We start from the raw sequence: 144179 nt of genomic DNA, 5'->3' as shown, positions 1-144179 counted from the left end.
TTAAAATAACCCTGAAATCCTATCATCCAAAGAACAGATACATGAAGAAAACACACGGAGATGACAACATACCACGTCAGACAGAGCGTACTGGAAAGACGACTATAGTATATTAAATGTAAACACCTGACTTGAACAGTTAAAACCTTGTCATTTGATTTCCCTTCTGATACACTTTGGACTTGATCTGGATTTTAATATTTTCTCTGGTGTGCTGTTTTGTTTTTGGGTTTTTTTTCATATTGAGGTTTAACTCTGTTAAACTTTGTCATCGTTGATAGTCCCCTTGACTCTCTGTTATGTGTTTTTTGGTATATGTACCGATAGAAACAACAACTAGACTGAGGGTTCCTGAGGGGTGTGGAGGTGGAGGTAGGGGGTAAAGAGAAGCTAATATCAAAGAATGGAAGAAGGAAGCAATTATAAAACATTGCTTGATACAATTAAACTATGAAGTGATATGATGTCCGGATTAGCTCCTAATAAAATAGTTTTGGGGGAAAACTGGGTAATAGAAGAAATAAAGGATGAAATTAAGAAACTCATAGACACAAATGGAATAACACAACCTACCCAAGGTGTTGGGACACAGCAAAAGCAGCTATTGGGGTGAAATTTATAGCAATCAACACACAGTCGAAAGAGAGGCAAAATCCAAAGTGAACATGTTAACACAACACCTCTAACAACCAGAACAAGGACAACAGCACAAACCCTCCAACAACAGAAAAAAAACATAAGGATTAGATGGGAAAACAGAAAAATAATGGAAAACAGGAACAAAACATGAAATTGGCTCTTTTAAAGGATTAACAAAATTGACAAACGCTGACAAACTTAACCAAAGAAACGAATGAGAAGATGCAAATATCTAGAAATAGAGATGAAAAGGGCAACATCACGATAGATCCAAATACAGTAAGAAGAATCAGAACACATTCCCATGCGAGACCGTAATCCAACAAGTTTGATCATCTAGAACAGGGGTCAGCAAACTTTCAAGATGGACGAGACTATCCTGTCTACACAATAATTTAAAAATCACTCGAGACCCAGAATCCTATTTTTACAAAAGAATGAAATCATCATTATCTAATTGACATCCTTCAACATTTTTCAATTTAACATCAGAGCCACACATACACACCAGAGGAGATGCCTTAGGCTCTTATGCTGCAGTTTGCTAACATCTGATCTAGAAGAAATGGAATATTACCTATAAATACACCATCTACCCAAGTTAGCACAGAGATGTAGAAAACCTGAACAGACCAAATAACAAAAGAAGAAATAGAAAAGGTTATCAAGAAACTCCTAACCCCTCCCCCACCTCCAATTAAAGCACAGGACCAAATGGCTCCAAAGGGGAATTCTACAAAATATTCCATAATGAGCTGTCACAAATTATGCTAGGGTTTCCAACACAATTGAATGAGAGTCATAATATGGGACATCCCTGTCTTCTTCTGGTTCTCAGGGGAAATGTTTTCAATTTTTCCCTGTTGAAACAGAAAAACAATAGAACCCATCAACAAGATTAGAATTTTTAATGATTAGTAAAATTGGTAAATCTAACAAAGGAAAAGTTGCAAATAATACTAATGAGATATTAAATGGGTACATCACAACAGAATCAACTAAAGTAAGACTTTTAGCCGAATGTAAAATTTTTAGCATAGGATATGACTAAATTGTTAGGAGTTTGTGGTAAGTATTCTCTAACCAGGCATATTTATATCATGCTACCTTAATCAGTTTTCTTTCACATTTTTACAATACCATTAACCATTCAACCAGTAACAAAGAACATTATGCATATTGTATACATTGTGTCCTTTCATCATAAAGATGTTTTGAAAATTCTGGATTTTCAGATGAAGACACTGTGTGAACTATAGAGTGCAACTTCCCACAGTCTCAAAACTAGGAGCTATTAGAATCAGTATTAGAAGCTAGATCTCCCTGACTCATCTCTCTTAGTCTCCACCAGGAAAAGCAGCCCGAAGTCCAGCTCCAGAACACTGATAAACTAGTTACAACGTGCCTGTAAGAGTGATGCATTTATTCTTTTAGCTAAAGTCTTCCTACTTGGAAAGCTAGAAATTATTATTACATGTGGTGAATATAAGCAATATATTTGCATCTCCAGCTAGTGCCTATTTCCTGTTCCATCCTGACCCAGTCTTCATTTAGGCCAGAGGTTGTGGAGGAGGAGAGAGGACAATGACCAAGTTCACAAAAACTAATCATCCAGTATCTTTAGGTTATATGATAAAATTCTTATGAACCAGACATTTATCATTAATTTTATTAGCTTTTTCAAACATTAAGCTACATATTAAATATAAAATATTTAAAATATAATTTATCCATAAAGTAATTGATAATAATAAGTCCTTGAGTAATTAAAGAGTGGTGGTGGCATTTTTAAAAAACAAAACAAAAAACACAGTCTATGTGAGGTAGTTAGTTTATTGTGCCAACCTGGCCAATAAACACATATGGGGTTAATTGAAGGGCGGAGGGATAAATGGCTCAGTGAGCCTCGCCTTTCTTGTTATCGGGTCTCTTGCTTTCTGATGGTCGGACCAGGCTGCCTTAGCCAGTTTCCTGCTTTAGCTGCCAAGGTTCACTTCCTGCAAGACATCCTGAGGAGAAGCCACATGGACCTACCCCAATGCAGCCCTGGGTGCTGGAGCACCTGTGTGGAGCCTCCTGCCAGTGCTGAGATACTTCAATGACTTGGCTTTCCTCCTGTAGTCGGCATCATTGTTTCTGTTTTGTGAGATGGAGGAGGACTTTGTGGATTGGTGTTGGACATATGGGTTAATGTTGGATTTGTGGGCTTGGCAGCACTGGGTTGGGATGTTTTCTCGATGCACACTTAACCTTTATATAAAACTCTCTCTTATACATGAGTTTCTTTGAATTTGTTTCTCTAAAGTACCCAAACTAATAAACCATGTTACATATATCTGTGACTGAACCCATGAAAGCAGCCAAGTAATGTTCATGTACTATAAAATAAATGAGTTCCAGATTTCCATTTCTATTTCAGTTTCTGCTTTCAGAGCTCTGTGCTTATCAATATTTCAATCCATTAATGGGCCATCTTAAATCCTTTAAAGTAGTTTATTAGGAGGGTAAATCAGCTTTTCTATTGAAATGGTTTTTTGGGGGTTTTTTTTGACAAACAAGTGGAAAAACTTTATTTTACATTTGGTAATTTATTGTAGCTTATATTTAACTATTGTTTGCCTAACACTTCAAAATTTGTTACATTTTCACAATGGATGTATGTATGGATAGTGATAAGAATTGTATGAGCCCCCAATAAAATGATTTTGTGGTTTTTATATCTCAAAATTAAAATTCACTTCTAAAATTAAAGACATATGTCAGGATGAATCACTTTGAGAGGTCTTTTATATTTAGCATGGCATATTTTCTGAAGTAGGAAAAAAAGTAAGTATTTTGAAGAATCAAAATTTGGCTAGACAAATAGCAAAGCCACAAATACTTTTTAGAAAGGATATGTCAACTCTCTTCTCCCACTGTTCAAATTACATAGTTGTTCAAATTATAGATTTGTTCAAATTATAGATTTGACATATATAGATGTGAACAATGCACCAGAGTCTTGGAAACTAATTAGAAAATGGATTATGAAAGAAGAACAAAATATCATTGAACCCTATAAAGCCACAAACTAATAAAAGGTATTATAAGTACATTTGGATAAAACACAAATATGCATTTAAGCTCTAATTTCAAATTATCAAAATACATTATCATTGTAGTCTCAAAAACTCAAGTTTACCCATAGAATTGCAAATGGAAAGTAATCTCTTCAACAAATTTTAGCAAAGTATATTTTCTTCTCAATCTCATCTGTCAGTTTGTCATACTATGATGGTTTCTGTGTTGCTTTCATGTTAGAATCTACAACACTGGTACTTTAAATAATATTGTTAGATTTCTGGGATGTTTACCTCGGTTCTTACTTTTCCATGATAGAAAGAATTCACATGGCAGAAACACCTCTGTAAATCCAAGTAACTTTTAGGAGTGAAAGGGAAGTTTGGGGTAGTGCAGTCTCAGCTAGTACATGCAATCTCGGGAACGTGGGCACTGGCCTAGAGATGGCCGTTAAGAGGAGTCTACAGAACCAAAAGAGGAGTCTCTGAACCTAAAGAGAGAGAGAGAGAGCAGAAGCCATGAGAGGATGTGCACATTCACACAGCACACGTGGGAAAGACCTGAAAAGAGAGAGACCTACCCTTACTCACCCTTGACCTGAAAAGAGAGACCTGAGAGAGCAGCCTGCCCTTTGTCTGCTATTACCGCGGCCTCCCCACGGTGGGTAGGGGCCATGTTTGAGGGTATTGGCCCATCTTAGTGGCTGAGTTCTGACACATGTGTGATGTAATATTGCACATGCCTAGTATGTATGTGTGCCCAGGTTGACCTTCACCTGTGTCTAGGAGACCTTGGTCTCAAATGCCCAGCTTTGGATTATCCCCATCGGTGCCTAATTTATTTCAACCCCCTTTATTGTGTCCTGGCCAGCTAATTTTCACTTAGTGTTGGCATTTGATGGAGACAAGTTCCTTTATCCCTAATTTTTCTATCTTTCATTCCCCACTGACGGAGTATAGACCCCAATCGTTGGGGGATACTGGGCAGAGATAGTCCTTCTGGCCACTTCCTGCTGACAAATGGGCACCAAGAGGAGGTTGGCCGTCCATACCCTTCCTTCTCCCTTAGAAGGGTTGTCATCTGCTTAGGGGCCCATGGTGAATGGGGTTGAGGTGATCCAGGCATTGGTGATCCTAAGGATGGCAATCTTGGCTCGGTGTCATTTGTAATCTGATGGCTTCTGGGAGAGACAAAGAGGTGAACCACTTAGGTAAGGCTAGAGCAAGAGCTAAGGGATTGCAATGCCCACTGAAGTGAGGGTTAGTCTCACACTGGAAGGTTCCAAAAATTTTTTTCAGGTTTCTTAACACTGGATTGACAGGTATAGCCTTTGAGCTTACTTTAACACAGGAATTCTGTGAAAGCATTTATGAACTTAAAGACTTGTGGATGTGAGGTAAGGTTTCCTACAGAACACTTATCTGTCTCGGGGTTCTGGTGAAATCCATCATAAGGCAAAGTAAAGGTTCACATGTGTACTTATCTTGCTTCCTTTGATCTGAGGCTGAGGGAGTCAGTTACAATGGTTTCCACAGCTTTAGTTGTGAATGGTAGATCCATGCAGTCTGTCCTAGAACTTTAATGGTAATAGGGGTAGATAGAATTACTGGGAAAGGACCTTTCCAGACTGGCTAGAGCTGGGCATTGGGGGAACTATCCTTCCAAGTTTTTACAAGAACTTGGTGTCCAGTAAGGCACAAAGGGGGCAGTTGGTTTGCTCCCCACCTTGGGCCTGGATAAGTCCATATTGATGGAATGCCTCATGGCATTGGGCTACTCTTATGACATATTGCTGTACAAGGACACTTCAGCTTCTGCAGGGTGTTCTGTTATGAGGAAAGGCTGCCCATGTAAAACTTCATAGGTGCTTGAACACATGGGGTCACATGGGGGCAATTCTGAGACGTAACAGAGCTCCTGACAGAGCATCTTTCCAGTTCATCTGAGTCTCTTGTGTCAATTTCCTGAAGGTCAGTTTGATGTGTTGGTTAATTCTCTCTACTTGCCCTAAGGATTGTTGTCCTCAAGCACAGTGGAGATGATAAGTTATATCTAAGTGCCAAGCTACTGCTTGGAGTGTGAGGAAAGAGGTTAGGAGAGAGTAGATAGCATCATGCGGGGAAAACATGTACTGACCTAACTGCCAGCATCTTAGCACAACCAGGGTTCCAGAGCAGTAACATCAATGCTTTGCTGCTGGGCCATCTGACTGAGCTCCTTCATCTTCAGTTATCAGTTGCAGACTCTCCAGCAGACCACTCTCCTGTTGAGTTTTCCCCAAGAGACAGACCGCTACCAGTGGCCGGTTTGCTTACAAGGATAGCATGCCCTTGTGGAGACCTATTTCTGTTAGGGCATCCCTTTGCCCAGCGGCCCAAATTCTGACACACATGGTACTTTGTACCCTGTGCAGGGGCCTTTGGAACCTGGGAGGCAGAAATGGTCACTGATTAGCTATGGGTGCCAGTACCTGCACATATCTAGCATCTTTACTCCTTCTCCTCAGCTAGAGCCTCTTGCTATCTTGTCTCTATTCTAAAAGGTAGCATTGGCAATAACAATCATCTACTATTTTTTTAGCTTCCTTTAATACTCGCTCTTTCTGAAAATCCATCATAGTCTGTCCTAGAATTATCATTACATCCTTCTAAGCCAAGTCATGGGCCAGGGTGGGGTGCTGAAAGGTATTTGTGTACTGTTCTGGACTGTCTTGGTTGCTCTTAATCTGCTTGAGTTCAATTGCGGTTCAAAGGCTCAGGAATCATCCAAGAACCAAATTCTCCAGCTTCCTCTATGGAGGGTAGAACTTTGGAGGGGTCCTCTTCTCTCTCGGGTTCCATAGGTTCAGTATCAGAGGCAGTATATGTGGGCTCAGGGCTGGGAGAATCTCAGCTCCAGACACTAGGCCTTTTAAAGGTCTTTGATCCATTTAAAACAAAGGGTTTTATTGTTTCTCTCAAGAGGGAAAATGCTTGGACATGAGGGATTTCAGCCCACTCTCCCATCCTCTTACAGAAAGGCTTTAATTGTATTAGAGTCGGGAGGGAGAATGCAACGTGCTTTGGCCAGGATTCCCAGTCGCCTAAAATGTACTGGGGCTAGATGGCATTGCAGAACACTAGTTTCCACTTCTTTAGTGTCTGTGGGTCAAATCTAGAGCAGTTACACAGGGTTCAGTACAAAGCCATTGCCCAAGGAACGGACTCCTGGTTGCCCATCTAGAAAACACACAGCAAAAGGTTAGAGGGCCCGGTGTCCTGGAGTCTTAACCAGAGGTTCCTGCACTGTGGAACGTGAGGGCCTCAGATGGTCATCTCTGTCCTTGGTGGCATAGGATCCAGCCTGAGGCTGGTTGGCCAGGCCCCTATTTTCTAGAGAGCAAGCCAGGCATTAGGGTACCACTGGGTAATGGGTGGCATCATCAGGACCTGTATAATGGCTAAATCCGAATGCAGCCAACCCTAGGGAAATTGGGATCCTTGGCCGTGTATTAATTAACCCAACCAAATTGTACCAGGGATGTATATAGCCTGGTGTGTGGGCTTATCTATCGTGTGGAGGCAGGAAGCACAGCTGTGCTTAAAAAGCCTCTTGAGTAGTCTTGGCAGTGACGGGATTAGCAATTGTTCAGTGACTTCCAAATGCCTTTTTGCCAATGCTTGGCAAAAAAAAAACATACAACCAAACAACGACCGAAAACCTAAAACAGACAGAAGACAAAGCATTCCCTGGCACCTGGCTTATCTATCAACTGGAGGACGGATGCCTGGAGGATCTGGAAGAGGCTGAATAACCAATCAGTCCAGCCCCCAGGATCACATGACCAGACCAGTGGGTGGAGCAAGACACTCCGTCTTCGCTATGAGTCAGCAGAGGGTCATGTGTTCAGCTGTTCTTGAAAATGGCGGAAAGTCAGGGACTTGAGAAGAGAAAACGTGAGGAGGAGTGGGGGCACCTGTACAGAGGCTACCAGATTAAACAGCACGGACGAGCAGCAGTTGGGGGTTACAAGGAAGGCATGACAAGGGGCGAAACTTGCCTGGAAGGAAAAGGAAGGTGGAGGGGGCCCTGGGGAACAGAAATGCAGGGCCTGCACCGGTAACATTCTTCCAAGGGCACCAGAGAAGGAGGCTTAAGGTGCGGGTAGCAAAACACGGAAGCAGGACTTGCACGGAGAGTGGGGAGGCACACACGTCGGGGACGGTCAGGGATGGGTTCCAGTAACTATCTTGTCAGAGCACGTGAGTGCTGACACTTATATGTGGCTCTGGTCACAGTAGGCCAAAAGGTCACTGCCATAGGGTTGACTGTGACTCAGAGCTACTCCATCGGCCAAGGCCGAATGGTCACTCAGACCTCCAGTACCGTGGCCATGGATGGAGCTGAAGGCCCGTGTCCCTCCCACGGAGAAGCTAGTGGTTTTCAACTGCAACCCTGGCAGCTTAGGTGTGACACACAGAAGTCCGACACTGTTTCACCGCACTGACAGGTCCCTCCGCTTCTGCGTAAGTGGTGAAAAGAGGTCCGAAAGGAAGGAATGATCGCGAAAGGTGAGCCAGGGAGATCCCTAAGGTTTGTCCTGAATCTGGGCGAATCTCAGTGCATGGGTCCGAGAGGATTAACTGAGTTATAGTACCAAAACTTCTAGGTTTCTGGACGCTTTACTTTGGTTCTTGCTGCTCAACGCTCAAAGAGTTCACACGGCAGAAGCACTGTTGTAAAGCCAAGTAACTTTTATGGGGGCAAGGGAAGTTTGGGGTGGTGCAGTCTCAGATAGTACACACCATCTCTGAACAGAAAGCTAGGCCACGTGGTGGGGGCCTAGGAATGGTCATTTAAGAGGAGTCTACAAAACAGAGAGAGTGAGAGAGAGAGCCCTGAAAGGACACGTGCATGTGCACAGTCACATTGGATAGAACCTCCCCGAGACCTGAAAAGAGAGAGAGGGGAGACCAGAGAGAGAGCGGACTGCCCTCAGTTTGCTCTTTATCCCCTCCTTTCCCCATGAGGGCTGTGTGTGTGTGTGTGTGTGTGTGTGTGTGTGTGTGTGCGCGCGCGCACGCGCGCCCATCTTAGTGGCTGAGTTCAGGCACACGGGTAACGTAATGCTGGTGCCTAGTGTGTGCATGCCCAGGTTGACTTTCACCTGTGTCAAGGTGACCTTGGTCTGCACAGGCCCAGCTTTGGATGATCCCCCTTGGTGTGCCTGATTTCTTTCAAGCCCCTTTATTGTGGCATGGCCAGCTAGTTTTGGTTCAGTGTAGGCATTCGATGGGGACAACCCCCTTTGTCCCTGGTCTTCCTACCTTTCACTATCAGGGTCACCTATGTTGAACAGGCTTCAGTGGAGCTTCCAGACCAAAAATTAATACATGGGAAGGAATAAGTAAAACACTTAAGGGATCAGCCACTGAAAAGCATACGAACAGCAGCAGAATGTGGTCTGATGTAGAAGACAAAACCCTCAAGTTGGAAGGTACTCCAAAATATAGCCAAAGGAGAGCGGCTTTCTCAAAGGAGAATGGACATGAACGGTGTGGAAGGAGCAAAGCTGCGGCTCTTCATTTGCTGGTGCACCACACTCAAACTGAGAAGAAATCGCTGAAAACATCGATGAAGAATCAGAAGATGGAATCTAATAATTATGAATGTAGAAGTTTGGAAATTGTCAAAAAACTCATAAAAGTGGACATTCTAGGAAAGCTGAAATTGACTGTTATTGGCCATTTTAAATTGGGCAATCTTATTGTTTCTTATGCAGGGAGTAACATATTAAAGAGAAATAAAGACATCAAAAAGAACATTATAGGGCATCTTAAAGTGCATGCTGTGAATGTAGAATAATATCTCTATGCCCACAGGGGGACTAATTAATATAAGTATTACTCAAATTTACATATCAGGCACTAAAGTCAGCCACAAAGAATTTGAAGAATTCTACCAACCACTTATCTGTCAATTTTGTTACTGTGGCAACTTGGTGTTGCCATGATGCTGAAAGCTGTCACTGATATTTCAAATGCCAGAAGGGTCAACTAAAGTGAACTGGTGTCATTGGAGCTCAACTATCGAACAACATCCTTGGTATGACATGCAGATAAAATATTGCTGAAGATCATTCAACAATGGTTGCAGCAGTACATTGACAGGGAACTGCCAGAGGTTCAGCTGCATTCAAAAGAGGACATGGAACAAATGATATCATTGCTAATATCAGCTGGATCTTGACCAAAAAAGATGTTTATTTGTGTTTTGTTGGTTATGCAAAGGCATTTGACTATGTGGACCATAATAAACTGTGGAATAGGAATTCCAAAACACTTCATTAAGCTCATGCCGATCTTGTCATGGATCAAGAGGCAGTTGTGTGAACAGAACAAGGGAATATTTCATAGTTTGGAATCAGGAATGGTATGCACTATGGTTGGATCTTCTCACCATACTTGTTCAATCTGCATACTTAGCAAATACTCAAAGAAGCTGGATTATATAATGAAGAGTGCAACATCAGGATTGGAGGAAGGCTTATTAACAGCCTAAAATACACACATGATATAACCTTGCTTGATCAAAGTGTGGAGGACTTGAAATGCTTGCTGACAAAGATCAAGAATTATAGCCTTTGATATGGATTACAACTCAACGTATAAAGGCCAAAATCCTCACAACTGTACAAATAGGTAACAACATGATAAATGGAGAAAAGATTGAAGTTATCAAGGGCTTTGTCTTGTTTGTTTTCAAATCAATCAATTGATTTCAATTCAAATCAATGCTCATGGAAGCAGCAGTCAATAGATTAAAAGAAGTCTTGCCCTAGGTAAATCTACTACACAAGACCTTTTCAGAATACTGAAAAGCAAATATGTTACTTTGAGAACTGAAATGTGCCTGACTCAAGCCATGGTGTTCTCCATTGCCTCCTATGCATGTGAGTGCTGGACACGGAATAAGTGAGACTTCAGAAAGATTGATAAATCTGAATCGTGGTGCTGAAGACAAATCCTGAAAGTGCCGGGGAGGCTAAAGGAGCAAACCGATCTGTCCTGGGAGAAGTCAGGCCAGAATGCTCGTTGGAGGCTAGGATGAGAAGACTTTGAGTCATCTATTTTGAACATCTTGTCAAGAGAGACTAGTCCCTGGAGAAGAACATTATATTTTGTAAAGTAGAAGGGTAACAAAAAAGAGCAAGTCCCTCCATGATACGGAGTGACACGGTGACTGCAGCAATGGGCTCAGCCAAAGGAACAGTTTTAAGGATGGCACAGGACCATGCAGTGTTTCATTCTCGTGCACAGAGTTGCTGGGGGTCAGAAATGACTTAATGGCACACCTAACAACAACTTCTTCGAGCTGAAATTTATGAAACATGCAATCAAGAGGCATTGATAACTATTGCCAATTGGAATGCCAAAGCTGGGGGACATGAGGAAGGTTGAGTATTCTGAAAAGGTGACCTTGGTGATAGAAAAAAATGCTGGAGGTCTCATGATAGGCTTTTGCACTATCAACAGAGTCTTTGTTGGAAATACATTTTATTCAACATCATAGAGCATGTGGACATCGCCTGATGGAATGTAAAATATCAAATTGACTACATCTGTGGGAAGCATTCATAGAGAAGCTCAAAACATTACTAGTCAAGACCAGGGGTCTACGATGAAACAGACCATCAATTTGCTTAAATCTGGATTCATATTAAACTTCCATAAAGTCTATGAGAGGCAAAATATGAAGACTAGATTAACTGTGGGATTCCATCTAGAACATCATACATGAAAAAAACAAAGGTAATTAAAAAGCGGGAAAGCAAGAAAATACCAAATGGATGTCAAATGAAACTCCAAAACCTGCTCTTGAGTGCAGAGTAGTTAAAGCATATGTATGAAATGAAAAAGTAAGAGTTCAACAAATAATTATAACTAGTAGATTAAGGAGACAAAGTAAAGCAATATAGTAATATGAGCCAAGACCTGGAGTAAGAAATCAATAGGAAAGAGCATGCTTAATATTTCTTAGCCTTAAAGACTGAAGAAAAAATTCAAGAACCAAGTCGCAATATTAAAGGAATATATGAGCAAAATATTGAATGAGTCATTAGATATCAGAAGAAGATTAAAGTAAAACACATAGCTACTGTACAAAAAATAAATGGTCAAAGTACAACCATTTAAAGAGGTAGGGTGACAGCCTGGTTTATTGTGCCAACTACACTAATAGGAACATGGGGGTGGAGTTTGATCAGGTCACAGCTTGATTGAAGGGCTTCTGAGATAAAAGAAGACTACTAGCATCCCATATCTCTCTTGCTCCCTGGTGATGAGACAACGCTGCTGTTTTAGCTAATTCTTAGCCTCAAGCTGTGTGCTACACAACTTGTGGGCCAAGACAACCCATGGATCCTGTTGCCAGAGCTTTAGATTCCTTTGAGACCTGGTACATACATTGTTTGAGCTTAAGGTTGGTGGATCCTGCCACCGTACTTGAGTTCAAGAACCCATAAGGACCTGCTTCACTAAGCTCTGGAGCTACGGAGTGTTGCTGACCCACCTCCAGTCTGCTGCCTTCAGGCAAACTCTGCCTGCCTTGCCTGGGGAAAGACTCTTATGTCTGCTTCCTTAGCTTTGGACCTGGAAGAGCCCACATGAGCTGAAGGATTTCTAGTGTATTAACTGTTCCATGAAAGTGAGTTGAACTGAGCCCTCTGTACTGCTGTGTGGACTAGTCTGCTGTTATGTTCCTTCTCACTCTGCAAACCTATCCTCTTATGCATATAGAGTCAGAAGTGGCCTGGTTTTGCTTCTCTAGAGAACCCTGCTTAATACAGGGAGCATGTGATCCAGAACCAATGGCATTGAAGGAAGAAGCCCAAGCTAGACTGATGCCATTAGTCAAAAAAAAGGGCTCCGGGAATGGGAGTTTTGTCTTGTGTTTAAAAAACAACCAATTAATTTCAATATGGAGATGTAGAATTTAGACCTGGACTGCAGTGCTGGTCAAGGAACCGTTTCATAATCATGGGGATTTTGTCTTTAAATCCAGAGGTAACATTCACTCCGTCCATTTCAAGCTGAGTTAACATCAGCCAACATAAATTTGTCACAAATATTTCAGAATGTAAAATTTCTGAACACTAAATTGTGGAGAAAGCTGAGATGGCTGAATCCAGCTTGCAATCATGCATGTGTGACACAACTGTGTTAAAGACTGCCAAAAAATCTCATGTTTATGGCCAACAAGTGGTTGACAGAATGCATTGGCGCCCATGTCTTAAACATACAGACGCACACAAATAAAACTTTGTTCTCAGAATCATGGGGGATGAAAGTTTAGAATGACTGTGTCAACCTTCGCAAAAAAGCATCAGCAAGAACATTCTGTCTTGGAGCCTTCTCAGCTTAGTCCTCTTGGGTGTTTTTACTCCCATTCAGGTGTCATGGCTAGCGTGTGATTGATCTATTCTGAGGAACTTTTCCTTAGGTATATAGATGCTTATGATGGCTATGTGCTTTTGTATAATTGGCCCTTCAACCATTATATAATGTTCTTCTCTGTCTCTTATACTGGTTTTTGTCTTGAAATTTATTTTATCAAAAAAAACTCTATTGCCATTCCTGCCCTTGTTTATTGCCATTAGCTTGATAGATATTTTCCATCCTTTGGTTTTTAGAATATTTTTGTCTTTGTGTCTCGTTTAGTTAAATGGACTAATGAACTATGGGAACATCAATCTCCACCATCCTGAGAACAGCACTAGATTAGTGTTTCACAAAACAGGCTATACTGTCTCCTGTCTGGCACTGAAATGATACAAGGAAGCTTGTATCATTTGTAGATGCTTACCCTTTATCCTGAATTATGGGCTATAGTATAAAACCTTTTTAAATTTCCAGGGAAGCACTGAGTAACTTTCTTTCCGAAAAGGAGAAAGTAGACCAAATAAGTTTGGGGACTTTTTAACTAAGTGGTGCCTAGTTGCTGCTACCAATGGCCCGGAAAGGGATCACATTAGAAGGTTCTGTAAAGAGTGGGAAAATGGTAGAACAAAACACAGAATCACAAGAAAGACTTATAGACATTGGCGGAACCCCAAAACTGTAGCCCTTCAGGTCTGGAACTAAACTCATCTTGGTTTTTCAATTTTCATCCAAACAATAAGTCTGTCAGAGAAGCAAAGACACTAGCGAGGTGCATGCTCCTTAGTCTCATAAACGACTTGAACGCAATGGGGCAGCATTTGCCCAAGGACAGGTTCAGAAGGGTTCGGAGAGAAGGAAAAGTATAGCTGGGATATAGGGAAGAGGTGTCATAAGTGATGTTGGGATATAGGGAAGAGGTGTCATAAGTGATGTTGGGATATAGGGAAGAGGTGTCATAAGCGATATTGAATTGAAGGAATTGCAGTGCATGAGATGAAGCAAAATGTGGATGAATTGTTGATTTTGTTGAATATAAAACAAACTATCTGATCTGTAAACTTTCACTGAATTCACAATAAAAAGTTTTGTTTTGTTTTCTTTCAAGTTTCCTCCATTTCCCATGTTCTGTTGGATTCTAATTCTTTTTATCTTCCTCTCTCTAATCTCATCTCCTCTCGTTCTTCTCTTTACTCTCCACAGGCATCCACAGTGGTCTGTCTGTCCCTCAGCTCCACTAAGCTGGTCTCTGCCTCACACATTTTTACATCACTCTTTTCTGTCCCCTGATGATATCTGGTTTTACTTAAGTTTTAAAGTAGTGCAGGTTCACATTTGTAAAATCAATGTGTTCGGTTAGTTATCCAAGTTTCTGCCAAACAGCTTATTATACTTTTTAATTTACCAATGTTTCCCCAAGTACTATCATTAAGTTGATACACATGTGGACAACTCTGCATCTTCATTCAGCAACATTTTCAAATAAATTTTCAATATTCTTATGATCTGATCATAGTTTTCTCATTTTTCTGAGATTTTTTTAGAAAGAGTTAGTATTTCATAGTACATTAGAAGAATATAAGGACTGCTAATGGCAAGATCTGCAATTCACACTCCCCTGGCACTCTGTGGGAGAAAAACGAGGCTGTGTGTTCCCATACAGATTTCTAAAATCTTGCATACCCTGTACAGGGTGGCTTTCAGTTGGAATTGACTTGAAGGCAGTGAGTTTCATTTTTTGGAGGGCAAGATCTTTGCTGTTTGGAAATCATTCCTTTCTTAGGGATTTTAGTTTATAGAAACAGTTCAGCTAACACAACTTTTATAAAGAAGTCAATATTTAAAACAAAAAACCATTTATGCCATTCAGCTAATAAAAAACCATAACTGCTGAGGAGGGGAAAATGACTCGCTGAGTATATTTATGTTTTATATGTCATGTGTTCAGCGTTAAAAGGTAATACATTCCTCACTGAATGCAACATATGGAATGAGCTAAATCTCAAGTAATAATTCAGTCATTTTTCTCTCTTCTTTTCCAGGTTACGAAACACAGATGAGAACAAAGAGCATGAAAACAATCTTTCCTTTCCTAGACTCAGATAACGGACTTGTAGCCAAATGGAATTTTACCAGACTTTCTAATATGAGTAACTATATGAGGTCTGTTCCCTTGGGAACTTCATAAAAATACGATGCGTGTCCCAAAAGAGTCTCAAAGAAAACTCTAAAAGAAATGGGCGTTTGATTTGTCCAGGGAACAACTGCAAATAATTGCAAGCATATAAAAATAGCTTAAAATAAAAACCTTCAATTGCCTGAGATATGATAATAAAGAGAACCTAAAATTAATTGGAATCGAATGCTCATTCTTTCAACAACACTGGTTGATTGTGTACAAAGTGCTGGAGATTGTGCTGGATACTTTCATGTGCACTGTCATATAGTCAGGAAGCCTGGAAAGTCCAGACTAATTTCTAAACAGACAACTTGCCCAAGTTGAGAAAAACAATAGGGCTTTTTATTCAAAACATGTTTAGAAAGAAGTGAAAAAGTCCTGAAATTTTCTAGGCACTAGAGCCCATAATTAACACTTGGGGGGCACTAGGTAAGAGCATAAATGTAAGTTCCCATACCATAGATTTAAACGCTTAAAATGATCAGACAGTTACATACTGGAGGCAGCATCATAAACTCACACCTGCCAATTGTGCACATGTCTTCTCACTACACATTCAAAGTTTCACATTGGTAGCTTGAACTTGGCCATGATAGGAGAATTTGTACCAGGGTAAATGGCAAACACTACAAATTACCTCATTTTTCTTCTGTCTGCTTTTAATCATTTACCAGCTTACTGCTTTTTATAAATCAACTTCTGTTGGACAAAACATGTTCCATCTCCCAACCTTGGAAAAGTATACCTTCATGGTAACGTGAAAGGTCAAGTTCAAGTTTTAGTTGCACAGATTTCTTACTGCTCCTCCCCAGAATTTTTCAGGGCAAAGAGAGAGCCAGTGACAAGGCTCCAGCCCCAACATGTAGCCTGAGGCTCACAGTACTGCTCACAACCCTTCTCATCCGATCCCAAGTCTGAGCGCAAACTAGGAAGAAGTTATGCAAACCTATGTGGACTCTCAATGCCCCAGCTCACAATACGCATTCAAATTGCTGCGGGAACAGCCCTAAAGCCTACACATTTTCATTATGGAGGTGTAGAGTTGGTGGTCTGAGGAAGAAAAGTGGACACTCATAAGCCCTGAAAAGAGACACAATTATTTAGGGATAGAAAATTTCAGGATATGGGATGCCAGAGCCTTATACAGAACAGATGGATAATACAGGCTCTGGGTGAGCAGATACTTTTGGACCCAGGGAACAATTACCCTTGAGGAGAGGTACTTATGGGGAAAGATCAGGATTAGACCTTTCATCAATGGAATCATTGTATAAGTTCGAACTGCCAACCCTTAGGTTATAAGTGAATTACAACCGCTGTGGTACTACGGTCCTCTGGTACTAAAATACAGAAACTTCAAAGCCCTCATGGAGCTTACAGTTCACTGAAAGGAGATCTAAAATAAACAAAAATAAATAGACATTTAATTATATTTAACAAAAAAATAAATACTAATTTAATTACGATTAAATTAAATAATAAACTAAATCATTATTTTTAACCTTGAAATTGGCTGGATCACCACCCTGCTTTTCATTGAGGTAAAATATAATAATTGCCACTCATTGACAGATTACTATTTCCTTATTCTTTATCCATGTCTTATACAATAAAATAGATGAGTCTACTTCTATCCTTATTTTACAAGCACCATGCCATCATGTCCGACTATAGGGAAGGGTGGAGCAAGGACTTGAACCTAGATCTGTCAGATTCAAAGTTCAGCAACACAGGCACTTTGAACTGATATGTTGACATGGCATGCTCGGTGATGGAGGCTAATGCTGTACGTTCACACCATGGCTATTAATTGTAAATCTATTACTCGTGTTTATTCATCACTACAGCGTTAGAATCGGAGTACTCAGGGTGCTTTTCCAATGAGAGCAAATGCTCTTTCTATAAGAAACAGCCTACTCTACTAACCTTTTACAACTTTTGAATTGGATTTGCTCTTTGATAGCCGAAGGCAAGCAAGTCCTGGTACCACGAGTCATAAAGGCAATTTCATAGCTTCCTAGGAATACCAATATTTGAGCAGTGTTAGTAACTCTGAATCCAGTAGCAGTGCTGGCTCTTGGATATTTTATCAACTCTCATAATCCAATAGTTCTGTGGTAGAATTCTTATCTTCCATCTCAAAGACCTGGGCTTGATTTCCAGCCAAGAAGCTTCATGTGCACTGATGTCAAACAAAGCTCTGTTGTTTCCATGAAGCTTCCAAACTAAGAAGCACTAAACAGAAAAGCCAGGCGATTTACTCCCTCAAACCAGCAAATTAATCTTTGTGGTCTAATCAATAACCCATCAGGGGATCATGACCTCGCTGGATTTAAGTCTTTTGTGCGTGGAATCAGCGAGTCAAGGATCACCATGAGTGGGGAGCCAATTTGATGGCCGCTAAAACAATCTGGCCTAATTTGCTCTGTTTGGAATCCAGAATATTAAGTGAGCGTTCTACTTGCCAAGAAAGTAAATGAAGCCATATGTGAAAGCGAGCTGATGATGGTGCGGGGTTAACATAGCAGGGGACAAGTCCTCAGAGATATTCTCGCATTATCTCTTCCATCTTCAGGAGGCTTCTTACAGGGTTTTGCTGTTTGTGTGTTGTTTGCTTGCTTTCCTTGTCCAAACGATTTCTTGGTGTGCTGGATTTGACCTGGTAACTCTTGACAGTCCCTAGCTGGCTTGTTTTGTTTTGTTTTATTTAACTTGGTCATTTGAAATGATGTTGAGAGAGCACTTTTGGTTTTTTCTAACAACTTTTTTTTAATCCAAAAAGAATCCACCTAATTGGTGCTCAAACTCATGGTATGAAATAAAAGTTAATTGTGTATAAGTTGGAATGTTTAAAATATAATGAACAGATTGCTTCAAGCACACCTATAACCGCAATTACTGTGAGTTTAAAGTGCTGGCAACCTTTCTCACGGCGCTCCACATTTCTGACACACTCCACCCAGGCCTGGGAAATAAACAGGTCATTATTTTCCCTGGACACTGGGTGCCAGTAATTTAACCTGAGGTCTTGGGGGAACGAAGGAAGGAAGAACGAAAATGGAGGAAGGGGCCACAAGGGCAGAAGCACAGTTTAGGAGTTACTGTGAAAATAAACTATAATAGTATTACTTGGGGAGGGGATTCTGTACTTCTGGAAGGGGGATTCTACTGGGAAAGATCCCACAAAGACAGGAGGCCAGCAGAGAATTTCACTAACCATCTTTGTGGTTAGTTCTTTTGTTCCTGCTTGCCTGGGTCTCACTGCTGTCAGAGTCCTGTGGGCAAGAAACAACAAGTTGCAGGCTGGGACTGCCTCCCTGTCTTCCCAGGAAGGGTGTCACTGGTGGGAGGTGTGTAGGACAGAGAGCTTATGTGTCTTGTTCCTGAGCTTGTCACCCACGGACTTTCTTTTAAAGTTATTTGACTCTGCTGTGAACTAGGAAGTTTTTATGTAGCCCACCCCCTGTACTGAGATCTCCCCCAAAATAAATGCCTGGCAGATAGATGGGCACTGGATGCCTGGCATTCTGCCCACGCTGGACTTTCCCTTTTGTTGCCCGAAGGTCTGTGTGTTGTGAATCAAGTCACTGGGCAACCAGATGCCATCAGAGAAGCCCTGTGTTCTTTGGTAACAACAGGTCTTTCTAGCCAAAGTGTAACAGAAGGCAGGCTTTGGGCCGAGGACAACCAATCCTAGCCTTCCTCTTAGGCCCTAGCAACTAATTAGTCACACTCCTTACCAAGAGGTCTATACAGGAATATATATTAAGGGCAAATAGCTACCACTTCACTTCTGAGCAGGTGGGAGCTGCTAATTCTTCCCAAGTCAATGTACATCTTATCTCAATGCTTGATCTCTAAATGAGTGATGCAAAAAAAAAAAAAAAGCTATCACAGTGAACAGATAAGGGAGGAGTTGATTCAGCCCAGAGACAAAACATAGGAGACAGGTGAGAACAGCCTTTGCTCCTATCTTAAAAAGATTTAAATGTAGGTTATGTTTTGCATTGAGTCCCAGGCTATTTGTGGTTTCAGCACCTGCTTAAAGTTAAAGTATTTTCTCTTACTAACTGCTTCCCCTTTAGGTGAAAAAACTTCTTGTCTCTTTACTTTTTTTGTTTAAAACTACCTACCTCCCTTCAGGAGTTGCTGTACCCTCAGATTGGGACATCCTCATGTGTGAACCCAGCTGTGTCTGGGGGCAGGGCCACAGTGCAACTGCCAGGAGCAGAGGCTTCCAAGGACCTGCCCCACATTAGAACCAGGGCCGACCAACCCTGGGATGTGACTGGCATCAAGAGGCCTCCTTCCCAAAGTACATTTAGGGCTGAAGCTCAAGTGGTCTTTCCTGGCGAAGTTTTACATAATTTGGCACCCAAATCTCATCTGAGAACAAACAGGTATGCTTGACCTCAACTTTCTTTTATTTTAAGAGCTTGTATGTTGGGATTGGGGAGGGGTGGGGGTGGGGACAACATTCAATTGGAACTCCAGTCCAATGTATCCTGCATCCATGTGGGCTGCAATGGAAGATGGTCCATCAGACATTTGGAGCAGACCTGATTCTGGAATGCAGTGAATCTGATTGCTTCTTGGCAGCTTTGATTCCACAATTATGTTTGGCTTAGTCTAAAAATCAAATTACTTTGTAACCCCAAGGCTAACTCAGAATGTGCATTGAGGTGACAGAGAGGATACTTACTGTCTAAAAAGCAAACTGGATTGGTGGTAGGCCAACAGGCAGCCTGGCTGGGTTTTGGAAATGTTCCCTAAATAATCCATGACCTAGTCCAAAGAAAGATGACTGCATAGTCTACCTTGGACTTTTGTCAAACCTAAAAACATGAATAAGACATGTTTCTTCGGGATATTGTTCAAATCAAATCTTTGGTACCTTTTTTATTGTTTTTCTCCCAGAAAGAAAATCAAGATGAACTATTACAGTAACTCTGCACCCATTTGACTGAAAATGAAGGCTTTTTATTACAGAATATATGTACTGGTTTGAAATAATTCAGGAATCTTTGTAATATCTAGACCAGTTCTCTCTGTCACATCAATAAATAAATGCCTTGATAATTTGAGCCCCAGTATGAATATGGTAATTCCACTGGAGTGGACCTTAAGCAATCCCTTTTAATAATTTAGGATATAAGTGTTTGGGAGAGATCTGATACTGTCAAAAGATAGCAGGCAAATGGCTGACACAAAAGAATAGACTGGTACTTATAAAGTCTTTATAGAATTCATTATTTACAGGAGAAAACATTCACAAATTAAAAAGTATCTTTCTCACTTATTAAACCAAATTAAGAGAACTTCTAAGTTGAAAGGGCTTAGGTAGTAAGTAGCATGGGTAGAAGATATCTGTACTCAAACTGTATTAAAGTTCAGACACCACAAATATAGTCTGGTCTACCATTAGTGTGGCAAATATATACATATATGGCCATCAAATCAATTCAGAATCATAGTCACCATATAGGACAGAGTAGAACTTCCCCAATGGGGTTTCCAGGGCTATAAATCTATAGAGCAGTAGCCTATCACATCTTTCTTCCATAGAGTAGGAGAGTAGGTAGTAAATTCAAAGCACAAACTTTTCAATTAGTAGTCAACTACTAAATCACTATACTACCAGGACTCTTCCTATCCTTACCAGGTAAAAATTCATGGGTTATGATATAAAGTTTGACAAATCAAATAATTTCATACTTTAAAATAATATTTTTAAGCCTCTCTCTATAGTGTAGCATCTAGAAACCATTTCTTTCAGCTCTCTCCCTTCAAAGCCAAAATATCTAACGGGAGGTTAACTAACACTCAACGACCTTGAGAATAAGCTACTTTGTTAATAGTACTACAAATTGAAGTCATTGTTTATAACGTTTTCCAGTCCGATTGTCCATGTGATGGTTAAGACACTGATTCCCTCGGCTTTCTAGTTAGTTACTTTCCTTCTTCAAGTTCAAGCTTTCTGGAAAACAGAAGTGATGGCACCAATCTCAACAGGTCTTCGGGAGGATTAATAAGGATATAGCATGGAAAGCACTCAACAGAGTAAGGAGTACTGAATAAATTATCCTGTATAAGTATTTAATGTTTCTATATATAACACACACTTTATTTTCCTCTCCTACACCTAGAAACTGGAGGGGAACCACATGAGAGGGTCTGGGTATGACATGGTGGCCTGGTGGAACTAGCAGATAAATGTGGGACTGCCGATTACCAGATCAACATTTCAAACATGATTTCTTCTCGGGAGAAACATGAGATTGTCTATGCCTTCAAGGATTTATAACCACAAAAAAAGCCCTATATGAGGGCTACTATCAGTCAGAATCTATTCTATAGCAGTGGGTTTGAGTTGGCTAGCTAATAACTTTTGTGAAAATTCATTCTTGGAAAGATTAAAATAACAGATGCCAATATTTGATAATGTGGATTTCTGTCTTATTTTACTGAAAACATTTAAAAATGATCAGCCTCTTATTTGGGGGATATGTGCCTAATTAGATGAATTGGCCTTCTCAGACCAACATTTTTAAATGTCTATAATTTAAATTTTGTGTATAGTAACAATAAAATTTATGCATCGACTTCTTGAAACTACCAAAGTCTGTGATTCAATTTAGCTGTGATGTATATTTAAGGAATCGCCATGTTCTCTGTTATTATGACAAAAAATATCACTTTATATATGTACAAATCACATGTTCACATTTTCAATAACATTAAAACAAAATTATGCATTGGGAACTATTTGAATGAGTAATTATTTTTGAATTATGAATTTTTATTTAAAATCCATAATTTACATCCTTAGTGGACATCCCATCATAGCAGTAAGATTGACATTGCTAGTGTAAGCACACTAAATTGGCAAACATAGATCACGAGTGTCTTTTCCGACAAATCACGCCCAGTATCTCTGATCTTCATTTTCCCCGGTTGTCAAATGAGGGCACTGAACCCAGCATAACCGCATGTGGCTTCTGGCCACAAAGAGGAGCACTGGCAGTGTAGTGGTTATGTGTTGGGGTACCATCCTCATGGTCAACAGTTCAAAACCACCAGCAGTTCGGCAAGAGAAAGACTGGGCTTTCTCCTCTCATAAAAAGTTACAGTCTTGGAAACCCACAAGGGTCACTATGAGTCAGCAATGATTCAATAGCCGTGAGTACTAACCACAACACTTACAGTTGCAAGTGCCCTTTATTTACAAAGTCCATGTATTCACTAACTTCCAGACCTACTTTCTTGATTTGTCAAACAGTATTAGAGAAATCAAATGATAAAATTTCAGTTTTCTGATTAGGAAAAGGAAAAGGCAATAGGCAAAAATTGTGTCTATCATTAAAGCAGAGGAATTTCTCAAACAAATTACTTGGGACAAACAAGAGTCTCAAACAGTTCCCCATAACTCTAAAGATAAAACTACAATGGGTCAACTGGAAACAAAAACAAAAACACATCAAATAATGATATAAAATAAAAGAAAGTCTTTCCAATCATTTAGGGATACACCAATATCCAAGGACTATTTTTTTTCAGAACAGGCAAAAATGCTCTTTGCCATCAAAAATAGTCTAATATTTAATAAACTAAGTTAAAATTATAGGTAAAAAGAAGCAAAGTGCAAATTAAGCATAAAATAGTCATTCAATTTATGGTCTTCAATTTGGCCCCCCAAAAAGTCTCATTATTTAAAAAGGTATATACCTTAATTAAAAAACAAACCCACTGCCATCAAGACAATTCCAATCCAAAACAACATTTTAGAATGGAGAAGAACTACCTCTGTAGCTATGAGATGGTAATTCTTCACTAGAGTAGAAAACCTCATATTTCTCCTTAGGGCATGCTCGTGGTTTCAAACTGCTGACCCTCTGATTAGCATCCTAACATAGTGGCATTATAACTATGCCACCAGGGCCCCATACCTTATATAGCCAAGGGTATTTATATTTCACTTATCTATAGAGACACAATGGCACATCAAATACCGAAATGGTCAGGATGCTTCTGCTGGACTTGATTTTAACAAGTGAGCTAAATTAAAAACCAAATTTTAAAAATCACATCTAATTATTTTCAGAAAGAATTTTCTTTCGGGTATTAGTGATCATTATTTTGTTGCTGTTACTCTTTTTGTTCTGGATTTTCTTGTGTTTTGGGTGAAAGTTTGCACAGCAATTTAGGTCCCCGGTTATCCATTTCCATACAAATTTTTCAGTGACGTTGATTACAGTGCTTACAATATGTGAACATTCTCATTATTTCCATTAGCCTCTTGTTTCGTTATCCAGATGCGTTCTCGGTTTTGTTTTAAGTGATTGATGAATGGTAGATTAGGGGATTTTTGTTTTTGCAATAGTTGATGATACATTTCCTTTTAAAATTGTCATCATCTTTTCCCCAGTAGACTTGTGAACAAGTAAAAAAAAAAAGCTTAAGATGGAAATTATGTTCCCTTTGACTATGCATTTTTTTGGATTACCAGTCCCATGTGTCATGAAGTTAAGAAAAAGGTTGTGAAGCATCAATATATCTTGCCAAGTTCCTTCATAGATATCCAAATAATTCAATTTCACCAACACCCAAGCCATTCCAGTTCTCCCACACACTCCCTGTGTCTGTAGCAGTCTCTATCACTTATCACTCTTCAGAGTCTTAATATTTCTACGCCCCTTATAATATCTACAGGATTGCGTTTGACCGGGTGGGTTGGAGGGAAAGTCTTAGGTTTTTCTAATGTCTGAAGACATATTAGTTCTTCTCTTTCTAGTTAAAATCTGCTACATAAAAAAAAAAGATGTAAAGAGAGAGAAAGTGGAAGGCTTAAAACAGTAGGCTGGAATGCAATTAGTATTTGTTGATGCAGGTGTCCATGGGTGGGGTCACATCAGCCGTGGGTGTGACATGGGCACCTTTCCATATTTGAGTAAAGGAGCCATTTCAAGTGTGGCAGAAAATGTGCCTTGCAAAGTTTGTGCCCAATGTGTCAAAATTTAAGTGGTACAAAAATCTTTGCAACCAAAAGTAGTTTTACTTATTAGAGAATTTGTCATTAAACGTGAGTTGCGGTTAGGATAGCTATTCACACATTGGAATTTGATGATTAAATTAAATAGGACTTTTCCCCTTAACTGTCTGACTCCCTTTGAGAACTTAAGTTGAATTCTACAACCATCTATATCTTCATGTACAACCCTTTTTCTTCTCTTGCTTATTTGAGTAATGGCAATTGCTTTTCCATTGGGTTCTAAGGAAGATTCACTGACTTGTATATGAAGCGCATAAGAATAGTGACTGACATGAAGAAAGTATCAAGAAATACAAACTACTATTACTACTATACGATGACTACCATGAGTACGACGACTACTACTACTACTATACGATGACTACCACGAGTACGACTACTACTAGTACTATACGATGACCAACACGAGTACGACTACCACTACTACTATACGATGACCACCACGAGTACGACTACTACTACTACTATACGATGACCAACACGAGTACGACTACTACTACTACTACTACTACTACTACTACTACTATACGATGACCAACACGAGTACGACTACTACTATACGATGACCAACACAAGTACGACTACTACTACTACTACTACTATACGATGACCAACATGAGTACGACTACTACTACTACTACTACTATACGATGACTACCACGAATACGACTACTACTACTACTACTACTATACGATGACCACCACGAGTATGACTACTACTACTACTATACGATGACCACCACGAGTACGACGACTACTACTACTATACGATGACCAACACGAGTACGACTACCACTACTACTATACGATGACTACCACGAGTATGACTACTACTACTACTACTATACGATGACTACCACGAGTACGTCTACTACTACTACTACCACTAATACCGATGCTTACTGTTGGGTGCTATCAAGTTGATTTTGACTCACGACCCTATAAGAAAAAGTAGAATTGCTACTTAAGGTTTTCTATAATACATGTATTTGCTATAGGAGTAGATGGCCAAGTCTTTTCTTCTGTGGAGTGGCTGGTGGGTGCCAACCAATGATCTTTCAGTCAGTAGCAGGGAACTTGATCTATTACCAGTTAAATATATTACCTGTAAATTTACTTCCAAAATTATTAAAACCATTCATTTTATTGTAAAACAAAAACCTTCTTGATATCCTATTGTGGTAGTTACAATTTGTTGTCAATTTGAGACGATTATGAGTGAAGGGGTGGAGTTTAGTCTGTCAATCAGGTCGCAGCTTGATGGCCACATTTGGAGTGATAAGGAGATAAATAGCTCGCTGGAGGAGGGACGCACATGCACTCCCTGGGAGACATTCCTGCTAAGACACATGGAACTATGCTAGTGCCCCGGAGTAGGAGAAGCTACGTAAACACCCCTGCCAGTACCGAGATGTTTACACTACCACTGGATCCATAACACTTTCCACCCACTGGCCTGTGATCTTCCTGAATTTGGTGTCATTTCATGTGTTTCTTGAGTCTGAAGAGGACTTTATAGACTGACATCGGACATATGGGCTAATATCAGACTTATGGATTTGATCTGGGCTGGTCTGGGATATTTTCTCAATATACAATTGTTCTTTTATATAAAGCTCTTTCATATACGCATGTGAGTATCTATTAATTTTTTTTCTCTAGTAAACTTGGACTAACACACGTATAAATTAGTTACCATTATTCTTCCAACCCCTCAGGCCCAAAGAAATCATGCTAGATAGTCTTTACTTTTCTTTCATGTGTCCTTCAAAAAGCTAAACCAGTGTCATTGATTCCAATTCATAGTGATCTTATATAGGGTTTTCAAGGCTATAAATCTTTACAGGATTAGAAAGCCTCATCTTTCTCTCCCAGAATGACTGGTGGATTTGAACCGTCAACCTTGCAGTTAGCAGTCCAAAGGTTACCTGAGCTTACCTGCCAGTGCCAGCACTTCTCTTTCACGTAAGGTACTAATTTTTCTGTCACTTGTACTGGGAATAATACATCAATGACATCTTGTATAATTTATAGCCTCAGATTTGGGGTGACATTGATAAACTGGAGACTAACCATGACAGGAATTTTGAAAATTATGGAATGTAAAATTCACATCTCATAACTAATGAAAGTAAAAGGTAGGTAGACTTGGCTTACAGAAAAGGGAGTAAAAGGGATGCATGGCAACAATCTACAACTGAAGGACTATTAACGAGAGAGAAACGCATCCTATTTTTATTTTGAGAAGCCAAGGTAGGGTCTATAGGTGACATTAATCTTAAAAGATAAATATGTCAGCATAAAAAGGTAACCATCAAGCCATTTGTGTGGGTAAGTGCCAAAAAAGAATAAGTTGATAACTAAAATATGATACACATATGAAATATAAACCTGCTTCTATTTCTTTGTGATCTTTTTACAATCTGTGCTATTTTCTTCGAAAACCTTCTCAATCTGCTTGCCACCAATTGAGGGAGCCAAGAGGGTGGAACGAAGAAGAACACAGCGTAACTATATGCAGAGCAAACATAGCCACAACTTCAACTGGAGTCCACATGAAGATATCTGCTGCGGTGCATTTCATAATTATCTTTAATAACTGTGCTGATTTTCTTTGAAAGCAAACTTCCAAAAAATTGCAGCCGAAAGGGAAAAAAAGGAACAAAGTCATTACCTTTCCTAGCAGTCTTGGTTTGGTTTGGTTTTGAAACCTCTTATTGCTAATTAGGCAGATTCTACATAGTTGATATCACTCTTTAATAAAGCAGTTAACGAAGTAAATGACAACTCCTCATGAGTAAAGAAGCTGAAAAGCTATTTTAAGACATTTTTCATATTTTATTATATATTTTAAATATATTTTATATATTAAGTATATATATTTAGAATATATCTTTGGAACATTGTTCACATCTCACATTCCCTTTTTAATACTATTTCCACTGTCTTTGTTCTAATTTCTGCTCAAGTAGATTTCTATAAAAATCCCCAAATTAATTTTCCCATTTCTAGTCTCGATCTGCTTCCAAAGCACTATGCACAATGTCATAACTACCTTTCTATTTGTTGTTGTTGTTGTTGAGATTTTTATAAAAATGTTTTTAAAGAGAACATTTTAAAAAGTTAAATGGGACAAGGACATGACAAAGTGAACGAAATATTATCCAGATGAGGGAAAACTCATAAGGTTATAATTGTGTCCTAGGGTTTTCTGATATACAGAACTTTAAAAGGAACCTAGGAGACCAAGTAAAACTGACACAAACGCACAGTTGATGGCCAATCAACACATCATAATTACAGAGGCATTACTAGGATGGGAGAGGCGCCATTGAAATATGTGTGTTCTAGTAGACAGAGTTTACAAGTTTGGTACAGGCCTCTCCCCAAAGCAGTACAAGCACATGCTTATGTGACCCCCGCCCCATCTCCCGGTGATCGTAACATCAAGGACATACCCAGACAAGCCCCCAAGGAAGACTACTTTTTCCAATGTATTTTTAGAGCAAGATTATTCACATCCCTGGTTGAAGTGCACAGGGAATTTAATGAAGGCATAATCCACATGGGAACTTTGCAAACGGACTTTGGGCTTTCATTGTCATCCATAGCATTCTGCATTTTGGGTGCTTAGAATTTAAGCCCTCATATAATTTCCTTCTGTGACCATGGATTTTATTCTTTATGATCCTTGGTACACACAGACGTGTGCTTTTGTGTCAACTGAGCTGACACCTCACTTAAAGGGCTGTTGTTTTAATATAAGTCTTCAAGCTTCCAGGTGTTTTTGTTTTTTTAATCATGTTATTGGGAGCTCATACAGCTCTTACCACAATCCATACATACAGCCATTGTGTCGAGCACATTTGTTGCCATCATCATTCTCAAAACATTTGCTTTCTACTTGAGCCCTTGGTATCAGCTCATTTTTCCCCTCCTTCCCCACTGCCCCCTTCCTCATGAGCCCTTGATAATTTATAAATTATTGTTATTTTGTCATGCCTTACACTGCCTGGCATCTCCCATCACCCACTTTTCTGTTTTCCATCCCCCAGGGAGGGGGTTATATGTAGATCTTTGTAATCGGTTCCCCCTTTCTACCCCATCTTCCTTCCACCCTCCCAATATCACCACTCTCAACACTGATCCTGAAGGGATCATCTGTCCTGGATACCCTATGTTTCCAGTTCCTATATGTACCAGTGTACATCCTCTGGCCTAGCCAGATTTGTAAGGTAGAGTCGGGATCATGATAATGGAGGCAAAGAAGCCTTTAAGAACTAGAGGAAAGTTGTATGCTTCATCATTGCTACACTGCACTCTGGCTCATCTCCTCCCTGCAACCCTTCTGTAAGGGGATGTCCAGTTGTCTACAGATGGGCTTTGGATTCCCACTCCACACTGTCCCTCATTCTCAATTATATGATTTTTTTTGTTCTTTGATACCTGATACACTTGACTCCTCATGATCACGCAGGCTGGTGTGCTTCCATGTGGGCTTTGTTGCTTCTGAGTTTTATTCATTTCTTTTAATCGTTTTATTAGGGGCTCATACAACTCTTATCACAATCCATATATGCATCAATTGTGTAAAGCACATTTGTACATTCATTGCCCTCATCATTTTCAAAACATTTGCTTTCTACTTAAGCCCTTGGCATCAGTTCCTCATTTTTCCCCTCCCTCCCTGTTCCCCACTCCCTCATGAACCCTTGAAAATTTATAAATTATTATTTTGTCATATCTTGTCCTGTGTAAAGTCTCCCTTCACCTACTTTTCTGTTGTCCGGCCCCCAGGAGGTCATGTGTACATCCTTGTAATCGGTTCCCTCTTTCCAACCCACTCTCCCTCTGCCCTCCCAGTATCGCCACTCAGACCCCTAGTCCTGAAGGTATCATCTGGCCTGGATTTCCTGGATTTCCAGTTCCTATCTGTACCGGTGTATATCCTCTTGTCTAGCCAGACTTGCAAGGTAGAATTCAGATCATGATAGTTGAGGGCAGGGGGTGAGGGGGGATGGAAGGAAGAAAGCATTTAGGAACTAGAGGAACGCTGTATTTTTCATTGGTACTACATCACACCTTGACTGGCTCATCTCCTCCCCTAGACCCCTCTGAAAGGGGATCTCCGGTGGCTGACAGATGACCGCTTGTTTACGGTCAGTCATTTAAGACCCCAGGCGCTATATCCTTTGATAGCATGGCACCATCAGCTTTCTTCACATTTGCTTATGCACCTGCTTTGTCTCCAGCGTGTGTCGGGATGGTGAGCACCAAGGAATGCCAGCATGGTTGTGCCCCAGAACATGCAGCAGAGCATCAGGGGAAGCAGACTGATGAAACCCCTGGGAAATACCAAAATTAGACTTTGGAGGCAGAGTATGGCACCCCATCAGACTCAATTGGAAAACACTCATAAAGGCCAACAAACAGACATTGAACTATATATAGGCTTCTCCATTTTTGTCAGTGACTTTTTTTAGGTTATTATTATTTTGTGTTTGTTTTATGCTGCTGTTGTTATTGTTTTGTTGGTTTTGATTTCCTTTGTTGTTTTATTTGGCTTTGCCTGGGTTTTGCACTTATTAATATATCTGTATGTCTATCTAGATAAGATAAGCAGGATAGACAATTTGGAGATGAAAAAAATGGGACCAATGTTTCTGGGGGGGCGGCCTTACAGGAGAAGGGGATGTGGGAGAAAGGAAATGGGGTGGGCGGAACCAACCCAGGAACAAGGGAACAACAAGTGATCCAAAATCAGTGGCAAGGAGGGTATAAGAGGCCTTGTAGGACTTAATCAAGGGCAATGTAACCGAGAGGAACAACTGGAACCCACATGAAGGCTGAGCATGATAGCAGGACATGAGGAAAGTAAAAGGAAATAGAGGAAAGAACTAGGAGGTAAAGGGAATTTATAGCAGTCTAATTACAGGCATGTATATATGTAAATATATTTATATATGATGATGGGGAAATATATCTATGTGCATACACTTATAGGTTTAGTATTAAGGGCACAGATGGACATTGGGCCTCCACTCAAGTACTCCCTCAATGCAAGAACACTTTGTTCTATTAAACTGGCATTCCATGATGCTCATCTTCCTGATAGGATCGCTGAAGACAAAGTGGGTGCATAAGTAAATGTGGTGAAGCAAGCTGATGGTGCCCGGCTATCAAAAGCTATTCTCCCTTATAGCCAGGTACTATCTGATTTCGTCATCACACTTTGTTAAAGCACCGAGATCTTTAATGATCACTTCATGAGGCCAAGTATCAAGCAGGGCCACATCATACAAACAAATTGATCTGAGAATGGGCCTTACAATTAAGTGTGATCTCAAAACTCATCCATAGATCTAAGGTTTATACACATCCTTGGTCACTTCAGTGGCAGCATTACCAGTTTTTAGGCGGTAATATAAGTATCCTCCATAGCATCATTAATCATCTAATGGTATCATTTAAAATACTATTGAGATAAATATCTATCTATATAAACACGCACATAATATGGAAACTTTTGAAACTAAAATATATGGAATGTTCAACTATAGAAATGACAAAACTTAAGTCACTAGATATGTTTGAGGAAACCATGAGGGTTAGACTCAAGGCAGAAATCCCAGTAACAGACTTTAAGACAAAACCATGTCTGCAGACTAAGACCTGTCACAAAAAGCAAACCCAATGGAAAGTGCCAAATATAGGATAGTCTTATGTTATTGTGTAACTTCACAAGTACGAGGTTTGAACCAAAGTCCAATGACTTCTGAATCCACAATTTCGGGATAGCAGTCATCTTCATCTTCCCACCCTAGGGCATTTCACCTTTAAGTCCAAAGTTTAACTACTTTTCTAATAAAATTATTCCATCTAATCCTTCCAATCTTCTGCCTGGAAAAAATTCAGTGTTCCCATCATAATAGAATGAGCTCTGTATTTTACTCTGCACGGTACTCCACGATCCATTCTTAACAGGACTTGTAATTTCTCTTAGCCATTCAACCCCTCATAATGTTTTGCTCCAGTCTAATCGAGCATTTTTCCTATTGCTCACACTCCATACTTTCATATTTGTTCTTTGTCTAAATCATCCCTTTCTCCATGGCATGAATCAAATAAGCATTTCTTCTTGCCCAAAACTATTTTTATTAAGATGAAAGGTCAAGTATAATTTTAATTAGGTAAAAATTTCATTACTTTTTTTTTTTTTTAGTAAAAAGTAGTCTAGAGATAGAGGGCCCAATACTGAGAACCAACAGAACTGGGTTCCCTAAGAACCAACAAAACCTGACTCCTTTTAGATTTTTTCCTTCCACTGGTTGAAAAATCATTTCTCCACTCCCAATACCACATCTAAATTCCAGGCAGAGAAACACATACTAAATACCTGAAAGCTGTTTTCATTTTTCACCAGTTATTTTGTGTGACATAAATTTTTTTTGAAATTTTGTAAATTCTATAAATTCAAGAAGCATTTTCATCTTGTCACTTAATCCTACAAAATCTACTGAAGTGCTGGTTCATAGGAAACATTCAGAAGTAGTCCAAGTGCATTCACGTGTGAGTTTGTGCATATGTGTCTGTGCTTGTGTGTGCAGGCATGTACACAAACTTTTGCCTCCACTAAAATAAAAAGCAATGAAGTTTTGTTCCCATTGTCACATGTCACTTCTAAAGGTGTTGAGGAGTTCTGTTCTTATGTAAGTTTAGGGTCATGCAAAATAACATTTGAAGAAAGTGAAATTTAGAACATTGACATGACATTCTAACATTCAATATATTGATTAATGGGATCAAGATAAGTCTAAAGCACCAATCATCCTGTCTATTTTTCATTTGATTTTCTTTCCTACAAATAACACATTTCCCTAAGTTTGTGGATTTTTTCATAAAAAGACATTATGTCAATCCCAAGTAGAAATCCTCAGTAATGAATTACAATAAACGAACCGAAATATCAAGCAACACTATGCTGACTGAAAAGGAAGGGTACCCGCTTGAAGTTGTGTTATTTGTTTTCCATTTTTGGATACATGAAGCCCAGGATTGATGAGCCTATGGAGACCCAAAGGGAATAAGGGTTTCAGGGGGACGGAGGTTCATTAATGGAGGGGAGATGAAGGAAGTCAAGGGGTCAATGTAGAAAAAGAATGTTTGGAAACTAATTGTGGTAACAACTGTACAATTCTGCTTGATGTGATTGAACGATGGAATGATATGGTATATGTATATAAAATAAAGGGATATATATATATATATATATATATATATATATATATATATATATATATATATATATATATATATATACCAACCAAGGAATCTGTGCAGTTCTCGAAACTTCTATAGCTCTTTAAGAAAATATGCTGCACAAGCAAGAAAATAAATGATTGAACAGGAAAAATGCAATATACTGAATTAGAGTACTCCTTAAAATAAATAAATTTTGCTAGTAGTTGCTTTGTTAGAACAACTTTTACTAATTTAGGATCATAGAAACCTTTTAGTTTTATTTTTCCCAAAAGTCATGTGGATTTGGTTATCTATTAACAAGTATGATTTCTATTCTTTTAATTTGGAGCCTTTTCTCCCTTGAATATCCCAGGCTTCTTACACAAACAATTATAAACCTGCATATGTCATTTTGGTGGTAAACTTATTATCTAAAGTTTCTGTGAGAAAGCCAAGTGATTGTTTCCATCTGATTCCTGACTCAGCACATTAATCTTATTTACTCTGAGTCCCTGTGCTTCTGTTTACAGTATATGACATAGTCTCAGTAGAGCAAAGGTCCCGCTGATGACAGTCAACCGGTGGATTCTGGCATGTGATTAGGAGAGGCTAGATTCCACTTGAACCATTCGTCCTCTTAGAGGCCAAGTTCAGATCTGATGTGGGGAGTTTCTTTTTCACCCTAATTTGCCATAACAGGTAACTGGCCGAATTGACATTCAAAGACCAGAAGCATGCGTTGTGCCATCCAAAGGGCAGAGGTGCTGGACGGGGCCCGTTTGATGCAGATCATCTGGCATGATGGGGCAGAGTCCCTTTACCCGGCAATATGGCTGCGAGACAACTGCCAGTGCTCTGCTTGCTACCTGGACTCAGCCAAAGCACGGAAGCTTCTCATCGAAAGTCTAGATGTGAACATTGGAATTAGAGAGCTGACCTTTGACAGACAAAAGGTAATTCTCTCTAAAAGTAGCTTCTTTTTCTCGTCTTACCCAAATAAAATAAAGGGATAGTCTCTAAAATTAGAAATGGCTAACTTGGTTTTACTAGATTATATATATGTATATGTGTGTTTGTGTGTATATATAATACATGGTATAAACTAAGCAAATTTAATATGTGGAAGCCTCTGTTAGTACCTATTTTTATTATCAATATTTCTACTTTTATATAAAATGTGCAGGTTTCCACATTATGTTTTCAGTAGACAGTATCTTTAAGAACACAATTTAAATCATTTATACAATAAAGGTAAAGTTTTTAGCTGGTTTCCTCACCCAGAAATCGGGATGCTAGCCAAACTTTCTCATAGAGGATGCAGTAAGATAAACTGGGTAAAAAGTTTAGCATTGTGCTTGGCATACAGTGAGCACTCAAAATACAGTCTTGATTAATATTTTTCATCAAATTAGTGGGTGGATATGCAAGGTTTGTTTGGGGAGGTTCTTAAAAATGCAATCCAAATGCCCCAAACCAAAAACCACTACTGCTGAGTCAATCTTGACTCACAGGCGTCTGACAGGATAGACGAGAGCTGCCGCCATCTAGTTTCTAATGTTTTGCTGCTTTGGATGCAGACTGCCACATTTCTTCCCATTGTCACTATAGCAATTAGGTTGTCCTAGAGCCAGTGGTTCAGTGGTTGTCAACCTGCTTAATGCCACAACCCTTTAATACAGTTCCTCAGGTTGTGGTGTCCCCCAACCCTAAAATGATTTTCATCACTGTAATTTTGGTGCTGTTATGAATCAGGCTATATATCTATATCTATAGATATATATTTCAAAGCCATCTATTTAGAGCCACATATTGCTGAACTTCAGGTCCAGTCAGTATCTACTTTTTGCTTAGGACCTAGGGATCTCACCTCAAATGGATCCCTTGCCTTCCTTGTTTTCTGTGTCTGTGAATAGCTCATTTAAAAGAGATCCTCATACTCCAGATACACTTAAATAACATTTACAAACACACATGGAGAATTGTAGTTGGAAGCATAATGTACATATTGTTGATGTTGATTTTCTGTACTGTAAGGTGTACATCACATGGCCCAACGAGCACTGTAGTGAATTTGAAGCTGACTGGCTGAAGAAAAGATGCTTTTCCCAGCAGGCCAGAGCCAAACTCCAAAGAGAAATGTTTTTGCCAGGTAAATCTGCCCCTGTTTTTACAGACTTTTTAAGTGCTCTAGTAAGGAGTTACTTGGAAGTCAATTCAAACCCTTGTCCTTTGGTTCGAACGTTGTCATTTGTGTGAGATGTTTAACTAAAGCGTTGCCGATGTGTATTGTGCAGTCGGGAAGGAAAGGCGTATAGAGGATGCCTGTGGAGTGGACGTAATAAGGAAAAGAGGGCAGCAGACTTACTCTGTGTTCCCTGGCACAGCCTCGCTCACTGCAGACCCTCTCCAAGTGTCCACGGCAAAGAAGGTCCAAGCTAAATCACAGGCAGATTTGTCCTTCGGAAGTGTTGTCTAAGGACAAAACAATACAAAATTAACAAAGCAGGACTGCTTTACATGGCACACGCAGACAGAACTATTTTACACAGCAATGACTATGCATGTGATCGTGTGTGCGGGAGCTGTGTATGCGCCCACAGGGGTACATGTACATTGGGCATGTCTGTGTGGGTCTCAAGAAGTACTGTGCCACAAAATGTTCAGAAAAGTTGAAATAGGAGGATCCAATGGGAAAATAAGATTGTTGCGATGAGCAACAAAATTAATTGTTAAAATATAACACTTAGGAAGGACACAGTGATAAAGCTCAATGGTAACCCATTCCACTAAAGTCCTGGTGATGGGTGCATGTGTTGATTCATTCTCTGAATTTTTTGGAGATTCATTACATGAGTTGTGTGAATCAAAAGCAATCTTTGAAGGATGTGATGGTTTAATAGAACCTTGACATTTACTGATACACAGGCAAAGCAAGGTCTACTCTGAATAAGATATTTCAACACTGTCCCTTTGATCAACCGACTTCAGACTTTTTAAGTTTTGTAACACTTCAACTCTTGCAAAATAATAACTTATCTGCCAAAAGAGAGCTTTTTACTTAGAGTACTTTTCTGTCCTTTTCAAATCTAAAATTCTCAAACTTATGCGTGGTAACTCCTCAGAGTTTTAAAAATCTCCATGGTTTTATGGAAATTTACTGGCTATGGAAATGGTCCCGATAAATCAATTTGAACCAAGCTGTTCTCTCTTCCTTTGGGTATCAATAGGGTATGATGGACATTGTCACATCCCTCTTCAAGCATAGGCTCATCTTGCCAAGAACCAATTTCCTCTGTCTTCACTTTCACCTTTCTGAGAGACAAAAAATTTTGATGCAGTATTTGCTACCAAATCTCCAGGAATCCATTTTTCCCTTTATCTAGACTACTAGGTGGTTGAATCTCAATGGGCATCTGGGGAAAGATGATTTTCCTAACTCTCTCCAGTGAGTGTAGCTCCTCTTTCTTCAAGGAGGCTGCAGCAGCCTCACTGAGTAGCAATTATCTGAGCCAAATACCAATATCATGAATGCATTAGTATTCCTTATTTAGATTTTGTCTGATACTTAAAATATTTTTCTTAACTCTACCCTAATTTCATAAGCCTGTTATATTTTGTATTTAATATCCTCCAAGTTCTTCTTTTGATTGTCTCAGAGGCTAAAAGCCAAGTTTTAATATTATTATTATAGTTTAAGGTTTTAAGCATTGTAAAATTATATACCCATGCTCCTCCATTAATATTTTTTGATAAGTTCAGTTTTATAGCTTACATGTCTCAGTATTATCAGGAAGTAGTGCAGTGGAAATGATACTATCCTCATTTAAGTAGTGGGGGAAAATGGTCATACTGACAGGCTGCAATCATGGTTAACATGCAGAGTACTGCTACTTGGATGCTTAACATATATTTTAATAGCTGAAAATGATTTCAGATTTTCAAAATGCCAGCTGTGCATTTGGTGGGTTAAAATAGAAATTAATGAGCCATGTTTGAAATGTCTTTTTGCCTGTAGAATTTAACAGCTGATTCCACTGCCTTGGCTTATTTTCAAACATTTATGCTTCTATGCTCTAGTGCCTATGTGTTAGGTTGAGGCTGACTAGAGAAATCCAGAGACACTCATATACATGTAAGAGAGAACTTTATATCAAGAAGTAATTGTGCATCAATATAACACAGCCCAGTCGAGATCAAGTTCATAAGTTAGATATCATCGCAGAAGTCCAATATTAGCCCATAAATTCCTCTTCAGCCTCATGCAGCATATGCAATGATGCCGAATTCAGAAAAATCACAGGCCAGTTAGTGCAAAGTCCTGTGAATCCAATGGCTGTGGACACATGTCCAAGGTTCTGGCTGCTATCAGCGTGGTTCCATCTGGCCTGTCAACAGGAAGGCGGAGCAGAGAGAGAGTGAGAGGCCTGCCTCCTCTGATGGCAGATTTAAGAGAGAGGAAGTTCCCAGAAGCCTCAGGAGAAGGCCACGCCCACATGGAGGGATCATCAGGCTGTGACCTGATTGACAGGCTGGATTCCATCCTTTATTCTTTTATCAAGTTAACATGACATTGTGCAACTACCACAGACTACCCCTGATCAACTTGACACCTTTATACAACTCTTTAGCCACACATACTTTTTAAACAAAACAATAATAAAATCTTATCAGTATCTAACAGGAAAAAAACTAAAATGCATACAATTCAAAATGTGCCAGCCTCATTTAAACATAGTATTATATAAGTGAAAAAACAAAAAGTATTCCATACTTAACAATTACAGTTAAGTAAGCACCTACACCTTAATTCTATAATCCTATGAATCTATTCCTCCATAGGATTATAGAATTAAGGTTTATAAACCAGCCACTTCATGCCGTTATCTACCTACCCAATTTGGGATATCCAATTTCTATACTGCCTACTTACATTAACCCAGTGCTCCGAGAAGACAATCATATTCTTTGATGTGAAAAATCTTCATTCCAGTTGGAATCTTGTGAGTTTGCATCCATAATCAAAGTCAAATCAGTACAGGCTGTCCATAAAATCAGCAGTTATACGCACCAATTCACAGGCTCAAAAATCTTATCTTCATCTGGTTGAATTCTGGTTCAACTCAATGTGGGCCACCTCATTTAGCCTCACCAGCGTGTCCACTGGTGGCCTCACCTTTAGACCATGGGCCTCATTACAAATTCTCAACAACCTTATCCCCATTTGTGGCAGTTACATAATCTCCTGTCAACATGCGAAGGGGTGTAGTCTGGCCTGTCAATCAGGTTGCAGCTTGATGACCTCATTTGGAGGCGCTCTGGGGATAAATAGCTCACTGGAGGCCAGATACAAGCTTACTCCCTGCAAGACATTCCTGTTGGCAAGTCCCATGGAGCTACACTGATAGAACTGGAGGCCTGGAGCTAGAGGTGCCTTGTGGAGACCCATGACAGATCTAAAATACTTACACCACCACTGAATCCACAACACTTTCCACACACTGGTTTGTGATCTTCCTGCATTCTGCATTATTGTATATCTTTCAAGAGTCTGAAGAAGAATTCATAGATTGTTATTGGACAGATGGGCTAATATTGGACTTATGAACTTGATCTGGACTAGAATGAGATGTTTTCTCAATATTCAATTGTCTCTGGATTTGTTTCTCTAGTCTACCTACCCAGACTGACACACTCTTGGGCTAGATCATGAACTTCAGACCAGCCAATCTGCTCTCATCTTCTCCTCTAGTCCTTGTGGACCAGGTTCACATGGTCAGACTCAACCTGGATCTCTATTGCATTTCTCCCACTTCCACTCAACAAGTGTATCCAACTGGTCACCTAGAGAGTATTGCAGGATGCCCACAGGCTCCCTTTAATGTTCAGTCCGATAGGAGAGTTCTTCAGGCTCCAAATTTTTCCAACTTCAGGCTCAAACCACTAGTTAAAAATTTAAAAAGTCAAAGAGTTCCTTTTTTTCTGCTTCAGTCTGTCAACAGCCCCCTAGGAAAGTCTCTTCCAATACAAATGTCCTGAGTATTCCAAAGCACTGGGAGGGACTTATCTTTTCAGAATCTTCCATGAAGGTGTGCCCTAACCCATTTACAGATTTAAAATGATGGCTAAAATAGTGAAATTACAAACTCTCTATTTATATTTCCCAATAATCATTTATGTCAATCATTATATTAATTACAATAGGCAGAATAAAATAGTCTAAATTAGTGGAGCCAGATCCTAAACTCAACCTTAAAACATTCAAGTTCCCTTATCTATCTTATCTGAATCCTTATCTTATCTAAACTATCCCATTCATAAGAAATATGACTTTAGGTCTCTGACTGCGTCAATCCAGGGTGGGGGCTTCTGTCAGCCATTTTCACTAAGCAGCATGGTCTCAGAGAATTTCAAAGGGCAATTTCACCCCTGAGCTCAAGATTCATATTTATCACAATCATTTTCACCATTTTAGACAGGAATAATCAAAACAACTTCTAAGAATCAAAACTTTAACTTCCCATGTTCTTTCCAGAAAATAATCGAGTAAATAGTTTGGCCTTATTTGACCTCTGGCTAGCTAAAGAAAAACTACCGTACGGTAGAAGTCAGTAAAACATTCATTCTCCATCTTCATGAGTTGTTTCTCTACTATGCCACTCCTGTACCATAATGTGTTAGACTGGGTTGATTAGAGAAGCAAATACAGAGACACTCATATACATGTAAGAGAGAAAGGTATGTCTAAAAGTAATTATGCATCAATAAAACATCCCAGCCCACCCAGATCAAGTTCATAATTTGAGATTAGCCCATAAGTCTTATATTAGCCCATAAATTCCTCTTCAGATTCATGCAGTACATGCAATGATGCCGAATTCAGAAAAATCACAGCCAGGTGGGTAGAAAGTCCTATGCATCCATTGGTGGTGGATGCATCTCCAGGGCCCCCACAGGTCTCAGCATGGCTCATCAACAGGAAGGCCAAGGCAGAGTGAGAGTAGGGAGGTTCCAAGAGCCCTCCTTATAAGAAGACCACGCCTACAAGGAGGCACCATCAGGCTGTGACCTGATTGACAGGCTAGACTCCACCCCTACACTTTATTTAGCAAGTTGACATGAAATTATGTAACTACCACAATGTCTAAAGTATGGAAGATGAAGTCTCGCCGTCCTTGCCTCTAAGGAGTACCCTGGCCTTCACTTCTTCTGACACAGATTTTTGTGTCCTTTTAGTGTGGTGCTTTCAATATTCTTTTCCAGCGCCACAATTCAAATGCATCAATTCTTCTTCGGTCTTCCTTATCTGTTTTTTTTTAATAAATAATTTATTAGGGGCTCCTACAGCTCTTATAACAATCCATACCTCAATTGTATCAAGCACATTTGTACATACATTGCCATCATCATTTTCAAAGCATTTTCTTTCTACTTGAACTCTTGTGATCGGCTCCTCTTTTTCCCCTGCCTGCCCCATCCTAAGGACCCCTCGATAAATTATAAATTATTTTCATATCTTACACCATCTGTTGTCTCCCTTCAACCACATATCTTTTGTTCGTCTCCCTAGGAAGAGTGGGGGGTGGGTGGGTTATAATTTGATCACTGTGATCGGTTCCCCCTTTTGCCCCCTTACCCCCCACATTTCTCCTTCCCTCATGGTATCGTTACTCCCATTACTATTCCTTAGGGATTTATCTGTCGTGGATTCCATATGTTGAGGGCTCTTATCTATACCTATGATCTATTCCAATGTACATGCTCTGGTCTAACTGGATTTGCAAGGCAGAACTGGGACATGACAGTTGGTGGGGGGAGGGGAAGCTTTAAATAACTAGATGGCTGTTGTGTGTTGCACTGGTGCTCTACTGCACCCTGGCTGACTCGTTCCTTCCAATTTTTTTCATAAATTTCTATTTGTTCATGTACTAAGCACCATTGTGGGGAAGGAGGTGGGAGACAGGGGGACAGGTGGAAAATCACACTAGTGTAAAAATAGCATGCTGAGATTGGTTCCCTGAAAAGAATTTGATCTTGTTAATGTCAGACTTACTAGGAGGACAGTTGAATTGGTAGCAATATAGGACTAAGAACAAGAAAGGCCATCAGTGCCCTACAAGGAAATTTCATCCTGCTACATAAGGAAGACTCTTTCAATGTGAGCTCTGGAATATTCCCTGTGATGAGTTTGCCCAGAATGAGATTCTTACTATAAGCTAAAGAAGAGAGCTTAAGATCTTTATATGTTTAATAAAATGTCTCTTTGTTATTTTTTCTTTAATTGGCATTTTATGTTTATAGAATTACATCTTTGGGATTAGAATTAAATAAAGATAATTTCTTAAATGCCTACAAGTTTGACTTTTTTCTTGTTCGATTCTCATCTCCCAAGCAAGATGAAATCCTTGAAATTTTATCCTTTTTCTCTGTTTATCATGACACCTATTGGTCCAGTGATAGGGATTTGGGTTTTCTTTACACTGAGGCGCAATCTATGCTGAAGTCTCTGGCCCCTGATCATCATCAAGCACTCCATGTCCTCCTTGCTTTCAGGAAGCAAGGTTCCTTTATCTGCTTCTCATAGGGTGCTAATGAGCTTTCATCTAATCCTGACGCCATGTTCTTCTTCATATAACCCTCCTTCTCAAATTATTTGCTCAGCATGCAGATTGAATAAATGTGATGGAATGGTGCAACCTTGATACACATAGTTCCCAACTTTAAACCACCAAAACATTCTCTTATTTTATATGTGAGACTGCTTCTTGGTCCTGGTACAGGTTCCACATTAGCCTAATGAAGTGTTATAGAAGTCCTACTCTTCTCAATATTATTCATAATTTATTATGATCCACACAGCTGTTATTAGAGCACCATGGTTAATCAGGTGTACATAAAGGTTTTCCTGCTATTTTCTGCTTTCAGTCAAGATCCACCTGAAATTATTACCACATCATCTTCTGAATCCAGGTTTAATTTCTGACAGTTTCCTGTCTGTGTGCTTACAATCTTATTGAATTATCTTTGACAAAATATTACTTGCATGTGATATTAATTGCATTGTTCCACAATGTCCTCATCCCATTGGATCACCTTTCTTTGGAAGGGACACAAATATAAATCTCTTCCAGGTGTTTGGCCCGGTTGCTGTCTTTTAAATTTGGGGGCATAGACAAGTGAGTCTCCAAGGCTGTATTCATCATTCACTAAAGTATTTCAATGGGTTTCCATCAATTCATGGAGGTTCGGTTTTCAGGAATGCCTCAATATAATCTGGTTTCTCAAATGATTTGATCAGCATAAAAATTGGATAAGTATGGTGAGAGGATAGAACCCTAATGCACACCTTTCCTGATTTAAAACCATTCAAAAGTATGGTGTTGGGCTGTGTAGACCATATCAACTAAAGATAGTAGTAAAAAGAGGAATTCCAGCAAACTTCATTGTGCTCATGTGGAACGTGTACATGAAAAAAGAACAAAGGAATACAGCATGCTTTAAAATTGGGCCAGACATCAATCAGGGTGGTATTCTTTCGCCATGTTTATTTCATCTGCATGCTGACCAAATAGTCTCAGAACCCGGACTTCCTTTAGGCATGTAGTTAGTACCCTATCATGGCAGCGTTGTACTGTGTTGGCAGTGTTTTAAGATGGATCTTAAAATAGTCAATGCTATTTTGATGATGAATGTGATGCCATTCCTCTTAAATTGTCATTTCTGACATAGTAAACCACATAACGGTCCAACTCAGAATGACCAATACCAGTCCATTTCACTAATATGGGGGTAGTGATTTTTCTGTGTATTTCTCTCATCTTCTTTTGATACTTCTTCAACATTCAAAAATTTACCACATTACTTCAATATTAAAATTTGGCACTTAAATTTTTCTATGGCATTTAAAAAAATTCCCAACATATTCTTTCCTTTTCCTTTTCTAACTCTCGATGTGGTAAATTCCATTACAATACTTCCTTCGTAAGCCATCATTTGAAATGTTCAGCTATTTTATTTCTTCATTTCTTCCATCCATGTTTGCCACTCTATTTAAGATCAAATTTAAGTAGAAGCATGACAAGACTAGGAGAAAAGCCTCCTAATATGTGGCTTTATATGTAGTTTCAGTGAAGTATCCATCTCAATATACCAGAGGAAGCTCTAAAACCAAATTGTCTCACCTCAAAGCAAAGCATCTTGGCTGTCAAAATCCTAGCCTACTTAACTCTGGCCTTGAGAGGGGGCTGGTATAAATCCCCAGGCATTTCTAGCCTACTAGTCCCTGAGGAAGGTTGAGACTATAAGTATCAATCATGTACAATTAAAGCTAAAACACAAGTCTTGCGAACCAGCTAAGATGATTCAAGGAAACTTAGGTAAATGCTGTACCATGAGAATGGTGGTCGCTTATCCTTAACATTGACAAGAACTGTTTTTGTAGCGTGACTGGGCACCAGAATATTCTTAGTTGGATATAAGGAAATGAAAATATTCATATAAATACCTGCTCAGAAGATCCTTGCTTTGAAAGAGAACAGACAAATCGGAGAGAAGCATGCAATAAATCATTTTCATCAATATATTGAATAGTAGTAGAAATAATCTAGTGGTAAAGAGTGTGTTGATATTGTGTAAGAGGGGGAAATTTTTCATGAGTACTATTCTCGAGTAAGAAAGAGTGGATAGGCTCTATTGTACACAAAGAGAGGGTTGTCTTAGTTTAAAATCATGATAATTCATCCACTGTAACAGGAAGGAAGGTTTGTATAAATTCATAGACGCAGGATGCATGCTGAATTTTGGGGGGGGGGAGTATGACAGCTTTCTTCTGAGTCCTTCCATTGTTTTCAATGAAAGAAAATGAGGCATTCTCAGCTGAGAATGATTAGGGGGTATATGAGGATAGCCAGCGTGAGAATCAATCAACTAGAAGAGACGCAGATGCAACTGACTAGAGCTAAGTAGTCATGCAGTGAAATAGGATCAGTCAGCATAGTGCTTTCCTCCAGTCATGTTCACCTAAGTGCAGTTTAATCAGGCAAAAGCCACGCTCTCTTTTTTTCTCTGTAGATATCACCTCATTAAATATCCACAACCATTCTATGAGTTATGTACTTTCCAAAGGAAGGTGCTTAATTTAGAAATGTTATTACTTTCTGAAAGTCGTGCATTTGGGAAATACCAAAATCTAGACTTAATTTCATCTTTCAATCTTAAACTATGAACTTCAAAAAAAATTCCTCCTTTCAGACTAGACCTACATCCAAATCACTATTATCTGCATAGTAAGTTCTCAATGAACCTGTTTCAGAAATTAAAGATGCAAGTGCAGAAGGAGAAGATTTGGCTGATAGGCAATTCATATGGGCTTTCATTAACTGCCAAGGTAATATGAGTCCGCCCAGGTGAGACTGCCAAAGACTAGTTAGCTCTGAGCGGCATGAATTAAATTGTAGTAGAGTTCCCTACTAGGCAGGCTTGGTTCAAACCACACCTATAATATTATATCTGATTCTAGACACCCACAAAGAGGGTCAGCAAACTTACTAAAGAGTATTCCAAATAAAACTGAAGGGGTTATGGAAGGGTTGGGATCCATAAATCGTGAAGACATAGGGGAGCATGGAGGAGGCAACTTAGCCTTGCAAAGAAAAACTTAGCACAGTCTCTATCTTTGTAGACATTTCCAAGACTCCCCAATTCTGTGTAGCACAGAATTAGTTCCAAAGGAGCAGTGACTTCTATAAACTGTGCTTCAAGATAAGGAAGAATTTTTGCAGCAACTGTAGCTGGTTGAAATCAGTACATGCTGCCCTATACAGAAGAATATGAACGGTACTTTTTATGGTTGTCAGAGAGAGTGAACTCAAACATAATTGAGACTCAGAAACCCTATAAGACAGACTAGAATTCCCAGAGTTTTTAAAAACATTTTATTAGGGGCTCATACAACTCTTATCACAATCTATGCATATACATACATCAATTGTATAAAGCACATCTGTACATTCTTTACCCTAATCATTTTTTTCTCCTCTTTTCTTTTTTTACATTTTATTAGGGGCTCATACAACTCTTATCACAATCCACACATATACATACATCAATTGTATAAAGCACATCCGAACATTCTTTGCCCTAATCACTCTCAAAGCATTTGCTCTCCACTTAAGCCCTCTGCATCAGGTCCTCTTTTTTTCCCCCTCCCTCCCCGCTCTCCCCTCCCTCATGAGCCCTTGATAATCCACAGATTGTTATTTTGTCATATCTTGCCATATCCGGAGTCTCCCTTCCCCCCCTTCTCTGCCGTCCATCTCCCAGGGAGGAGGTCACATGTGGATCCTTTTAATCAGTTCCCCCTTTCTAACCCACTCACCCTCCACTCTCCCAGCCTCGCCCCTCACACCTCTGGTCCTGAAGGTATCGTCCACTCTGGATTCCCTGTGCCTCCAGCCCCCATATGCACCAGTGTACAACCTCTGTAATCTTACAGAACTTGATTGCCACAACATTATTCCAAAGAACAGTTGGTGGGTTCAAACCACTGAACTTTTGCGTACTTAACCATTGTACTACTGTGTTAATCTGTGTAGGCTAAAGAAACAAATCCAGTGATACTCATCTATATATAAGAAAGAGCTTTATATCAAGAAATAATTGTATACAAAGAGAGCATCCCAGCCCAGTCCAACTCAAGTCCATATGTCCAATGCTAGCCCACAAGGCCCTCTTCATGTAGCTGCAGGCAAGGGTGTAGAAAGGTGATACAGAATGCAAGAAGATCACAGGGCAGAGGGGACAGAGTCCCATGGATCCAAGCTTAGTGGACACATTGCAGGGCACAGGTAGCACTCAGGTCTGGCAGCAGAGTCCCAGGAATCAGGACAGCAAAGGGGGCAGTAAAAGAGGAAAGTCTCCGCTTCCCCCTCTTATAAGAAGGCCACATTTCCAAGGAGGCATCATCAAGCTATGACCTGATTGACAGGTTGGATTTCACCCCTATACTTTCATACATCTTTCATAAGCTGACTTAAAACCTTCTACCACAGCCACCATAGCAAAACAGAAATAGAGAGCAGGACTAAATTATTTGCCTTCGTTGCCGACTCTAAAGAAGTATGCTATAATATTCTCTTTTCTTGTCTTCTCTTGGTGCTTGATGTCCTTGACCATACAACTCCTTCTCAATTTCTGGTATCAAATCGTCTGTGTCTACTTACGATTTGACACATATTAGCTGTAGAATATTGAATGAATTATTGAGGAACCTTAGCTAGTCTCCTCATCTATGAAAAAGAAACAATAATGCAGCTTCTATTACAGTTGTAAGGATAACATTAATTAATATATATAGTGCTTAGAAGAGTTTCTGCAAGTCCTAAGTGCTCAATATATGCTAGTTCTCTTTATTTTCAATTATTTATCATGCCCTGCCTTGTACTGTCACTTCATTCTTATATGCTCTTGTTTCCCCAACTAGTCCTTCTAGTCATAGCATTGAACATAGAGAATATAATTAGTACCTAAGTGCCCAAATCAAAAATATGCCTCTCCCATCAAAAGTAACATAAATTTTCTTAGACACTTCTCTTTCACAATAATACAAAGAGCTTTAGAGTTCAATGAGGCTATTACCTGGGACCACCCTTGCCTGGCAGGTTGTGGTGCTGTGGTGGTTTGTGTGTTGCTGGAAGCTGTGCCACTGGTAGGTTCACTCAAAGTAAAAAGGTTTCAGCAGAGTTTCCAGACAAAGAACAACCAACAAAGAAAGAGCACTTTGGAGGAATCAACAACTGCAAACCTTATGCACAGCATCAAAACACTGTCAGATACTGAAGGCCTAAGGACTAGAAACAGAAGATTGTCAGAGACAGTGCCAGAAGATGATCCCCTCAGCTCAGAAGGCACTCAAAAAATATGAATGAGGAAGAGCTGCCTTCTCAAAGTAAAGTCAACCAGAGGGTGTGAATGGAGTAAAGCTTGTGGAAGTGAAGCTTTCGGGACCTCCATTTTCTGATAGGGCATAATTCAAAATGAGAAGAAACAGCCCCCCAAAAAATCTACTAATAACTGGGACTTGGAATATATAAATATGGAACAAAGAAAATTGGAAGTCATCAAAAAGGAAATGCAACACATTAAGATCAGCATTCTAGGTGTTAATGAGCTGCCATCAACAGGTGTTGGCAATTTCAATGAGGAAAGTATATGGTTGCAGTGCTGAGAATGACACCGCAAAGAGGAATGGCTTCGCGCTCATGATCAACAAGGCCATTTCAAGATCTGTCCTGAAGAACAAGGCTGTCTGCCACAGGACTGTGTCTCTGCTTTCACTAAAATACAGTCAACACGGCTTTCAAACAAATCTATGCACCAAGTACTAAGCTAATAATCAAGAAATTAAAGAATTCTACCAACATCTCCAGTCTGAAATTAACAAAAAATGCAATCAAGATGCATAAATTATTGATGTTTGAAAGGCAAAAGTTTGAAACAAACAAGAACAGTACTTGGAAAATATTATCTTGGTGATAGAAATTAAGATATGAACTAATATAAATGATAAAAATAGCATGATAGAATTTTGAAAGGGTTGTACGAGTTGTTTGTAGCAAATTTATTTTTTCAACAACACAAAAGGTGGCTAGACACGTAGGCTCCTACAGATGAAATACACAGAAATCACACAGACTAGGTTGGAGGGAAAAGCCAATGGAGAATCTCAATGTTAACAGTTTAAAAAAAAACTCATCCAGGGACTAACTGTGGAACACACCACTGATTTGTGCTATTTAAGCCCACGGTGAAGCTGAAGAAAAGTCAAACAAGTCCACAAGAGCCACATATAAGCTTGAGTGTATCCCTCCGGAATTGTGAGACCATCTCAAGAACAGATTTGCTGCATTGAACACTAATGACAGAAGACCTGATGAGCTGTGGAAGGACATCAAGAACAAGATCCATGAAGAAAGTAAAAGGTAATTAGAAAGACAGGAAAGAAAGAAAAGATCAAAGTGAATGTCAGAAGAGACTTTGAAACTTGCTCCTAATCATAGAGTAGCTAAAGCTAGTGGAATAAATGATGAAGTCAAAGAGCTAGACAGAGCGTTTCCAAGGGAAGCTTGGGAAGACAAAGTAAACTATTATAAAGGAAAGGAAGAATATGCTCAATATATCTTAAACTGATACATCTCAAGAAAAAATGCATGTCTGCAGTGGAACTATCGAGAGATTCTGTGGGCAACACATTACATGATGCAGAAAGCATCAAAAGATGATGACAAGAACAGAGGCACGGCACCAAAAACACGCATGTCAAGAGGAAGCTTCAGAGCAAGAACCAACAGTGAGAATTCCAAGCCACATGGAAAGCGTTAGCTAAAAACAAGGCTCCAGGACTGGATAGAGTACCAATTGGAATGTTTCAACAAGCTGATTAAGTACTTGTGTATGCCAGGAAATATGGAAGATAACTATTTGGCCAACTAAATGGAAAAGATCTGTATTTGTACAGATCTTTATTTGTATCTGTATTTATTCCAAAGAAAGGTGGCCATCAGAATGCTCATACGATAAAACGATATCATTGATCTCCCATGTAAGCAAAATTTTGCTGAAAATCATTCAATGGAGGTTTCAGTCCATTGACAAGGAGCTGTCAGAGTTCAGGCTAGGTGCAGAAAAGGACATGGAACAGAGGATACTATTGTTGGTGTCGGATGGATCTGGACTGAATGTAGAGAACACCAGAAATATATTTACTTGTGCTTTCTTGACTATGCAAAAGCATTCAAGTGGGGGTCTCATAACAAACTATGGCTTGCCGTGGGAAGAATGAGAATTCCAAAATACTTCATTGTGCTCATGAATAATCTGTACATGGATCAAGAGGCAGTTGTGAAAACAAACAAGGAAATCCCACATGACTGCACGGATTAAATTCCAGAAAGATATGCAACCAGGTCATATCATCTCATCATGCTCATTCAAACTGCAAGCTGTGCAAATAATCAAAGAATCTGGCTAATATGAAGAAGGACATGGCATCAGGATTAGAGGTAGGCTCATTAACAACTTTCAATATGAAAATGACACAACCTAGCTTGCTGAAAGTGAGTAGGATTGGGGGCCCTTGCTGATGAGGATCAAGGATTGTGGCCTTCAATATGGATTACAACTCTATGAATAAGGCCCAAATCCTCGCAATTGGACTAATGGGTAGCATCATTATAAATGAAGAAAATATTGAAGTTTCATCTTGATTGGATCCACAATCAATGTTCGTGGAATCAGCAGACAAGAGATCAAAGAACACATTGCATTAGGTAAATCTGCTACACGAGAACTCTTTACAATGTTAAAAATCAAGGAGTTAACATTAATGACAAAGGTGCAGCTGACTCAAGACATGGTATTTTCAATTCCCTCGTATGCTTGTGAAAGTTGGCTGTTGAATGAGGAAGACCAAGGAAGAATTGATGTATTTGAATTGGGGAGCTGGTAAAGAACTTTGAAAGTAAATCTGTCTGGGAATATGTGCAGCCAGAATGCCCTTAGAAACAAGAATGGCAAGACTTGGTCTCATGTGCTTTGGACAGGTTATCAGGAGCAATACCTGGAGAAAGTCACGCTTGGTAAAGTGGAAGGGAAGCAAAAGAGAGGAAGGCCCTCAACAAGGTGGATTGATGCAGTGCTACAACAACGGGCAAATGTAAGAATAATTTTGAGGATGGTGCAACACCAGGCAGTGTTTCGTTGTGTTGTCCACAGAGTCTGTATGAGAGGGAACCGACTCCACGTGACCTAACCACTACAATTGCCTACCAGTTTGCCAAACGAGCCAAACAATTCACCATATTCCTACTGCCCTTCCTGCCCGGACAATTTTTTCTCTGTCCTGTGCATGACTTGCTTCTCTTACTCTTTAGAGTTTGGCTGAAATATTATCTCCTTATTCAAGAATTCCTTAACAATGCTCTCTAAGTAAGTTCCCCACCCTACTTTCAACGAGCGCTTGTCAACATGTCCCATTTTTTATCCCTATTGCAAATACTAAAATTGTGTTTTGTTTGCTTGTTTATCTACTGTTTTTCCTGAAGGACAAGAATCACATCTGGTTTTATTCACTCATATGATCTCTTTCCGATAGTAAGACTTTTAACAAATAATTGTTGACTAAAAAAAGATTACTTCAACATGGAGTGCTAAGCACTGTGAGTAATGCTGGAAACCAGGGAGGAAGGCCATCCAACCCACCATTAACTGGAGGGAAAGTTTCCCTGGAGGAAGGGATTGTAGAGATGGTCAGTGCCCCATCAGTCGCTCAGCTCTCTGCCCCTACCTGCCGGGAGCCTCTCATGTAAGACTTCCACCCTGATGGAGGGATTTCACTGTTACAGACACATGCATGGCCATCCCACCAAAGTCAGAAGGGCCTGAGTTTTCATGTTATGAAGAACAGCCCTCAATCCATGATGGGTTTAGGAAGCAAGCAGGAATACTACCGCTTCTTTGCCCCAAGCAATAACAACTGTGAGGGAAGAATGTTCTCCAGTGTCTCCAAGAAGGCTCAAGGCTGCAGCTTTCTGTTGACAGAAGCATTCACTCATTCATTACCACACCATCCAGAGGCGTTCTTCAATGTCTTATTTCCCCATCTCTCCTTAGTGCTTACAGAACTACTTCCGCAGTTATTTTCTTGCATTCAGAGCCGCACCTCAGGATTAGACACTAAAAGAATTTTACTTCAGAGGGCACTAAGCGACTAGAACCTTGAAAAACATAGCACTCTCTAAACAAGAAATTGGAGACCATCCAGAAAGGGCAGATCCCTCTTAGAGCAGGTGCATCAGAGCAAAGCCTTCTACTTGGGCACCTTTCTTCCCCTGTTGTTGTTGGGTTTGGTCAAGTGGACTCTGAGAATCTTCACCATTCTACTTGGGCTCCTAATTGCAGCCACTGTGTCAATCCATCTCAATGAGGATCTTTTTCATTTGGAGATTGTTGTTGTTGTTAGGTGCCATTGAGTGAGTTCTAATTCATAGTGACTCTATGTACAACAGAACAAAACACCACCCATGTGCCATTCTCACATTTGTTCTTGTGTCTGAGCCCATTGCTGCAGCCACTGTATCAAGCCATGTCTTGGAGGGTTTTCCTCTTTTTTGCCGCTCCTCTCATTTATCAAGCATCATGTGCTTCTTTGAGAACTGGCCTCTCCAAAGTACATGTTCAAAGTACGTGAGGCCAAGTCTCACTATCCTTGCCTCTAAGGAGCATTCTGGCTGTACATCTTCCAAGAGAGATTCCTTTGTTGTTAGGGCAGCCCGTGGTGCTTTCAGTATTCTTCGCCAGCACCCAAGTTCTAGATGGGGTGGATATGCGTTGTTTTACTGGGTCCTAGGAAGTGATTTATGCTAAAAGATTGGCCAAGCCCCTGCACAGTAGATGGCCATTTCAGAATGAACAGTCAGTGCAGGTGGAAAGAATGCCTGAAACTCTTGAAATAACATATTGCCGCTGAGCGTGCTGCACTCGAATCTTTAACTAAAAAGTTTCTTTGTGCCTTTTCCTTTGGAAACTCAACTCAGGATCCAGGAATGTGATGCTTAACCCTGAGAAGGGAATTTTACAAATGGCCCCTTGCAGCCAGCACGTAGCCTGGGCATAAACTTTATGATGTGTGAAGCACATGTCCAAGGAAGTATTTATTAGTGAGGCCATAAGTTACATTAGAAAGGGTGGTTCATACCTTAAATAGTTCATCATTTTCCATGCACTTTATGTATCCTGACCCAAGTGTGAAACTTACGTTTGTTTTTAATGTATTCTCCTGTTAAATGATTTACTCCAGTCAAATGTGTTTTCTTTTGGGTTCCCAGTAGTGTGCAGTTGGGAGTAAGGGAGTAAGACTAGGAACATGCTTTTATATTACATTTTCTATATTAAGCCTTCTTTGCAGATATAACAGCATGGTCTTATTAGGGGGATTTCATGTTAGATAGCTTATGTTCCTCCAAACTAAAATGCTTTGCTTTTAGAATGTAATACTGAATTTGGAAACTATTTAGTTACATTATCTAAAAGTCTTAGGTAGCAGAGCCAAGCATATGAGTGGCTCATACATATTTGGTTGTGGATCAGTCCTACAATAGGCTGCAGTCCTTGTTCTCTGATTTCAGTGCAGGTCTTGACAGGGAACATCAGAATAAGAACTATGGTAGGAAAAATGTGGACTTGTAGACTGCAATGGCTGTAATCACTCTCTAATTATAAAATCTTGTAAACTGAAATGATCTTAATTATCAAAAGCCTTTCTTTTATGCAGGGAGTCTCTGCTTTACATATGCAAAAGTGACATATCTGTTAAAAGAATGAACCTCTTACTGTATTTTTAAAAGTAAAGACAATGTGTGTACATACACGTGTATATGTTATTCTGTAGTGGAAAAGCTACTTATGCAGAAACAAAACCATTGAAACATGCTATAAATGTATTTAGTGTATAACCTAAACAGATCCTTCTTGAATCTTCAATACACTCAAAATACAAACACAAAGGTTTTTAAAGCATTTCTATCTTGTGAAAATGTTCTTCTATTTCTACGTCTCCCTGCCATACTGTCAGTAAAACTCTTTGGGGGGGGGGGGGGACTTCTGATAGTGTCTTAAATTAGATCAAAGGTGAATGGGCCTCTGAAATGTATAGATATAAATTAAATAGGAGAAAATGGGTTATTTAAAGTATCTACACCATTGTTTCATGTTACAAATAGTCATACCATGCTAGGAAACCTGATCATAATGCTTTTCTGCATTCAAAAGCCTAACTTTCAGCCAAGGATTATCTTCAGATTGTATGCTTAAACATGTTCAGACAAAGTGCTCCAATTTGTACCTTTCCCGGTTTTCTTTTTTATCTACCAGATTTCCTTTATAAGAGACAAATAACCTACGGACATCCAGATGTTAACTGTGGAAAGATTGTGAGAGTGTTTTGAGACACCCAGAAATGTTTTTATCTGTAGTTATTGAGAGTAAAGACTCTGAACTTTGGCTGAGCTTGCTTAACTGTCTCTACAACTCAATAAGCCACATCAGGGTGGCAGTGGGGGGCTTTCTTCTTTCCTCTGAAAAATTGGGATTGTTGAATGTGTCCATTTCATGTATTTATTGTAGAAATTCTAAGAAACACTAGATGAAAACACCTAGCACTCAGCCATACTCCTAGAAAATACTCCCAGCAAATATTAATATTAAAGTATAACATGCTTGCTATGAGCTAGGAATTCCAGAATGATACAACTCATTAAGGGCTGGGCCACTTGCTGAAAGGTTGGTGGTTCAAAACCACCTTGAAAACTTGAGAGGATAAGCCTAGGGGTCTGCTTCCGAGAGGTCAGATCCTTGAGAACATACAGAGTAGTTCTACTCTGCACATTGGGTCACCATGTGTCAAAGTCAACTGCACGGTGACCACCAACAACTGTGAGCCAAGCATTGCACTAAGTTTCTTACAAACTTCCATCACACAGGCACAAAGGACTGCAAGGTAAATAGAATGGTGCCTACTATATAATCTAAGAGACTGAGGCTCAGGAAAGAAACATATACCTTTACTCCTACAAGGCAGGGCCATGGTTTAACCACAATCCTATATGCATCTGTGTTTTCTTTTCTATATATCTAAGCTTTTAACTATAGTACCAATCACATGTGCCTATTTAAATTTGAAGTAATTAAAATGAACTGAAGTTAAAAACAAAATCCTTCATTCCTCAGCTGCTCCAACTGTGAAATCGCAATAGCCATATGACTGTTGTACTTAGGTTTAGAAAATATATGACTAGTATTGGACACAGGAACTACAAAATATTTATATCGTTGCCAAAAGTTCTGTTGGAGAACATTGTAATGTAAACAATATTACCATTCTAGGCTGCTTTGCCCTCAATAGAACATCTTTTTTAAAATAATACTGAATATTCATCACTTTGTGATAAAGACAAAACATTTGCTATAGATAGCCATGCACACAATAGTTAATCCTTTCAGTGGTCTACTTTGGAATAGAACATATGTCCTTTAGCATATTTTCACACATTCGAGGACTAGGAGAATCTTCCCCTGCAGTTTAGGTGAACTTCTCGTTCAAAAAATACAACGAATGGCTCTAGGAACGCCTAAAGTCAATGTGAAGGTGCCAAAGGAGACTCTCACAGTCTATCCCTCTCTAACCTCTGTGGAGCCATACTTTCCATTTGAGGCTTAATAAATATACATATTCCTTCAATACTTCTTTGAAGTGTCTGAATGTAGTCCACTTAGAACTTAGGGATTCTATTCTGAAAAATCTTCCTTGTGTAATTTTAGAAGAAAATATCCGTCGTTTTAGAAAGCCCTCTCCAAGGGCAACAAATGTACAAATGTGCTTTACACAATTGATGTATGTATGGATTGTGGTAAGAGTTGCATGAGCCCCCAATAAAATAATTTAAAAATTGTCCCAAATGAAAAAAAAATTAAAAGTCATACTTGAAAAAAAAGAAAGTCCTCTCCAATAAAAAACAGCAATTATAAATTCACAATAAAATTCCCACTGCTAGTGTGGTACGTAAGCATGTGGTTAACAAACACCAAAAGAGCCTCCAAATGAGACTACTGCATGACATTGTGGAAGGACAGACAAAGATCCAACCTCCAGCCCCATTTTTTAATGTGGGAGCTTGAGAAATGATTTAATTTTATGGGCTTCTTCTGTATCATCACTACATTTGTAATCATAATATTCATTTAGTGAATTGTTATAAGAAGTAAGGAATAAGTATTACAAATGAGACCCTAGATGTCTTTTCTTTCTCTTTGCTTTCTTCTTTTTAATGCTTTATATATCACTTGGAAGAGAAGAGACTTGTGAATATAAAAGAGATATAAATGTTAAACAGCATAAAGTGGCTAAAGGTAAAAGTAACTTTTTGGTGGGGGAGTGGAAATTTGGTTTTCCAAGTTCAAAGAACAGAAATTTGCCTTTATTATTCTCTCATCTGGAATCCTCTTTGATACTATTCTCAGTATATGAACATTGGTACGTTGTCCCAGATTTGTTTTAAATAGTACCATGGCCAAGATACCATCTTTCACTTCGGTTCTTTCCTTGGCCTCCTGGACAAAACTGTTATTGTTAAGTGCCATCGTCACCTCTGACCTATAGGAACCCTATGCCCAACCGGATGAAACACTGCCCAGTCTGCACCAACCTCACAGTTGTATGCTAGACAGTCTTGCCATCCTTGCCTGTAAAGGGCACTCTGGCCTTACTTCTTCCAAGACAGATCAGTCTGTCCTTATAGCAGTCCATGGTACTTTCAATATTCTTCTCCAGCATCACAATTCAAATGCATTGATTCTTCTTTCATCTGCCTTATTCAAGTCCAACTTTCACATGCATATGAAGCAATAGAGAATACCATGACTTGGGTCAGGCTCACCTTAGTCTTCAAAGTAACAGCCTTGCTCTTCACTGCTCTAAAGAGGTCTTTTGCAACAGATTTACCTAATACAATATATCTTTTGATCTCTTGACTACTGCTTCTACAAGCATCAATTGTGGATCCACTTAAGATAAAATCCTTGACAACTTTGAGCTTGTCTCCATTTATCATGCTGTTACAGCCTGTTGGTCTAGCTGTAAGGATTTGGGTCATTTTTACAGAGTTGTAATCTATACCAAAAGCTCCAATCCTTGATCTTCATCAGCAAGTGCTTCAATTCCTCCTTGTTTTCAAGAAGCGAGGTTGTGACATCTGTATATCATAGGTTGTTAAATTAGCATTCCAAGTTTAATGGTGTAGTCTTCTGCATATAATCCTGATTCTCTGATGGTCATTCTCTGTTCACCATACGAATTGAACAAGTATGATGAGAGATTACAACCCTGAGACTCACTTTCCTGATTTTAAAACATGCCACATTCTCTTGTTTTGCTCACATAACTTCTTGTTGATCCATGTACAAATTCTTCATGAGCATAATCAAGCGTTCTGGAATTCCCACTCTTCTCAGGGTTATCCCGGTTTAGTATGGTCCACACAGACTTTGCCTTTGCATGGTCAATGAAACACAAGGATACATCTTTCTGGCATTCTCTGCTTAGAGCCACGATCCATCTGACACCAGCAATGATATCCCTGTTCCACAGCCTCTTCTGAATCCAGCGTGAACTTCTGGCAATTTCCTCTCAATGTACTGCTGCAATCATTGTGGGATGATCTTAAGCAAAATTTTACTTATATTCGAATCAATGTTTGGTCTCTCCTGACAATATGTCCAAAGTGCATGAGACAAGTCCCCTCATTTTTTACCTCCAAGGAGAATGTCTGGTTGCATCTCCTTCAAACTTGGAAATCCTACACAGGCAGCTGCAGATCAAAACAAACTCAATGGAAGTGTCTTTTTGGCAGTTGCATGAGGAACCGTGGTGGCACAGTGGACAGAGCATTGTGCTGCTGACCAAAAGGGTGGCAGCTCCGATCAGGCGACCTGAGAGAGACAGATGAGCTAGCTTGCTGTCACAAAATCTTTCAGCATCAGAATTCCTATTGAGCAAATGCGTGGGAATCGACAATGGCAGAGGACTTGGTTTAAAGAGTGCATTTAATTTGTATTCTGAGCAAAAAACCCTAAGAGCTGGACTCTATGAAGAAAAGGCCCATACTTGGATTAGACACATTAAAACCCGGCATGTGTGGGCGACACAGCCTTGCTTGCTGAAGGCAAGGGGAATTGACGGGCTTACTGACTACAGTATGGACTACACTTCAACCTAAAGGAAACAATTCTCCCAACGGAACCAAACAATCAGGGTAAACAGAGAAAAGATTAGAGTTGGATTCACAATCAATGTCCATGGAAACAGCAGTCAAGAAATCAAACAACATATTGCATTGGACAAATCTGCTGCAAAATGCCTCTATAGCATTTTAAAAAGTAAAGATGTTACTTTGAAGACTAAGAAGTGGCTGACTCAAGTCTTTGTATTTTTAGTCACCCCATATGCATGTGAAATACGGTCAAGGAATGTAATATGATATTGATGCTATTGTTTGACAAGTTCTGCATGCTAATGAGTCACCTTTCTTGGAATGGGTACAAATATGGATCTCTCCCTGTTGATTGTCCAGGTGGCTGTCTTCCAAAGTTTTTGACTTAGACGCATGTGTGCCTCCAGTGCTTCATCGTGTTGCTGAAACATTTCAATAGCATGTTCAAACATTTCATCAATCCCTGGAGCTCGCTCCTACCCCATTAATGTATTCAGTAAACTTGCACTTCTTCGATATCATTGATTCTTAATCATATACTACCTCTCGGAATGGTTGAATGCTGATCAATTCTTTTGGAGACAATCACTCTGTGTATTCAGTCCCTCTTCTTTGAGGCATCTTGCATCATTCAATGTTTTGTCCATGGAATTTTTCAATATTACAACCCAAGTCTTGAATTTTCCTTCCTATTTCAGCTTCAGATACGCTGAGTGTGTTCTAGATTTTTGGATTTCGAACTCCAGTTCTTTGCAAATTTCATTACATTTTACTTTGTCTTCTCAAACTGTATTTTGAAGTTTTCTCTTTAGCTCTTTTAGTTCATAGTTTCTTTCATTTGCTTTAGCAACTCTTGGTTCAATGGAACCCTGGTTACATGTGGAGCTGCGATCCTGTTGGTCAGCAGTTCAAACCCACCAGCCGCTCCGCAAGAGAAAGACTGGACTTTCCACTTCTGTAAACCGTTACAGCCTCAGAAACCCACAGGGGTGGCTGCGAGTCACCATTGACTCGCGTCAGTGAATGAGACTCTTTGTTCAAGAAGTTTCAGAGCCTCTTTCAGAAGAGGCTGGTCTTTTCCCACAGATGTAGTCCATTTGATTGTTGTGCATTGCACAGAGCAAGGGCCAGATGTATTGCCACTGTTTATTTTGGTGAAAAGGGTATTTGTTCTCAGCAATATTTTATGATGCAATCTTCAGCTTCATTTCTGTCACCAGAGCCACATTTGCTAACAACTGAGCTTTCCTTTAGTTCCTAATTTTTGTATTGCAATCACCAGCAATTATTCATGCATTTTGATTGCATGTTTGATCTTTCCCCGCGGAAAGGATCAGGCAGGGTTTTGTTCTGTGGTGCTCAGGCTTGCGGGAGTCGGAGCTGGCGTGATGGCACCGAACAACAAATGTTGACAGGGGCAAGCAGCCTGATGTTTCCCCTGCGGAGCAGCTGCTGGGTCTGAAGGTCGGACAGTGTGATTAGCAGCCCAGGGTTCATCTCCCACCATCTCCAGTGGGCCTTTTTGCAGACACCAGGGAGGCATCATCTACAGTCTGTGATTTAAAACTCAGAAAGTTTGATTCATTAGACAAATTATTTATGCTTATTAAATAAAAGCCTTTGGCAATATATGCATTTAGAGACTAATTGGGTTTTTCCATAGACATGCGCCTGTTCGCCCGGATGCAGTTGTGAAAGAGCAAGCGGGGGCTTCGCATACCTGCATGTATCTATTGAAACAAAAGGGACTCTGGTGCCTCAGGAAGCCATATGTGTGAGGAAACATGACTTGTGGCTTCTAAGAGGAAATGATTTCTAGTCTGCAGCTATGACAAGAGGACACGAACCCATTCTGCATTTTAAAACTGAGGGTTTTGGGTTAATATTCTTGTGCTGTTGTGAGGCACTGTTGAGTTGGCTCCGACACACAGAGACCCCATATGTCACAGAAGGAAGCACAGCCTGGTCCTACGCTATCCTCACATTAATTCTTATGTCGCAGCCCCTGGTGGCAACCACTTTATCAATCCACCTCCTTCCGGTGTTCCTCTTTGTCACTGACCCTCTGTTTTGCCAAGGCTTAGGTCCACTCCCAGAGACTAATCTCTCCTGATGACATGTCCAAAGTACATAATATGGAGTGTCCTGATCCTGACCTCTAAGCAGCATTACAGCTATACTTCCCCCAAGGCAAATGGGTTTGTTCTTCTGAGACCTCATGGCACTTTCAATACTCTTTGTGAGCGTCACAATGCAAATGTGTGACTTCTCCTTAGGGCTTCCCGAGTCATTGGTCTTTGCTCCCCAACCCTTCAAAGAGGTCCCATGCAGCAGATGCACCCAATGCAACAGTTCATTTGATTCCTGACTGCTGCTTGCTTGATTGTTGATTGTGAATTGAAGCAAAACGAAAGCCTGGATGACTTCAGTATCTTCTCCGTTTATCATGATGTTAAATACAGGTCCAGCTGTGAGGCTTTTGGTTTTCTTTACACTGAGTGGAAATCTATATTGAAAATTGCAGCCTTTCATTTTCAGCAGCAAGTGCTTCCAGTCTTCTTTTTCAACAAGTGAAATGGTGCTGTCTGTACATTGCAGGGCAATTGTAAGCCTTCTTCCAATGCTGATGACTCATTCTCCTTCCCATAGTCCAGATTCTCAGATTCTTTCTCAATATACAGATTGAATAAGTATGGTGAAAGTATAGAACCTGAAACTAATCTTTTCTTATTTCAAACAATGTATCATCCATTTGTTCCACCTCTTGGTTTATATACAAGTTTCCCATGACCATAATTAAGTGCTCTAGAATTCTCATTATTCAGAATGTTATACAAAGTTTCTTATGATCCACAGTCTTAGGCCTTTGCTTAGTTCATAAAGAATAAGCAAGCACAATTCTTGTATTCTCTGCTTGTCTTCAGCCAAGACCTAGCTTTTGCCAGCAATGATGTCCTTTATTCCATATACTCTTCTAAATCTGGCTTGAATTCCTGGCAGCTCCTTGTCAATGTACTGCTGCAAGCATTGTTGAATGGTCTTCAACAAAATTTTACTGGAATGAGATATTAATTATATTGTTCCATAACCCATGCTTTCTATTAGGTCAACTTTCTTTGAATTTACTTTAATCAGTGGTCAAGTTACTGGGTTCTTAATTTCTTACTACAGACTAGTAAGTATTTCAAGCACTCCTCAGGGGGCGATGAGGTTTGTAGAAAATCAAAGGAAAGGAGGTAAAAGGAGTTTAAGACAGCCAAATAAAGAAAGGTTAGAGGTGGCCCATTGTCTAAAGCCAGAGAATTCGCTAACTAAAAAGGTATAAAGTACATGAGAGCTGCTATTATATAAAGGAAGAGAAAATTGGGTTTAATACAGACCCACTAACAAATTACAACAGAGTCTGGCAAGGAAAGAGTTAAAGGCTCATGTGCCTCAGTCTTGAAACCCACAGCCAGGTCTCTTTGAGATGACATCAATGCAATGGAGGGGGCGGGGGGTGAGAGAGAGAGAGAGAGAGAGAGAGAGAGAGAGAGAGAGAGAGAGAGAGAGAGAGAGAAACCACAGGTGTTTCGGGTAGCAAGCAGGGGTCAGAAGCAAGAGAGAGGGAATAAAGGAAAATTCATCGCCCCCAGTAAGTCTATTAATTAAAGGTCTCGCTCTGTCTCTTGTCTCTGATAGACCTTACACCAAGCCTTGATGATATTGAAGGAGGAAAAGTTCACTCTGGACTGGAATCATGAGCAAAAATCAGGGCTCCAGGAACTGAAAGAATGTGAATCGAAAAAAAATCTATAAATTTTGTAGACATGATGCATCCCGCGCATCTTGCTTGTTGGCGCTGCGGAGCTTTGCAAACAGAAGCTATGTCTGTGGCTCTCCTTTGTAACGCTGCCCCAGACCCTAGACTTGGTCATATGCTATGTCTTAAAATGGTTGAATGTCAACCAATTCTTTTTGCTACAGTGAGTTTTTGTATTCCTTCCATCTTCTTTTGATACTTCTTTTATTGTTTCATATTTTGCCCCTTCACTCACTCACCATCATAGGGTCTATCTGGATTCATAGTGATGCTGTAAAACAGAGTAGAGCTGCTCCTGTGGGTTTCTGCGACTGTACATCTTTATGGGAGTAGAAAGCCTCTTTCTCCCAGAGAGGGTGGTGGTTTCAAACTGCTGACTTTGGGGTGTAGCACCCTATACCACCAGAGCTCCTTATTTTGCCCAGAGTACCCCAGTACGGCCACTCCTGGCTTAAATTTCTTATTCAACTCGTTTAACTTGAGAAATGCTGACTGTGTTGTGTGTTTCTTATTTGGGTAATATTTGCATAATTGATTATAAGAGTTTACTTTGTCCTCTCTGTAAAGGGTGAAACTGAGGTACAGGGAGGAAGACAGACATAACTGACAAGGAAGAGCAGAAACAGAAATAGCTTTATTGGGGGGGAGGGGGAGCTCCCAGACAAGGTTCCAGTGACCTAGGCCAACAGATCAGGGAAGTCATGCTGTGCTCAGCAGCTAGGGGTGTGGGTTTTTAAAGGGGTGGTGAGGAATGTATGGCAATTATGGCAATTAGCATATGGGGTCTGGAAACTCTGAGAAATGCTTGTGGGCTCCTTGCCTTCAAAGCCGGAACATCTGGTTTCACTGGTTATCTTATCTGGCAGTTATCTTATCTGGTGCCCTCTGCTGCTGGCCTTTGGAATGCTCAGGGAAGCATGTGCAGGGCCCTGGCCTGCTTCAGCTTAGTCCAAACAGGGGTGCCTAGTTCGTACCGGCCCAAACACTCTCAAGCCACAACTTGAAAATTTCTGTTCAGCCTTTTTTCGTCAACTCTTCCATTAGCTTTAGCGACTCTACCTTCAAGAAAAAGTTTCTGCGTCTCTTCTGACATCCACTTTGGTCTTTCCTGTCTTTTTAGTGACTGTTCTTCATGTATAATGTTCTTCTACAACTTGCCTGGTCTTCAGTCATTATTGATTCAATGTCAGTAATCTGCTCCTCGGATAGTGTTTAAATTCAATTGAAATATACTTAAAGTTATAGTTTGACTCAAGTAGATTTGCTTTACTTTTTTCAGCTTTAATCAGAGCTTGCATATGAGCAATTGATGGTTTGTTCCACAATTAGCCACTGGCTTTATCCTGGTTGGTAATATGGAGCTACTCCATGGTCTTTTCCTACAGGTGAATGTAATTTGATTCCTGTTCATTCCATCTGGGGAGGTCCATGTCAATAGACAATATTTATTGGCTATGAAGAAGTCATTGGACTTCTATCACACAATCTCCAGCTTCATTTCTATTACCAAGGCCATATTTTCCCAGCAAGTGAATTTTCCTCTTTTCCAACTTTCACATTCCAATTTTCAGTAATTTTCTATGCAAAAAATGCACTGATGTGTTCTATGATATGATGTATCATAGGATATGATGTATATTCTCCAGTTGAAAACATTAGCCACAAATAAATAAGAAAAGAAAGCATTAGACATCACTCAAGGTGCTGTTGAAATGCTAACTTCTTATCTCACATGTTAATAAGGTTTGACCTTCACAAGTTGACTATAGTTAGTATTTTCTGAATGCAGTAGTTGATGTCTGAGTTTTTTCTATGGGTAAAATTAGTTCTCATCTGTGATGAGACTGTTTTATAAGACAATCATGATTTTCTTACGCTTTTTCAAGTAAATATTTTTGTGAGCATTTAGTCATGAGAATTCAGAAAACTAAAGGAAGGCGTTTTATTTTATTTCTTGTGGCACTGCATCCAAGGGTCAAATATTCATGTTCCCTTCTTCTTAGCTTGCACTTATTCACTCTCAAAAATATTCTGGAAGAAGAGAATATTCCAGGGGCTTAAGTGGAGAGCAAATGTTTGGAGAATGATGACGGCAATGACTGTACGAATATGCTTTACACAATTGATGTATGTATGGATTGTGATAAGAGTTGTATGAGCCCCTAATAAAACAATTTTTAAAAAAGAAGAAGAGAATGTTGTTATCAGGCAAAACAGAAAGGGGAATGAGCTTTATCTGCTGGGACAAAGGTTCTCCTTTGTAATGAAAATATGTTACTCTAATTCACCATCCCAATTTTGTCTTCCAGTTGACGGTGATCAATATGACTTGGCTCTAGTACATATCATACCTCAAGATTATTTCTAAGATGTATACAGGCAGCAAAGTCCTAAGGATACACAGATTCAGACTCATCCATAAACCAAACAATATTCCCCTAGCAAGGGATGCATATTGTGTGCCTATTACATGTCAGAATATTTCTGCATGGTGTGAAGAGTTGAAAAATCTTGCTATCAGAAGGGTTGAAGATTCAAATCTCCTATAGGCACTTCAGAGGAAAGATTTCCCGATCTACTTCTGAAAAGGGGTCATTGGAAACCTACAGAGCACACTGCTATTCCAATGGCCACCATGTGTTAAAACCAACCGAGCGGCAACAGAGTGTTTGTTTTAGGCCAGCAAGAGCAATAAGGAGGAGGTCTAAGGTTTGACCTTCATAACAATATATGACAAAGACCAAAAGGAAATCAAACTGTTTATCTATAGTTAGTCTCTCTGAATGCAGTAATTAATCTCTGAATTGTTTCCTTGCTACAGTTTCAGGAGAAAGAAGTTTGATGACTTGATTTCTTCTAGAGTGTCTAAACCCCATGATAAATTTTTTAAAAATCAACTCTACTAAACTAATTCTTATTTAAAGTTGCTATTGTGTATAAGAACAACATAACCCTATCTGGTGTTTGTACTTTCTTAATTCGCAGAATGTCAGTACTGGGGCTCAGAGTTACAGCTACCTAATCTGGATTTTGAAGATGTTTTAGCAAATGATGAACATGCATACAAGTGGCTCTCCACTCTCAAGAAAGTAGGCATAGTGCGACTCACTGGAGCATCTGACAAACGAGGAGAAATTTTAAAGCTTGGGAAAAGGATCGGTTTCCTCTATCTTACGTTCTATGGGTGAGTTGCCAAATCTTTGCAGTCTACCAGTATGCATAAAGTTTAATGCATTTCCCAGACTGCGAACTCATTTCATTGGATATATGGAAATTTCCATAATGTTTTCAGCAGGAAGTCAGATGGGATGACAAATCTAAACATGGATTGTTGAAGGTATGACTAAAATGTTTACCCAGTCTAATGTCAAAGCTATCAGGCCAAGGACATTAGCCTAGCTGTGAGATGGGAGGCTGTTTCTCTACTCGTTTTTGTAAGCTTTTTACAAACTACTCAGCTTTTCAAACGTTAAGGCGCATTATAGTTTTACATACCCGTAATAATGCAAAATAAAATTGAGTCCTGAGGAATTGAAATCAGTCACCAGGTGTGTTAAAATACATATAATTGTGGTGCAGGAAACAAAGTCAGAGCATTTTAGCAAGTAGCAGAAAATATCACTGTTTTGAAACTTTACCACGAAAAGCTGTTTACATAAGAATGGCCTTGTGAATAGTAAAACACAAACAATTAGAAACATTTATGCAAATATGTGGATATAACTGTACTTTTAGTGTTTTGAATGGGCTCTTGTTATTCTGGATAATGGATGCAATTATGTTTGGGCTCTTGGTGTAAAACACATTGAATGTGGGACATTCAAAAATCCACAGGTTGCAAACTGGTACGAAAGCGATTGTATATATTCAGATGTGTTTTGCTTACCTATATCATGTTGAGATTTTTTTAATGGAATTAAAACGCAATTCTTATCAATGAGGTAATTTCACATTAAAAATCTGAATTGATAACATTTCTTGAAAAAAATCACACTTGGCAACAACTGTGTCTAAATATCTGCATGACACCAATCTGCTAGACGTATGTTTAGGGAGCACATATGCTTGCTTTCCAGTTTGCCAGCTCCTCCCCATCCCCACCCCAGATCTGTAAGGATCCTATTAGCCTTTTAGTCTGACATTTTTTTCTAGAGAAAACTCTTTTCTGGATCATATATGCTCAGTCACTTGCCATTGCCAATTTCAGCCAGCATGTTCAGGGGAGGAGGCTCTGCTCTGAAACCACCCGGTCCCCACTCTCCCTTTCTACCCCCTGCAAGAATTGGCATTTACCTTGGGCAGATCTATGTTGTATACAATTTGCATTTTTCCTGAATCTCCAAGGATTTGAGTTGCCTTAGGCATCACAGCAACACAAAAAGGAAGAAGGAGGCCCAAGTATATTGTTCTATCAATTATTATCTCCAGTTCACTGGTGAGAAATTAGAAGCCTGGAGGTTTAAACTCTCATCCAAGTTCCACCAGATAGAAACAAATCAGGGTTTGGTTCTGTTACTCATAGACTTCCGACTCTTCTTCACTACCAATAATACGAAAGGACCAAACACAGAGAAAGATGGCTTCAGGCACCATGGTGAAACAGAACTCTTCCAAATAAATCACCTAGAGTCTTTTTTACTTAGCTCTTTATTCACCAACAACAGAGTTTTATGTCTCTTCCAAACATTTCACACTTTCTTAGTACTGGCTAAATTTAAGGGTTCTTTGTTGCTATTTTCTAACTACTGCCCACCTAGCACACACTAGGTCATTATCTTAGTCCTCCATTGGATGTTGTCTTACAGGGTAATGTCCCAGGAAATGACCCAGTAATTTGATCACCGATCCAATCTGGAATATATTGGAATCAATTCTAAAGATCTATTTTCTAAACAAACGGGGCTTCTATCATTCATGTTCTATTTTGCAAGTCTTGACCATCTACCTCTCAAACTTACTGCCATGGATTTGAAATCGACTCACAGTGACCCTGGAGGGCAAGGTATAACTGCCCCTGTGGATTTCCAAGACTGTAACTCTATGAGAGCAGAAAGCCTGGTCTTTCCCCGCAGAGCGGCTGGTGGTCTCCAGTTGCCATCCTTGCAGAGTGCAGCCAGCACGTAACCACTACACCACATCCTACCTAGATAGACAGGTTTCTACCTATTCATTCTACCTACCTAGATAGGCTTAGCCTGTCCTTTTTCGCCTTCCTCGGTAGGTTGCATTTCTTCCCAGGATCTCTCAAACTACATCATATGTGAAGAAATGCCTTTCTTACCACTTTATTCTCACTTCCATCATGAATCACTGATTACTAAGATGTTTTGGTATTATTTTTGGCAACTTTTAATTCTTCTCTCAAGAACTTAAAAAGGCTAGTGGCTTTGTTGTTATTGATATGTTTTTATTTGTTTACCTGCTTATTTTGGGTTCTTTTCTGAATTGTTTTGTGTTTGATTTGGTTTTTGATTTTTGTTTGTTTTGCTACTATTATTAATAGGAAAAGCAAAAGTGAATATTTTCCCTGGTAGTTCCTTCATCTGTTCCTCTCCACAATAATGTGGAAAGATGATGCAGCAATTTATGTAACAAGGCATTTAAAGGAAGAGATGTTTTAAATAGTGGTTCTTAATTTCGCCTGCATATTTGAATCATTTTTAAAATACTGATGTCTGAGTCTCAGCCCCAGAGAGGTTTTGTTTGTTTTTTAAATAAATCTGTAGTTTGGCAAGCGCATCAAAACCTTTCAAAGCTCTGCAGGTGCCAGGTCCAGCCAAGGCTAAGAATCACTAATTGAGAGGAAGGAGTACTTTAGAAGTATTTCAAGGGAGACAAATCTCAGTTGGGATAAAACATAGATGCTTTATACCCTTTGGACTCTCGCCATTATGTACAGTCAATGGCATTTATCACATTCCTCCAGATGGTGTTGTCATGGCTAGATATGGCTTATCCTCATAACAGAATCTGCAACTCTTAAAATAAGGTCTTTCTCTACCATATTGTTGTTTCTCCACTCTGGGTGTGCTTTATTCTTATATGATGAAGAGTTGGATGGCGAGTGAATGAATAAAATAATAAATAACAGGGGGGGACTCCAAAAATAGGAAAGGGATAGAAAAAGAAATGTGTAAGTAGGTTAAAGATAATTTTGCCTTGCATGCAAATTTTTTCAAGGACCTTGGTGATTGTCCCAGCTTAAATGCCCAAAACAATAGTTTGGTGTCATTGCAGACCTGTTTCTCTTAGAAAACTAGTACCCATCTAGCATTTTTCTTTTCCAATAGGGCTACTAGTTTGAAGGGTTTAAAATATATGAATCTAAAATAGAAATGAGAATATCTAGTTTGGGTTTGGGGTTGCCATTTCCATTGTTAAATGTTTGGCAGGAAAAATAAAAACAAGTAGATGCCAGCATCTTGTACAATCTTGCCATGTGTCAAGCAAAGAACACATATCTAATGAATAAATGCATGCCCAAATGTTTCTAAAGGACTGTAAATAGAATAATTCTTGGGGATATTCACAATTGTAAAGTCTATTCAAAACAAAATGGTGGCAACGTTGACAACAAAAGTGCATGTCATTTCCCATCTCCGTCCTTTCTCAGGTAATCCTCATTCTGCCCTCAGCACACCATCTCTATTTGTTTCCCTGGCAACCACGGGAACTGCTTAGCACTGTATGGACTTGATGGCAATGGGAGCTTCCCAGGGAGAACATGAAAAGAGCTGGTAAAGGCAAATATTTCATAGAGGAACTTAAATTATTGCTCAACAAGCTGATAGTGCTGCTGCTCAAACGGACCAGAGATAGAGATATACAAACTTTAAATATGCGAATGGATTTTGAGCTCTTAGTCCATTGCAAACTCTAATTTATGAACAATTAGTTCTTAAAATGTGATCCTGCTGAGTACTTGCCCTCCTGAAATGATCACTGCAGGCTCGCTTGTAAAGTGTTGTGAAGAAATCAGATGGTGTTTGGCTATCAGAAAGAATAGCGTCTTAAAACAGAAACAGCTTGTCTTACAACAAAAAGTCATCTATTTAAGTGAGCGCTCAGCTACATCCACACAGAAGGTGCACACTAGCCCATGTGATCTAAGACTTGTAAATACAACAAAATCCACAATTAGAGGAAGGAATTTTATTAAAGCTCAAATTCTAAATAGCCAGTTTGCAGAAAGTTCTGAATGACAGTGAAAGCCCAAAATCCATTTGTAGAATCCCCACACGGTTTAAGGCTCCACCGAAGCCCATTGCCAAGGGATGTGATAGTCATGCTCTCAGACAGAGGGCGCTGGGTAGTGGATTACTACAGAACAGTTCAGTTAAAATATAAGCTAGCATAAATTACTGTCCCTTTGGGCCCATTTTAAATTTATTCAATTGATGGTAGGTGCCATCAAATCCGTTCTGACTCACAGAGGTCCCATGAACAACAGAGTGAAAACGGCCTGCCCCTGCCGTCCTCACAAAACTGTTCTTAGGCTTAAGCCCGCCATCTCAGCAATAGCGTCAAGGCAGCATGTCCAGGGCCTGCCTCCTCAACGTGACCACGCACAACATCCTCCTCTAGAGACCGGCCTCCTCGACGTGACCACACACAACGTCCTCCTCTTCCAGAGACCGGCCTCCTTGACGTTACCACACACAACGTCCTCCTCTTCCAGAGACCGGCCTCCTCAACGTGACCACGCACAACGTCTCCTCCAGAGACCGGCCTCCTCGACGTGACCACGCACAACGTCTCCTCCAGAGACCGGCCTCCTCTACGTTACCATGCACAATGTCCTCCTCCTCCAGAGACCGGCCTCTTCTATGTTACCACGCACAACGTCCTCCTCCTCAAGAGACCGGCCTCCTCTACGTGACCACGTACAACATCCTCCTCTTCCAGAGACCGGCCTCCTCGACGTGACCACGCACAACGTCTCCTCCAGAGACCGGCCTCCTCTACGTTACCATGCACAACGTCCTCCTCCTCCAGAGACCAGTCTCCTCTACGTGACCACGCACAACGTCCTCCTCCTCCAGAGACCAGTCTCCTCTACATTACCACGCACAATGTCCTCCTCCTCGAGAGACCGGCCTCCTCTACATGACCACGCACAACGTCCTCCTCCTCCAGAGACCGGCCTCCTCTACATGACCACGTACAACGTCCTCCTCCTCCAGAGACCGGCCTCTACGTTACCACGTACAATGTCCTCCTCTTCCACAGACCAGCCTCCTCTATGTGACCATGTACAACGTCCTCCTCCTTCAGAGACCAGCCTCCTCTACGTGACCACGTACAACGTCCTCCTCCTCTACATGACCACGTACAACATCCTCCTCCAGAGACCGGCCTCCTCTACGTGACCACGCACAACATCTCCAAAGACCGGCCTCCTCTACGTTACCACGCACAACGTCCTCCTCCTCCAGAGACCAGTCTCCTCTACCACGCACAACGTCCTCCTCCGAGGACTGGTCTCTCCTAACAGGTCCAAATAGTTGAGGTGAAGTCTGGTTGTGCCTGACTCTAAGAACATTGGGGCTGGACTTTATTCCTTTAAATATTCTTTGCCAGCACCATAATTCAAAGACATTTATTTTCTTCAGTCATCTTTATTCAATGTGCGACTTTCTCATACCTGTGAGGCCATTGAAAATACCCTGGGGCTTGGGTCAGGTTTACCTTAGTCCACCAAGTAACCTCCTTGCTTGTCCACACTTTAAAGAGGTCTTGTACAAGCCCTGGTGGAGTGATGGTTACAAGATGGGCTCCTAACTTCAGTGGCTGTAGCCACCAGCTCCTTCTCAGGGGAAAGATGAGGCTTTCTAGTCCCATAAACAGAGTCAGTGTCGGAAACCCACAGGGACCGTTCTATCCTGCCCCATACCGTCACTAGGAGTGTAAATGGATTTGATGGCAGGGAGAGTAAGTGTCAATCAGATTTCCCTAATGCAATATATCCCTTGATCTCCCATGAACATTGATTGTGCATCCCAGCAAGACAAGATCCTCGCCAATGTCAATCTTTTCTCATGATCTTTTAGTCCAGTTGTGAAGATTTGGGTCTTCCTGACATTGAGTTGTGATCCATAGTAAAGGGCGATATCCTGGATCTTCACCAGGAAATTCTTCAACCTGTTCACTTTGAGTGAGCCTGCTCACATTTCAAATACCAGTGACATACCGTCCAGAATCACACCAACACACAAACCACCACAGTATTACAAGCTGATCGAGTAGTGATAATTTGTTCTAGTATCTATTATTTTCTGCTTTTCTTTTGAATATTTTGTTTTATTTTGTTGGTGGTGGGGTTTTTGTATGGTTTTCTTTTTATGAAATTCAGGATAGATAATCCCTAGAGATAATGATTAGATTAATAGCTCCTTATGGTTATGGCAGGGGAAATTAGGGGTAATGGGGAACTTAAGACATGAGTTCAAGAATGAATAAAGTGTTCTAAAATCTAGGGTGGTGATGATTTCACATTTTTCAATATATTTAAGTCATTTGGGGTGGGGGACAGGAAAGAGTTGATAAAGGGACTTTATCAACTGTCAATTTTTCAATATTTATATGACAAAATATGGAGCAATCTATAAACAGACCATCTTTTTAGGAGGATTTGGATATCTAATTATGAACAATATTGCTTTCACAGAGTAGAGCCATATGCCTCATGCGTGTCCCTGCTTCCATCCTTGAAAAAAAAGTAAAGAAAGCCTATTTTCTTGGGAAAGGTGATAATATTGAAGAAATTATCTGAATTTTACAACCTATTAAACCCTACTTCAAAATAGTCATTGTAACCTACTGCTATCTTCACTGATCATACCAAGTCAGAATGTTTTCAAAAGTGCGCCCCCCAGCGGAAATCCTACAGAAAGTGCAACGGTTAGCAATCAAAAACAAAGGCTCTTGGCCCTTGCTGTCCTTGTATAACTCATCTACGCAGCTTGCATACTGGGCTGTGCAAAGCATTATGTTGGATGTTTTGTTCTGAACTAAACTCTGGTTTCTCTGGTAACTACCTTTGGCAATTGCTATAGATTGATGACTATCAGTGCATGAATTAGCTTCAGCTGAATTCTCTGCTCCAAGATGAATTCCCTAAAATCAAGAAACACACTCTCAAAGAAGCTTGTGTTTTTATGTTTGATATTTTTTAATCAAATTAAGGATCACAGCAGAGTCAATACATCCCAACATTAATGGACAGGGAGTGCACAGCTAGAGGGAGATGATCTCTCAGAATGGTGCAAAGCATGGTAGAAATGGGGTGAAATCCAACTAGACATATGGCCCTTAAACCCTCAAAAACCATTGTGTAAGAATGGCATTAAAATGGACATATTTAATTTTGATTATGAGGTGCCCTGAATCTCCCTTTTCTTCATCTCCAAATTAATCCAACTCAGACACATTTTATCTTGTGCCATTCTTTCATATTTCTGCCCATCTTGCCAAAAATAACTGGTAAGAGAAGATGCCAGCTATAGCCCTTTTTCAGCTGTTGGTTCAGAACTGCTTCACTCCCTTCCTACTTCTATCCTCCTTCATGCGTGCACCTTTTATTCTGCTTAAAAACAGCCTATCCAAGACTGCCTCAATCTGAGGCTGCCTTTTGACCTGTCTTGACTTTCTCATTTGATTTACTAACGTTTGCCTCTCCAATGACACTTGCTGGGGATCCCCTTCATCTGGCCGTCTCTGCGACTCTCGGGAAGAGCTCTCCCCTCCAACCTCTGCCCTGGTTGGTGATGTCCCATAATTCATTCCCAAAACTAGAAATTAGGATGGAACAAAAGAATTGTTCTAGTTTTGCCTTCTGGGTGTTTCATTGGAAGGGAGATGTGGAAGATGGCCTCTGTTTTACAAATCCGTGGCATAATACAGGACAAAACCTGTTTTTTATTAAAGATTCTTGATTTTGTTACTCTGTACACAATGGAAAGCCAACAACATCCCTTCTCTAAGACATGCGCACTCGTTTGCTGGGCTGTACTAATGTGTGATCTTGGGAAACTATAATGTTGATAACAGAGCATTGAGAAGTTCGGATGTTCATCCCCAAAGAGGCAAACACTAAAAATATCCTTTCTAATGTGTTGGGCAAATAAACTAATTGGCTAGGTCAGTATATTATCATTTACATGAGTTCATTAATGTGTGTGTTTCTTTTTAGTTGGTGTAGAGCAGAGGCCCGGTATCATCGTTAAAAGAAAGTTCTTCCCATTCATATTGTGTCTTACCTAGCTGTCTCGCTTATAATTCTAATAGTCAGAATCACTCTTGAAACAAAAATATGCACACTCTATCATATTGAGCTCTTTGCAGAAAGAAATGGTGGCCTAGTCAGCACTGTACCTTTAAGAACACTCAGTATCTGTCCCACAGTTCAAATTTTTGGTGAAAGGCATACACAGCAAAATACCAAAGGCGTTTTAAAAACATTCTTGTCATTATCAACATTTTTTGGTTAAAAAAATAACCTCACAGGGAACTTCTTCACCAAAGTCACTTGATTCCAACCTTAGCTAATAAGCCTACCCACTTTCTGGAAAAGCTTGGCTTTGACCCCCTTTAAGAACATGTGGTTAGGTAAGCGCTGCACTGGCAACTGCAAGGTCAGGGTTTGAAACCCACCAGCCTCTCCTGTGGAGAAAACCTTACTTTCAGCTCCCATAAACATTTACATCCTCGGAAACCTCATATAAGGCCACGATGAGATGAAACCAACCCAGTGGAAATGGCTATGGTTCTGGTTAGCAAGAATGTTCCCTTTGCTGGGACAAGCAAGTTATGTAAGTATTTATGATGAATTACGCTAATAAAACTGTTGTGGGTTGCCTTCAGTCAGCTTTGACTCATGACAACCCCACGTACAAAGGCATGAAATGCCATGCAGCATCAAATGCACCACTGTGCCCATCTTTGTAACATGCCTTCCCACGAAGCAGCTCATGCTCAGCACTCTATTGGACATTATCAGTTGTAATTCAGAGAGTTTTAATTGGTTAATTTTTAGAAGTAGATCACCAGGTTTTTCTTCCTAACCTGTCTTACTCTGAAAGTTCACCTGAAATCTCTTCTCCACGAGGACTCCTGCTGCATTTGAATGGCATGCGGCATATTGAGATGCCAGTGAAAAAGCAGCATCCAAGCAGCCACACTACAACACACCAACAGATGAGTGGAAGGTTGATAAGAATAATGCTGTAATTTGTAAAAGTTGTTAAAGAACTGTATACAAATAGGTGATAGATAGATATAGATTATATAGATAGAGATAGAATTGGATAGATGGCAAAACGAAAATAAACATGTATTTTCCCACTCCAAATTCACTCCATTGAGTGGGTGCCGAGCCTATTGGTAGTCAAACTGTATCCATTGAGACATACACGGAGGCTGTATAATTTCTAAACAAAACTAGCTGGGCTACAAATTATCATGGAAAAGCAAAAACTCAATGCTCTGGAATAACCCTGTTCTACGAGTTTTGAAAAGAATTAAAAACCAACCCCCCGAGAGCATCCGCATCTGGTTTGGGCCCCAAAAGAGTTGCCTACAAGTTCAACAGGGAACCAGGGTTGAATCAATGCTTCACTGCTCACAATCTGTAGATGAGAAACTGGTCCAAGCATTTCATATTGTTATTTCCTAACCTCTTTGATACACCTTCTTCTTCTGACCAAACCCAGCCATCCAGTCAGTTCTGAGTCATTACAACCCTACAGTGCAGAGTACAACTGCCCCTTGTTTCCAAGGCCATAAATCTTCTCTCCGGCAGACACCTTTCTCCTAGGGAGCAGCTGGTGGGACCAAACTGCCAAGCATTCAGTCAGCAGCTGAGCTCTCTCACCAGGGCTTCATACCTGTCATGCCATTTGAGGACGTGGGATAAAATATTTGCTAGAAAAATGTGAAACACTACCGTGACTGCCTACTTTGGCATCTACATAAATGCCCTGCATAAAAGCTTCAACTGATGGGGGAAAAAAAGTCCAATAGAAAATGTTTCTAGTGGGCTGATTGTCAAGCACACCAGCAGCCAGACCAGTTAAAAATGAACAATATTGAAATGGCCCCTGGGGAGTGCATCTATGAAATCTTTCCAGCATCCTCTGGTTTTCTCCTGGCATTTCTCAAAGTTGTCTCAGAGCCAGGCCGGCAGCATTTCACACATTAGCTCTATTAGAGATTGAGGGTGTATGAGTAAAAAATATTATTCCTTGGCAAGTGGCCACTTAGAGATTGTTCCTATGCTCCTACCACTAGCAAAGCTCCCAGCACTGACTTTAAAAGGGTGAATTTACTTGATATACAAGTTAGGGGGAAACATTTGTGACGTGTGGTGAAAACTTCAGTAGGAAAATAAAAAGCAAGTTTACCTATTTTCTTGAAGATTTCAGCCAAAAAGTCAACTAAGAAACTATCTAAACTTGCTAAAGTAAAGGCAGCCTCTGGTTGTCCCGACATAAAAGCTATAAAGATTTAGGATGAAAATAAGGGGGGAAGACGTTTGAGTTCTAAATCTAATTTTGTTTTAATCCTGCTAGGTAATTCCTAAGGAGTTAAAGTACTGACTTTAGAATTTGAGTCTACGAAAATAAATTTTATAACATTGGGGTTTCCTATGTAAAGTTAAAAAAAGAAAGGAAACAATGTTCTTTTGGTTATTGTGAAATCCAACGTGTGTTATCAGCCAAGAGTCAGTCTCTGGGGGTCCCTTTGTAATATCAAGTTTTACAGTAATTAATGCTGCTGCCAGTGAAGCCACTTGAGTGTGAGGTCATCTCATGAAAGAAGGGAAAAATACTCTCTGCCCCTTGGGCTCCTCTAGAAATCACTAGAGAGGATTTAAGAGGCACTAGTACAGACACTGCTTCTTCATTAGCGCTCTCATTTTGCTTGCCTCTTCGTTGACGCTCTGTGATGCCAGAACAGAATCCCCCAGAGTGGATTCTAACTCATGGCTACCCTATCCAGTATCCCAGAGAGGGCAACTCCAGGGGAACCTGCAGAGACCCCTGGATCTGAGCTGCAGACCTTCCACTGAGCAGGCCTATGCTTACCCCACACTAGGACTCCTTACAGCCAGAACAAAGAGTTATAATTACTGAAAAGGAGGAGAATGGTTTTTAATTTATATGCTAAATATAGAACTGAATACTTTTCTGTTATTATCCAAAAAATCCTGACAATACTGATAAGTATCGTGGGCCCCACTTGACAGGTTAAACAAAAACCAAACTCTAGGCAGCTGATTCAAGCTGCAGACCCAGATTTACAGTGTGTCATCTTGCCTGTAACATGCTATTCTGGCCGTTTGTTATCTAACATTTCCTCCACTGTTATCAAAATTGTTGTCTGGCGAGTGCAGCATCTGTTGACATTTGCAGCTCAGCTTCCAGGAAAGACAGAAACTTGTCAAGGAAGTAACACTGATAGCACTGAAATCCTCATCCTCTTCCTCCCATCTTAACTCCAACTGTTGCCACCAGTTTCTGCTAAGAGAAAGTTAGAATTGCGCAAGGGCATATAACACACACGAGAGAGAATGTCTTATTTCAACCATTTAAAATTTGCAAAGCTTAAACCAGTATCAGTTTATGGTTCTGATGAACTCCATTAAGCACAATTTGACACGTCACTCAACATGACTGCTATTAATGAAATGGTCCCCGCGGGCCTGAGAGGTTACATGTTGGGCTGTTAACTGCCAGGTCAGTGGTGGGCCTCCCTTACCCTAAAGGAGAGAGGTGAGGCTTTCTGCTCCCACAAAGATTCACAGCCTCAAAAACCATTTATTAACTGATTATGAGTCAGGTTGATGGATGGCATGACTGAGACCATTATTTTTTAAAGTGCTATTGGCATATATTTCACATATCACACAATTTAATTGTTCAGTCACATTCAGAAAAATTATGCAATCCTGGCCACAATAAATTTCAGAACACTTTCTTCTTGTAGTCCTTGTTAGTGCCCCTCCCCCACCAAACTTCCCCTATTATTCCCCTAGGTAATTACTAATCTAGTTACTGTCTCTACAGATTTACCTATTCTGAATTTCCTATACAGACATCATACAAAACACAAACAGCAAACAACCAAAACAAAACACCAGCAACAAGGACTGGGGGAAACCCCTAATGCATGATAATAGGGCAAGGGTCCTTTACCTACTCATCCCACTACCATTAGGTCAATTCTGATTCATAACAATCCTATAGTACTGCTCCCTAAGGCTTTCCAAGGTATAACTCACTCTTGACAGAAGCAAACGGCCATCTCTTCCTCCTGCAGAGAGGCCGGTGGGTTTGAACCACGAATCTTTTGGTTCACAGGTGAGCATTTTGATCACCTTACCATGAGGGCGCCTCCTTTCACCATAACCCAAGTCAACTGACTCATATGCTATTCACCAGGTCTTCAGCGCCTCGCTGCATTTGGAAGCACCTCTGAAACCTGGTCATGCCTCATAGCAACACATAAGCCACTGCTGGAGACAAATGCTGGCCTCACCGGAGAAGCATTGGTCATAAATGGAGCTCAGGTCTCCTGGCTGAGGGACTGAATCTATTGCTAAACCACCAGGTCTTTCATAATAGACTTAAGAAAAGTTCATTTGGGTTGTGTAGTGTTTGACTGGGGACATCAATGTCTACTGAAAAAATAGCATGAAAATATCATCATCATGCATGCAGTATAAATAAGTATCTATAGTACAAGTAGAAATAATGATAAGGATTTTTCCCAACATAATACCATCCATTTTACCAAGGACCATTTACCAAAAAAACTGTAAACCACATCTGTGATCAACTGATTTTAGGGAAGAATGTTAAGTTTATTCAAAGGGGGGAAAGAGTCTCTTTAATAAATTGTGAGGGAAATTTTTTAATTTCCAGATATAGACAAATGGAACAAAATCCATGCCTCGCACCGTACACAAAAACAAATACAGAATGGATTAAAGTTCTACACAGACAAACTAAAGCCAGAAAATGTTCAGACCAACTAACAGCAGCAATGCAGTCAGCTTAGCTTTCAGCAATGGATCATCTTCTTAAGAACAAAAACAAAGAACAAAAGGCACAATATATAAATGGGACCTCACAAAGATGAAATATTTTGTTCATGAAAAAACTTTTCCAAAAATGCCAGGGGGCAGGAGGGGAGATAAGCTACTGACTGAGAGAACATCTTCAGAAACCACATCTCTGAATAGTATGTATACTATAAATAAATAAAGTTGACAATGTTTGTTGATAATTAACAACAAAGAAGTAAATAATCCAATAGTAATATGAAGGAGCCCTATGCAGAAAGATGGCGCTTTCTTCTCCAGGAACGAGCTACCGTCTTAGAAACTCACAGGGGCAGTTTGCCTTGTCCTATCAGACTGCTCTAAGTCACCACTAACTCATAATTTGAGATCATAAAGTGGGCAAAGGACTTGAACAGAAATTCACCAAAGAATACATTTCCTTAGCTACTACCCACAGGAAAAGATGCTGAGCATCATTAGCCATCAGAGAGACGCCAATAAAAAGTGGGGACATTGAAACCCTTATCCAATGCTGGCGGGGAAGCAAACTGGCACAGTCATTGCAGAAAACAATGGACTGCTTTCTCAAGAGCCTAAAAACAAAATGGTAATACAACTCAGCGATTCCACTTAGAAACGGACTCAAAAAAGCAATGTGCCGAGGGTCATGGCAGCTCTGTGTACAATCGTCAAAAGGCGAGAAGAACCACGTCCTGAATACACATCAACAAACGACTATTAAAAAATAAAGTGGCACATACTCGTATATACAATGAACTACGACGCAGCCACCGAGAGAACGGAGGTCTTGATTAAGATTGGTAAAGCGGGACACCAGCGGGACACCACTGATAAAAACATCCTGGCAAAATAGCCACACCGCAGCGGAAAACCGTATCCCCTAGCTTGTCGTGCATTCTTTCCAAAAAATCGGGACTTTTTTAAAACGCCGCGGGATGCGGGAAAAATTGTTTTAAAAATTCCCAAAAGCGGGATGTCTAGTCACCATATTTGGAGCTTGATAACATTATGCTGAGTGAAATGAACCATCACAAAAGGACAACTATTGTCTCACTTCACATATAAAAACATAAGAAAAGGCAAATAGAGAGAGACTAGAATTTCTAAGAGGTAGCCAGGGTAGGGAGAAGTGCGGTCATGGCCTAGTTGGCAAAGTCCTAAATTGAAAGCGACCAGTGTCCCTCGGCGGGGTAAGGACCACAGCCTGGGTGATCCAAAGGGCCATTTACCCTGTCGTCGAGGGTCGCTATGAATCAGAATTGACTTGAGGGCAGTGATCTGAGAATGGAGAGAGTGAAGGGGAAGGGGGAGTTAACAGTGATGGAGGGGAAAAAAATCACATTTATTACGCTTTGGACGGCACAGCACAATAGTGTAATTCCTCACAATAAGTTATATACATTTGAAATGTTGAATTGGCAAAAATTGTGTGATAGATATACTTACCACAATAAAGTAAAAAGAAAATAGGAACTGCTCACGGGTTTGTTTCCTTGGTTGTAAAGTACAGCGTCATGGTGCATCCCTTTTAATTGATCGCTGACGTCCAGTCAATGCTAATTCAAAGTAACCCCCCCCCCCCACCCGCGGGGTTCAGAGACTAATTGTTTGCGGAGTAGAAACCTCAGTCTTTCTCCCTCAGAACTGAGGGTGGTTTTGAACTGCTGACCTTGCAGATCACAGCCCAAACTCACAACCACGACAGCACCAAGTTCTGCCTGAATTTAATGGGTCTAGTGCACATTTAAGGCTTCTGTTCTACCTCAAAGTGCATTGCCTAGTGCCTGAGGACATCTGAGGGAACTTGGCCTTTGTTTACTCAAGAGGAGAAGTAGAGTCAGGCGCTGGAATGAAGAGGGTATGGAAAGTGTGGCTCCGTGCCACCATGAGCAATTACCTCCTGTGCCACAGACCAGAAGAACTGGCTGGTGCTAGCTAAACATTTTGATCAAAGAGTTTGTAGAAAAATTTTGATCAAAAAGGTGGAGGGAGGCACAGAAGAGAATTTCAAATTCTCATAGACGCTAGACATTGTGGAGCCACAGAGGGTGAATTAACCCTTGAGCTATTGCCCTGTGATACACATTAAACTTTTAACCCAAAATATTCCCTAAATCCATCTTAATAATAAAAATTATAAAAGTCTCCCTTGAATCATATGCTATTTTAAGAACTGTTTATACGAGATCAAATTGAGAAGAGCGACTCGAATCATAGCTAGGAACCATAGAGGACAAACAACTTGGAAAGGGAATGTGGGACTATTAAAAAATGAAATCAATATCACAGAACTTTACTGTGGAAACCCTTGGATAGTTGTATTTTACTGTAGCTTCTCAACAAAAAGGAAATAAATATAATTTAAGGGTAAAAAACAAGCAACTATAAGCACTTCCCCTGAGAAATACCAAAACACAAAACAAAAACTACAACGAATTCACAGCCGTTGAGTTGATTCCCCCTCCCAGCCACTCTGTAAGTAAGACAGCATGGGCTGCCCCTGTGGGCTTCTGAGGCTCTAACTCTTTACACGGGAACAGAAAGCCTAAGGCAATAAAAATTATTAATATCTATAAAATTTTCATGAGGCTTTCTCCTCGGGTAGAAACTCCCAGTCTTGGCGAGCCACAGGGTCACTGTGAATCAGAATGGACTCTCACAGTGAGTGTGGGAGAGAGAGAAAATGCTTTCAGGGTTTAAAATACCGTAACCTAAAAACACAGATTTGCTTTTCACTTTATTTTAGGTTCCCCTCAGGAGGCAGTGCTCGGCTTTGGCCAAACAATCCATTTACCCTAACCTGGAAGGAGACAGTGGAGGGATCCATGTAAACTCATGATCTTCACCACTCTTTCAATGACCATTTCCTACTACCGTGTCAACAGCATCATCCTATTAGAAAGCATTACTTAGGCAACAACTTGCTGAAATGACTGTTGTCTCCTTAAACTCTTTCTTATATGTTAATTATCCTTTGAATTCCTAAGTTGACAATAGGCTAGATGTGTGTTACACATGGCTTGGAGAGTGACTTGAACTTTGCAAAGAACATGTATTTCTTGGCCGCAGTCACTGCAAGTTAATGGATTGCCTGACTCAGACTTGAAGTGAGTTGTAGCAGGCTATATATACTCTTGCTTTTCACTGAATCTTTTCTCAGTTCATGTCCACATATGGATGGCTCTTCAAGCGTCAGTGGAAAATATACCAGACTTCCCATTTGAAATTGAAATTAAGAAAACAGAGCAAAAGAGCTAGTTTCACTTTTGACACAGGAGAACAGAGAAGAAATCATACTTTTCCTTATTAAGAAAAATACTCCCAGATGTGGGATAAGGCTCCATGTTGCTACTGTATTCCCAAAGGAGGAGTGGAAATTAAGTGCTTCGTCCCTTAAACCTGAAACCACTACCCTTTACTATGTGTTATAAGAACTGGAAGCTCATAAAAATCACCTCTTCCTCTTCTTAATTTGGATTCCATCAGTACATATCAGAGCCCTGCTTTAGGATTGGCACTAGGCTAGGAAAAGGAAACTAAGCAAAAAAATGGATTTTTGCATTAAAAAAATTTAATGTAGAAATTGATAGATTATGTATTAACATATTCATATTTATTTAAATGAGATTATGCATATGAGAATCTTTAATTATAATTATCTTCAGAAAATGCTCAATACTTTCTATTCCAATTAAGTGAATCAAATAAAAATGCTAATTGAAGTTCTAAATGAAGAAAAAAATATTGGATATTCAGGAAAAGGAGGAGAAAAAGATCTGTTTTAAGATACAGAAATATGTATTTATGTATCCTATAGGACAGGGTAGCATACATAGATACATATATGTATGCAGATTTTAGGGGCTATGTATATCCCCTATAGAACAGGGTACAACTGCCCCTGTGGGTTTTGGGGACTAGAACTCTTTACAGGAGTAGAAAGTCCTACCTTTCTTAAACAGAGCAGCTGGTGGGTTCAAACTGACTTTGCAGTTAGTCACCAACATGTAATCACTATACTACACACACACACATTTGTATGTGTGCATATTGTTTCATTTTATAGATATATACATGAAAACTCAAATAATAGATCATTTGTCTAAGATTATATCATTAGTGGATTATAAATCCAGAATTTGGAGCTAGTCTGGTTTGAACCTTTTTAACAAAGTGACAAGATTCTATAAGGATTCTGATTATGGAGAATCAGGCAGGATTTCCTTTCATGGACAACGCATATGACCCTTTTCTGTGCAGGTGTTAGCAGCATCTTGAATTTAGCACTTAAAATTCTATCATTTCATACTACAGGAACATTACCTAATTTCTGTAAATTCCTAAAATGTCAAGAAAAAAATCCAAATTTTAAGAGAGGCTCTGATAAAAGTGGGTCAAAGAAGATTAAAGCAAACTGCAAATTATGATTTACCTTTTAAAGAGTTACTTTAACCTACCATATTCACTCGGAAAAATCCTACAGGCCTGTGTAACATAGTATGATCAACGTTTCCAAATTCTATTTGATTATGCAACACTTTTAGCAAAGAACACAAATTCACTTTTCTATGAACTGTGTAAGATAGAATTATTTGGAAACATTTTATTTTTTTCAGAGATGAGAAAGGAAGATTCTGTATGTGAATTGACCACTTTGGACAAAGAAAGGTCAGACCCTCTTCTCAGTTTCTAGTCATTATGGTAACTAGGTTACAAACGAAAATTTCCATTGCTCCTATGTATCAAGTTCATTCTAACACATTTCTTCTGGCTTAGTGACAAACTGTTAAAACATGTGTTTCTTATATTTTACAGACATACTTGGCAAGTACAAGACAAAATCGCTGCAAACAATGTGGCATACACAACTGGGAAGCTCAGCTTTCACACTGACTACCCCGCCCTTCATCATCCACCTGGGGTAAGGTGTGAGCCTAAACGTATTTTCCACAAAGTGAGCCAAGGACCCATGTTTTTATACATTTATATTTTGAGCCTAGAAGACTATATATTCCACTAGCTGATGTGTCTTGCAAGGATCTTCTTTTGGTACATAATCCAAACTCACAAAATACCTCTACTTAAATTCTCTATATTCTCACATTCCAAAGAGATCAAAAAAGGGTCATGCATTTTTGAAACTTTTGATTGTGAATTAGGTAGGGGATTGAATTTCATATCATCATTTTTTAAAATAATTTTATTGTGGGCTCATAATTCTTATCACAATCCATGCATATATCCATTGTGTCAAGCACATTTGTACATTTGTTGCCATCATCATTCTCAAAACATTTGCTTCCTACTTGAGCCCTTGATATCAGCTCCTCATTTCCCCCCTCCCTCCTGAACCCTTGATAATTTATAAATTATTATGTTGTCATATCTTACACTGTCCAATGTCTCCCTTCACCCACTTTTCTGTTGCCCATCCTCCAGGGAGGAAGTTATATGTAGATTCTTTTAATGGGTTCCCCCTTCCTATTCCACCTTCCCTCCATCCTCCTGGTATTGCCACTCTTACCACTGGTCCTGAAGGGGTCATCTGTCCTGGATTCCCTGTGTTTCCAGCTATTATCTGTACCAATATACATCCTCTGGTCTAGCCAGATTTGTAAGGTAGAATTGGTATCATGATAGTGGGAGAAGGAAGCATTTAAGAAGTAGAGGAAAGTTGTATGTTTCATCATTGCTACTCTGCAACCTGACTGGCTTGTCTCCTCCCTGCCGCCCTTCAGTAAGGGGGTGTCCAGTTGCCTACAGGTGGGCTTTGGGTCTCCACTTTTCATGCGCCCTCATTTACAATGATATGATTTTTTGTTCTTTGATGCCTGATACCTGATACCTTCAACACTTCATGGTCACACAGGCTGGTGTGCTTCTTCCATGTGGGCTTTGATGCTTCTGAGATAGATGGCTGCTAGCCTTTAAGACCCGAGATGCTAGATCTTTTGACAGCCGGGCACCATCAGCTTTCTTCACCATTTTTGCTTATGCATACATTTGTCTTCAGTGAAAGTGTCTGGAAGATGTGTATCATGGAATGCCAATTTAATAAAACAACGTGTTCTTGCATTAAGTACTTGAGTGGAGGTCCAATGTCCATCTGCTGCCTTATTTCTAAACCTATAAATATATGCATATAGATCTATTTCCCCACCATCCGTTATAAATATATTTACATTTGTACATGCCTGTATTTAGACCTCTATAAATACCCTTTATTTCCTAGTTCTTTACTCTGTTTCCTTTTACTTTCCTCTTGTCCCCCTATCATGTTCAGCCTTCATTTGGGTTTCAGTAATTTCTCTCAGTTGCATTGCCCTTGCTGAATTCCTACCAGGTCCCTCACACTCGCCTTGACACTAATTTTGGATCACTTGTTGCTCCTTTGTCCTTGGGTTGGTCAACACCACCTCCTTGCCGCCGCCTCTCCCTTTCCAATGTCCCCCCAGAACCATCAGTCCCATTGTTTTCTCCTCCAGACTGTTCATCCAGCCTATTTTACCTAGATAGATCTGCAGGGATAATAATATGCACCCAAAAAAGGCAGAGCAAGACACAGCAACAAAAGAGAACACAACAACATATCATCCTTTTTTTAATTCAATGATATAAACATTCCAAACCTCCCCCAAACCTGCTCTGCCCTCCCCTTTTCCTCTCTTCTTTCTCTTGTAGAATATTTTCTTCCCCACACTTCCCCCTATTAACACCTACCAGTCTCCCTTCTTCCTTCCCTTGCCCTCCCACTCCTGGTAAAAATCAAAGTCGGTTTCTTTTGGTATGAAAAACGTCAATCTTCACTTTTCTCTCCCTTGGAAAACCAAAAGGTGCCAAGAATTACTTACAGGAAGAAACAAAGAAATTGTTTTTACAGCTTAAAAATGTATATTTTTAATACATTTAACAATATGTATTTCATTATTTCTGCCTGAAAGTAGTCATTAGCATACGTGGCTTGCCCAGAAAGATTTCACAACAGCAGTACACCTGCGGATCTCTTAGCACAAATAACACTTCCGCGAGAGGCGGCGGGAAAACAAAATCCAGAATCATTAGGTAGGGCTTTCCTAGAAAGTCAAGGGCCATAATTGGTATCAATAAGCTATTGTAGAATAAACACATACTCCTAACTTAAGGACTTCAAATGGCAGCATTTTCTTAGTTTATGAATTCACAATTTGGGCTAAAGTCAGCTGGCCAGTTCTTCTGGTCCATGTTCCTATGCCTGCAGTCAACTGCAGAATAGGGTGAGAAGTCATTGGTTTACTTGGTTTCTGCTGAGATGTTTTTTTCCTGCTCCACAGCCTAGCATCCTCCAGCAAAAACCAAACCTTTGTTCTAGGTTTTATGCGCATGGCAGCTTGCTGTTTCTAGAGATCCAGCCAAAGTCTGCGAGATATCTGAAGACCTGAGGTTGTTGGTGTGGTGTCTAAAGTAGGTGAGATGAAGTCAGCCATACTTGCCTCCAATGGTCTTCTGGCTGTTCTTTTGCCAAGATAGATAGGTTTGTTCTTTTGTCTGTCCATGGTCCTTTCAGTATTCCTCACCAACACCATAGTTCATAGAGAGAGAGAGTTTTCTTCAGTCTTCCTTTCTCAATGTCTACCTTTCACATATGTGTTAGTCTGAATAGACTAGAGAAAAAAATCCACAGAAACTCATATGTATATAAGAGAGAGTTTTATATGAAAAGTAAGTGTACCTTATCCACATGTAACCTCCTCCCTGGGAGACGGGCGGCAGAGAAGGGGGTGGAGGGAGAGTCCGGATAAGGCAAGATATGACAAAATAACAATCTATAAATTATCAAGGGCTCTTGAGGGAGGGGGGAGTGGGGAGGGAGGGGGGAAAAGAGGGGGGTAAAAAAGGAGGACCTGATGCAGAGGGCTTAAGTGGAGAGCAAATGCTTTGAAATTGATTGGGCAAAGAATGTACAGATGTGCTTTATACAATTGATGTATATATATGTATGGATTGTGATAAGAGATGTATGAGCCCCTAATAAAATGTTTAAAAAAAAGGTAAGTGTACCTTAAGAAAGCATCCCAACCCAGTCCAGTCCAAGCCCGTAAGTCTGACACTGATCTACAAAGTCCTCCTCAACTCACAAAATACACGTAATGATGCCGACTGCAGGAGAAAAGCCGAATCAGTGAGCATGTAAGCATCTCAGCACTGGCAAGGGTCTCCACATGGCTGCTCCAGCACCCAGAACGGCATCAGGGTAGGTCCATGTGGCTTCAACTCAGGAATATCTCACAGGAAGTGAGTCTTGCCAGCTGGGGCAGAGAACTAGCTAAGGCAGCTGCCCTGGTCTGATTATCAAAAAGCAAGAGACCAGAGAACAAGAAAGGGGAGGCTCACCGAGCCACTTATCTCTCCGCCCTTCAATTAATCCCACATGTGTTTATTGTCCAGGTTGGCACAATAAACTTAACTATCACAACATACATATGAAATGACCTAAAATATCGCGCTGGGGTCAGACAGTTTCTAGTGCTCAAAGCAACATCCTTGTTTTTCAAGTCCCGTGCTGCGGATTTAGCCAGTGCAACCCAGCATTGGAGCTCATGACTGCTGCTTCCATGAGCACTGATCATGCAGCTAAGCCAGACGAAATCTTTGACAACTTTCTCTCCATTTATCATGATGTTACTTATTGGTCCCACTATGAAGAGTTTTATTTAATTATTTACATCTAATTATCGTGAAGGGTGCAATCCTTGATCTACATCAGCAAGTTTTTCAAATCCTCCTCACTTTCAACAAGCAAGGTTTTGTCATCTGTCTATTGAAGGTTATTAATACACCTTCCCCCAATTCTGATGCCACATTATTCTCATATTATTTGCTCAGCATACAGATGGAAGAAGTCAGGATACAACCCTGACTCCCACCCTTCCTGATCTTAAACCATGAATTATTCCCTTGTTCTGTTCACCTATCTGCTTCTTGATCCATGGATAGATTCCACATGAGAACCATGAAGTGTTCTGGAATTCCCATTCTTCTCAAAACTATCCATAGTTTGTTATGATCCACACAGTCACATGCCTTTGCATAGTCAATGAAACACAAGTAATCATCTTTCTGGTATGCTCAGCTTTCAGCCAAGATCTTTCTGAGGTTAGCAATGATTGCTCTTGTTCCATGTCTTCTTCTGAATCCAGCCTGAACCTCTGGCAGTTCCCTGGCGATGTACCACTCAAAGCAATGTTGGCAGGCCTACGCTAGCCCAAATTCACGTCAGCAATGATTATTGCTCAGAGCAAGTCACGAGCCTAGGACATATTCAATAGGCAGGGCAATAGACTCTCCCTTATATAGGAGAATATAAAAAACAAATGCATCACATAGGAGAGTGGACTGAAGAACAAGAATAACCCATGTACCATCTGATCTATAAAATTTCCCCTCAAAGAGGGCAATCCTCTGGGTAGGGTGTCAAACTCCCTAGGAGAATCCCACTACATTTGTAAAGAATTTTCATTTCTTTTGAACAGCTATATATGTGTGTGTGTGTCTACACCATTTATTCATATATATAAATCATATATAGAATCATAATTTATTAAACCAGTAGTTCAGCTAATGTTGGCAAGAACAATGGGTAATAACAGGGTCAGAGAGAAAAGTTACTGGCAAGAAAATATCAGTCAGCATGGTGTTAAAATAATAATAATATTTGGCTTTGGCCCATTTACCCTTCATTCATGAGAGGATTGCCTAGATTTTCCACTCTTACTGACTTTTCAAGACAGAGAGTATTGTTATTTCACTTAGACATTTTAGCACTGAAAATAGGGATAGCATATCCTTTAAATATAAATACCCTGATTACTTTCTAGTTTAACAAATTATGATTTGTTCATTTGGCTTCATGTGGTTTTAGTAGTTTTGTTGCTTGTGGAACACTGAACGATGTCTTTGAACTAAATGATGACAGTGAAATGAATCTAAAGTCATTTGGGGGGCATGGGAGGATGGGACACACAATTTGATTTGTTTTAAATATGAACTGGAGATTTTCTGTCACCTAGGATCAGCAGCCAAATTAATCTGTAAGACAAATGTGGGTGTATTTACACCTATAGCAACCATAATCATTTATCGTATTTTTACATCTGAAAAATAGTCCTTTACACTATCTCAACAGTTCTCTCACACACACATAATACATTTCATGTAGCAATAATGAAATAATATTCCTAGAACTCAGTTCTGACACTATTCCAAAGCCTTTGGTGATTTCCCTTTGCACATAGAAAATTAAACACCCACCTGCTATTCAAGAACCAAATGAGGAGGCCCAAGATTTCCTCTCCAAACTGATCTACAACTCCCATTTATGATCCAAACTTTTGGATCCCAATGAACTCGTTAACACTGTCATCAGATTTTTGCATTTCATTTTATTCTACCTATTGGAAACATAAGCATCCTCCTTTTCCCCACTTTAAATCCTTCCCAAACAAGTCCAGTGTGAAATGTTTACCTCCCACAGTTTCTACATCTGGGCCCTTTGTTTACTAAGCGGCCCTTTGTCTGTCGCTATGTTTGAACTGCAATGCACAGAGCATTGACTAAAAGTTCCTTCCCCACCACCCAGCCCCAGCCCAGAAAAGAGGCAGATTTTTAAAACGATTTAGTTCATTCATATCTTTAAAAATCTTTCTTTGACATAGTGTCCCAAAAGTACTTGCATATTATTTAAAAACATATTTCTGCATTTCTTCTTTACAGGTTCAGCTTCTGCATTGCATAAAGCAAACAGTTACTGGCGGGGATACCGAAATTGTAGATGGGTTCAACGTCTGCCAAAAGCTCCGGGAAAGAAATCCTCAGGCCTTCCGGATTTTGTCCTCCACTTTTGTGGATTTTACCGACCTTGGAGTAGATTACTGTGATTTCTCCGTACAATCGAAGCACAAAATTATAGAGTAAGGATAAATTTATCCTACCAATAAAAATGCCATGCAAATACTGACAAAATAATTTCATTACCTAATGCTTACACAGGAGCGAGCGTTGATTAAGCCCAGAGTGCTATAATTCATTGATTCTTAAATCTAATTTTAGAGTGAATGAGAAAAAGAAATTTTGATTATAAAATAATTCTTGATCAAATTACTTGGCTTCCCTGACCTCTCTCAACATAAGAGAAGTCACAAGACCTCAAAAAACTTTATTTTTACTAGACATTTTTAAAGAGATGTTTACAAGCAAATTGTGCAGTATGCAGAAAGTTCCCTCACCCCACTACATATTCTTGTGCCATATATGCCCTCACCCCACTACCTATTATTGTGCCTTATTTGACTATATTTAATTCCATAAGATATAGCAAGCCAACTTCAAATAAGCACCCCATGCATTAAAAATATACATTCTATCTTTTCCAGTTAACACTCTTCTGTCACAATGTTTCCAAGTACTTACAAAGGATACAAAGATCTGTTACTTGATAATTATTTCACATTGTGTTCCTAGAACATAGCTTATTTAATTATACTTCAGTTAATGAAAATTTGGAGCACTTCCAATTTCAGAACTGAGTTTATGTTCTTTTTTAAAAAAAATAGCCAATTAATATGAAAATAAGCTCGTTTGGTATAATATCAACTTCGCAGTATAGGAATCCATTGTTCTCATGTACATATATAACCTCCGTTCATTCATTGAATGAGTATTTATTAAACCCAGTCACTGTTTCTGATGCCTGAGAAACATTGGTCACCAAACAACCAAAAGAACTTTACCCTTGTTTGTCTTGGATTCTGATGGAGAAAGGGAGGACAGGAAAGGTAAAACAGCTTAGTAAATTTCAGTGACTTTTTTCATTCAAGTGCTTTAGAAACAAAGAAGCACAGGGCAAGGTAGAGGCATCTGGCAGTCCCTACTATAATTCTTGGTTTATAAAATACATAATAAACAAGATAAAAAGCAAAACAAACTCACTTGCATAGAGTCAGCTAGCAATAAAGGTAACCCAACAGAATGCAGAAATCATCCAACAATATCACTATATCCCTTAACAAATCAAATTTTGCTGAAGATAATTCAACAACCATTGTGTAGTACATAAAAAGGGAGGTGTCAGAAACTCAAGCCAGATTCAAAAAGAACATGGAACCAGGGATAGCATTGCTGATGCTAGATAGGTCAGGGCTGAAAACAGGGAATGCCAGAAAGATGATTACTTGTTGTTTATTTACTACGCAAAGGCCTTACACTGTGTGGATCATAACAAACTACAGATGACATCACGAAGAGTGGGAAATCCAGGACCCTTCATTGTTCTCTTCAGGAAGCTGTTCATCAACAGACAGCCATCTGAAAAGAACAAGGGAATACTTCTGTATCAGGGTTGCATCCTCTCACCATACTTATTCAATCTGTATGTTGAGAAAATAATCCAAGACACTGGACTATAACCAGGAGAATGTGGCATCGGGTTTGGAGGAAGGCTGATTACCAACCTGCCATGTGTATATGGCACAGCTTTGCTGGCTGAAAGCAAGGAGGACTTGCAGTACGTGCTGATGAAGATCAAAGACTGTAGGTTTCATTATGGGCTGCAGCTTGATGCAAAGAAAACAAAAATCCTTAACAAAGGACCAAGACACTATCAGGATTGCAGTGAATGACTTAACGTGACTCCTCGGGCCATATTAAATTACATCCTGATTGGATTATATGACTCGGCTGGGAGTGATTGTTAACAGGGTTCATTGTGGTTGCCAGTCTGTTAGGCAGGAAACGAGCCATCTCAGAAGCAGAAAAAGGAGATCTCAGTCTCAGTAAGAGAAGAGCCAAGAGTGGAGCATACCTTTTTGGATGAGAGATTCCTACGCATTGAACCTTGTTGATCTTTGGCACCGGAAGAGAAACAGCAAAGCAAAACAAAACAAAACAAACAAAAAATCCCAATAGTGGAACCAGGAGCCAGAGTGTGAGACAGAGCTGTGCACTTTGCAGGCCACAAAGCAAGTAACAGCTCAGCACTTTGGAACGGAAGCTGGCTTGTGGAATAGAGTCCTTCTGAGCAGTTAAGTGAGGGAAATGGGTTTGCTGACCCACAGAGCTGGAGCTGAGTACCTTCCAATTAAGGTGTACAGTGGAGTAGCATGCCCTTTGGGCATTTATTGGCAGCCCTAGATGAGCTTCATAACAATACCCATACAGGGCCAAGGCCAGGCTACATGTCTGCAAGCCAAAGAGACCTGCCCATAGGCATGGAAGAGAAGAAACCTTCCTGACTGAACAACGATATTCAGGGCATTTAGCATTTAAATACTGACCTGTTAATTTTCCTAATAATCCTCATACTCAAGAGTATTGTACATCGATTCTGTTGCTATTGCAATGAATTTTAGAACCCAAGAGAAAAATAGAGTGCGGCGAGAAGAGTAATAAAAGTAGAGCATGCTGTAGGAGAAAGAGCTATGATAACTAAAGGAAAGATTGAAGTTGTCAAGAATTTCATTTTCCTCATAGCCACAATCAATGCTGGTGGGAGCAGCAGTCAAGGAAGCGAGTGTATTTCACTGGGGAAATCTGCTGCACAAGACCTCTGTGAAGCATTCAAGAGGAAGGATGGCGCTCTGAGGACTAACGTGCCCTTGACCCAAGTTGTGATGCTTTCACTCATGGGTATGTAAAAGCTGGAAAATGAACGAGGAAGACAGCAGACACATTTAGATGAATTTGCTTATGGTGCTGGCAAAGAAAATTGAAAGTACTGTGGATCTCCCAAACAAAATTCAATTTGCCTTAGAAGTACAGGCAGCATGCTGCATAGATAGGAGCAAAGGCGGCTCCAACGTATAACAACACTCTGAGGACAGCACAGGGCTGGCAGTGTTCATTCTGACGCGAGGGTCCTCACGAACACCTAACAACAACAGCTGCAATTCACACGACACTCAGCACATTTACTCAGGACAGATTTCCATTGCAGCGCTGAGCTTTTAGCTACCAAACCAAACCAAAGAGGGAACATTATCAGTTACAGAATGAAAAATATTTCTGAAATCCGAAACAAATGTTTCCTGTAGACCTTTATTATATGTGATGTAATAGGTACTATCATAATGATATTCCCACAAAGAATGAATGGATTTCACTAAGCATAATAGAACTTTAATTGAACCTCTAAGTAACAGTTATTTTTAATTAAGTTTAATTTAAGTTTAATTTTTTGCACTTCTTGTAAGATTTCAAAAATCACCTGCTAAATGAGTGAATGAAAAAAATGAATGTGTAAATCATAGCACAGGTAACCTTTATGTCTTTTGTACATGAGTTTGGATTCATTAATGCTGTAATCCAGAAATATCTTCCAAGATGTACATTGATTAGTGAAATCTAAAAAGATACTTTATGCATTTTTTTCTCTTTTAAAAAATTAGGTTAGATGATAAAGGTCAAGTGGTTCGCATCAACTTCAATAACGCTACTAGAGACACGATATTTGACGTGCCTGTAGAACGAGTACAACCATTTTATGCTGCTTTGAAAGAATTTGTTGTTCTCATGAACTGCAAAGAATTCAAGTTCACCTTCAAGATGAATCCGGGTCAGTGAATACATTTTCTTAAATGGGGGGAAGACGTGTTTTTCTTAAACTTAACAAGTGAGATCCACGGAAGTGTTTTTTTTTTCTTCTAAAGTATGTCATGTGGAATTCTTATAATAAATTGTTGATAAGCAAGAGGCTTGATTAACTAAGCAGATTCCTGGTTTCCCCAGACTCAAAAATACTCATGTTTAACCATCTGTCCTTACAAGAAAAGATAGGTCAACTCTCTTTCCAACATATGTGCTACACAGTAGAACTCTTCTTGACAATAATGTTTACAGAAGAGAGTCACCAGGCTGTTCTTTGGTTGCTCATGGGACTTGAACCAACACTGAGATTAGTCATGAATAGCCAGTTACCTGAGGGTCATTTTTTAAGCACTCTAGAATTTAAGAAATGCCAACCTAAATAATAAATACTTGGAAGAAAAAAGATGGACCAGATAAAAATCCCATGTGACAGATGGATACCATATACCCTGATAAAGGCAAGATAAAATAAGCCTTTCCAGAAAACGCTTATCCTGGCAAACAAGTGCAATGATCCACAAATTTTCACTAAAAAGTGCATAATGGTTCTCTATCAATTCTACTTGCCAAGACAGTGTTACCAGAAACAAAATAACACTTGAAACAGGTCAGCTACTAGAAATGAAAGATCATAAAGCTTTATATGGCTTTAGGATTATTTCTACTCCAGAAAGTACCATCAAACTTGACTCTTTTATATCAAGTCCAAAAAACAATTCCTCTCTCCTGTTGACTTGGCCTACAGTAAGATTCTTTCCACTGGTGATTACATTTTAAATGGCTTTTTTGGTTTAATAAAGTTTCACTAGAAACCTCTGTAAATCCAAAATCATACAGTCACATGCTCAGATGAAAAAATATCATGGGAGAAAATTCCAAGAAGAAAGGAATTAGAATCTGAACTCTAGTAGCTTAGGGAAAATCCTTAACTTCATGGAGTCTGTGGATACAGTAGTGAAATCATAATATCTTCTTAGGGTTCTTTGGAACGCTAGACATAAAGTACATTAAGTGTTGTATGCTAAGAATGTCACTATTTTAACAACTATTCAAATCTGTTAAACTGAGAAGAGGCATGGCTAATTAAAAGATAAATAAAAATCAATAGGAGTAATTCAAAAGGTTTACACCAAAATGTTTCTAAAAATAGTTATAAGAGTACTACCAAGTTGTGTGGTTTAAATGTCATAAAGTCTTAAGCAGTCTGTGTCCAGTGAGCTGACTTCGATGAAAAAGCGAATGCACCATTTAATGGGAAGAAATAAATAGTTTACTGATGTGAACCAAGGGTTCCTAGTGGCTTAGTGGGTTAGGAGTTGGGCTTCTAACCACATGCTCAGCAGTTCGAAACCACCAACCCTCTGCAAGGGAGCTGAGAAAGAAGAGGGTGTCTGCTCCCATAAAAGACTTGCAGCCTCAGAAACCCACAGGAACAGTTCTACTCTGCCCATTGGATTGGATTTGGTTTGGTTTGGATGTAAACCAAGCAGCAGGGGTATTTGATATGTTCAAGTTTCTAGCTATAGGAATTATTTAATCACCTGCTATTCATATTGAAAACTCTTAAATCTAGGTGATGTGATTACTTTTGACAACTGGCGCTTACTTCATGGCCGTCGAAGCTACGAAGCAGGAACAGAGATCTCTCGCCATCTAGAAGGAGCATACGCTGACTGGGATGTGGTCATGTCAAGGCTTCGCATCTTGAGACAGAGTGTTGAGAATGGAAACGGAATCTCCTATCAAAAATATCAGTAAGATTACATTTAGTATGTTGTTGCAAGTTTATCTGGGCTCATAAACCATTTCCAAATCATTCATGTATTTTCTTTGACATTGAACACATAATTCTTTCCTAAGAGTACAACTTTCTCTGTAATTATACGAGCACATTGGCATCTTTTTAGATGTTGTGACAGTGTTTTCTCTTGTCCAAATAAAGCTCCCCCTTGATTTTGTCATGCATTTGATCTAATTCTGTTTCTCCATATCTGAGTGTCCAGAATACCTAGTTTTCATATCAAATAAAACTTTTTCTCAAATAAAGCTAATTGTTTGAAATAAATCTTTTGTTTCAACTAATCTTTGCATTTCAACTGAAACTTGCTTCATATAAAACTCCAGTTCCTATGGAGTCTCATGCCTCAACCTTCAGAATGCCTAGGAAAGTATTTGTAGGCTTTTGAAGATTTTTACTCATTTTTATTAAAGAATTCTATTATGAAAATATCCAGACATCACCAACCTTGTGATTTCAATATCTGTGTGCTACTAACGACACCAAACACAAGTATAGAAAATTAAATGAGAGTATAATACCTACCGTTCTCTTGACCAAATACATATCCCCCAGACTACCCTCGTTGTTCACACCTGTTCATGAAGGAGCTTTCCTTAGTTCCTTACCTTCAGCAAGCAACCTGGAGAGGTGTGCGTGAAATCTGAAAGAATAGAAGGCTTCTGCTAGCATCTAGAAACACAAATGCTGATCTCAGTGTTTTCTCTGGCCGCTCCCTTGTCCTTAGTGGTATAGCACAGCTCTCACTGACAGCTACGGAAGTCGCATTCCTGTTCAGTAGCACCACTTCTCTGCCTCCATGGGAAGGAGATCCGTGTTTTCATATATCGTTTGCTGGCGTTCTAGTCGTTCACAGATACTTAATCCATAAATTTGTGGACTTAATCAAGCCACCTAGTCTAAAAGTCTCCATCATTGCCCCCTCTATAGATCTCTGCTGTTGTCTTAAGAGCAAGTAAAGGACACTAATTTCAGACATTATTTTGTAGCTATTTTCATTTCCACAAAGTGTGACCCGGGCAGCACTGGGCTGTCTTACTTGGGTGCGCCTTCAGTCCAACGTTCGCACTCCTTTCTGACACTCTGAACCAGGCTCCCCTTCCCACACAATGGTGCCCCTTTCTGAGACCCTCATTGTCCTTGTTTTGGGGAGTCTTGATGGCTTATATAGTACATCACACATATTTCATTTCTTTGAATTTAAAAATGAATAGGTTGTATTGCCAATCCCATCTTTCCATAGATGTTCTCAAGACGAGAGCCAGTGAGTGTACAAGGTTTTTGCCTGGTTCTGTGAGGAAGCACTGAATATCTGAGAACAAATGACTCCAGTCCCAGCCGTACACACCATCTGAGCCTCAACCCTTCCCAGGCTGAAGTCACTTGGTTCAAACTGATTCGTGGGACAGATACTTATGGTATGCTAGCACATGTCCAGTACTGCCGGACTAAAACTATGAAGAAACTTGAGATGCGGCCCTTATAATTGGATAACAGTCCCTAAGTGGTGAAGTTGGCTAAGTAGGTGGCTGCTAATGAAAATATCAATGGTTTGAGTTTACCCAAGGCACCGTGAAAAAACACCTGGCAATCTATCTTAAGAAAGCAACCATTAAAGACTAGGTATTCTGCTTAGATCGAGACTGGTTGAACCAAAAGACTATAGCCCTTAGTCACACTTTAGGTCAGGAACCGAACTCAGCTGACTGAGGGGTGGAGTTTACATCATTTAACAACTGGTTCTCTTCCCTAATGACCATTTTAAGTATAAAAAAATTATATACCCAAAGGTAGTTTATGATTCATACAGTTAATAAATAAGAACAATAAACTTGATTATGTTATAAGAAAGTCTTAAAATATTAATGAAAAAATATTAAATAAGACCTGACAAAAAATAAAAGTGCTACTTAAGATATTGCTTCTTGATTGGCATCCTGGCTTGCAATATTCTTTGCTTTGATCCAAGCGTCTTTTTATTCTTGACCATGTTTTCACTGGAAGAGAAGAATTCCACTCCTTTAGAGGTAGGTCAAAGAGACATTCGTCATTGTGTGTGATCTATTAGAAACCAGCAACTTCTCTTTTCTGACAGAGAAATACCCCCCTTTCTGTTTCTGCTGAACTTACAGCAATTGTCTGACTGTATGTTTAGCTCTTTGAACACTTTCAGGAATTACATTGTTCACTCTGGTGGGAATTCGGGGGCACAACACAAAGCTGAAATGAATGACAGCATGTTACCCTCTGGTTGTTTGACAATTTTTCTCTTTATGTAATATATATACTGACATAACAAATATAAGAAAATAAAAATGTATCTCATCAAAAGTATAGCCATTTTAATGAAATTAATAGATAAATATTATAAGCAAAATTATGTCTAATTTTTATATCAATGGATGGAACAAACATTACTATGAACAGGTAGATTATGCTGTTACACAGATGAACATTAAAAAGAGTAAGGAATGTAAATTTGTGATCTCCACCTTGGGCAGCGGTCCAGCCACCCACCTCAGAGAGAACCCTGAGTAGAAGTGCCATTCTAACAACTTGTTCACCAACCTCCACCAAAAATTAGGTATCAGTTCTGGCAAACTGGAACAAACCAACTGCATCTCACTCTTGGTCAAATAGGTCGCTCAAGGGAGCAATTACACAAAGGAGGTAAGTAATCCTTGGAATGATCAAGCATTTCGGATAAAGCTCAGAAGGGTTCAGGAAGAAGGAAGGCTGGAAATGGGATTTGCACGTGCACGGGTAGGAAGTAGGATAAAAGATTGTGGAGCTTAAAGTTAATGACTTGAAGCACGATGTAAGCGAATTGAATAAACAATTGATTTGCTCCGTAATCATCCAATTCACAATAAAAACTTAAAAAGAAGTCACCCATTATAATTCTACTTTGACAATTTAAGGTCACCTGGAGTCAAATGATTCAATACAACTGGTAGGGAAGCAGATAAGAAAATAGTGAGGGCACGCTTGCCAAACCAAATGGTACACATGCACGCAAACAAGAAAGTAGTAATGGGGGGAAAGAGGGACCAGACTTCAACCCAGTGCTCCAACATGTGAATGCAACATGCCAGCATGGAGTAGGGAACCAGTGGGAAGGTCTGAGGGGCCGGCCCCAATCCCAACTAGTAAGTGGACACCTGCCCCTCCCCCAAGAAGAATTTATTTCAAAGGACGGCATTGAATCTGCAGCTCCAGGAGAGGGGCATAACTGATCTGGGCACACAGGAGCAGATGAAGTGGGAGGAGAGAGTAGAGCACATCCTGGCCCACCAGGCCTTGAGGACTATATTCCTAATTAGAGCAGCCAGTCCACAGAGAGGACCACATGGCCGACCCCACTATGAGACATGACATCCTTCACTGACCCATAGCCCTACAGGGGAAAACACTGGAGATACAGTGTGGGAATTGGGCAATCCAGCCACACCAAGGCAAAACACTAAGAAGGTGCAACAGAACAGCAAAGGAACAGAGCGGCGAGGTCCCCAGGGTGGACTTTGGAGCCAGGGCGTGGTGCTCCCACAGACTGGACTGGAAAACACTCCTAGAGCCCAACAAATGGTCCTAGAACTAACTACAAGCTTTTCTTTCTTGTGTATTGTATTGTTTCTTGTCATTAGTTTGTTGTTGTTGATGTTTTGTTGTATATTGTTGCTTGGTTTTGCTCTGTTTTGTTTTTGTGCATGTTATTATCTCCGCAGGTCTGCCTATATAAAATAGGCTGGATGAACAATCTGGAGGAGAAAACAATGTGACAGACCAAATTGGTGGTAAGGAGGATGTAGGAGGCCTGGTAGGGCGTGATCAAGGGTAATGTAACCAAGAGGAATTACTGAAACCCAAATGAAAACTGAGCATGACAGTGGGACAAGAGGAAAGTCAAAGGAAATGAGGAAAGAGCTAGGAGACAAAGGGAATTTATAGAGCTCTAAATAAAGGCATGTATATATGCAAGTATATTTATATATGAATATAGGGAAATAGATCTATGTGTATATATTTGTAGGTTTGGTATTAAGGTAGCAGAAGGACATTGGGCCTCCACTCAATTGCTCCCTCAATGCAAGAATACTTTCTTTTATTAAATTGACATTCTACGATGCTCACCTTCCCGACACAACCACGAAAGACAAAGTGGGTGAATAAGCAAATGTGGTGAATAAAGCTGATGGTGCCCAGCTATCAAGATATAACATCTGGGGTCTTAAAGGCTTGAAGGTAAACATTCGACCATCTAGCTCAGAAGCAACAAAGCCCATATGGAAGAAACACACCAACCTATGTGATCACAAGGTGCCAAAGTGATCAGTTATCAGGCATGAAAGAACAAAAAAACATATCATTGTGTGCTCACCTCCATGATGCGATTGCTGAAGACAAATGGGTGCATAAGCAAATGTGGCAAAGAAAGCTGATGATGCTCAGCTATCAAAAGATATAGCATTTGGGGTCTTAAAGGCTTGAAGGTAAACAAGCAGCCATCTAGCTCAGAAGCAACAAAGCCCACATGGAAGAAGCACACCAGCCTGTATAATCATGAAGTGCCGAAGGTATCAGGTATCAGACATCATCAGAACAAAAACTCATACCATAGTGAATGAGTGGGGGTGTGCAGAGTGGAGACCCAAAGGCCATTTGTAGGCTACTGGACATTCCCTTACAGAAGGGTCTCGGGGAGGAGATGAGCCAGTCAGTAGCAATGTAGCAACGATGAAACATACAACTTTCCTCTAGTTCCTAAATGCTTCCTTCTCCCCCACTATCATAATCCCAATTCTACCTTACAAATCTTGCTAGACCAGAGCATGTACACTGGTACAGAGAGGAACTGGAAATGCAGGGAATCCAGGGCGGATGATCCTTCAGGACCAGTGGTGTGAGTGGCAATACTGGGAACACAGAGGGAGGGTGGGTTGGAATGGGGGAACCGATTACAAGGATCTACATGTGACCTCCTCCCTGGGGGATGGACAATAGAAGAGTGGGTGAAGGAAGATGTCGGACTGGGCAAGATATGACAAAATAATAAATTATCAAGGGTTCATGAGGGAGGGGGGGAGGAAGGGGAAAAATGAGGACCTGATACCAGGGACTTATGTGGAGAGCAAATTTTTTTAGAATGATGAGGGCAATGAATATAGAAATGTGCTTTACACAATTGATGTATGTATGGATTATGATAAGAGTTGTATGAGCCCCTAATAAAATGATTTTTTAAGAATATAGTGATGGTACACGTGCCAAATCAAATGGTACATATGAGCGCAAACAAGCCAGATTGAAGAGGTAAGAAAAAGATCCATCTGAGTGGAATTATGAGGGTTAATGGTAAGACAGGCAAAGATGAGAAAATCCCTTTCCAAGTGGAGAGTCAGAAGAATCATAGATAAGTGAGCATCAACACAGTCCACAGGCTGACTTCCAAGTGTTAGGTAGTAGAACAGGAAGGTAGTGGAAACTCTACAGTGAGATTACTAGGTTCAAAGACTAGTAATATGAATCAGTTACCATGTTTTATGGAAAATCACTACCTCTTATCAGCCTTAATGTCACCATCTATAAATGGGACAGAGGTTTTATGAGAACTAAATGAAAGTTCAGGTAAATAACTTTTTCACAAACTTTCCAGATGTTAAGTGTCACATCCATGATACTTAAAAAATAAAACCAAAAAACCATTTCCCAGCCTCTGTCCTTGGAGATGATTACGTAATATGTCTGGGAAGAGGACTGAGAATCGTATTTTTAGCAAGGACCACAGGTAATATGAAACACCAGGAAAATTCAGGAAAAAAATATGTAAAGCATTTAGCATAGTTCATAGCCCAGAGTAAGGGTGTTAATTATAATTAGTTATAATAACAAAAGTTTCTGGAAAGCATGAATTAATAAGAGACATGATTCTGGGGATCTACAGAGGGGCCAAGTCATGAGGTGTCTAAATGTATTTCGCATTATGAAGTTCGTGTTTTACTTGAAGGCTGGGAGGCCATTTAAAAGATGTTACGCAGTAAAGTACCTGATCAGACCGTCATTTTTAAAAGCCTGGTGGCTTCATTATGGAAGGGATAGTAAATGAGCAAGACTATGGCCATCAATTTGTTTATAAGGTAACTGCAGGAATCCAGAGGAGAGAGTAAGAAGGGTTGAAATAGGAGACCACAAGAAGAGATGGAGAGGTACGTAGAAGGCTAATTCTGTGAGTTGATGACCCACTAGATGTCAAGAATGAGGGAGAGCCAAGCACGACCCTGGAGGTTTTGGGAAGAAAACAAGCTAGTGATGATCCCAAGAGCAAGGAAACGCGCACAAGAGCAGAATCAAGTTTGTGGGAAAGACAATGAGTTGTCTTGAACAAACCAAGCTTGCATTGCACTTGAGCAGGTTCAGTTGGCAGTCATGTACACACAGAGCGCTGAACACCGACCTGGACTGAGAATCGACGTTTGAGATGTTTCCTGATGGTTGTTGAAACCGTCTTATTTTCCTGGAGACACTTTAGTGATTGTTGTCATACGCAGAACCCTAATCGTGCCCTGAGTGATAATAAACCATAGGTATTGGCCTAACGTGTGGAACCACACTTAGGACACAAAGAAAAAATAGTGGCTTGTATTCAAAATTAGCTAGACTTTTTACATATCATATTTTATCTCTCAAACAGCATTCCAAGACACTATCCCATAACCTGGCTGTTTCTCTTCTCTGTTGCAGAACGGCTTCTGCCTGGAAAGGAAGAAAAAGAGTGGACGCAGTTGCAACAATTTTTTTAAGGTATAAAATAGGACATGACATATTACGGGCTGCGGCAGCTGGTGCTGACTGAAGATGATTAGGTTTCTGGGATAGAACCATCTAAAGGTTTTACTCTTCCCAAACTCATAACAGACCTGATGTAACTTGGCTTAGCATTTACCCCTCTTTGGCAGTACGAACTCAGTCTGTTCCATTTTTCTGATTCCACTTGGAGAACGCTAGCTGCTTGCCTGGTTCATCAGAATAACACACTGGCCACCAGTAGAACCTATGACCACATGTCTTTGTTGGCCTCTCTTTACCCCACAGGAAAAGAAGGACGCATGGAGAGAAACTGAGTAACCATGATGAGAAAAAGGTAATTTCTCTACTCAGCTTAAGCTATGGAGTTGGAGACATTTTATAAACAGGATTACACATTTATGTTAAATGTAATTTGGAGGATAAATTTAACCAAAAGAGTTTATACTGAAAATGTGATTTTGTTGGACTCGATAACTTGGAAAAATTTAAGCACATCTCTGGAACTCTGCACATATTTTTCCAGCTACCTAAATGCTTTTTCGCTTCACCTTTTCTACTTGAAAAACTACTTTTACACATCCAAAATTTAGCTCAAACTTCACTTCCCTGTGAATCCTTGCCTGGTTCTTCAAGTCTAGCTTAAGCACCCTTTCTTCTGACTCTATTAATTATTCATGAATTCTGCCAATAGTGCCAGGCACTATGCAGGGCATGGGGGGTACCATGATGATCAAGAACTATACAAGGGTCCTCATCACGAAGCTAATGGCCAAACGTAATTATAGGATATTCAGCAAATAATCACAAAAACAAAAAGAGGTAAGAATTTCTTAAGGATTAGGAATGAGTTTGATTACTAAATCTACCTTAAGTCAAAAACGCACAAAATTCTAAACAGCTAAGTACAATTCTTATTTTATATCAGTAGATCAAATGTTTCTCTTCTTGTTGTTACATGCCTTTGAGTCAATTCAACTCGCATCGAGCTTATGCACAAAAGAACAAAACACTGCCCTATTCTGCACAGCCTCAAACTGGTTATGTTTGAGCCCATTGCTTCAGCCACTGTATCAATCCATCTCATCAATAACCCACCGCTTACCAAGCGTAACATCATTCTCAAAGGACCGGTCTCTCCTGAGAACATGTCTTTGCATCCTTACTCTTAAGTGTGAGAATAGGAATAAAAGGAAAGTGGACCCAGACTATGGGTTTTAATTAACAGGTTTTATTCGAGTTAATGACCTGCCCAGGTGTTTAGAATGGAATGAGAGTACAAGAGGTAGGATGCAGGAAAATTGGAAGACAGAGTGAAGAGAAAATAGCTGAAAGTAAGAAAGGGTGAGCTAGAGAGAAGAAGAGACAGAGGGATGGACGTGTGGCCACGTGAGAAGGCAAAGAAAGTCAGAGAGATATCGAACAAAGGAATCCCCATTAATAAACTTTGGGGACAGAAATAAATTATTATGTCTAAATAAAGCTCACGCTTCCTGCCAATTGACTGTGACACTTGCAAAACAGTGATGAGGGGCGTGGGGGGGTTCTGTGAGACGTCTTGAGAAGGCCAAGTGTCCCCTTCACTACACTACGTAGGGATGGAGAAGGAGTCAGAGACACAGGCTATGGCTAAGAACCACAGCATTGCTGGCGGACCCTTGAATAAAAGAGCATTCTGGCCACACTTCTTCCAACATACGAGATTAGTGAATTCTGTTGGCAGTTCATAGTACTTTCAGTATTCTTTACCAATGTCATAATTGAAACGCATTGGCACTTCTTCAGTTTCCTTATTCAATGGCCAAATTTCACATGCAAATGAGGTGATTGAAAATATTATAGCATTGGTCAGGTGCACCTTAGTCCTGAAAGAAAAATCCTTGCTTTTCAACACTTTAAAGGGGTCTTGTGCAGCAGATTTATCAAATTCAATGCACCCTTTTATCCCTTGACTGCTGTTTCCATGAGTATTGATGGTGGATGCAAGCAAGACAAAAGCTTTGACAACTTCAATCTTTTCTCCATTTTTCATGTGTGGGGCCCAGCCCCACAGTCGGACGGTCCTGCGAAGCAGCATAGGTGATTATGTAAACTAAAGAAGATAGACAACCAAGCAGAGGACGCACCTCCCTTCTCGTGGGAAGGGAGAAGAGTCCAGAGCTTATTCGACAATAGGGTGTTTTAGAACCGGGGCATGCAAGCCACTTGTTACACATCCGCATTAAAATGGGCAATGTGTTCATCTTCAGTATCCGAAGTCCTCCAGGGGAAGACCTCAAAGGGAGTATCAAGGATGCAAGAGATATAGGGTGTAAACTGCTCCTAAAGTATAAGGGACAAGGAGGCAGATGCTCTTGGGAAAACGCATCCTTTTGACTGCTGAAGGGAGGAGGCAGGCCCTGTAGGAGACAGCTTTATATTCGCATTTTCATGGGGGTCGGTGTACTGGGGAGCCTGGAGTATGTGTACTGTATTGAGGTTCTCCTCTTATCTCAGGCTGTGAGGCATGCCTCTCGCTAGGGCTGGCGTGCCAAGCCCTGTGGTCACAAGTGGAAGCAGGCCACATACACTTTCTTTCAGGTCCTCAGTTTCCCACATCCATGATGTTACCTACTGATGCACTTGTGAGGATTTTGGCTTTCTTTACATTAAATTGTCATCCACGCTGAGGAAGGCTACCAGCCTTGATCTTTGCCAGCAAGCTCTTCAAGTTCTCACTTCCAATAAGCATGGTGTGTTATCTACATATCACACGTTATTAATAAGCCTTCCTCCAATCCTCATGTGACGACATTCTTCTTCATAAAGTTCCGCTTCTGTGAGTCTTTGCTTATCACACAGAATGAGTAAGTATTTTACAGGATACAACCCTGAAACATACCTTTTCTGATTTCAAACCATTCATTATACCCCTATCTGCTTGATGGATGTCCAGGTTCTGCCCGAGTACAATGGAGTACTCCGGAATTGCCATTCTTCTCCCGGTTATCCGTAGTTTGTTGTTATTTCCACACAGCTGCATGCCTTCGCAGAGTCAATGAAGCACAGGAAGCATCTCTCCGGCCTTCTCTGCTTTGAATCAAGATCCATTTGACATCAGTCATAGTGTTCTTAGTTCCTCTTCTGAATCTGTCCTGAATTTCTGGCAGTTGCCAATACACTGCTGCAATAGTTGTTGAATGATCTTCAGCAAAATTTTGCTTTCATGTAAGCTCAACAACATTGGTCTATAATTTCCGAGTCCTATTGAGGCACCTTTACTTGGACTTAGAATAAATATGGATCTCTTCCAGTCAGTTGGCTAGGTTGCTGTCTTCCAAATTTCTTGCTGTGGACTAGTAAGTGCCTACAATGCCTACTTAGCTTATTGAAACATTGAATTAGTATTCGGTTAATTACTGTAGTCTTATTTTTAATTCTTTCTGTGCTGCTTGGACTTCTTCCCTCAGCGCTATTGGTTTTGAACAGATGTTACTTCTTGAAATGGTTAACTATGGACTAGTTTTTGGTGCAGTGACTGCACATTTTTTATCTTCTTTTGATGCTGCCTGCATCTTCCAATATTTTGTCCATTGTTTCTTAGTGCATTAGACAGTGTGCCTTTTACTAAATGCAAAGACAGAAACACCTCCAGATACACTGAAACATCTTTAACATAATAAGACATTAGGAAAATAGAAAGGTTTCCATGCACATTTCAAAGCAGTGTCCACTTGCCATTACAAATCATTGCATCACCTCAGTCGACTTTGTGGGGTTGGTTCATGGTCAGGCATTTACAACGAGAGGGTTGTCTGGCGTTACAGATCGTGGTGAAAGCTATGAAAGCAAAGACCAATGACACTGCCAGAGAAGCAGGACTCAGGAAAGGTTTTAGTGAAGAAGGAACTTGTGAGGAGATTAATGAAGATTAACGAAGGATGATATAGGATTATAATAATTTTGTCCTCATTTGATAGGTCTGTCTGTAACAATAGGATATTTTTATTTCACATCATCATGAAAAGCAGGAAAGGGCAAGCTCCCCATATCATACACGAGGATTGAAGTCCTGCTTCTCTGTAGCTCTTTAGACCTCCATGTGTTGACTTCCTCTTCAGTCTGGTAGTGAAGTGACTGCAGCCATTCCGGCTTCCTATGAGGATGACTAGGTAGGAAGGTAGAAAGAAGTCGCCTTTTCTGGTGTGTTCTTTTTCTTTTTTTTTGGGGGGGGGGGGTGGGGAATCCTGAAAACCATTTCCAGAAGACCTTAATCAGGCTTCTCCTTGTCTCCTCCACCAGAATTAAGTTGTGTGGGCTTCTACATCAATAGCTTGGAAAGGAAAATTGGGATCTTTATAACTCACTTTAATAAACCAAAATCTTAGTCTACATTGAAAACATATTGAAACCAAAAAATAATTTAGCTTAACGAGTAAAAAGAAATCCGCCTTGACAATTATGCTGTTTAAAGAGTCATCTGTAACATCAAGTTCACAAGAGCAAAGATGAGATGGGAGCCTTCGGAGGAAATGAGCTCATGTCAATAGGGGTGAATGAGTCAGAAGCGCAGTGAGTCAGAAGCGAGAAGGACTGCACAACTCAGAGAAGGTAACTCATGTCATTAAATGTGGGATCGGGGCAGATTTTGCTGTGTGTGGGCTACACAACAACAACAAAATAAGTCAGCGTGTTTGTTTTTGTTTTAATTCTGCCTGACATTCTGGGGATGTGTGGTCTTTACATGACTGTTCAAAGTTATGTGTGGGGACAAAAAGGTTGAATAACTGGAAAAATTTAGGATGAGGATGAAGGTCACATAGCACATACACACCTGCTGTAGGTAAGAGGGACTTGATTAGCTAGAGAGGCAAGCGGGGTGCATGAGGCAGTTAGGGAAAGCAAGGCAGGCTGATTCAAGAGCAAGCAGTAGGGCCATGAAGTGGCAGGCAATATGGTAACACTAAAGAAATAAAATAAAGGGCACATATCTGAAAATGGAGACCAGCACCAGTTGTATCCAAGCGAGTGTAAACATTAGACAAAGAAGTTTTTATTTCTACTTTCCAATACAAACGGTTTGTTGGGCAAATGGGTGGAACTAGAGCGGATGGTTCTCGGTGTACTCTTTATAGACCTGATGAAACCAGGCCTCAAACCCAGGTCCTATGGCATTTAGAAAAGTTATAGTTCTAATACCAGAACTTCATTTCTTTTTCCCTCACCCGTTCATGTGTATATTTTATCAATGCAGATATCCAGTTTTAAACTCAGCCATTTTCCATTAGAAACTCCCTGTCTCAGTCATCACCCACCCCACACACACATCCAAATGTTCTGTCCACGGCACAGCGCATCTACTTAATGACGAACACTCAGTGTACCACGAGCAGACTTGGAATTTCACTTCTTGTGAAACTGTAATATTTTTTTCTAATACAAATTTACTTTTAGTGATCTGGGAAAAAAACAGATGGAGTTAGCAGACATTATTACAAATGTTTTTGCTTAAATACTATATACTTGATGTAGGCATTTAATTAAATATTTGAGCAACGTTAAAAGCTATTTCATTTTGGGAAAAAAAGTTTTACAGCTTTTATTATAACACTTTTGCCTAGTAGTAATCCAAAATAGATTTTTTTTTCAGAATTTGTTTCACAAGCATGGGCTTTTTTCTCTCTCCAAAAATAATGAACTAACCATTTGCATGACACTCCAAAAATATTTATCTACAAATCATAAAATTATATGAAGTATTATTAAATATTGTTTAATTCACTGTTTTCCAACGTGTGATATTTTATAAATTTAAAGATATACTTGTTTTAAACTCTTATTGTTTTAAAAGTTTTAAACTGTGTAAATTCTGCCCCCTGGCAGCCCCAGGAAGAGGGAGGAACAGATCACATGATAAATATTTCTGACAAGTCCCCGTGGGATGGGAGCTGACGAATGACTGTTAATTTGACACATGTGGGTCATTGATGGCCAAGACAGGCACAATCCAATAGAATAATTGAATTTCTTTTCAAACTAAACTTATTGAGTAATTGTTAAAAGGAAAAGTGTTATGAATTGTACAGATGATACTCTTTTGAAGGGGGGTTTCGATTTCATGGGAATTTAGTCAACTCCTTACTGCTTCCAAATGTCTGACCAGTAGCTTTTTGTTTTATTTTACATTCCCTAAGGAGCAATCCCAGAGTCATTTGGAGGTAACAATGTAAGGGGCCAGCTATCAAGTAAGTGATAAAAAAGAGCAATATGGGTTGACATAGCTGCTCCAATGGAGTCAACATTGTGACAATGGTGTAGGACCAACGTAGTGTTTTGTACTGTTGTTTACAGAGATCGCTATGAGTTGTATTTGATTGGGTGGCACTTGACAAACAGAACATAAACATGACGATCTATAGTAGTGCAAAATTCTCAAATTTTATATTGCATAAAACCACCTCAAAAGCGTATTTAAGGTTGATGATCACTAGCTATCCAGGAGATGCAGAATAAAACTACAATGAGATACCACCTTACACCCGCAATGATAGCCTTCTTGAAAAACAAAACAGAAACTAAAAAACAACAAAGGCTTGAGAAGCTATAGAGACACTGGGAGTTGGATACACTGTTGGTGGCCTTCTGAACACATACAAGCACTACATAAAGCAATATGGTTCTACCCAGAACCGCGGGGAACGGAAATCCCATATGGTCCAGCAACACCACTATTGGGTATAGACTCCAAAGAAATAAGAGACAGAGCACAAACAGATATATACTCTCCTATGCTTATTGTAGTTCAGTTCACAGTAGCCAGAAAATGGAAATCGCCCAGGTTCCCAAGAGCAGAAGAATGGATAAAGAAACGAAGGTGCATGCACACAATGAATTACACTGTAACCCAAACAACAGTGACAGTAGCAGGAACCACTTTATGACATGGAAGGACCTGGAAACCAGTTTGCTGGGGAAAGTTAGTCAATCCCAAAAGGATAATCCTGTATGAGCCCAGTAATATAAGGAAACTCATGAAGACATAGGCAGGCTTCTGCTCTCAGTCCACATATACTTCTGATGTGGTCTCCCAAACAGTGGGGTAGAGAGCCTGCCTAGCATCCATAAGCCACACATCACCACCCTTATATGGGAGAAAGGGAAGGCCATCCATTTGATGCCATACAACATTGGGATAAGTTTGCACCAAAGCAACAGACACGCTTTCAAAATAAACCAAACTCACTGTCTTCAACAGTCAATGCTGACTCATAGCAACCCCCTGTGGGTTTTCAAGACCATCACTGATTACAAGAGTAGAAAGCCCAGTCTTTGTCCCATGGAGCTGCTGGTGGTTTTGAACTTCTGACTGTGCACATCACAGCCCAAAGTGTAACCACTACAGCACCAGAGCCCCTTAACAGACACTCCTTCAGGAGTAATAAGGAAACCTTACTGGAAAGTCAAGCCAATATTGGGGGCTTCTGTTAGTGAGTAAATGAGGAGGAACCACGTCACGTCAGGAAGAGATGCGCAAGAATAATTATAAAACCCATGGGGAGAATAAGACTGGTATTTTTTTCCTGGTTAGACAAGTTTGACCTAGGTACTATTTACCCCTTGGTCACCCGACCCATGAGCTATGAACTATGGTGACCTTAAATTCTGTCCTTTCAAGTAGACTGGTCATCCTTTGTAGGCACACTAGAAGGAATCTATGTGGAAACCCTACAGAATGAACTGGGCTTTATCTCAGACTTACCTGTATTGCTTGGTCCTAAGACCAACACTCTCTAGTGTGCGAAGAACCACATGACTGTCACCCCTCAGCTGTGAAATTGGGAATCACCAGACATTAGTTAGGATCCCTTCTTTTCTGGGTGCCCAATGAGAGGTAGCCAGAGTCAAGATATATTCACTATTGTAATGCCCTCCTTGCTTTACTATCAGGTGTATTAATCTGATAGGCAAGGTTCTTCCCTTGTGAATGAATGTTACTGGAAATCTCCCCCTAGGGCCTATCACCAACCCCCACAGGCAATGTAAATGGCACTATATCATTTAAGCGTTTAACCTGTAAAAACTCGTGGATTGCAGTTTGAAACCAATCTGTACTTGTATAACTTCCTTTTCTCAACAATATGTTAAATTCTATGCTTTGGATAAATCAATAACACTATTATTGATAGAAGTACCTTATACTACTCCAGGAGTATGGTTGATAATATCCTCTGTCATAAAATGATCATGAGGTCTCAAGTAAACCAGAGACATGTGAATGGATTTGAGACTCGCACTTAATTCCAGCCCCAATCCAAGTATAAGTAGTTCTTAAGACATGTCCCTGCTCAGTACTTTCTCTCATAAAGCGATCACTGAAGATATGTTTGCTCAAGCAAAGTGTGGTGAAGAAAGCAGATGGTGTCCAGCTATCGAAAGAGATAGTGTCTGGGGTCTTAAAGGCTTGAAGGTGAACAAGCGGCCATCTAGCTCAGAAGCAATAAAGCCCACATGGAAGAAGCACACCAGCCGATGCGATCACGAGGTGCCAAAGGGACCAGGTATAAGGTATCATGCAAAAAAAAAAAAAAAGAATATATATATATATATGTGTGTGTGTGTGTGTGTGTGTGTGTGTATGTATATATGTGTGTGTATATGTATACATATATACATATACACACATACATACCATAGTGAATGAAGGGGGAAGTGCAAGTGTCGAGGCCCAAGTGTCGACACCCCTGGAGATCCCCTCATAGAGGGGTTTAGGAGAGGAGATGGGTCAGTCAGGGTGCGATGTAGTACCGATGAAGAACACAGCTTTCCCCCAGATCCTGGATGCTTCCTCCCCTCAACTACCATGATCAGAAGAATTCTACCTTGTAGGACTGGATAGGGCAGAGGTTGTACACTGGTGCATATGGGAGCTGGAGGCACAGGGAATCCAGGGTGGACGATACCTTCAGAACCAAGGGTGTGACGGGCGAGGCTGGGAGAGTGGAGGGTGAGTGAGTTGGAAAGGGGGAACTGATTACAAGGATCCACATGTGACATCCTCCCTGGGAGATGGACGGCAGAGAAGGGGGGGGGCGAGGGAGACTCCGGATAGGGAAAGATATGACAAAATAACAATCTGTGGATTATCAAGGGCTCATGAGGGAGGGGGGAGCGGGGAGGGAGGGGGAAAAAAAGAGGACCTGATGCAGAGGGCTTAAGTAGAGAGCAAATGCTTTGAGAGTGATTAGGGCAAAGAATGTACAGATGTGCTTTATACAATTGATGTATGTATATGTGTGGATTGTGATGAGTTGTATGAGCCCCTAATAAAATATTTTTTTAAGTTCTCTTATAAAAAATGAATAGTAGCTGGAGTCTTAAAGACTTGTCTTTAAACAAGGAGCCATCTACGTGAAGCATCAGCTGAGTACACATAGCGGAAGTACACCAGCCTGCGTGATCCAAGGACAATAAATAATAAAATCCAAATCCAAAGGAGGGAATGGTTGGTATCAGAGCCTAAATTGTGAACAGTCAATTTTCAGAAAGCTATGGATGACAGCGGAAGCCCAAACTCCATTTTCAGAGTCCCTACATAGATTAAGTATCTGATGAAGTCCCCTTTTACCATGGTCAAGGGTATGAATAAACTTTCTATCTGAGATAGAATATTGTAATCTCAATTATGGAAAATGTAAGTTGGTTAAAATGTGATACTTGATCATTTGACCTCCCTTTTGACCCATTTAAATTGCTTCTAATTTTTAATATTTCTTGCTTTTTATTTCTCAACAGAAAATTTCCTATGGTTTATTTTAATATTATTGTTGGCCTTTTATTTCTATCTTGTTTTAAGCATATACATATGTTGCTTTTATTTTTCTTTTGTATATGCTTTCAAGTATCTGAAGCACACAAATACGTAGAGACAATATTGGGTGCAATTGCTTATTGGTGATGAGGGGAGGGAGTTGGAGGGAAATGGGGAACTAATAATGAATATAAGAAAGAAGAAAATGTTCTAGCACTGACTGTAGTAATGTATATACTATTCTTTTTCATATGACTGAACTGGTGGCCCTGGTGCTGTAGTGGCTAAGAGATGGGGTGTGATATGCGAGGTCAGCAGTTTGAAACCACCTGGCATTCTGTGGGAAAAAGATAAGGTTTCCTATTCCTGTCAATAGTTAGTTTCAGAAACTCACAGGGGCAGCTCTACCCTGCCTTATATGGTCACTGTGAACCGGAATCCACTTGAGAGCATTGAGTCTCAGGAGAAAGACAAGGCTGTTTATTCCCATAATCAGTCACAGTCTCAAAATTCCACAGGGGCAGTTCTAGCTTACTCTACGAGTCAGCCTTGGAGAGATGGCAGTAAGTTTGGGTTTTATTTTTTTTTTTTGAACTATGGAAGTGTGTGGTATATGAATTATATCTCAATAAAACTAGCTTTTAAAAAGAAATTAGATGTAACGTGCTGGCCCCCAGTGCATCCCTATTCTAACTCAGTAGGCCTGGGTCTGAGAAATATGGATATTTAAGAAGCACCCCAGATGTGGCTGCATGCTGTCCATGAACCACCCGTTCAGAAACAGTGCTTTTATCATTTGATCAAAAAGAAGCCTTTCTAAAGATGGCGATGTTCGTCTTACGTACTTTGGATTTGTTTTCAGGAGAGACAAGTCCCTGGAGAAAGACATCGTGTTTGGGAGAGGGTCAGTGAAGGAGAGGAAGACCCTCAAGGGGATCGTCACGTGGCTGGAACAGTGGGTCCAAGCAGAGGAACATTCGTGAGGATGGCACAGGCCCGGGCCGTGTGTGGCTCTGTTGGCATATGGCCGCTAAGAGTTGGAACCGACTTGATGGCACTTGACAACATGAGCTGGACTCAACTGGATGGCATCTAACATGAACAACATGAGCTGGAATCAACTGGATGGCATCTAACAGGAACAACATGAGCTAGAATCAACTGGATGGCATCTAACAGGAACAACATGAGCTAGAATCAACTGGATGGCATCTAACAGGAACAACATGAGCTGGAATCAACTGGATGGCATCTAACAGTAACAACATGAGCTGGAATCAACTGGATGGCATCTAACAGGAACAACATGAGCTAGAATCAACTGGATGGCATCTAACAGGAACAACATGAGCTAGAATCAACTGGATGGCATCTAACAGGAACAACATGAGCTAGAATCAACTGGATGGCATCTAACAGGAACAACATGAGCTAGAATCAACTGGATGGCATCTAACAGGAACAACATGAGCTAGAATCAACTGGATGGCATCTAACAGGAACAACATGAGCTAGAATCAACTGGATGGCATCTAACAGGAACAACATGAGCTAGAATCAACTGGATGGCATCTAACAGGAACAACATGAGCTGGAATCAACTGGATGGCATCTAACAGGAACAACATGAGCTAGAATCAACTGGATGGCATCTAACAGGAACAACATGAGCTAGAATCAACTGGATGGCATCTAACAGGAACAACATGAGCTAGAATCAACTGGATGGCAGTGGGTTTGGTTTTGAGTTAATCTAGTTGTGAGGACTTTCAGTTTATGTTCACACTTCAGTAGCTCCAGACTGAATGCTACAGTCTTTGCTCTTCATCAGTAAATGCTTAAAATCCTCTTTATCGCAGGTTGTGATTGAATGAACCCACATATGAATCCTTTACAGTTGATTGGCTTAAGTGAGTGAGTGCTTCCTGTGTTTCATCAACTTGTTAAAACTTCCCGATGATATTCCATCAATTCCTGTAGCCTGGTTTTTTGCTAATGCCTCCGGTACAGCTTGACTTCTTCCTTCAATACCATTGATTCTTGATCATGTGCTCCCTCTTTAAATGGTTGAATACCTATCACTTATTTTTGGTATAGTGACAATGTATTTCTGTTTCTCATTATTTGATCAGCATACAAATTGAATAAATATGGTGAAAGGATATTTAAAAAAAGACGCCGCCTTTCAATTTTAACTGAAAAAGTAGGCATACATGATCGGCACTTACTTCATTCTCCTTCCCTCCTTTTGTTGAGAACATCACGAGCAAAGGTGCATGATCTTCTATGTACTCTGTCCCTAGTATTAGGGGTCAACAATTATGGTCCCCTCTCAACCCCATTAAGTCATATTTCTTCCTTTAGCCTCTTCTCCACCAACAGTTTCCTTATACACTGTACTTTCTCTGGCAGTATAAAAAATTGAGGGTTTTTCATAATTAATTGGCATCATTCTTGTCACAATATCCCATAATTTATCTGTGCAAGTACCCACTGTTTAGCCCAAAATTTTTCTTTTTTTCTACTGACACCAGTTCATTGACCTATCTAAAACATCCTTAGGACCGATAAGAGTATATACAAGATACTCTGAAGATACTCAATAATATTTGTTGAATAAACAAAATATCACATTTTCGGTACTGAGGTAGTTTATTGTGCCAACCTGGCCTATAAACACATGTGGGATTAAATGAAGGGTTTAGAGATAAATGGCTTGGTGAACCTCGCCTCTCTTGTCTCTTGCTCTTTGATTATCAGACCAATGTGAGGCTGCCTTGCTTGTTCTGTGCCTCAATTTGCAAGATACACTACCTGTGGGACACCTAACCCATGAGCTGTGTCACCATAATTTGAGATTCCTTCAAGCCCTGCTTCGCCACATCATTGGAATTTACATCTCTTAAGCTGGGGACTGTCAGACCCTGTCATCTAGCTGAATGTTGGTGACCCGCCTTGCTGTTTGCTGCCTGTGCCCGGCTAGCCCGGTGACCCTCAAGACTGGAAGGACTGCCAGTGTCTCACAACTATCTCATGGGAGTGAGTTGCACAGAGCCATTTGTACTGCTTTATAGATTAATTAACTGTTTATTTCTTATGTTATACATCTATCTATATAAATATATATAAAATTATTAGCATTATGGTTTTATTTCTCTAGAGAACCCTACACCGGTATATAATTATTCTTTGGTAAATTATCCAAATTTAATCATTGGAACTCATAAGAGTGAGAAAATTTTCCTTTGTTTTCTTTTTACAGAAAGAAAACTTCCATTCTGATCCTCTGATGTGGCTGGGAAGCTACTGATGATAAATGTTACAAATGACTGCAATCAATATAAGAAGCAAACATTTACACAGTGTGAAAGGGAGCTTTGGACTTGTTTATGCATGATGTAAGCAGTGGCTCCTAGCAAAGCTTTGTATTCTCTGCACGCCGTATGGAAAACATCACTAGCACTGATGCTGTATGAACTCAAAAATGAACTGCATTTTCTTTCCAAGAAACAACAGCGTGCTGATCCAGCTGCTTCGTGTTAATATTTATAGATATAAATCACAAGTTCCCATTTTTATATATTTATTCAAAAGTAAAGATCTTACCACTGCAGTTTATCTAGGTTAAGTTGTACATGCCACTTACCAGTGGTCATTAAATAAATTTTGATGCATGAAATCCCTATGTGTGTATACAGAGAATTAATTTCTTCACAAGTAGTGGAGTAGAAGGGTGGGATAGATACATTGAATGTAGATATGTGATTTCATTTTAAAACATAGGCCAAAATGTTTCTGCTTTATACACTTGGGCAAAATTGACATTCTTACCAGCATAGTGGTTCTGAGTTAAATCATTCATAGAGAAGTCTAAGTGTTGCATAATAAGCAGTACAGGGAGGATAAGAAGGCTGCTGTCCTATAGGGAGATCCCAGAAAGGGGCTGTAGTGCTGCTGCTGTCCACTTACGAGTGGCACCTGCATATCGTGCAGAGCCATCCGTAAACCAAGCATGACTTTTTTGGTCTTCAGTTAAAGTATGGAAAGGAACTCCCCAGGAGGCCATAGGTGAAGACTGGGAGAAAGGAGGCAATGTGACAGGAGTGGAGACTGTGGGCATTTGGGCCATTTCTTCATGCAGCTTACTTGTTCCTTCAGGTCCTGCTTTGGCCTGATCACGTATATGCCACTTCCATTTAACAGTGTTGCTGCGCGCGTCCAACTTTATGATTACGTGGCTCAGACAATACCCAGTTCATGATAGGTAATTCAGGCATCATGGTGACTTGGTGGCCCATGATGAGGCATTCAGTCTCCACCAAGGCCCAGTAACAGTCCAACAGCTGTTTTTCAAAGGGGAGTAGTTGTCTGCAGAGGATGGCAGGACTTTACTCCAAAATCCCAACAGTCTACACTGTGATTCACCAATAGGGGTCTGCCAAAGACTCCACACTGCATCTTTATCTACAACTGACACCTCTAGCACCATTGGGTCAGCTGTATCATATGGTCCCAGTGGCAAAGCAGCTTGCACGGCAGACTGAACCTATTAAAGAGCCTTTTCTTGTTCTGGGCCCCACTCAAAATTGGAGGCTTTCTTACCATAGTGAATGAGGCAGGGAGTGCAGACAGGAGACCCAAAGCCCATTTGTCAGCCACTAGAGATCCCCTTGCAGAGGGGTCTAGGGGAGGAGACGAGCCAGTCAAGGTGTGATGTAGCACCGATGAAAATACAACTTTCCGGGGAGTCCGGGAAGATGGCCGACAGGGACACCCGCATACTCTGAGAGCTCCTCCAAAGCGGGCTTGGCGACCAGGTAGCTGAATAGTAAGAGTCTGGTGAGTGAAATATCCCCCTGGGACAGCACCCCAGTCCCACCCCACGTATTTGTCCTGAGCAGGGGTCTAGGTGAAAGAGGACCGGACTCGTGGGACATCTCTGGTCACTAAGCTGCCTTAAGCTCACTGGCGACTGGCCTAGGCTCCATCCCCAAACCGGACCCCAGCCCAGAGTCGCTTGCCTGCCCTGCCTAGACAGGCGAGCAGGTCATGCTCCCCTACACCAGTGGCCCACTCGCGGATCCCCACTGGGAGAGAAGCTTTCCTCTCCCGCGGTTCCCCTCTCCCCGCAGGGCAGCGATCTGCCCTCGGGCCCGCGTCCCTCCCTCCATTCATCCAAACTCAGGGGAGCAGACCCGTGGGTTGTCTGGCGACCCCCACGGGGGACCATCCACCCGCACCGCTGGCTGCCGCGGACCTCTCCACCTGCCCTCCGTGCGCCGGCCACCCACCCCGCATGCCCCCGCCAGCCCCTGGCAGCCTAGCACCAGCTCCACTCCTGGCAGGGACCCTGCACTGAGCACTTCCCGCCGACGGGAGCCATAGCCCAACCTGGCCTGTCCCGGACCCTGAGCTTCCGCGGAGCGCTGCAGCCTGCGCTGCTGAGTCTGACCGCCAAGGGCCCCTCCCTGCGCAAGGCACAAGAGTAGGTGCCCTCCCCAGGGTGCTGCGGGGACCCCGGCGGCCGCGACTCTGAGCCTGAGCGGAGGAAGGGCGCCATTGCCACCTGCAGTTTTGCGCCAAGCCTCCTTTGCCAGCGCCATTACCCCCTGCGATTTCGCGCCAAGCCACTACTGTCCATGGGGTTCTGAGCTCAGAGCGGGGCGGAGGGCGAACACCATTGTTCCCTGCAGTGTCGCGCCGCTGTCTGCGCAGCTGTCCGAGGGGCCTCCCCGCGCCCGATCATAGCCCAGGCAGATCAAACATTCCACCTGCAGTGGAGCCTGGGACTCGGCTTTGCAGTCCCTGAGGAGCCATCGGTGAGCTCCAGCCAGCTCTCACCACCTGGGGGCCCTGTGGGGTCCCCAGTGCCAGCCCTAAGCCTGCCGCAGCCCGCCCCAGCCACCCCAGGAGACGGCACAGTGGCCTGAGCCTCCACAAAATAAGGTTACTCCTGTCTCCCAGAAGCATGGGGCCTATGAAAGGATCAAGGAAAAATCAACAGACCACATCACTCTCAACAAAAAAATCAGAGAAACGAGGCACTTTAACAGACCTAACGTCACTCATAGAAGAAACAGATATAGATCAGCCACAAAAGGAAATCTTCAGAACTCTGCTTGCAGTAATACAGGAGCTAAGAGAAGCAAACCAAAATAAGGATGCAACGATAGAGGGGATGAAATGCATAATAGAGGGGATGAAGTCCACAATAGAGGGGATGAATACTATCCACCAAAAGTAACTGCAGAAACTAACAGAGGAGGTAGCAGAGGCCACACAAAAGGTCACAGAAGCTATATCTAGGCTTGAGGAGGCTGAGAACCGTATCAGTGAACTCGAGGACGCTCAAACCAAACGAAGCAAGCGAGAAAAACAATCAGATAGGAAAATTAAAGAAACAGAAGACAGCCTGAGATCAATGACAGATGCTATGAAGAGGAATAATATTCGAATAATCGGTCTACCGGAACACAACATAACACACAAATCGACTGCCAAGATAGCAAAGGAATTTCTGGAAGAAAATTTCCCCAACCTAACAAAGGAGAATCCAACTCTCATACAGGAAGCAGAGAGGACGCCGGCTAAGCTAAACACCAAGAAGAACACGCCAAGACATATAATTGTAAAATTATCCAACTTAGAGGAAAAAGAGAAAATTTTACGAGCATCAAGAGAAAGGAAGACAGTCACATACAAAGGAGCGCAGGTAAGAATATGCTCAGACTTATCAACAGAAACCATGAAGAGGAGGAGAGAATGGAGCAACATCTTCCAAAAACTGAAAGATAAAAATGCCTCCCCCAGAATCCTATACCCTGCCAAGTTATCCATTAAGATAGAGGGTAAGATAAGGGTCTTCCAGGACAAGGAAGAACTCAAAAAATATACTGCAAGTCACCCAACCCTGCAGAACATACTGGCTGACTCACTATGGCCAGAAGATCAAGCTCCAACTAGAACCACCAGGAGGCCACCATATAGCCCATCTCCATCTAGAAGCCAACATGCCAGCAACACGTAACAGGACAAAAGGGTCTCAGATGGAAAAGAGGACAGGATAGAAACCCTCCACTCAAACGCAGTACACTGATATGAAGGGAGATAGGCAAAGACCCAAAACACAAAACAGAATATGGCAACCATGAAGCCAGAGATTGTAATAATCACTCTGAATACAAATGGGCTCAATTCATACGTTAAAAGAAAGAGGCTGGAGGATTGGATTAGAAAACATAACCCATCAATCTGCTGCCTGCAAGAGACACACCTTAAGCGAGTAGACAAGCATATGCTGAGAATAAAGGGCTGGCAGAAAGTTTACCAAGCAAATGGTAACTCCAAGAAGGCAGGAGTGGCTATCTTAATCTCCAACAAAATGGATTTCAAGATCCAAAACATAAAAAGAGACAAAGAGGAACACTACATAATGCTCAAAGGCTCACTAAACCAGGAAGCACTTAGCATACTGAATATTTACACACCTAATAATGGCGCAGCAAATTTCGTCAAACAAACTATTAAAAAAAATGACAGAAGAAATCACGGAAACAACAATAATAGTAGGGGACTTCAACACTCCACTATCAGAGAAAGACAGGTCACAGGGAAAGAAGCTCAGCAAAGAGGCCAGAGAGCTAAACAATGTAATTAGGCAACAGGGCCTGATAGACATCTATAGAGCCTTTCATCCAAAAGCAAAAGGTTTCACATTCTTCTCCAATCCACACGGATCTTTCTCAAGAATAGATCACATGCTGGGACACAAGGCCAGCCTGAGTAAATTCAAACACATAGATATTATCCAGACGTCTTTCTCAGACCATCATGCCATAAAGCTGGAGATTAATAGGAGGGCACCCAGAAAAGCAAGGGCCACCAATTGGAGAATAAACAACGATCTCCTGCGACATGAATGGGTTAAGGTCCAGATCAGAGAGGATATCAGGAAGTTTCTAGAAACTAATGAGAACGAGCATACAACATATCAAAACTTATGGGACACTGCAAAGGCAGTTATCAGAGGTAGCTTGATATCACTGAATGCATATATGAAAAAAAAAGAAAGGCGTATGACAGATATGTTAACACAAAACCTCCAACAACTAGAACAGAGTCAACAGAACTACCCCTCCAATAGCAAGAGAAAAGAAATAATAAAAATCAGGGCGGAGTTAAACCAGTGGGAAGACAAAAGAATAATGCAAAGGATTAACGCAACTAGAAGCTGGTTTTATGAACGAATTAATAAAATTGACACTCCCCTGGCAAAGCTTACCAAAGATAGAAAGGAGCAAACATCAATAGCCAGGATGAGGGATGAATCGGGGGCAATAACAACAGACCCCAATGAGATAAAAAGGATAATCACAAAGTACTATGAAGGTTTGTATTCAAATGAATTCAGAAACCTGGAAGACATGGATAAATATTTAGAAAAACAATCTATCCCTAGATTATCTGAGACAGAGATCAAGAACCTCAACAAACCCATAACGAAGGAAGAAATAGAGAGTGTCATCAAAAACCTACCAAGGAAAAAGGCCCCAGGGCCAGATGGCTACACAGCAGAATTTTACCAAACATTCAGGGAAGAGCTGACACCGATCCTCCACAAAGTATTCCATAACATAGAAAAGAACGGCAAGCTCCCAAACTCATTTTACGAAGCCAACATTACTTTGATACCCAAACAGGGAAAAGACCCCACAGGTGTAGAGAATTATAGACCAATATCTCTAATGAACATAGATGCAAAAATCCTTAACAAAATATTGGCCAATAGAATACAAAGGAACATCAAACATATCATTCACCACGACCAAGTAGGATTCATCCCAGCGATGCAGGGATGGTTTAACATCCGAAAATCCATCAATATCATACACCACATCGAGAAGAAAAAGGATAAAAACCATATGATAATATCCATAGATGCAGAAAAAGCATTTGACAACATCCAGCACCCATTCCTAATCAAAACACTCATGAAGATAAGATTGGAAGGTAGGTTCCTCAAGCTCATACAAGCTATCTATGAAAGACCAACAGCCAACATCATAGTCAATGGAGAAAAGACAAGAACAATACCACTGAAAAAGGGTACAAGACAAGGATGCCCCCTGTCCCCTCTTCTATTCAATATCGTTTTGGAGGTTCTGGCTAACAACATAAGACAGCGGAAGGACATCAAAGGGATCCAGTTGGGAGAGGAGGAGGTGAAACTATCGTTATTTGCAGATGACATGATCCTATACATTGAAGACCCCCAAAACTCCACAGTTGGAATACTTACAGCAATAGAGGAATACGGAAGAGTAGCAGGATACAAGATCAATAAACAGAAGTCGGTAGGGTTTCTATACACATCGGACAGGGCCATGGAAGAGGCGATTAAGAGGGAAGTACCCTTCACAGTAGCCAAGAACAAACTGAAATACCTAGGAATATATTTAACAAAAAATACTAAAGACCTTTATAAGCATAATTGTAAAACCCTATTACAGGAAACCAAAAGTGACCTTCACAAATGGATGACCCTCCCCTGCTCATGGTTAGGTAGGCTGAACATAGTAAAGATGACAGTTCTTCCTAAAGCACTCTACAAATTCAATGCTATACCAATCCAATTACCATCAACCTTCTTCAAAGAATTGGAAAAACTGACCACCAAGTTCATATGGAGAGGGAAGAAACCCAGAATTAGCAGAGAACTCCTCAAGAAGAAGGACACAATTGGAGGACTCGCCCTACCTGATTTTAATGCCTACTACACAGCTACAGTGGTCAAAACAGCATGGTACTGGCACAATGATAGACACTCAGACCAGTGGAAAAGAATAGAAAGCCCAGGAGTAAAATCATCAGCATATAGACAACTGATCTTCGACAAGGGTCCCAAAAACATCAAGTGGGAAGCAGATGCCCTCTTTAATAAGTGGTGCTGGAAACAATGGATATCCACATGTAGAAAGTTGAAACAAGACGTCTACCTCATCCCATGCACAAGAATACACTCAAGGTGGATCACAGATCTAGAAGTCAAACCCCAAACCATCAGGACCATTAAGGAGGGAATCGGGACTAATCTCAGAGCACTGGCCCAGGGAGCACATAGGCTCACTGCAACAGAGAAGGGGACACACACAGGTGATCTGGAAATCGACAAAAGGGATCTAATAAGAATAAAACACCTGTGCACCTCGAAAGACTTTGCCAAGAGGGTGACAAGGCAACCCACAGACTGGGAGAAGATTTTTAGTAATGACACGTCAGACAAAGGGCTCATTACTAAAATCTACAACACCATCGTGACCTGCAAAAAGAGGAAAACAGTTAGCCCCCTAAGGAAGTGGGCAAAAGAAATGAGAACTTTCACTAGAGAGGAGATCAATATGGCCAATAAATATATGAGAAAGTGCTCGAAGTCCCTTGCCATAAGAGAAATGCAAATCAAAACAACCATGAGATACCACCTAACACCCCTGAGGCTAACCCAGATCAGTAAATCAGAGAGCAACAAGTGTTGGAGGGGCTGTGGTGAAGTAGGAACCCTCCTCCACTGCTGGTGGTCGTGCAGATTTGTACAGCCACTGTGGAAAGCAATCTGGTGATACCTAAAGAAAATGGAAATTGATCTACCTTATGACCCAGCCATCCCTCTACTGGGCATATACCCGGTTGAAGCAGCAAATAAAACACGACCAGTCATATGCGCTCCAATGTTTATTGCGGCACAATTCACAATAGCAAAGACTTGGAAACAGCCTAAATTTCCATCGATAGATGAGTGGATTAGCAAACTTTGGCAAATACACACAGTGGAGTATTATGCAGCACTGAAAAGCACTGATGAGCACATGAAACACGTTATTTCATGGGAAGAGCTGGAAGGAATTATGTTAAGCGAGGTAAGCCAGACCCAAAGGGACAGGTACAACATGAGTCCCCTGAGGTAAGTACAATCAGCATGACAGAAATAGAAGAATAAACATCCATCCCACAATAAACGGGAGGAAGCATAGATAGTTGGAGGGAGGACAGGCCACACCTAGGGAGGTACATGAGAGCCCAGCATAAAGAAGGAGTAGTGGGGTAGGGAGAGGGAGAACCGGGAGGGGGAGAATCCGAATGGATGGTATGGGGGGGGGGGGCCGGGTACTAACCCACCCGGGGGAGAGTATCGGTTGTGTCCCCACAGATCTGGAACATGCATACGGACCCCAACATGACACACCAAACAAGGAGGGCAACGCAAAGTACAGAGGTCTACACAAAGAGGCTGGACGACAAGCCGGCCCAAACCAGAATTAGGCTGACCCCCACACTCGAAGGGAATACCACAGAAAACAAAAATAGATTGTCTGGAGTGGGAAAGGAACTGACTCACCACACCACATCCAGAAGGAAGCTGAAAAAAAGAAGGAGAAAGGACGTAGTGGAGTACAACTGGGTCCACCAAGGCCAAAGTCGATAGACCAGCTAGAAGGGCCCATCATACAGAGAGGACCATTCAGCTGACCACACTATGAGATACGACATCCTGCACCACCGCATGGCCCTACACGGGACAGCACCTGAGACACAATGGGGGATGGGCGACTGAGCTGACCCCGCCACACTGAGGCAAACACTGGGGGCGTGCAATGGAGCAGCGGAGGAAGCAGAGCAAAGGGAGCCCGAGGGAGTATAAAGGATGGTCTAAAGGCCAACGAAAGGACCTTGAACTACTAGCAATTTTTCTTTTAATATTTGCTATCTTTTTGTTTAGTCTTTTTTAATTTGTTTTGTTTTTTACCTTGTAAATTTTGTATATTAGTGGCTTTTCTGCTTATAAGCGTGTCGATGTTGCTTCTGTCAAAGCCATGTTCTTATGGGCCACTTGGGCGCAGTCAAAGTCATATCCATTTGTATGCACATATTACTATGTCAGCAGGTCTACCTAGACAAGATAGGCTGGACAAATAATGAGAGAAGAAAACAACAGGACCAACAGTCCTGGAGGGACATGAGAGCGTGGGAGGTAGGGGAAGGGAGGAGGTGTCGCCCAACACAGGAACAAGGGAACAGCGAATGGTTCAAAACTAGAGGAGGGAGGGGAGGGGAGGACTGGAAGGGAGTGACCAAGAGCAAGGTAACTGAGAGGAACTACTGAATCCAGAATGAAGGCTAAACATGGTAATGGGTCGGGAGGAAAGTGAAAGGAAATAGAGGAAAGGAGTAGGAGGCAAAGTGCATACAGAGAAGCCTAAATACAGACATGTACATATGTAAATATATTTATGATTATGGGGGCAATAGATTTATATGCATATATTTATAGGTTCAGTAGTAGGGTAGCAGATGGACATTGGGCCTCCTCATGCATAATCCCCCAATACAATTGCACCTCACCCTGCTAAGCAGCCATTGCAGGATACCCATCTTCCCGACATGATCACTGAAGACAGCCGTGTGTGTAAGCAAATGTGGTGAAGAAAGCTGATGGTGCCCGGCTATCAAAAAAAGATATAGCGTCTGGGGTCTTAAAGGCTTGAAGGCAAATAAGCGGCCATCTAGCTCAGAAGCAAAAAAGCCCACAGAGAAGAAGCACACGGCCTAAGCGAATACAAGGTGTTGAATGGACCATGTAGCAGATACAAAGGAACAAAAACAATCATTGTGTGATCACCTTCCTCACATAATGGCTGAAGACGAAAGTGTGCATAAGCAAGTGTGGTGAAGAAGGTGGATGGTGCCCGGCTACTGAGAGATATAGCATCTGGGGACTTAAAGGCTTGAAAGCAAACAAGCGGCCATCTAGCCCAGAAGCAACCGAGCCCACACGGAAGCAGCACACCAACATAGGTGACCATGAAGGACAGAGGAGACCAGGTCTCCAACATCAAAGGTGGGGTGGTGGTGAGAATCACATCACCATGAAAGAGGGGGAGTGCATGATGGGGACCCAAAGCCCACCTGTAGAGAGCTGAACACCCCTTCCAGAGGGGTAGTGAGGAGGAGATGGGCCACTCAGGGTTCAGTGTAACAACAATGAAACTCAAAACCTTCCTCTAGTTCCTGAACGCTTCCTCCCCTCCCAATCATCATGACCCCAATCCTACCTTGCCTTGCGGACCCGGTTGTACCAGAGGATGTACAGCGGTGCAGTGGGGATCTGGAGGCACAGGGAATCTAGGACAGACGAACCCCTCAATACCAGCGGTGGGAGTGGCGACACCAGGAGGGAAGGGCATGTAGAAAGGGAGAACCGATCTCGGAGATCTATGTGTAACCTCCTCTCTGGGAGATTGGCAAGGGGGAGGCGGGTGAGGGGAGACGCCGGGGAGTGTAAGATAAGATATAATAATTATTTATAAACTATCAAGGGACCAGGGGTGGGACCGGGGAGGGAGGGGGATGGGGGGAAAAAAAGGGAAACCGAGCTGATTCCAGGAACCCAAGTGGAAGGTGAATTATGAGAGTGACGAGTGCAACGAATGTATAAGGGTACTTTGCTCAATTGATGTATGTACAGATTGTGATAAGAGCCTTATGAGCCCCAATAAAAAGATTTTTTAAAAAAAGAAAATGATTAGGGCAAAGAATGTACGGATGTGCTTTATACAATTGATGTATGTATATGTATGGATTGTGATAAGAGTTGTATGAGTCCCTAATAAAATGTAAAAAAAAAAAAAAAAGAAAATACAACTTTCCTCTAGTTCCTAAATGCTTTCTGGCTAGAACAGAGAATGTACACTGGTACAGATATGAACTGGAAACACAGGGAATCCAGGGCAGATGATATCTTCAGGACCAATGGCGTGAGTGGCGATATTGGGAGGGTAGAGGGAGAGTGCGTTGGAAAGAGGGAACTGATTATAAGGATCTACATGTGACCTCCTCCCTGGGGGACAGACAACAGAAAAGTGGGTGAAGGGAGACGTCGGACAGGGCAAGATATAACAAAATAATAATTTATAAATCATCAAGGGCTCATGAGGGTGGGGAGAGGGGGGACGGAGGAGAAAAAATGAGGACCTGATGCCAGGGGCTTAAGTGGAGAGCAAATGTTTTGAGAATTATGAGGGCAATGAATATACAGATGTGCTTTACACAATTGATATATGTATGGATTGTGATAAAAGTTGTATGAACCTTTTATACATGGAAAATCCCAAAAGTTCCACAAGGGGAGTACTGGAAGCAACAGAGGAGTTTGGCAGAGTGGCAGGATACAAGATCAACAAACAGAAGTCCATCGGACTGTTATACACATCAGATAAGACCACAGAAGAAGAGATCAAAAAGGTGGTACCCTTCACAATAGCCAAACACAAATTGAAATATGTAGGGATACACCTGACTGAAAAAACAAAAGATCTATATAGGGAAAATTATAGAACACTATTACAAGAAACCAAGAGCGACCTCAACAAATGGAAGAATATTCCATGCTCTTGGATTGGGAGACTTAATATAGTCAAGATGTCAGTTCTGTCAAAAGCACTATATAAGTTTAATGAGATCCCGATACAATTACCATCATCTTTCTTCAAAGATACGGAAAAACTGATTACCAACTTCATATGGAGAGGGAAGAAGCCCAGAATTAGCAGAGAACTCCTAAAGAAGAAGGACACTGTGGGAGGGCTTGCTTTACCTGACTTTGGCACATACTATGCAGCCACAGTTCTCAAAACTGCATGGTATTGGTACAATGACAGATACTCAGACCAATGGAAGAGAACTGAAAACCCAGAAATAAAAGCATCAGCATACACACAGCTGATCTTTGACAAGGGCCACAAAAATATCAAATGGGAAGCCGATGCCCTCTTTAACAAGTGGTGCTGGAAAAATTGGATATCAACAAGCAGAAAAATGAAGCAAGACCCTTATCTCACTCCATGCACAAGAATAAATTCAAGGTGGATCACAGACCTTGAAGTTAAACCCCAAACTATTAGGGCCATCAATGAGGGAATTGGGACTAACTTGAGAACTTTGGCTCAGGGAATACACAGGCTATCAGAAATAGGGAAAGACACAAACACAGAGGAGGCACAAATTGACAAATGGGATATACTGAAGATAAAAAACTTGTGTACATCTAAAGAATTCACCAAGAGAGTAATAAGAAAGTCCACAGACTGGGAAAACATCTTTAGCAATGTCATATCAGACAAAGGCCTTATTACTAATATTTACAATACTCTGCTAGATTCCAAAAAGAAAAAAACCAATAGCCCACTTGAAAGGTGAGCAAAGGACTTGAACAGAAATTTTACAGGGACAGAAATCCGAATGGCCAACAAACATATGAGAAAATGTTTCAGATCTTTAGCCATAAGAGAAATGCAAATTAAAACAACAATGAGGTACCACCTGACACCCTCAAAGGTAGCCCAATTCAAAAAATCAGAAATCAACAAGTGTTGGAGGGGCTGTGAGGAGACAGGAACTCTCATCCACTGCTGGTGGGACTGTAAGTACGTACAGCCACTATGGAAATCAATCTGGTGATACCTAAAACAGATGGAAATAGAGTTACCATATGACCCAGCAATCCCCCTACTGGGCATATACCCAGAAGAGGCAAGAAACAAACCAAGACCAGACATCTGTGCTCCAATGTTCATTGCAGCACAGTTCACAATTGCAAGGAGTTGGAAGCAACCCAAATTTCCATCAACTGACGATTGGATTAAAAAACTGTGGTATATACATACAATGAAGCACTACGTTCACTAAAAAGCAGTGATGAACGTATGAGGCACATAGCGGCATGGGAAGAACTGTAGGAAATCATGCTAAGCGAGGTAAGTCAGGCACAAAAGGAAAAGTACAACATGAGTCCGCAGAGGTAAGAATTTAAAATTTTTTTAAAAAAGCAAAAGTAGCATAGGGGAAAAAGCTACTGTATACAAACATTTGTGGAGTGAAGACTGTGTAGTGTGGCAGAAACCAGACCAAAACCAGGGATGCACATGGTAGACAATGGTGGAGGGGGGGGGGAAGGAAAACAAAAGGATGAATATAAGGAAGAAAAGGGTAGGGGGGCCATGGGGCACTAATTCACCCAAGGGGAGGGTACTGTTTATATCTCCACAGGGAAAGTGGGACCAGACTTCAACCCAGTGCCGCAAGGTGTGAATGCAATATCCCGGCGTGGAGTAGGGAACCAGTGGAGAGGTCTGGGAGGCTGGCCCCAGCACCATAAATTAAGTGGATTCCTGCTCCTCCCCCGAAAAGAATTTGTTCCAAAGGACGACATTGACTCTGCAGCTCCGGGAGATGGACATATCTGATCAGAGCACACGGGAGCAGATGAAGGGGCAGGAGGAGAGAGTGGAACACAGCCTGGCCCACCAGGCTGTGAGGATGATGTTCCTGAGTAGAGCAGCCAGTCCACAGAGAGAACAACATGGCTGGCCCCACTATGAGAAATGATGCCCCTCAGTGGCTAAGGGCGATACAAGGGACAGCACCGGAGACACAGTGTGGGAATTGCACCTGACCTGATCCCAACACACCGAGGCAAAGCACTGGGGGAGTGCAGCGGAACAGCAAGGGAATGGAGTGGCAAGGTCAGGGAATGCTGAAAGTGGACTTTGGGGCCAGGGGGTGGTACCCCAACAGACTGGACTGGAAAACGCTCCTGAGGGCCAGCAAACGACCCCTGAACTAACTACAAGCTTTTCTCTTGTGAAGTGTTTTGTTCTTTGTCAGTGGTTTGTTTTTGTTGTTTTGTTGTCTGGTTGTATACTGTTGCTTTGTTTTCCTCTGTCTTGTTTTCATGCATGTTAGTGTCTCCACAAGTCTGTCTGAATAGGACAGGCTGGATGAACTATCTGGAGGAAAAACAACGGAACCGGCAGTTCCGGGGGGACTTGGGGTGGGGAGGTGGGGGGAGTAAGGAAGTGGTGTTAACAAACCCAGGGACAAGGGAACAACATGGGACCCAAAATGGTAGAGAGGGGGGAGTGGCAGGCCTGGTAGGAAATGATCAAGAGTAAGGTTGCTTAGAGAAGAGGTATACTCTAGCCCAGGTGGAGACGGAGCATGGTAGTAGGGCAGGAGGAAAGTCGAGGGAGATGGAGGAAAGAGCTAGGAGCCAAAGGGCATTTATGGAGGTCTAGACAAAGACATGTACATGCAAATATATATAGGAGGATGGGGGAATAGATCTATGTGTCTATATTTATAGGTTAAGTATTAAGGTGGCAGAAGGACCTTGGGCCTCTACTCAAACACTCCCTCAATGCATGAATACTTTCTTTTATTAAATTGGAACTCTATGATGCTCACTCTCCCGACAAAACTGCTGAAGCCAAAGTGGGTGAACAAGTAAATGTGGTGAAGAAAGCTGATGGTGCTCGGCTATCAAATGAGATAGCGACTGGGGTCTTAAAGACTTGAAGATAAACAAGCGGCCATCTAGCTCAGAAGCAACAAAGTCCACATGGAAGAACACACCAGCCTGTGTGATCGAGTGGTCCCGAAGGGATCAGTTATCAGGCATCAAAGAACAAAAAATCATATCATTGGCTGCACACCTCCATGATAGGATCGCTGAAGACAAATGGGTGCATAAGCATATGTGGTGAAGAAAGCTGATGGTGCCCGGCTATCAAAAGAGATAGTGTCTGGGGTCTTAAAGGCTTGAAGGTGAACAAGCGGCCATCTAGCTCAGAAGCAAAAAAGCCCACATGGAAGAAGCACAATGGCCAGTGCAATCACGAGGTGCCAAAGGGACCAGGTATAAGGCATCATGCAAAAAAAAAAAAAAGATATATGTGTGTATATATATATATATGTATGTGTGTGTGTGTATATATATATATATATATATATATACACACACACACACACACACACACCATATTGAATGAAGGGGGAAGTGCAGAGTGGAGACCCAAGGCCCAAGTGTCGGCCAATGGAGATCCCCTCATAGAGGGGTTTAGGAGAGGAGATGGGTCAATCAGGGTGCGAGGTAGTACCAATGAAGAACACAGCTTTCCCCCAGATCCTGGATGCTTCCTCCCCCCAACTACCATGATCAGAATTCTACCTTGCAGGGTTGGATAGGGCAGAGGTTGCACACTGGTACATATGAGGGCTGGAGGCACAGGGAATCCAGGGTGGATGATACCTTCAGGACCAAGGGTGTGAGGGACGATGCTGGGAGAGTGGAGGGTGAGTGAGTTGGAAAGGGGGAACTGATTACAAGGATCCACATGTGACCTCCTCTCTGGGGGAGGGACAGCAGAGAAGGGGGGGAAGGGAGACTCCAGACAGGGCAAGATATGACGAAATAACAATGTATAAATTACCAAGGGCACATGAGGGAGGGGGGAGTGGGGAGGGAGGGGGAAAAAAAGAGGACCTGATGCAAAGGGCTTAAGTGGAGAGCAAATGATTTGAGAATGATTGGGGCAGGGAATGTATGGATGTGCTTTATACAATTGATGTATGTATATGTATGGATTGTGATAAGAGTTGTATGAGTCCCTAATAAAATGTAAAAAAAGAAAAGAGGAGAAAAAAAAGAAAATGATTAGGACAAAGAATGTACAGATGTGCTTTATACAATTGATGTATGTATATGTATGGACTGTGATAAGAGTTGTATGAGCCCCAATAAATTGTTAAAAAAGAGTTGTATGAACCCCTAATAAAACAATTTTAAAAAATTGAAGGCGTTTCATGTCACTTGATAAATAGGTCGAAGTAGAACATCCAAGTGAGGGATATGTTGCCTCCAAATTCTGAAGAGGCCCACTAGGTGTTGTGCCTCTTTTTCAGTCATTGTGGGAGTTAAATGCAATAGCTTATCCTTCACTTTAGTTGGAATATCTCGACATACCTCACACCACTGGACCCCTAGACATTTTACTGACATAGAAGGTACCTAAATCTTCGTTCAGTTAATTTCCCAACCTCTTTTACGCAGATATTGTACCAATGAATCTAGAATCTTTGATACATCCTCCTTAGTTGGTCCAATCAGCATAATGTTATCAATATAATGGACCAGTGTGACATTTTGTGGAATAGACAGGTGATCAAGGTCCCTTCAGACTAAATTATGGCACCGGGCAGAAGAGTTGATGTACCTCTGGGTGAGAGTTGTGAAAGTATATTGTGGCCCCTGCCAGGTGAAGGCAAACTGCTTCTGGTGGTCCTTCAAGACTGGTATAGAGAAGAAGGCATTCGTCAGATCAATAGCTGCATACCACGTACTAGGAGAAATATTAATTTGCTCAAGCAATGAAATCACATCTGGAAATGTAATTGGAGTCACCACCTGATTAAGTTTATGATAATCCACTGTCACTTTCCAGGATCCATCTGTCTCCTTTATAGGCCAAATAGGTGAGTTAAATGGGGATGTGGTGGGAATCACCACCCCTGCATCTTTCAAGTCTTTGATGGTGGCACTGATCTCTGCAATCCCTCCAGGAATGCTGTACTGCTTTTGGTTTACTATTTTCCTAGGTGATGGCAGTTCTAATGGTGTCCACTGGCCTTTCCTATCATGATAGCCCTTATTCCTCATTTCAGGGATCCAATATGTGGGTTCTGCCAGTTACTAAGTATGTCTATTCTAATGATACGTTCTGGAACTGGGGAAATAACCACAGGATGGGACCGGTGGCCCACTGGACCCACAGTGAGGTGTACCTGAGCTAAAACTCCATTGATAACTTGCCCTCCATAAGCCCCCACTCTGATTGGTGGGCCTTTGAAACACTTTGGGTCTCCTAGAATTAGTGTCAGTTCTGAGCCAGTGTCCAGTAATCCAAAAAAAGTTTGATTATTTCCTTTCCCCAATGAACAGTCACTCTTGTGAAAGGCCGCAGGTCCCTTTGGGGAAGGCTAGAAGAAAGACTAACAGTATAGACCTTTGGTGATGTAGCAGGGTCCTCCTTCAAAGGGACCCGGCCTCCCCCTCATTCAAGGGGTTGTGGGTCTGTAAACTGGCTCAGGTCTGGGAATTGATTGAGTGATCATGACTGTCTATTCTGCTGTTCACCTGATCTACCGTTCTTCCTCCTGTATAGATCACATAAATATTTAGTAGGTTTCCCATCTATTTCATTCCTAGGGACACCGTGGCTATGTAGCCAATACCATAATTCCACACGAGACAGGTTGCTTTGACTACTACAGAAACCTTGTTGTCTATTATAACCATGCCCACCCTGTCTCTGTTGATTCAGTGCTGACACCAGCCCTCTCCCATCATGGGGACCAATCAGCCCCATTGTGGGCAAATGTTGGAGTTCACTTAGGGCAGTGCCCACTGTTAATCCTGGTACACATAAAATAGCAATTATAGGAGTCTTAAGAGATGCTGGGGCCCACTTCACAAACTTGTTCCTTATGGTTGTGGTAAAGGCTATGTCCTCAGGACACCCCCTTTTTGGGTCTATGGAGATATCCTGACAGATCCATTCCAACATACCAATTTCTCTAAGCTTTTGGATGCCTTCCTCTACAGTGTACCAAGGTAGGTCAGGTACTTCAAGTTGGTCCAATCTAGGCCATCTGGCAGTCCATGCTTCATTGAACCAACCAAATAAAAAATTAGATCCTCTCTTAGCCTCTCTCACAGATACATTGAAAGAAGAGTCTGTGCTTAGGGGTCTCATATCCAGAAACTCAGATGGGTCTAATATTATATTTCGTGCACCTATATCCCACACCCTTAGTAACCATTCCCAGGGATATTCCCCAGGCTTCTGCTTGTATGCATTTGAGAACTCAAGCAGATTTTTATGAGTATAGCGTGCTTTTTCTTGGGTAATCATCTCAACCTCACCTTTATGAGATTTCTGAGACTTCATTTTAGTGACAGGTCTAGCGGAAATAATGGGTGGTGAGGGTGTTTCCTGGGTGCTCTCAGCAATATCTTGTAAGGCATCTCCCTCAGGCAATACTACTGATGCTGCCCCACCTGGCTTATCACCTTGAAGAGTTTGGCAATCTGCTCAGGTGTGGACTGTGAATTAATACTTTCAGCTGGGAGGGGTGGATCTGTTGACTGGGGTGGGTCTATTGTTTATAAGCGCTCAATATCCTCCTCTTCTGGATCATCAGCCCATATGTTCCCATCCCATGTTTCAGGGTCCCAACTTTTCCCAATTAATGCCCTTACTTTGATTTCAGACACTACTCTAGATCTGCAATTCAGCTGCCATTGTAATTCAGCCACTCGCATAATGAGACTCCAGACCTGGTTTCTCAGCAATGCCAGCTCTTTTACTAGAGGAGAGAAGGCTCTCCTTTGTAGTACAGATGGAAGTTTTCAAATCAGTCTGCACCTGAGGCTCTGAGATCATCCCTCTCCTTAATCATACTTTCCATTGTAAGAAAGACCAGCCAACCAGCTTCCCTCTACTTGTCATCCTTACAAAACTCCTGGAAAATATCAAACATACAATCATTCAGAGCCTCTCCTTTAACGAGCACCTCATCTATCGGTGGTGCTACTTTAGGTATTATCTTTGCTATTTCACACCATGGATTAGGAAGAGTAGCAGACTTATCCATGCTTTGGGATGCTGAAGTAGCATCACTAGTGTTAAAACTAATCAGGCTGAAGAGCCAATTTAAGAAACCGTAGTTATGATTTTATTTCTCTAGAAGCACTCCTGGTACCAAAATGTGTTAGACAGTGTTCTCTAGAGCTATAAAACCAGATTGCTGATGATTATATATATATATATATATATATATAGTTATATAGTTATATATAGTTATATAGTTATAAAGATAGATAGCTATATAACACAAGAAATGAACTGTTAAATTATATATCGATAGATAGACATATAATACAAGAAATGAAGAGTTAAATTAAAAAGCAGTACAAAGGCTCAGTGCAACTCACTCCCCTGAGAGAGTTGTGAGACACTGGCAGTCCTTCAATTCTTGAGAGCCACCAGGTAGTCCTCTGTAGAGAGAGCTAGGCTATGCCAAAACAAGCAGCAAACAGCAAGGCAGGTCACCAACTCTCAGTCCGCAGCTCAAGAGATGTAAATTTCAATCACGTGGTCTTAAAGGGACCTGAACTTACAGTGACACAGTCCACAGGTTAGGTGTCCCACAGGTAGTGTAGCCTGTAAATTGAGGCACAGAATAAGCAAGGCAGCCGCACGCTGGTCTGATGATCAAAGAGCGAGAGACAAGAAAGGCGAGGCTTGCTGAGCCATTTATCTCTTCGCCCTTAAATTAATCCCACTTGTGTTTATCGGCCAAGCTGGCACAATAAACTATTTCACATGTGAAAACATATCAGGTAGTTACAACACCGCCACCATACTATTCCATCCCCAACTAACCTAACTCTCTCTCTCTCTCTCTCTCTCTCTCTCTCTCTCTCTCTCTCTCTCTCTCTCTCTCTCTCTCTCGCTCACACACACACACACACACACACACTTTTCTTTCAAATTTTAGTCAGGCTCTCTAAATATCTAGATTCAACCAGAATTAAAATAAAACCCTTGTGAAAGTTAGTATATATATTATCTCTGGAAAGTCTGAATTTTCTTTACTACAACTAAGTACATAGGTAGTGATAGATAGGATTCCTTACTTCCTATGTGCTAAAGGAAGACCTAATCCCAAATTTCAGGAAGCCCACATCTGAAGTCATCTCCCAGCTGTTTGTCACTAGGATTGTACACTGAAGAAAGTAAAGTAGGATCAGCTGAAAGTTTTCTTAAGAGCATATTATTTGCCTTGCATAAACAATAACCACTATTTATGAACCATATAGAATTAAGTTTATAAAACAGTAAGTAATTATTTAATAAAGGAAAACAGCAAAAGATACACTTTACATACCTAACAAACCAGTCAAACCAAGTGAACCTTACACTGATTGCTGACCTTTGGTAAATTTCCCCTTTTGCATTTTGGAGCATGCATGCACATACAAAAGAAATTTAGCAAATATGTCCAAGAAAAATAGAGACAGGCCAGCATTGGTAACACACATTGTACATGTGTTTCACACTTAGTATCAAAACTGTTCTGCCACTAACTTTAGTTGCACCACTAGTGATTCAAAGGCTTAGTACTAAAACCACTCTAAAGTATTCATTATTTTATTGATATCAAAATAGATCACCATACCAGTGAAATGGAACCAAGAATATCCAGAAATAAAACCTAATATAGAAAATAACCTATTATGGAACAACAATGGTACTTCAATTCATAATTAAGAGGATGAATTATTAGTAAGTGATACTGCCACAATAGGCTAATGATCTGGAAAAATAAAAGTTGAAATCTTTCCCTTCCCATCTTACAATATGCACTAAAGTAAATTATAAGTGGATGAATGGCATAAATTAAAATAATAATAATAAAATGAACCTATAAAATTGCATTTATATCTGTATTGGAAACTCAGACACCATAAATATTATAGTCATTTGACTTCATAGAAATGAAAGCAAGTTTTTGCTTAAATAGCAAACTAGCAGCAAACCTGATAAAATCAATAGGGAAACACATTTTTCAGAACTCTCAAGAAAATGTGAGAAATTTTCTGAATTGATCTATGGATTCCCAAACCAGTGCACATGAGAAATGTGTGAGTGCAGACTAGGGTGCCAATGGTCTGATAAACATAGACATAAGATCAAAGAAAAACATTAAAATTATTTTCTTGTACCCGTGTCCTTGCACTAGATGGCATGAATAATTAAGACTTGACTGCTAACTGGAAGATTAGCAATTTGAACTCACCCAGAAGCATTGCAAAATGGCCTAATGATCTATTTCAGAAAGATCGTGGACAGAAAGACCCTATGGAGCACATTTTCTGAAACATGTAGGGTTTTCATGAGTCAGAATAGGCTCATTGGCAGCTGGTTTGTTTGGGGGTGGTTATTTGAATTACCTAGAAAAGGCAATGTACAAGACCCAAAAGGCGGTCTGTTTATATGAAGAACAACTACATCTCAATAAAAAGGAATAAATTTCTAATCTACAATATTGATTATAAAAAAGTAGTGAGCTACATAAGTCATAAACTTATATGAAAAGTAGTACATAGTATATTACCACATTAATTTAAACTTATATAAAATGAAACCAATCTACAGTGACCAAAAAAAATAGACTATTTGTTTTCCTGGATGTAGGAGTAGAGGAAAGGATGGACTTGAATTGGGGTAAGAGGATACTCTTGGAGTAATAGAAATCTTCTGTAACTTAATTGTAGCTATGTGTTTTTGTTTGGTTTGGTGCCAGAATTCATTTATGTACTCAATACTTTAAATGGACAAAATTTAATCTATTCAAATTATTGCTCAATGAAATTGATTCTGAAATAACTGAAACTATTATAAAAATTCTATCAAACTCAAAGTTGGCCGAAATTCTAGATGTTTATATTATCGGGCCACTATTTATCTGTCAATTTGCCATACTATGGTGGCTTGTGTGTTGCTCTGATACTGGAAGCTGTTATTGGTATTTCGGGTGCTAGCAGGGTCACCCAAAGGGAACAGGTTTCAGTGGAGCTTCCAGAAGAACGGACAACAAAGAAGGGCTCAGCTCCCTGCTTCGGAGGAAGTAGACACTGAAAACCTTAGACATAGATTGGAAACACTGTCGGATCCTGAAAGCCTAAGGAATGGAAGCAGATCATTTTCAGGATGGGCCACGCTGGAGCTGCTTTCTTGGAGTACAGTCAACCATGGTGGCATGTAAGGACTAAAGCCTGCAGGAGTGTTCATTTCCTGATGGGCCACCACTCAGGGTAAGAAGAAACAGGTGAAAAATCTGCTACTTATCACCACTTGGAATGTGTGAAGTATGAATCTAGGAAAATCGGAAGTCAACAAAAATGAAATGTAACACATAAAGATCTGTATCATAGACATTAGTGAGCTGAGATGTACTGGCATTGACCATTTTGAATCAGAAAATGATAAGATTTACTATGCCAGGAAGTACACAATCAAAAGAACTGGTGCTATGCTTACTGTCAAAAAGGCTTTTGCAAAATCAAACTTTAAGTATGACGCTGTCTGTGACTGGATTATATTTATAACTGACTTAAAGAAGTCCCCTCAATACAACTATTACTCGAATGCATGCACCAACCACAAAATCCAGTGATGAAGAGACGGAAGAATTCTACAACATCTCCCATCTGAAACTGATCACATGTGCAATCAAGATGGTTTATGATTACTGATTATTGAAATACACAAGTTGAATACAAAGAGGGAAGGTGTGCATTATGGTTGCCCCTTTTCACCATGCTTATTCAATCTGTATGCTGAGCAAATTATCAGAGAAAGTGGATTATGTGAAGAAGAGTGAATCATCGGGATTGGGGTAGCTTTATTAACAACCTGTGATGCACAGATGACACAATTTTTATTGCTGAAAGTGAGGAGGACTTGAAACACTTGTTGATCAAGATTAAAGATGGCAGTCTTCTATGTGGATTACAACTCACGGTAAAGAAGACCCAAATCCTTACAATTGGACCAATAGGTATTATCATGATAAACACAGAATGGTTGAAATTGCCCAGTATTTTGTCCTTCTTAGATACACAATGAATGCTCATGGAAGTAGCAGTCAAGAGATCAAAAGATGTGTTGCATTAGGTAAATCTCCTCTTTATAAGTAAGTCCATTTTATAGGATTGCAAAGAAAGGATGTTACTTTGAGAACTAAGGTACACCTGACCCCAAGCCATGGTATTTTCAGTTGCATCATATGCATGTGAAAAGTTTGACATTGAATAAGGAAGTCCAAAGAATTGATGCGCTTGAATTGTGGTACAGGAGAAGAATGCTGAGTACCATGGACTGCTGAAAGGAGAACCAAGTCTGTCTTAGAAGAAGTAAGCTGGATTGTTCCTAGAGGCAAGGATGGAGAGACTTTATCTTACATACTTTGGACATGTTTTCAAGGGAGCCCAGGCCCTGGAGAAGGACATCATGCTCAGTAGAGGGGCAGCAAAAAAGAGGCAGGCCCTCATGATTGACCTGTGGCTGCATCAAGTGGCTCACGTGTGTGAATAACTATGAAGATGGTCCAGGACAGGGCAGTGTTTGGATCTGTTGTGCATCAGGTTACTATGGACTGGAACCGAATCGATGGTGCCTAATAACAAGAACAATGTTATTAGAATAACTGCAAGATAAGTAACGTGACTATGAATGAGATGAGTGCATTCAATGAAGGCCTCATTTTCTTAAAAGATAATTTTTCACCCACTAGGCACAATATTGGGATGCTAGCCAATGGCCAATGGCTAGAATTCACCAAGTGCTCTGGAGATGAGGCCATCTGCTTCCATAGATTTATAATGTTAGAAATCCTATGAGGCAGCCCTACCATGCACTCTGTGGTCTCTATGAGTAAGAATCAACTCCTCGGCAGTAAATTTTGCTTGTTTGTTTTTGATATGTCCTGGTTAAGAGTCTCCAGCAGAATAGTGGTTAAGTGCTTGCCTGTGAACCTGTGGGTTCGAGGATCAAATATCAAATGGGACAAGAAACATCAAAAGAAGATGGCAGGAATACAGAGTCCATTTCCCAAAAAGAATTGATCTGGTCAATGTTCAAACATTTCAGGAAGTTGCATCTGACTCAGAAGCAATGATACTGAAGGAAGATGCTCAAGGGGCCATAAAAGCACTGGGACAAACACAACAATGCTTCAGGAAGGACTAAATATAACTGAGAGGATCTAACCAACACACTCAATGCTCACGACTCTATGCCAACAGACTTAGAAGACAGTGTCCTGGTTATCTAATGAGGGAAAGATTCATATTGGTGCCCATTCTCATGAAAGATGACCCAATAAATGTGGAAATTATTAAACAATATCATTAATGTCACATTCACGTAAAATTTTTGCCGAAGACAATTTTTTAACGATTGTATCAGAAACCGACAGAGAACTATCAGATATTCAAGCCAAATTCAGAAGAGGACTTGGAATGAGGAATATCACTGCTGAAGTCAGATGGCTCTTGGCTGAACACAGAGTGTACCAGGAAGATATTTTCCTGTGTTTTGTTGACTACAAAAAGGCACTTGGCTGTGTGTAGCATAGAAAATTATTAATCACATTGCCAAGAATGAGGAGATCAGAAAACTTTGTTGTGCTCATGGACCCGGAGGCCATCGGTTGAATAGAGCAAAGGGTTACTGAAACGTTTACAAGCAGGAAAGGTGTGGGTTACCATTGTATCTTTTCACCACACGTATTCAAGCTCTATGCAGACCAAATAATTAGAGACTGAACTATTTGAAGGAAAATGTATCATCAAGATTGGAGGAGGGCTATTAACACCCGACGATATACAGATAACACTTCCTTGCTTGTTGAAGACGAAGAGACTGGAAATACTATAGCTTTCAGTATGGCTTATACCTCAATGTAGAGAAAACCAAACTCCTCACGACTGGGCCAATCGACATCATAATAAATGGAAAAAAAATTGAAGTTTTAAGGATTTCATTATACTTTAATCTACAATAAACACCCATAGAGGTAGCAGTCAAGAAATCAAACCATGTACTGCACTGGAAGACTAAGGTGCATCTGGCCACAGTCATGATATTTTTAATTCCTTCATATACATGAAAGTGGGACAATGAATAAGGAAGATGGGAGAAAATTGATAGATTTGAATTATGGTGTTTACTAAGAATATTGATGACATGGGTTTCAAGAAGAACAAACAAATCTGTCTTAGAAAAGTTACAGTCAGAATGTGCACCTAAGAATAGAAGATGAAGAGACCGTCTCACCTATTTTGGATGTGGGACCAGTTCCTAGAAAAAGACATTATGCTTGGTAAAGGAGAGGGTTTTAAAAATAGAAGAAGGCCCTCCAGGAGATATGTCGACACTATGGATGCAACACTGAGCCCAGCACTACAACCACTGTGAGGACCTGACACAGCGTTTCGATGAGCTGAAACCAAATCAAAGGCACCTAGCAACAACCATGCACTTAAAGCTCAGCACACTTTCCTTCCACCTCTGACCCTCAGTGATCAAAAAATAAAATACCAAGGCAAACTTGTTTTTCAGAATATCCTAGTGCTATGTGTAAAAACATGTTTTACAAGTCAAAAGACTGAAACATTTTATCATAAATTGCACACTATTACATGTGATGTGTGCTCAAAGGATTCTTTCCAATGAGTTGATTTGTTTAGCTGTCACCAGTCTCTGATTTAAGAGTACAGAACACTTTGGGGATTTAAGAGGAAATAAAAAAAAACAATAAACAAATTGTCTCTAAAAGCACATTTACATCTTCAGTGCATCTGTTCACCTCTGGCTCAGGGTCTGAAGAAAAGACAGAGACAGTGGGCTCTAGTATTATTAAATTACTAAATGGATTTTCCTTTTAACATTGTATTGTATTCTCTGAAGAACTACTAAGTTTGATCCAACCATGAAAATAAAAAGAATTGGACTGATGAAGCATCTAGATTCTGTTTGGAAAAAATATGCAGTTCCCATCATTTGACTTTTTACAAATTCATCCCTTAACCTGTTGCTTACTTTCCAGGCATAGAACGATGTTGAGACTCACCACAGTAATCAATGCATACTAATGTGAGAAAATGAAAGAAGAAAAAGAGGAGGGAAACAGATTGGATTGAGAGAAGGACAAAGAAGTAGTTTTAAGTATTCTCTTTATATAATTTTGAAACAGTTTTATTGGCATATATTCACATATCTTATATTGCAACAGTTCAAGAACATCAGAAGAGTTGTACAATCATGACCACAATCAAGTTTAGAACTTTCTTCATTCTTTTGATATTTTTTCTTCATTCTTGTGTTCATCATTACTAGCTCCCCATTGTATCCCAACCACCCAAGGAATCATTAATCCAGTTACTGTTTCTTAGACTGGCACATCTTGGATTTCTTACACAGGCATGCATTCTAAAACAAAACTAAATTAAACTAACAACAAAAACAAAGTAAATCAGAGAAAAAGCTCAACTGAAAACAATAAACCAAAAATATTGAAAATTTGACATGGATCAAATGGGAGATCAAATGATAAGGTGTTAAATTTTAACCTAACTGCATCTATGACAATCCATTTTCTGATACATTCAGAGTGATAGCCAGGCTATTCACATCTATAGTCGGAGGGAATGCACTAGAGGCTCAATCTATGTCCCCTTCACTTTTAAAACATAAACTAAAACAACTTTTAAATGTCATAATGGGGATCAAATGATTATATTATATTTTAACCTAAGTATATATGACCTGTCTCAACTATAATCAGAGGGAATTCACCAGAGGATTAATCCATGTAGGGACCCTGGAAGGATTTTTGGACTTCCCTATCATCCTAGCCTTCTGAAAATGGGGTGGTCACAATTCAGGCTCTGATTCCAGTCCCTCATTTAGACGTAGATTTTCTGGTTTATGATCCTTAGATCACACAGGTTGGTGTGCTTCTCCCATGTGGACTTAGCTGATGTCGTACTTAGGTGACTGCTACTTTTGAAGGCCGGCCTCTGAGTTACTCTTCTTTCTGACGATCAAGCACTGTCTAGTGTCTTCACCATACTTTCCTACAGCCCTCATATCTTCAGTGATCTCTTCACGAGGGCAAGCATCATGTAGGGCCATGTCATGAGAATTATTTGTTCTTAAATTAGGGCTAGAATTAAGTGCAAGAAGAAAAAAAAGAGGAGGAATTAAGTGCAAGCTAAAAACCCATTCATTTATCTGTGGTTTATAAAGGTCTCTAGTTCACCTTGGAGACAACATTGTCATTTTATTTTAGAGAACATTATCAATCATTCTCTTGAGGCATCACTGTTACTGCCATCGAGCCAATGCTGATGCATTGTTACCATGTAGGAAAGGGTAGAACTGTCCCTGGGAGTTTCCAAGACTGTAAATCTTTATAAGAGCAAAAAGTCTCATCTGTCTCCCATACAGCTGGTTGGTGACTTTGAGCCACTGACATTGTGGTTAGCAGCCCACTGCATAACTATTACATAGTGATAGTATCATTAATTTAGCCAATAGTATAGAATTTAAAACATTATTGAGAAAAAGAAATTATATGAGTATAGGCCAGGCTATGAACCACAATACCCCACCAGGCCTTGAGCACAATGTTCCCAATTAGATCAGCCAGTCCACAGAAAGGACCACATGACCGGCCCCACTATGAGACATGATGTCCCTCACTGACCCATAGCCCTACAAGGGACAACACCAGAGACACAGTGTGGGAATTGCACCCGATCTGATCCCGCCACATTGAGGCAAAACACTAAGGGGATGCAACAGAACAATAAGGGAACAGAATGGCGAGATCCCCAGGGAATGCTGAAGGTGGACTTTGGGGCCAGGGTATGGTGCCCCAACAGACTGGACTGGAAAACACTTGTGAAGGCCAACAAACAATCCTTGAATTAACTACAAGCTTTTCTTTCTTGTTGTATTTTGTTTTGTTTTTTGTCATTGGTTTGTAGTTGTTGTTTTGTTGTATATTGCTGCTTGGTTTTGTGATCAAGGGTAATGTAACCAAGAGGAATTGCTGAAACCCTGTTGGGGACTGAGGATGATAGTGGGACAGGAGGAAAGTCAAGGGAAATGGAGGAAAGAGCTGGGATGCAAAGGGCATTTATATAAGTCTTGATAAAGACATGTAGAAATGCAAATACATTTATATATGAGGATGGAGAAATAGATCTATGTGCATATATTTATAGGTTTAGTATTAAAGTAGCAGAAGGACATTGGGCCTCCACTCAAGTACTCCCTCAATGCAAGAATATTTTCTTCTATTAAATTGGCATTCTATGATCCTCACCCTTCTGACACACTGCTGAAAACAAAGCGGGTGAATAAGTAAATGTGGTGAAGAAAACTGATGGTGCCCGGCCATCAAAAGATATAGCATCTGGGGTCTTGAAGGCTTGAAGGTAAACAAGTGGCCATCTAGCTCAGAAGCAACAAAGCCCACGTGGAAGAACACACCAGCCTTTGTGATCATGAGGTGTAGAAGGGATCAGGTATCAGGTATGATCAGAACAAAAAAGCTTACCATAGTGAATGAGGGGGAGTGTGGAGTGGACACCCAAAGTCCATTTGTAGGCCACTGGACATCCCCATATAGAAGGGGCTCGGGGAGGAGACGAACCAGTCAGGGTATGATATAGCAACAATGAAAAATACAACTTTCCTCTAGTTCCTAAATGCTTCCTCCCCTTTCCACTATCACGATCCAAATTTTACCTTACAAGTCTGGCTAGACCACAGGATGTACACTGGTACAGATAGGAACTGGAAACACAGGGAATCCAGGGCAGATGAACCCTTCAGGACCAGTGGTGTGGGTGGCAATATTGGGAGGGTAGAAGGAGAGTTGGTTGGAAAAGGGGAACCAATTACAAGGATCTACATGTGACCTCCTCCCTGGGGGATGGACAACAGAAAAGTGGGTGAAGGGAAACATCGGACAGGGCAAGATATGACAAAATAATAATTTATAAATCATCAAGGGTTCACGAGGGAGCAGAGAGTGACCAGGGAGGGGAAAAAAACAAGGACCTGATGCCAGGGGCTTAAGTGGAGAGCAAATGTTTTGAGAATGATGAGGGAAATGAATGTACAAATGAGCTTTACACAATTGATATATGTATGGATTGTGATAAGAGCTGTATGACCCCCTAATAAAACGATTTTAAAAATAAAATGTTTTACATCTTATAATAATTTTTAAATTAAAAAGATTTTTTAAAAGAACCACAATACATGAATTGTTGACTTGTACAGATTAGACTTTTAAGTGGCTGAACACTATTTACACAAATGATAAAATTGGTGATTGACAGGGCAATACGTTCAACCATATTAATTCACAGTGCTAAAATCATGCCAACCAGGTTAACACATGTCATAAAGAAGCAAGGAGGGCATTAAAATAATCAGCACATGATCATTGTAGGCCACCATTCCTTGGGCGCCCTCAAGGCAAGAGATTCAAACCAAAGTCCATCATCCACAAATTCTGTGCCCTTAGATAGCAGTCATCTCCGTCTTCTCAAATTAAGGTGTCTCCACCTTAAATAGAAGGGCTACAGGTGAGTTTGAGGTGAAATACAGCTCCATATTGAGTCCTTCTAGCGTGACCTATGACAGATGTTCTGCGTCTTGATAGAACAGAGTCTAAAATCCCAGTAGTGATAAACCAGGCTGCATATAAAATGGGTCCAAAATGTTCAATTAGGGACGTAGTACCATGCATACTCTTTCCTCAGGTTCTGTATAAGTATTGTGAATAGTTGTTTGTTTGTTTTACCATAGCAAGGTTGCTCCTCCTCATTTTTCTACCAACAAACCTGTAATTGCCTTTTCAGAGACATGCATGCCATCCTCCCCACAGCCTGACTTGAACTTACAGTACATTTCCTACACATTCCGGCAGGAGAATTTGTTGAACTGAGGTGAGCCTTAGCACGATTTTGTGTGGCAGCAACTGAATGATCTTCCTTTCTATGGAAAATTATAATGCAGTGGCCTAAAAGTGACCATCATACTATTACCAGATCTTATTCTTTTTGAAGAGGATTTCTGAGTTTAATAAATATGCATAGGTCAGATGTCAATTTTGTCTCATCCCATATCAGTTGTCCTGTCCAGAAACTATTGTAAAATCACAGTATATGTTGTGCTTTATGAGGTTTATAGAATCTATTTTGAAGGGGAAAAAATTTAAAAACCTCATTCTTACAATCAGAATGGAAGGTCATCCTCAACTTCACAGTGGGATCTGCTCTGAGGAGCCAAGCAGTTGTAAGAGGAGTGATGGGGAGAATGACCCCTTACTCAAGTCACAGCCCTGACGCAATTGAAAAGAAGTTTCCCTGGATGTGTGTGCTGCTTCCTATATAAATAGATGCTGTGAGAAAATTTGTTTGCTCTTTGTTGGGTCTAGAACCTGCATATGGATCATCAACCCTGGCTCTTTGGACTGAAGAAGCCACTGGCCAACCTTATTGCCTGCCAATCCAGGAGTCATCAGTGGCCTTCCATGTGATCTTCCAATTTTTGAATTCATACACCTCTCCAGTCTCAAGCCTGATCTGTTGACCTTGGATTTATCCATCTCCGCAGTTGCCAAACTTTGGTGCTCCTGCAAATCTTAGGTTCATCATTCACTGAAGCTACATGAATCAGATGTCCCTCAGCTTAATATCTGACTAACAGACATGGATGTAATCTGGACATGCCCATTTTGAAAACTGTGTGAACCATTTATTTTACATAATTTCTCGATGATAGATGTTAGGTAGAATATATGTGAACAGAGCTTGTTTTTTAGCCACTTGGAATCACCGAGGGTGTCACAGAAAAGAGAAAGAATTTTCCTAAATTTCTGGAGACCCTTAAGAAAAATCAAATGAAGTTTTCAGAAAGATGGAGTTCCTAATAAAGAAGTTTGCCCAAAAGATTCGAAAAGCAAGGAGGAAGCTTGTCTATGAAAAGCTAAACACTAAAAAAAAAAAAAAAGAAATACAGGCAGATTTAAAGAACTGAGACTTGAATAGCTAGAATGGCAAAAAACTGGCGACTTCTACGTACTAGGAGAAGCCAACCTGGCATGTATATCAGGGTCAGAGCTATCAACGGTGTGCGCCAAAAGGTTCAAAAAGTGTTGCATCTCCCTTGCCTTCACCAGATCGTCAATGATAACTTGTGTGGTAGTTACATAATCTAGTGTCAACTTGAGATTATTAAGAGTGAAAGGGTGGAGTTTAGCCTGTCAATCAGTTCACAACTTGATGACCTCATTTGAAGGCGTTATGGAGATAGATAGATCGCTGGAGTCAGGACACAAAGGCTCACTCCCTGTGAGACAGTACCTGACGATGAGCCTGATAGAGCTATGCTGAGGCAGCCAGAGCTCTGGAGCTGGACCAGCCACGTGGAGACCCTGAAGTGCTGAGATGTTTACACCATCACTGGATCCACAAGACTTTACACCTACTGGCCTGGGATCTTCCTTTATTTGGTGTCATTGCATGTGTTGCTTGAGTCTGAAGAGGAATTTATAGATTGGTATTGGACATATGGGTTGATATTGAACTATGGACTTGAACTGGACTGGACTGGGATGTTTTCTCAATATTCAATTGCCCTTGTATATAAAGCTCCTTCTTACACATATATGAGTGTCTATGAAGTCGTTTTTCTAGTCTACCCGGACTAACACACTTTGCTAAACTTAACGAGGCTTCAAGTAGCCTTCAGAGGATTGTGGAGCCATATATTGCACAGGGGCTACCAAAATAAGATCAGCAAACAAACAGATATAAAGTGTGGTTATGGCCAAATCAATGGGAAGCAAATTGCCCCAACAGATAACACTTTGGTTGCATGATCTCTGGGTAAGTATGGCATCATATACAAGGAAGATCAGTCACATGAGGCAAATACTATTGAGAAACACTTCACAGAAGTCAATCACTTCCCTTAACCTTTAAATGAGCTTCTCCTCCGTGTGAAATGAAACAAAAAACCACCCATGTCATAGAAAGTGGAGATGGATGTGGCACAGGGAAGACCAGATCAACAGGCTCATCAGAAGGATGAACTAAGATGTCTACCATCACTATTTCTGTAATCTTTTCAGTTATTAAAACAGTATTAACTTTCAAATTTGAAAAAAAAATCAGTATTTTTAGAGCATAAACATATATTTTAATTCATTCCTTAGCTATATCTAGATCTAATCATTGGTATATTTCTCAACAATCTCCTTTTTAACAACTCATTAGTTTTAATATTTTTAATAAAATTGTCTGAAACTTTCTTTAAGAATGCATTGTATAATTTGAGGGGCTGAA

The 144179-nt window shown here is 40.6% G+C and overlaps 1 protein-coding gene across 1 annotated transcript; it reads left to right on the top strand.

The window, feature by feature from the left end:
- The first annotated feature begins 33318 nt into the window (after positions 1–33318).
- On the top strand, positions 33319–92730 carry BBOX1 (gamma-butyrobetaine hydroxylase 1). Its single transcript, XM_075548397.1, has 7 exons — positions 33319–33537; positions 34619–34733; positions 63188–63386; positions 81102–81207; positions 87036–87232; positions 90704–90870; positions 92476–92730. The coding sequence occupies exons 1-7, from the start codon at positions 33319–33321 to the stop codon at positions 92658–92660; spliced, it is 1188 nt and encodes a 395-aa protein (XP_075404512.1). The 3' UTR covers positions 92661–92730.
- The last annotated feature ends 51449 nt before the right edge of the window (positions 92731–144179 follow it).

This window comes from Tenrec ecaudatus, chromosome 4, assembly GCF_050624435.1.
Source record: "Tenrec ecaudatus isolate mTenEca1 chromosome 4, mTenEca1.hap1, whole genome shotgun sequence".
In the NCBI taxonomy this organism is placed as follows: domain Eukaryota; kingdom Metazoa; phylum Chordata; class Mammalia; order Afrosoricida; family Tenrecidae; genus Tenrec; species Tenrec ecaudatus.
Note: the sequence above shows the minus strand (reverse complement) of the source record. Positions and strands in the feature narration are given on the sequence as shown.

Bases quoted from the DNA above. Each gene is read 5' to 3' on its own strand.
- BBOX1 (XM_075548397.1), top strand. From the start codon at position 33,319: ATGCGTTGTGCCATCCAAAGGGCAGAGGTGCTGGACGGGGCCCGTTTG. The intron at 63,387-81,101 runs GTGAGTTGCCAA...TATATTTTACAG, and splicing joins CTCTATCTTACGTTCTATGG to ACATACTTGGCAAGTACAAG. The intron at 90,871-92,475 runs GTCAGTGAATAC...TCTTAAATCTAG, and splicing joins CACCTTCAAGATGAATCCGG to GTGATGTGATTACTTTTGAC.